At 26.8% G+C, this 144,179-nt stretch overlaps 2 protein-coding genes, 3 long non-coding RNA genes and 3 pseudogenes across 5 annotated transcripts; 3 read left to right on the top strand and 5 right to left on the bottom strand.

Annotated features, from left to right (window-relative positions):
• Positions 1-8,780: 8,780 nt before the first annotated feature.
• LOC126353981 (NADH-ubiquinone oxidoreductase chain 5-like) lies at positions 8,781-10,036 on the bottom strand (annotated as a pseudogene).
• A 14,813-nt stretch (positions 10,037-24,849) lies between these two features.
• LOC126353982 (NADH-ubiquinone oxidoreductase chain 5-like) lies at positions 24,850-25,647 on the bottom strand (annotated as a pseudogene).
• Positions 25,648-44,087: 18,440 nt separating this feature from the next.
• On the bottom strand, positions 44,088-60,678 carry LOC126353985 (uncharacterized). Its single transcript, XR_007565250.1, has 2 exons — positions 59,903-60,678; positions 44,088-44,275 (listed from the first exon to the last, which is right to left on the bottom strand). It is a non-coding gene; the product is annotated as an uncharacterized LOC126353985 (long non-coding RNA).
• Positions 60,679-62,465: 1,787 nt separating this feature from the next.
• Positions 62,466-78,816, top strand: LOC126353986 (uncharacterized). The gene is made up of 2 exons (XR_007565251.1): positions 62,466-62,690; positions 78,531-78,816. It is a non-coding gene; the product is annotated as an uncharacterized LOC126353986 (long non-coding RNA).
• Positions 66,192-67,964, top strand: LOC126353987 (uncharacterized). Its single transcript, XR_007565252.1, has 2 exons — positions 66,192-66,628; positions 66,863-67,964. It is a non-coding gene; the product is annotated as an uncharacterized LOC126353987 (long non-coding RNA).
• Positions 78,817-87,114: 8,298 nt separating the features above from the next.
• LOC126353967 (NADH-ubiquinone oxidoreductase chain 5-like) lies at positions 87,115-88,426 on the bottom strand (annotated as a pseudogene).
• A 28,538-nt stretch (positions 88,427-116,964) lies between these two features.
• LOC126353974 (NADH-ubiquinone oxidoreductase chain 5-like) lies at positions 116,965-118,692 on the bottom strand. The gene has a single exon (XM_050003280.1). The coding sequence runs from the start codon at positions 117,923-117,925 to the stop codon at positions 117,575-117,577; it is 351 nt and encodes a 116-aa protein (XP_049859237.1). The 5' UTR covers positions 117,926-118,692; the 3' UTR covers positions 116,965-117,574.
• A 10,797-nt stretch (positions 118,693-129,489) lies between these two features.
• On the top strand, positions 129,490-130,673 carry LOC126353978 (NADH-ubiquinone oxidoreductase chain 5-like). Its single transcript, XM_050003284.1, has one exon. It carries the CDS (start codon positions 129,715-129,717, stop codon positions 130,063-130,065), a length of 351 nt encoding a protein of 116 aa, XP_049859241.1. The 5' UTR covers positions 129,490-129,714; the 3' UTR covers positions 130,066-130,673.
• The last annotated feature ends 13,506 nt before the right edge of the window (positions 130,674-144,179 follow it).

The following is a 144,179-nucleotide window of genomic DNA, read 5'->3' as shown; positions in this document are numbered from 1 at the left end:
TACCTTTAACTTCAGTTTGTTTTAATGTTTCTAGTTTATCTTTGTGTGGAATACCTTTTTTAGCGGGATTTTATTCAAAGGATTTAATTCTTGAGATGGTTTGTTTAAGATGAATTAATTGTTTAATTTTTTTTCTTTATTTTTTTTCTACTGGTTTAACTGCTTCTTATTCTTTTCGTTTGTTTTATTATTCAATATCTGGTGATAATAATTTTTATTCTAGATTTTCTTTTGATGATAAGGGTTATTACATTTCATTTGGAATAATTGGTCTATTGTTTGTTGCTGTTTTTGGTGGTAGTCTTTTATCTTGATTAATTTTTCCTATTCCTCATGTGATTGCTTTACCTTATTATTTAAAGTTTTTAACTATTACAGTTGTTATTTTAGGTGCTTATTTAGGTTATCTTATTTCTAATTTTGATTTTTCTCATAATTTATTTTCTTTAAGTATACTTTCTTTTGTTAGATTTGCTGGTTCTATATGATTTATACCTTTTCTTTCAACTAAGTTTATTAGATATATTCCTTTAAAAATAGGTTATTATTCATCTAAGTCATTTGATTATGGTTGAGGCGAATTACTTGGTGGTCAAGGATTATATAGATTATTTATTTATTTAATTGGTTATATTCAAGGTTGATATGATTCTAATTTCAAGATTTATCTTTTAACTTTTATTTTTTGAATATTTATTTTGGTAATATTGTTTTTCGTTTACTTAAATAGCTTATAATTAGAGCGTGACACTGAAGATGTTAAGGAAGTATTTTTACTTTTAAGTATATATAAATATAGATATATTATTTTTACAGTGAAAATGTAATGTTTTATTTAAACTATATAAATTTTAGAAATGTTAACGGAGTTTAACCGCTAATATAAAAAGTTAGCAGCTCTCATATTGGCTTTACATTTACTTAATTGGAACTATTATAGTTCAATTATATTATTAACAGTAATACACCTCTTTTTGGCTTCAATTAATAAGAATAAGGGTAGTACATACCAATCTTCCAGGTCGAAACTGACTGCAATATTTCGCTTCTTATTCTATTTAAAGTTGATTGATAATATCAATACTTTTTGAATGCAACCCAAATGTTATATCTAACTACAACCCTTTATTCTGCTCATTGTAATGCTCCTTGGTTTCATTCATGGTATAGTCCTCCTAATAGAACTAGAATAAAAAATATTGTTGATACTGTTCAGATTATAATGTCTGAAGTTTTAAAAATAATTACAATTGGTAGAATTAGTGCAATTTCTACATCAAAAATTAAAAAGATTACTGCGATTAGGAAGAATCGTATTGAGAATGGTATTCGTGCTGATCTTTTTGGATCAAACCCACATTCAAATGGTGATCTTTTTTCTCGATCATTAATTAATTTTTTTGATAGTGTTGTTTCCAGGATTATAACAATTATTGGAATAATAAATCTAATGAAAACACTTGTTGATAGAATTAGAATTGTTTTTCTTGATTTATATCAAGCTTTCTGATTGGAAGTCAAATGTACTATTTATACTAGAAAAACAATTATCTACCTCATCAATAAATAGAGATATATAAGAATAATCATACTACGTCTACGAAGTGTCAGTATCATGCTGCTGCTTCAAATCCAAAGTGATGTCTTGGTGAAAATTGATTTATTGAGTGTCGAAGTAGACATGTTGATAAAAAGATTGTTCCAATAATTACGTGTAAACCATGGAATCCTGTTGCAACAAAGAATGTTGATCCATAAACTGCATCTGCAATGGTAAAAGGTGCTTCTCAATATTCATATGCTTGAAGTATTGTAAAGTATAGTCCTAATAACACTGTGAAGAATAATCCTTGTAGTGCTTGAGTATGATTAGATTCCATTAAACTATGATGTGCTCAAGTTACTGTTACTCCTGATGCTAAAAGAATAGCTGTATTAAGTAATGGAATTTGTATAGGGTTAAAGGGTTGAATTCCTATTGGAGGTCATAGTATTCCTAGTTCAATTGTTGGTGCTAATCTTCTTCTAAAGAATGCTCAAAAAAAAGAAACGAAAAATAATACCTCTGATGCAATAAATAAAATTATTCCTCATCGTAATCCAATTGATACAAATCCTGTATGTAATCCTTGATATGTTCCTTCTCGTACTACATCTCGTCATCATTGAATTATAGTTAGTAGGGTAATTCCAAATCCAATTATGAATAAGTTAATATTAAATAGGTGGAATCATTTTGCTAGTCCTGATACTAGGACTATTGCTCCAATTGCTCCTGTTAATGGTCAAGGTCTATAGTCTACTAAGTGGAATGGGTGGTTTTAGTGAGTTGTTAACGTAGGTTTAATATACTTCTCTACAATATAGAGTTCTTAGAATTGAGAAAACATAGGCTTGAATTATTGCTACTGCTGATTCTAGAATTAATAGAAGTATTTGTCCAATAATTAGTAATGAGATTAAGTTTATTGCTATAGATGGTCCTGTGTTTCCTAATAAGGTTAATAATAAGTGTCCTGCAATTATATTTGCTGCCAACCGTACTGCTAATGTACCTGGTCGAATAACATTACTAATTGTTTCAATTAGTACTATAAATGATATTAATGCAGGCGGTGTACCTTGTGGTACAAGGTGTGTAAATATATGATTAGTATGGTTAATTCATCCAAATAATATAAATCTTAGCCATATAGGTAGGGCAATTGCAAATGTTAATGCTAAATGTCTTGTTCTAGTAAAAATATAAGGGAATAATCCTATGAAATTGTTAAATAATATTATAATAAAAATTGAGATGAAAATGAATGTTGTTCCATTAAATGATTTTGGTCCAAGAAGTGTTTTAAATTCATTATGTAAGGTTAAATTTAGTTTATTTCAGATAATGTTAATTCGTGATGGTGTAAGTCAAAATAGTGATGGGATTAATAATAGTCCTAGAAATGTTCTAGTTCAATTTAATGATAAATTAAAGATGTTAGTTGATGGGTCAAATGTTGAGAATAGATTTGTTATCATTTTCAATTTAAGTTTTTTATTTCAATTGTTCCTTTTTCTGCTCTTTTAATAAGGTTAGGTTTAAATGAGAAGAAGTTTATTTGATTAAACAAGATTAATGTAGCTGAAAATATAATGAATAGTGAGAATCATATAAGAGGGGATATTTGAGGGATTTGGATATAATTTCCCCATCAGAAGTAGTCGTTAATTTACTATTATTTGGTTTAAGAGACCATTACTTACTTTCAGTCATCTGATGAATTTCAAGGTGTACTAATTTTTTTTCGTTACTTTAGATTGACACTCTAATGTTATTTATTTTAACTAACTCCTTAAATTATCTTAGATAATAACTTAATAAATAAATTTACTGAAGTTCTTTCAATTACAATTGGTATAAATCTGTGGTTTGCTCCACAGATTTCTGAGCATTGTCCAAAGAATAATCCAGGTCGATTTATTGTGAATGTTCCTTGATTTAACCGACCTGGCGTTGCATCAATTTTAACCCCTAATGCAGGAACTGCTCATGAGTGTAGAACATCTGATGCTCTTGTTAATACTCGTACTTCTGTATTTATTGGTAGGATTGTTCGGTTATCTACATCTAGTATTCGGATCCATCTTTTTCTAGGTCTTGTTCTGGTGTTATATAAGTGTCAAATTCTACGTCTATGAAGTCTGAATATTCATATCTTCAATATCATTGTCGTCCAATGGTTTTAATTGTAATTATTGCATCTACTGAATCATCAAGTAAATATAATAGTCGTAATGATGGAAGGGCAATAAAAATTAATGTAATTGCTGGTAAAGCTGTTCAGATTGTTTCAATTAAATGTCCATGAAGTATATTACGGTTAGTATAGGCAATAAATAATATATAACTTAGGGCATAACCTACAATTACTGTAATTAATAATAATACGACCATAGTATGATCATGAAAGAATGATAATTGCTCCATTAATGGTGAAGCCATTGATCATGTTGCCATTAATAAATATTTTCTAATAAAAGGTCAAACCTTTATTTGTAGAGCTTAAATCTACTGCACTAATCTGCCATATTAGAATCTAGAGATTAATGGTAATTCTGAGTAACTATGTTCTGCAGGAGGGTTATTTTGTAGTCATTCTGTTGATCTTCTTATGTTAGCTCTAAATATAATTGCTCGGTTTGTAATCATTCTTTCTCATATAATTACAATGAATATAATGATTCCTACAATAGAAATTGTAGACCCAATTCTTGATACTACGTTTCATGATGTATATGCGTCTGGGTAGTCAGAGTATCGTCGAGGTATTCCTGCTAATCCTAGGAAGTGTTGAGGAAAGAATGTTAAATTTACTCCAATGAATATAATTGTGAATTGGATTTTTAATCATGTATTATTTATAGTTAATCCTGTAAATAGTGGATATCATTGAATGACACCTCCTATAATTGCAAATACTGCTCCTATAGATAATACATAATGAAAGTGGGCTACTACATAATATGTATCATGTAATACAATATCAAGTGATGAATTTGCTAATACTAATCCTGTTAATCCACCAATTGTAAATAGGAAAATAAATCCTAGAGCTCATAATAATGGTGGATTGAACTTGAATTTAGTTCCATATAATGTAGCTAATCATCTAAATACCTTAATTCCTGTAGGTACAGCTATAATTATTGTTACTGATGTAAAATATGCTCGTGTGTCAACATCCATTCCTACTGTAAATATATGATGTGCTCATACAATAAATCCTATTAGTCCAATTGATAGTATAGCATAAATTATACCTAATGTTCCAAATGATTCAATTTTTCCTCTTTCTTGACATACAATATGTGAAATAATTCCGAACCCTGGTAGAATTAAAATATAAACTTCTGGGTGTCCAAAGAATCAAAATAGATGTTGATATAGAATTGGGTCACCCCCTCCTGCAGGGTCAAAGAATGATGTATTTAAATTTCGATCTGTTAATAATATAGTAATAGCTCCTGCTAAAACTGGAAGTGAAAGAAGGAGAAGTAATGCTGTAATAGCTACAGTTCATACAAATAAAGGTGTTTGATCTAAAGTTATACTTTCTGATCGTATATTAATTGCTGTTGTAATGAAATTCACTGCACCAAGAATAGATGATACACCTGCTAAGTGCAGTGAAAAAATAGCTAGATCTACAGATGCACCCCCGTGTGCAATAGCTCCTGCTAGAGGAGGGTAAACTGTTCATCCTGTACCAGCACCATTATCTACTATAGAAGATGTAAGAAGAAGGGTTAGTGAAGGTGGTAGTAATCAAAAACTTATATTATTTATTCGTGGAAATGCTATATCTGGTGCACCAATTATTAGTGGAACAAGTCAATTACCAAATCCACCAATTATAATAGGTATTACTATAAAGAAAATTATTACGAATGCGTGAGCTGTAATAATAACATTATAAATCTGGTCATCCCCAATTAGAGATCCGGGTTGGCCAAGTTCAGCACGAATAAGTATTCTTATTGATGTTCCTACTATTCCTGCTCATGCTCCAAATATGAAGTATAAAGTACCAATGTCCTTATGGTTTGTTGAGAATAATCATTTTTGCGGTAAGATGGCTGAATTTTAGGTGGTAGACTGTAAATCTACTTATGAGATGTTTTCTCTCTTATCATATTTAGGTCTTATATTCAATTATGATTCTAGACTGCAATTCTAGAGGTGTAAAATTTTACTAAGGCCTAAAAGATTATTCTTTTAATTATAACTTTGAAGGTTATTAGTTTGATTAACTTAAGTCCTTAGTATAATGAAATTAAGGTTGATGTTGAAATCAATCCTATTGTTGAAATTATTACTGTTATAGGAAGAATGATTCTTGATTTTTGGGACTTTATCTTTATAGATCACGAATTTTCTGTGTATGATATAATTAGAGCTGAGAATCTAATACGTATATAGTAGTAGAGTGTAATTGTAGTTAATACAACTATAATAGTTATAATAGTTGCTATATTGTTTTCTATTAATGATTGTATTACAATTCATTTTGGTAAGAATCCAAGGAATGGTGGTAGTCCACCTAAAGATAATAAAGATAAGAATATTATGAATTTAATTTCGGTTTTTATATTTCTGGCTGAATAAATTTGATTTATGAAAAATAAATTTATTTGCTTAAATAATAAAACTATAATTAATCTTAATAGTGAGTAAATAATGAAGTATAGTTCTCAGATGTTTTCTCTTACTGTTAATGATCTAATTATTCAACCTAGATGTCTGATTGATGAATATGCTAAAAGTTGTCGTAAGGATGTTTGATTTAAACCTCCTATTGCCCCAATAATAATTCTTAAGATAATAATTGTTCAAATAAAAGTTCTTAATTGAATACAATAAGATAAGACCATTATTGGGGCGATTTTTTGTCATGTTATTAATGTTAAACAATTATTTCATCTTGATGCTCCTATAACTTCTGGAAATCAGAAATGGAAAGGTGCAGCTCCAATCTTTAATAATAGTCTAGATCTAATTATTATTGATGGGATAAATTCTGTTTCCCATCCCATGGGATATTTTATTTGAATCAGCAAAATTGAAAATAATAATATTGTCGATGCTATTGCTTGGACAATAAAATATTTAATTGATGATTCATTTATTATTATGTTTTTATTTCTTGTTAGGAGCAGAATAAATGAAAGTAAGTTGATCTCAAGTACTATTCAAACCCCAAATCAGGAATTTGATGAAATGGACAGGATCGTTCCTATCATTAATGTTGATAGGAAGAGAAGTTTTGTAGAGTTGTTGGTCATTAAAAAGGAGAGGATTGATACCTCTATAAATGGGGTATGAACCCATTAGCTTGTTTAGCTTACCTTTTTACATTAAGGTGTATGATGCACATTAGTTTTTGATACTAAAGGAGGTAGTTTAATTCTATCTTATGTAATTTTAATGAAGGTAATTTTATTTACTTTATTTACCCTATCAAGGTAACCCTTTAATCAGGCACTTCATTTATTTAATATATAAATCGAAAGTTTTTTTTTGAAATTCTTTTATGTATTATTTTGTTTAATTAGGATTAATTTATCCTGCTCATTTTATTTTTTTTATATATATATATAATAAATAATTAATATTAATATATTACATTTAATTGAAATTAAAGTATTATAAGTTCATCTTACCATTATCAATTGATTATTTTAATGCAATTATTTACCTAGGATTATAGCTACTTATGTTTTTAGCTTAAAATAGGTTATTATAATATAATATATATAATAATATGTAATTTGATATTTAATATTATTATAATTGGATATAATAAATAAAATTATTAATTTAAATATAAAATATTATAATTAATATAATTATTTATATCCAATAGGAATTCAACCCTTTACCCGTATACAAATTCCATTACTTAATACAGCTATTCTTTTAGCATCAGGAGTAACAGTAACATGAGCACATCATAGTTTAATGGAATCTAATCATACTCAAGCACTACAAGGATTATTCTTCACAGTGTTATTAGGACTATACTTTACAATTCTTCAAGCATATGAATATTGAGAAGCACCTTTTACCATTGCAGATGCAGTTTATGGATCAACATTCTTTGTTGCAACAGGATTCCATGGTTTACACGTAATTATTGGAACAATCTTTTTATCAACATGTCTACTTCGACACTCAATAAATCAATTTTCACCAAGACATCACTTTGGATTTGAAGCAGCAGCATGATACTGACACTTCGTAGATGTAGTATGATTATTCTTATATTTCTCTATTTATTGATGAGGTAGATAATTGTTTTTCTAGTATAAATAGTACATTTGACTTCCAATCAGAAAGCTTGATATAAATCAAGAAAAACAATTCTAATTCTATCAACAAGAGTTTTCATTAGATTTATTATTCCAATAATTGTTATAATCCTGGCAACAACACTATCAAAAAAATTAATTAATGATCGAGAAAAAAGATCACCATTTGAATGTGGGTTTGATCCAAAAAGATCAGCACGAATACCATTCTCAATACGATTCTTCCTAATCGCAGTAATCTTTTTAATTTTTGATGTAGAAATTGCACTAATTCTACCAATTGTAATTATTTTTAAAACTTCAGACATTATAATCTGAACAGTATCAACAATATTTTTTATTCTAGTTCTATTAGGAGGACTATACCATGAATGAAACCAAGGAGCATTACAATGAGCAGAATAAAGGGTCGTAGTTAAATATAACATTTGGGTTGCATTCAAAAAGTATTGATATTATCAATCAACCTTAAATAGAATAAGAAGCGAAATATTGCAGTCAGTTTCGACCTGGAAGATTGGTATGTACTACCCTTATTCTTATTAATTGAAGCCAAAAAGAGGCGTATTACTGTTAATAATATAATTGAAGTATAATAGTTCCAATTAAGGAAATGTAAAGCCAATATGAAAGCTGCTAACTTTTTATATTAGCGGTTAAACTCCGTTAACATTTCTAAAATTTATATAGTTTAAATAAAACATTACATTTTCACTGTAAAAATAATATATCTATATTTATAAATACTTAAAAGTAAAAATACTTCCTTAACATCTTCAGTGTCACGCTCTAATTATAAGCTATTTAAGTAAACGAAAAACAATATTACCAAAATAAATATTCAAAAAATAAAAGTTTAAAGATAAATCTTGAAATTAGAATCATATCAACCTTGAATATAACCAATTAAATAAATAAATAATCTATATAAACCTTGACCACCAAGTAATTCACCTCAACCATAATCAAATGACTTAGATGAATAATAACCTATTTTTAAAGGAATATATCTAATAAACTTAGTTGAAAGAAAAGGTATAAATCATATAGAACCAGCAAATCTAACAAAAGAAAGTATACTTAAAGAAAATAAATTATGAGAAAAATCAAAATTAGAAATAAGATAACCTAAATAAGCACCTAAAATAACAACTGTAATAGTTAAAAACTTTAAATAATAAGGTAAAGCAATCACATGAGGAATAGGAAAAATTAATCAAGATAAAAGACTACCACCAAAAACAGCAACAAACAATAGACCAATTATTCCAAATGAAATATAATAACCCTTATCATCAAAAGAAAATCTAGAATAAAAATTATTATCACCAGATATTGAATAATAAAACAAACGAAAAGAATAAGAAGCAGTTAAACCAGTAGAAAAAAAATAAAGAAAAAAAATTAAACAATTAATTCATCTTAAACAAACCATCTCAAGAATTAAATCCTTTGAATAAAATCCCGCTAAAAAAGGTATTCCACACAAAGATAAACTAGAAACATTAAAACAAACTGAAGTTAAAGGTATGAAATTAACAATTGATCCTATAAAACGAATATCCTGAGAATCCTTCAAATTATGAATTATTGAACCTGCACATATAAATAATAATGCCTTAAATAAAGCATGAGCCAATAAATGAAAAAATGCAAGCTTTGGATAACCTATAGCCAAAATTCTTATTATTAAACCAAGTTGTCTTAAAGTAGAAAGAGCAATAATCTTCTTTAAATCAAACTCAAAATTAGCGCCCAATCCAGCCATAAATATAGTTATACAACCAATTAAAAGTAAAAATCAACCACAATTATAAGTATCCAATATTGGTCTAAAACGAATTAATAAATAAACACCAGCAGTAACAAGAGTAGAAGAATGAACTAAAGCAGAAACAGGAGTAGGAGCTGCTATAGCAGCAGGAAGTCATGAAGAGAAAGGAATCTGAGCTCTCTTAGTTATAGCTGCTAAAACAATTAATATAGTAATGAGCTTTATTTCAAAAGAATTAGAAATAAAATCATAATAATAAATATAATTTCAACCACCAAAATTTAACATTCATGCAATAGAAATTAAAATAGCAACATCACCAATACGATTAGAAAGTGCAGTTAATATACCAGCACTATAAGATTTTACATTTTGATAATAAATAACTAAACAATAAGAAACTAAACCTAAACCATCTCAACCTAATAAAATTCTAATTAAATTAGGACTAATAATTAAAAAATCTATAGAAAGAATAAATATTAAAACAATAATAATAAAACGATTTATATTCTTTTCACCAGATATATAATCCTCTCTATAATAAATAACCAAAGAAGAAATATATATAACAAAAGATATAAAAATAAGATATATTCAATCCAAAATTAAAGTTATAACAACTATAGAACCATTTAAATTGAAAAGCTCTCACTCAACAAAAACTCTATAATCAATTATTAAATAATAAATACCTAAAATAAAAATTATAGTTCTCGAAATAAACAAAGAAAAAAAACTCAAAGAACAAATAGAAAATAAATTCACGGCCTAAGATGAAAAACTTCATATCATTGATTCCACAAAACAATATTTTTAATTAAAATACTTAAGCAAACTAAACAAAGAAATATTCACCCTTTAAACAGAGAATATTTAAAGGCAATCAATGTAAAAGTAAAAGATGATATTCACGAAAATAGCCAAGAGAACAAGTATAAACACCAGAATAATAATTCCCATGCTGAGAATAAGAATATATATACAAAGTATAAACAGCTCTAAAAAAAGATAAAAAAATCAAAGCAAAGAATCTAAAAGAAGATCAAGATATAATTCTATTTAATAATCTAATTTCACCTACCAAATTTAAAGAAGGAGGAGCAGCCATATTTGATGATCTTAAAAGAAATCATCATAAAGCCATTCTTGGCATCAAATTAATTATACCCTTGTTAATTAATAATCTTCGTCTACCTAAACGTTCATAAATAATATTAGATAAACAAAATAAACCAGAAGAACATAAACCATGACCAACCATTAGAGAAAGAGAACCTACACAACCTCATCAATTCATAGTCATCAATCCACCAATAACCATTCTTTTATGAGCAACAGAAGAATATGCAATTAAAGACTTTAAATCAACCTGACGAAAACAAATAAATCTTACAATAACACCCCCAGATAAACCTAAAGACAATCAAAAATAATTAAACTTTAAACCCAAATAAGAAATAACCTTTATAACACGAAAAATACCATAACCACCTAACTTTAATAAAACACCAGCAAGAATTATTCTACCTGAAATAGGGGCCTCTACATGAGCCTTAGGAAGTCATAAATGAACCAAAAACATAGGTATCTCAACTAAAAAAGCCAAAATTATAAATACATAAAACATAAAATAATAAGAACCAAAATCAACCAATAAAGGAAAATATAAAGTATTAGAAAAATCATAAACCTTAAATAAAACTAATGATAAAGGTAATCTAGCAACCAAAGTATAAAAAATTAAATAAACACCAGCCTGCAAACGCTCAGGTTGATAACCCCAACCCAAAATTAAAAGTAAAGTAGGAACTAATCTAGCCTCAAAAAAAATATAAAAAGAAAGAAGACTTAATCTAGCAAATGAACAATAAAGCATAATTATTAATATCAAAACCATAAAAACAAAAAAATTAGAATGATATGAACTTAAATAAACTGAACCTCTAGCAGTGATTATTAAAGAACAAATCCAAAAACTAAGTAAAATTAAACTAAAAGAAAAATAATCAATACCAAAATAATATCTAATTATATTCAAATCAGCATATGAATAAACACAAATTATAAAAACAAAACCCGACAGAAACATTAAAGAATGAACCAACCATCAACAATTATTTAATAAACAAAGAGGGATCAAAAAAATAGTTATAAATAAATACTTTAACATAAAGATAAACCAAAAGAATTAAAAAAATCATTACCATGAGAACGAATTATTGAAACTAAAATAGAAAGACCTAAAGCACCCTCACAAACAGAAAAAACTAAAAAAATAACAGGAAAAAAATAATCATAATCAAACTCAATAAGAAAAACAATAACTAACATAAATAAAGAAAGAACAATATATTCTAATCTCAAAAGAACCATTAATAAATGTTTACGTTTAGAAGAAAAAACATAAACACCAGCAAAATAAATCAATAAAGAAGTAAAAATAGAGAATATAAACATTAGTTTTAATAGTTTAAAAAAAACGCCGGTCTTGTAAACCGGAAATAAGTCCAGCCCCCACTTTTAAAACTTCAGAGGTGGAAAAGCTTCCATCATCGGTCCCCAAAACCGGTATTTTAAATAAACTAACCCCTGAAATGATCAAAATAATAATTATATCATTATCAAATGTAATAAATATTAATTTTATTAAATTAAGACACCCAATATCAATAATGCTTTTTATTATCCTTCAAACCTTCCTAGTTGGATTAATAACAGGAACAATAATAGAAAGATATTGATTATCATATATTTTATTTTTAACATTTCTTGGTGGTATACTAGTAATATGTATTTACATTACAAGAATTGCATCAAACGAAATATTTCAGCCTAAATCAATCACTATAATTATTACATTAATAATGTGAGTATTTATCATATTAATATTAATTATTCTAGATATATCTATATTTATAGACTTTTTCAAAAACACCGAAACTATAAATATTGATAATTCAATCAATTATCAAGAAATAACAATATCTTTAGAAAAATTATATAATAGACCAACATTCATTATTACAATAATAATAATAATTCATTTATTTTTAGCACTACTAGCAGTTGTTAAAATCACCAATATTAATCAGGGACCTATTCGTAAAATAAGATAATTACTAATGAATAAACCCTTACGATTAAGACATCCTTTAATTAAAATTATTAATAACTCTTTAATTGACTTACCTGCCCCAACAAATATTTCATTTTGATGAAATTTTGGATCCCTATTAGGGTTATGTTTGGTAATTCAAATCGTAACTGGACTATTTTTAGCTATACATTATACATCAAATATTGAAATAGCATTCAGTAGTGTAGTACACATCTGCCGAGACGTAAATAATGGTTGAATTATCCGAACGTTACACGCAAATGGAGCATCTATATTTTTTATTTGTATTTACTTACATGTAGGACGGGGAACTTACTATGGATCTTATATATATATATATATATATACATACCTGAATAATTGGTACAGTGATTTTATTTTTAGTTATAGCAACTGCATTTATAGGATATGTCTTACCCTGAGGCCAAATATCTTTTTGAGGTGCAACAGTAATTACTAATTTATTATCAGCAATCCCATACTTAGGAACAGATTTAGTCCAATGAGTATGAGGAGGATTCGCTGTTGATAATGCAACATTAAATCGATTCTTCACATTCCATTTTGTATTACCATTTATTATTGCTGCTATAGCAGCAATTCATTTATTTTTTCTTCACCAAACAGGATCTAATAATCCTCTTGGACTAAATGGAGATATTGAAAAAATTCCATTCCATCCATACTTTACCTTTAAGGATTCTATTACATTTGTAATAATAACATCATTATTAATTATACTATGTTTAATTAATCCTTACCTATTAGGAGATCCAGATAACTTTGTACCTGCCAACCCATTAGTAACACCAGTTCACATTCAACCAGAATGATATTTCCTATTTGCATATGCAATTCTACGATCTATCCCTAATAAGTTAGGAGGTGTTATTGCATTATTTTTATCAATTAGAATCTTAATAATTTTACCATTTTATAATAAAACACCATTCCGAGGCATTCAATTTTACCCTATTAATCAAATTTTATTCTGAATTATAGTAGTTGTTGTATGCTTACTAACGTGAATTGGTAAACGACCTGTTGAAGAACCTTATATTATAACAGGTCAAATCTTAACAATTATTTACTTCACATATTTCTTAATTAATGTCCATGTCGCAAACGCATGAGATAAATTAATTAAGGAATAAAGTTAATTAGCTTAGGAAAAGCATATGTTTTGAAAACATAAAATTAGAAGTTTAACTCTTCTATTAACTTTTCTCAAAAAATTTCACTAAACAAATGAGATAAATAAAATCTTTAAACCAACAAAGAAAATAAAAAAATTCAAAGATAAAGGTAAAAAACTTTTTCAAGCTAAGTACATTAATTTATCATAATGGAACCGTGGTAATGTTCCACGAACCCAAATAAAACCAAAAGATATAATAGCAAGCTTAATAAAAAATATAAAAGAATAAAAATCACCACCCAAAAAAATTAAAGCCAATAACATTCTTATGAAGACAATTCTAGTATATTCAGCTAAAAAAATTAAAGTAAAACCACCCGCACCATACTCAATATTAAATCCTGAAACTAACTCAGATTCCCCTTCAGCAAAATCAAAAGGAGTACGATTAGTTTCAGCTAAGCAAGAAGCAAAACAAGCTAAAGCTAAAGGAAAAGAAATAATAATAAATCAACAATAAAGCTGATAGTTTATAAAATCTAACATATTAAAACTACCAATTAAAATAATTAAAGACAATAAAATTAAAGCTAAACTAACTTCATAAGAAATTGTTTGAGCAACAGAACGAAGAGAACCTAATAATGAATAATTTGAATTAGAAGATCAACCAGCAATTATAACAGTATAAACATCTAATCTAGTACAACATAAAAAAAATAAAAATCCATAAGAAAAAGAACACATATAAGTTAAATAAGGAAAAATTACTCAAACGGCTAAAGAAATCATTAAATTAAAAACAGGGGAAAAATAATAAAGTAGGTAATTAGATATAATAGGAATTGGCTGCTCCTTACAAATTAACTTAATAGCATCTCTAAATGGCTGAGGAATTCCAACAAAACCTACCTTATTTGGACCCTTTCGAATCTGAATATAACCTAAAACCTTACGCTCTAATAAAGTTAAAAAGGCAACATTAATTAAAACACAAGTAACCAATAAAAGAAAATTCAAAATAAATATAAATAAATCATAAAGTATCAATACTATTTGTAGAAAAAATCTACATAAATGAATTCTAAATTCAACACATTAATCTGTCAAAATAGTAAATAAATTAATATTAATCAATATAACAAAAAATATTTTAACCATATGGTCCTTTCGTACTAATATGGATTAACAATCTTAGGATAGAAACCGACCTGGCTCACGCCGGTCTGAACTCAGATCATGTAAGAATTTAAAGGTCGAACAGACCTAATCATTGGGCTCCTGCACCCAAAATTTTTCTTAATCCAACATCGAGGTCGCAATCTGCTTTGTCGATATGAGCTCTCAAAAACAATTACGCTGTTATCCCTAAGGTAACTTAATCTTATGATCATAAATTATGGATCAAAATAACAAACATAAATAAATGATATAATAATGAAGAGTTTATCTATTCTTCATGTCACCCCAACAAAACATCATCATTAAATATAGAAAGACAAACAAAAAACTATATAAAAGTAAAATGTCAAGCTCTATAGGGTCTTCTCGTCCTAAAGAAGAATTTAAGCCTTTTGACTCAAAAGTTAAATTCAAAAATTTATTAAGAGACAGTTGATTTCTCGTCAAGCCATTCATTCCAGCCACTAATTAAGAGACTAATGATTATGCTACCTTTGCACGGTCAAAATACCGCGGCTCTTTAAAAATACGCTCAGTGAGCAGGCCAGACCTCAAAATATAAACAAGAGGACATGTTTTTGATAAACAGGCGGAAATCAATTTTGCCTAGTTCCTTATAATAAGTTCACAAGGTAAAAATTTCATACAAATAAATATACTAATTTTATCATTATTACAAAAATTTTAAAATTAAATTAATAATCTTAATAAAAAACCTAAAATATTTATAAAATCAAAATAAAAAATAATGAACTAAAACGTAATCTTAAAGATAGCTGGTTTAAAGCTTACTATTATATTTCTATAAAATAAATTATAGGTTATTAACTTCAAAGCTTATCCCTTAAAGAATAAATAAGTTAATATTTTTACTTAAAAAATTAAATAAAAACAAATAACTTTAAAAAATTAAATTTTTTCTTAAGAAACTAGATATCCTGGGAAACGATTAACATCTCATTTCTATAAATAATTTAATAATAATTATGATACATTAACTATAAATTATTTATAAACCAACCCAAATCGAGACAAGTAAAATAAATACTAAAATTTTGATAAACCCTGATACAAATGGTACAATAAATAAAATCTACTTAAAAAAATTTAAAATAATATTTCATAAAACACTTACATTACCAATAAACTATAATTTAAAAAATCAATTCTATAAAATATACTAAGACAAAAATACAATAAAATTATTTATATTAAATAATTAAATAAACAAAAAATAAATATAATAAAATAAATAATCAAGATATCCTGATTTGCACAGAAAAATTTTCAGTGTAAATGAAACACTTTACTAATAAGTTATATCTTGAAACTCTTCCTAGATACACTTTCCAGTACATCTACTATGTTACGACTTATCTCATCTAAATTGAAGCTACTTTAAAATAAAATAGAATAATCAATAATGAGAGCGACGGGCGATGTGTACACATCTCAGAGCCAATATCAGTTAAATTAAATAAATTAAATTACTATCAAATCCACCTTCATTAACAGTATTTCACTATCAAATCCGTTATAAACAAAAATCTATTGTAACCCACCTCCTCTTAACTATAAGCTGCACCTTGACCTGAAATATTTTATAATTATAAATCTTGAGAATTATAACTCTAAAAAGATTCTCTGATAACGGAGATATACAAACAAATAAATTAAGTAGAGTAAATCGTGTATTATCAATCATGGGGTAGGTTCCTCTGAATGGAATGAGATACCGCCAAATTCTTTGGGTTTAAAGACCTTAACTAATAGTACCCTGGTAAATATAATTAACATTTAAAATAATAGGGTATCTAATCCTAGTTTATTATTTAAATTTCACAGATTCATAAAAAGGGCCACAAATAAATTTTAACATTTCACCTTACAAATTTATATTTCAACCCTAATAATATAAACAACTGTTTTAACCAATAATATTCACTTGTATCAATCGTATAACCGCGGCTGCTGGCACGAATTATGCCGATACTAAATCAATTGCTAAATCCAAAATCACTTGATAATTAAATCAAATTACTGCAAAAAGAACATTTAGTCTAACAAAACTTACATATAATACAAAGAAAAAGTGAATAAACAAGCAAGAATAAAACTTTTAAAAATAAAAAATAAGAAAATTTTAAATCTATTAATTCAGGAAAAAATAAAAGATTCAAATATTTAAAGAAAAAAAAAAGAAAAAAACCACAAACATTAACAAAAAAAAAAGAAACGCCCCTATGTATGACCACAACAACTTCTCTATTATATATAATTAAAGATTAATATGGAACATGTATAGCAATAAATGTATTATATTCTTTCTTATTTAATCTTTCTTTTCACTAATAAATAAAGAAATATTAAATAATATAATAAATATATTTTATACAATTATGTAATTTAATATAATATGTTATTAATATGAATTCTTTTTTTATATTAAGTTAACTTTCATATATATTAGTTAAATAATCTAATTATAGATAATTTACATAATTATATTATTATAATTAATATAATTATTTATATTAATTATAATATTTTATATTTAAATTAATAATTTTATTTATTATATCCAATTATAATAATATTAAATATTAAATTACATATTATTATATATATTATATTATAATAACCTATTTTAAGCTAAAAACATAAGTAGCTATAATCCTAGGTAAATAATTGCATTAAAATAATCAATTGATAATGGTAAGATGAACTTATAATACTTTAATTTCAATTAAATGTAATATATTAATATAAATTATTTATTATATATATATATAAAAAAAATTAAATTAGCAGGATAAATTAATCCTAATTAAACAAAATAATACATAAAAGAATTTCAAAAAAAAACTTTCGATTTATATATTAAATAAATGAAGTGCCTGATTAAAGGGTTACCTTGATAGGGTAAATAAAGTAAATAAAATTACCTTCATTAAAATTACATAAGATAGAATTAAACTACCTCCTTTAGTATCAAAAACTAACGTGCATCATACACTTTAATATAAAAAGGTAAGCTAAACAACCTAATGGGTTCATACCCCATTTATAGAGGTATCAATCCTCTCCTTTTTAATGACCAACAACTCTACAAAACTTCTCTTCCTATCAACATTAATGATAGGAACGATCCTGTCCATTTCATCAAATTCCTGATTTGGGGTTTGAATAGGACTTGAGATCAACTTACTTTCATTTATTCCGCTCCTAACAAGAAATAAAAATATAATAATAAATGAATCATCAATTAAATATGTTATTGTCCAAGCAATAGCATCGACAATATTATTAATTTCAATTTTGCTGATTCAAATAAAATATCCCATGGGATGGGAAACAGAATTTATCCCATCAATAATAATTAGATCTAGACTATTATCAAAGATTGGAGCTGCACCTTTCCATTTCTGATTTCCAGAAGTTATAGGAGCATCAAGATGAAATAATTGTTTAACATTAATAACATGACAAAAAATCGCCCCAATTATGGTCTTATCTTATTGTATTCAATTAAGAACTTTTATTTGAACAATTATTATCTTAAGAATTATTATTGGGGCAATAGGAGGTTTAAATCAAACATCCTTACGACAACTTTTAGCATATTCATCAATCAGACATCTAGGTTGAATAATTAGATCATTAACAGTCAGAGAAAACATCTGAGAACTATACTTCATTATTTACTCACTATTAAGATTAATTATAGTTTTATTATTTAAGCAAATAAATTTATTTTTCATAAATCAAATTTATTCAGCCAGAAATATAAAAACCGAAATTAAATTCATAATATTCTTATCTTTATTATCTTTAGGTGGACTACCACCATTCCTTGGATTCTTACCAAAATGAATTGTAATACAATCATTAATAGAAAACAATATAACAACTATTATAACTATTATAGTTGTATTAACTACAATTACACTCTACTACTATATACGTATTTGATTCTCAGCTCTAATTATATCATACACAGAAAATTCGTGATCTATAAAGATAAAGTCCCAAAAATCAAGAATCATTCTTCCTATAACAGTAATAATTTCAACAATAGGATTGATTTCAACATCAACCTTAATTTCATTATACTAAGGACTTAAGTTAATCAAACTAATAACCTTCAAAGTTATAATTAAAAGAATAATCTTTTAGGCCTTAGTAAAATTTTACACCTCTAGAATTGCAGTCTAGAATCATAATTGAATATAAGACCTAAATATGATAAGAGAGAAAACATCTCATAAGTAGATTTACAGTCTACCACCTAAAATTCAGCCATCTTACCGCAAAAATGATTATTCTCAACAAACCATAAGGACATTGGTACTTTATACTTCATATTTGGAGCATGAGCAGGAATAATAGGAACATCAATAAGAATACTTATTCGTGCTGAACTTGGCCAACCCGGATCTCTAATTGGGGATGACCAGATTTATAATGTTATTATTACAGCTGACGCATTCGTAATAATTTTCTTTATAGTAATACCTATTATAATTAGTGGATTTGGTAATTGACTTGTTCCAATAATAATTGGTGCACCAGATATAGCATTTCCACGAATAAATAATATAAGTTTTTGATTACTACCACCTTCACTAACCCTTCTTCTTACATCTTCTATAGTAGATAATGGTGCTGGTACAGGATGAACAGTTTACCCTCCTCTAGCAGGAGGTATTGCACACGGGGGTGCATCTGTAGATCTAGCTATTTTTTCACTGCACTTAGCAGGTGTATCATCTATTCTTGGTGCAGTGAATTTCATTACAACAGCAATTAATATACGATCAGAAAGTATAACTTTAGATCAAACACCTTTATTTGTATGATCTGTAGCTATTACAGCATTACTTCTCCTTCTTTCACTTCCAGTTTTAGCAGGAGCTATTACTATATTATTAACAGATCGAAATTTAAATACATCATTCTTTGACCCTACAGGAGGGGGTGACCCAATTCTATATCAACATATATTTTGATTCTTTGGACACCCAGAAGTTTATATTTTAATTCTACCGGGGTTCGGAATTATTTCACATATTGTATGTCAAGAAAGAGGAAAAATTGAATCATTTGGAACATTAGGTATAATTTATGCTATACTATCAATTGGACTAATAGGATTTATTGTATGAGCACATCATATATTTACAGTAGGAATGGATGTTGACACACGAGCATATTTTACATCAGCAACAATAATTATTGCTGTACCTACAGGAATTAAGGTATTTAGATGATTAGCTACATTATATGGAACTAAATTCAAGTTCAATCCACCATTATTATGAGCTCTAGGATTTATTTTCCTATTTACAATTGGTGGAATAACAGGATTAGTATTAGCAAATTCATCACTTGATATTGTATTACATGATACATATTATGTAGTAGCCCACTTTCATTATGTATTATCTATAGGAGCAGTATTTGCAATTATAGGAGGTGTCATTCAATGATATCCACTATTTACAGGATTAACTATAAATAATACATGATTAAAAATCCAATTTACAATTATATTCATTGGAGTAAATATAACATTCTTTCCTCAACACTTCCTAGGATTAGCAGGAATACCTCGACGATACTCTGACTACCCAGACGCATATACATCATGAAACGTAGTATCAAGAATTGGGTCTACAATTTCTATTGTAGGAATCATTATATTCATTGTAATTATATGAGAAAGAATGATTACAAACCGAGCAATTATATTTAGAGCTAACATAAGAAGATCAACAGAATGACTACAAAATAACCCTCCTGCAGAACATAGTTACTCAGAATTACCATTAATCTCTAGATTCTAATATGGCAGATTAGTGCAGTAGATTTAAGCTCTACAAATAAAGGTTTGACCTTTTATTAGAAAATATTTATTAATGGCAACATGATCAAATTTATCTCTTCAAGATGGAGCTTCACCATTAATGGAGCAATTATCATTCTTTCATGATCATACTATGGTCGTATTATTATTAATTACAGTAATTGTAGGTTATGCCCTAAGTTATATATTATTTATTGCCTATACTAACCGTAATATACTTCATGGACATTTAATTGAAACAATCTGAACAGCTTTACCAGCAATTACATTAATTTTTATTGCCCTTCCATCATTACGACTATTATATTTACTTGATGATTCAGTAGATGCAATAATTACAATTAAAACCATTGGACGACAATGATATTGAAGATATGAATATTCAGACTTCATAGACGTAGAATTTGACACTTATATAACACCAGAACAAGACCTAGAAAAAGATGGATCCGACTACTAGATGTAGATAACCGAACAATCCTACCAATAAATACAGAAGTACGAGTATTAACAAGAGCATCAGATGTTCTACACTCATGAGCAGTTCCTGCATTAGGGGTTAAAATTGATGCAACGCCAGGTCGGTTAAATCAAGGAACATTCACAATAAGTCGACCTGGATTATTCTTTGGACAATGCTCAGAAATCTGTGGAGCAAACCACAGATTTATACCAATTGTCATTGAAAGAACTTCAGTAAATTTATTTATTAAGTGATTATCTAAGATAATTTAAGGAGTTAGTTAAAATAAATAACATTAGAGTGTCAATCTAAAGTAACTAAAAAAAATTAGTACACCTTGAAATTCATCAGATGACTGAAAGTAAGTAATGGTCTCTTAAACCAAATAATAGTAAATTAACGACTACTTCTGATGGGGAAATTATATCCAAATCGCTCAAATATCCCCTCTTATATGATTCTCACTATTCATTATATTTTCAGCTACATTAATCTTGTTTAATCAAATAAACTTCTTCTCATTTAAACCTAACCTTATTAAAAGAGCAGAAAAAGGAACAATTGAAATAAAAAACTTAAATTGAAAATGATAACAAATCTATTCTCAACATTTGACCCATCAACTAACATCTTTAATTTATCATTAAATTGAACTAGAACATTTCTAGGACTATTATTAATCCCATCACTATTTTGACTTACACCATCACGAATTAACATCATCTGAAATAAACTAAATTTAACCTTACATAATGAATTTAACACATTTCTTGGACCAAAATCATTTAATGGAACAACATTCATTTTCATCTCAATTTTTATTATAATATTATTTAACAATTTCATAGGATTATTCCCTTATATTTTTACTAGAACAAGACATTTAGCATTAACATTTGCAATTGCCCTACCTATATGGCTAAGATTTATATTATTTGGATGAATTAACCATACTAATCATATATTTACACACCTTGTACCACAAGGTACACCGCCTGCATTAATATCATTTATAGTACTAATTGAAACAATTAGTAATGTTATTCGACCAGGTACATTAGCAGTACGGTTGGCAGCAAATATAATTGCAGGACACTTATTATTAACCTTATTAGGAAACACAGGACCATCTATAGCAATAAACTTAATCTCATTACTAATTATTGGACAAATACTTCTATTAATTCTAGAATCAGCAGTAGCAATAATTCAAGCCTATGTTTTCTCAATTCTAAGAACTCTATATTCTAGAGAAGTATATTAAACCTATGTTAACAACTCACTCAAACCACCCATTCCACTTAGTAGACTATAGACCTTGACCATTAACAGGAGCAATTGGAGCAATAGTCCTAGTATCAGGACTAGCAAAATGATTCCACCTATTTAATATTAACTTATTCATAATTGGATTTGGAATTACCCTAATAACTATAATTCAATGATGACGAGATGTAGTACGAGAAGGAACATATCAAGGATTACATACAGGATTTGTATCAATTGGATTACGATGAGGAATAATTTTATTTATTGCATCAGAGGTATTATTTTTCGTTTCTTTTTTTTGAGCATTCTTTAGAAGAAGATTAGCACCAACAATTGAACTAGGAATACTATGACCTCCAATAGGAATTCAACCCTTTAACCCTATACAAATTCCATTACTTAATACAGCTATTCTTTTAGCATCAGGAGTAACAGTAACATGAGCACATCATAGTTTAATGGAATCTAATCATACTCAAGCACTACAAGGATTATTCTTCACAGTGTTATTAGGACTATACTTTACAATACTTCAAGCATATGAATATTGAGAAGCACCTTTTACCATTGCAGATGCAGTTTATGGATCAACATTCTTTGTTGCAACAGGATTCCATGGTTTACACTTAATTATTGGAACAATCTTTTTATCAACATGTCTACTTCGACACTCAATAAATCAATTTTCACCAAGACATCACTTTGGATTTGAAGCAGCAGCATGATACTGACACTTCGTAGACGTAGTATGATTATTCTTATATATCTCTATTTATTGATGAGGTAGATAATTGTTTTTCTAGTATAAATAGTACATTTGACTTCCAATCAGAAAGCTTGATATAAATCAAGAAAAACAATTCTAATTCTATCAACAAGAGTTTTCATTAGATTTATTATTCCAATAATTGTTATAATCCTGGAAACAACAAAAAAATTAATTAATGATCGAGAAAAAAGATCACCAGTTGAATGTGGGTTTGATCCAAAAAGATCAGCACGAATACCATTCTCAATACGATTCTTCCTAATCGCAGTAATCTTTTTAATTTTTGATGTAGAAATTGCACTAATTCTACCAATTGTAATTATTTTTAAAACTTCAGACATTATAATCTGAACAGTATCAACAATATTTTTTATTCTAGTTCTATTAGGAGGACTATACCATGAATGAAACCAAGGAGCATTACAATGAGCAGAATAAAGGGTTGTAGTTAAATATAACATTTGGGTTGCATTCAAAAAGTATTGATATTATCAATCAACCTTAAATAGAATAAGAAGCGAAATATTGCAGTCAGTTTCGACCTGGAAGATTGGTATGTACTACCCTTATTCTTATTAATTGAAGCCAAAAAGAGGCGTATTACTGTTAATAATATAATTGAACTATAATAGTTCCAATTAAAAATGTAAAGCCAATATGAAAGCTGCTAACTTTTTATATTAGCGGTTAAACTCCGTTAACATTTCTAAAATTTATATAGTTTAAATAAAACATTACATTTTCACTGTAAAAATAATATATCTATATTTATAAATACTTAAAAGTAAAAATACTTCCTTAACATCTTCAGTGTCACGCTCTAATTATAAGCTATTTAAGTAAACGAAAAACAATATTACCAAAATAAATATTAAAAAAATAAAAGTTAAAAGATAAATCTTGAAATTAGAATCATATCAACCTTGAATATAACCAATTAAATAAATAAATAATCTATATAAACCTTGACCACCAAGTAATTCACCTCAACCATAATCAAATGACTTAGATGAATAATAACCTATTTTTAAAGGAATATATCTAATAAACTTAGTTGAAAGAAAAGGTATAAATCATATAGAACCAGCAAATCTAACAAAAGAAAGTATACTTAAAGAAAATAAATTATGAGAAAAATCAAAATTAGAAATAAGATAACCTAAATAAGCACCTAAAATAACAACTGTAATAGTTAAAAACTTTAAATAATAAGGTAAAGCAATCACATGAGGAATAGGAAAAATTAATCAAGATAAAAGACTACCACCAAAAACAGCAACAAACAATAGACCAATTATTCCAAATGAAATATAATAACCCTTATCATCAAAAGAAAATCTAGAATAAAAATTATTATCACCAGATATTGAATAATAAAACAAACGAAAAGAATAAGAAGCAGTTAAACCAGTAGAAAAATAATAAAGAAAAAAATTAAACAATTAATTCATCTTAAACAAACCATCTCAAGAATTAAATCCTTTGAATAAAATCCCGCTAAAAAAGGTATTCCACACAAAGATAAACTAGAAACATTAAAACAAACTGAAGTTAAAGGTATGAAATTAACAATTGATCCTATAAAACGAATATCCTGAGAATCCTTCAAATTATGAATTATTGAACCTGCACATATAAATAATAATGCCTTAAATAAAGCATGAGCCAATAAATGAAAAATGTAAGCTTTGGATAACCTATAGCCAAAATTCTTATTATTAAACCAAGTTGTCTTAAAGTAGAAAGAGCAATAATCTTCTTTAAATCAAACTCAAAATTAGCGCCCAATCCAGCCATAAATATAGTTATACAACCAATTAAAAGTAAAAATCAACCACAATTATAAGTATCCAATATTGGTCTAAAACGAATTAATAAATAAACACCAGCAGTAACAAGAGTAGAAGAATGAACTAAAGCAGAAACAGGAGTAGGAGCTGCTATAGCAGCAGGAAGTCATGAAGAGAAAGGAATCTGAGCTCTCTTAGTTATAGCTGCTAAAACAATTAATATAGTAATGAGCTTTATTTCAAAAGAATTAGAAATAAAATCATAATAATAAATATAATTTCAACCACCAAAATTTAACATTCATGCAATAGAAATTAAAATAGCAACATCACCAATACGATTAGAAAGTGCAGTTAATATACCAGCACTATAAGATTTTACATTTTGATAATAAATAACTAAACAATAAGAAACTAAACCTAAACCATCTCAACCTAATAAAATTCTAATTAAATTAGGACTAATAATTAAAAAACCTATAGAAAGAATAAATATTAAAACAATAATAATAAAACGATTTATATTCTTTTCACCAGATATATAATCCTCTCTATAATAAATAACCAAATAAGAGATATTCAATCCAAAATTAAAGTTATAACAACTATAGAACCATTTAAATTGAAAATCTCTCACTCAACAAAAACTCTATAATCAATTATTAAATAATAAATACCTAAAATAAAAATTATAGTTCTCGAAATAAACAAAGAAAAAAAACTCAAAGAACAAATAGAAAATAAATTCACGGCCTAAGATGAAAAACTTCATATCATTGATTCCACAAAACAATATTTTTAATTAAAATACTTAAGCAAACTAAACAAAGAAATATTCACCCTTTAAACAGAGAATATTTAAAGGCAATCAATGTAAAAGTAAAAGATGATATTCACGAAAATAACCAAGAGAACAAGTATAAACACCAGAATAATAATTCCCATGCTGAGAATAAGAATATATATACAAAGTATAAACAGCTCTAAAAAAAGATAAAAAAATCAAAGCAAAGAATCTAAAAGAAGATCAAGATATAATTCTATTTAATAATCTAATTTCACCTACCAAATTTAAAGAAGGAGGAGCAGCCATATTTGATGATCTTAAAAGAAATCATCATAAAGCCATTCTTGGCATCAAATTAATTATACCCTTGTTAATTAATAATCTTCGTCTACCTAAACGTTCATAAATAATATTAGATAAACAAAATAAACCAGAAGAACATAAACCATGACCAACCATTAGAGAAAGAGAACCTACACAACCTCATCAATTCATAGTCATCAATCCACCAATAACCATTCTTATATGAGCAACAGAAGAATATGCAATTAAAGACTTTAAATCAACCTGACGAAAACAAATAAATCTTACAATAACACCCCCAGATAAACCTAAAGACAATCAAAAATAATTAAACTTTAAACCCAAATAAGAAATAACCTTTATAACACGAAAAATACCATAACCACCTAACTTTAATAAAACACCAGCAAGAATTATTCTACCTGAAATAGGGGCCTCTACATGAGCCTTAGGAAGTCATAAATGAACCAAAAACATAGGTATCTTAACTAAAAAAGCCAAAATTATAAATACATAAAACATAAAATAATAAGAACCAAAATCAACCAATAAAGGAAAATATAAAGTATTAGAAAAACCATAAACCTTAAATAAAACTAATAATAAAGGTAATCTAGCAACCAAAGTATAAAAAATTAAATAAACACCAGCCTAAAACGCTCAGGTTGATAACCCCAACCCAAAATTAAAAGTAAAGTAGGAACTAATCTAGCCTCAAAAAAAATATAAAAAGAAAGAAGACTTAATCTAGCAAATGAACAATAAAGCATAATTATTAAAATCAAAACCATAAAAACAAAAAAATTAGAATGATATGAACTTAAATAAACTGAACCTCTAGCAGTGATTATTAAAGAACAAATCCAAAAACTAAGTAAAATTAAACTAAAAGAAAAATAATCAATACCAAAATAATATCTAATTATATTCAAATCAGCATATGAATAAACACAAATTATAAAAACAAAACCCGACAGAAACATTAAAGAATGAACCAACCATCAACAATTATTTAATAAACAAAGAGGGATAAAAAAATAGTTATAAATAAATACTTTAACATAAAGATAAACCAAAAGAATTAAAAAAATCATTACCATGAGAACGAATTATTGAAACTAAAATAGAAAGACCTAAAGCACCCTCACAAACAGAAAAAACTAAAAAAATAACAGGAAAAAAATAATCATAATCAAACTCAATAAGAAAAACAATAACTAACATAAATAAAGAAAGAACAATATATTCTAATCTCAAAAGAACCATTAATAAATGTTTACGTTTAGAAGAAAAAACATAAACACCAGCAAAATAAATCAATAAAGAAGTAAAAATAGAGAATATAAACATTAGTTTTAATAGTTTAAAAAAAACGCCGGTCTTGTAAACCGGAAATAAGTCCAGCCCCCACTTTTAAAACTTCAGAGGTGGAAAAGCTTCCATCATCGGTCCCCAAAACCGGTATTTTAAATAAACTAACCCCTGAAATGATCAAAATAATAATTATATCATTATCAAATGTAATAAATATTAATTTTATTAAATTAAGACACCCAATATCAATAATGCTTTTTATTATCCTTCAAACCTTCCTAGTTGGATTAATAACAGGAACAATAATAGAAAGATATTGATTATCATATATTTTATTTTTAACATTTCTTGGTGGTATACTAGTATTATTTATTTACATTACAAGAATTGCATCAAACGAAATATTTCAGCCTAAATCAATCACTATAATTATTACATTAATAATGTGAGTATTTATCATATTAATATTAATTATTCTAGATATATCTATATTTATAGACTTTTTCAAAAACACCAAAACTATAAATATTGATAATTCAATCAATTATCAAGAAATAACAATATCTTTAGAAAAATTATATAATAGACCAACATTCATTATTACAATAATAATAATAATTTATTTATTTTTAGCACTACTAGCAGTTGTTAAAATCACCAATATTAATCAGGGACCTATTCGTAAAATAAGATAATTACTAATGAATAAACCCTTACGATTAAGACATCCTTTAATTAAAATTATTAATAACTCTTTAATTGACTTACCTGCCCCAACAAATATTTCATTTTGATGAAATTTTGGATCCCTATTAGGGTTATGTTTGGTAATTCAAATCGTAACTGGACTATTTTTAGCTATACATTATACATCAAATATTGAAATAGCATTCAGTAGTGTAGTACACATCTGCCGAGACGTAAATAATGGTTGAATTATCCGAACCTTACACGCAAATGGAGCATCTATATTTTTTATTTGTATTTACTTACATGTAGGACGGGGAATTTACTATGGATCTTATATATATATACATACCTGAATAATTGGTACAGTGATTTTATTTTTAGTTATAGCAACTGCATTTATAGGATATGTCTTACCCTGAGGCCAAATATCTTTTTGAGGTGCAACAGTAATTACTAATTTATTATCAGCAATCCCATACTTAGGAACAGATTTAGTCCAATGAGTATGAGGAGGATTCGCTGTTGATAATGCAACATTAAATCGATTCTTCACATTCCATTTTGTATTACCATTTATTATTGCTGCTATAGCAGCAATTCATTTATTTTTTCTTCACCAAACAGGATCTAATAATCCTCTTGGACTAAATGGAGATATTGAAAAAATTCCATTCCATCCATACTTTACCTTTAAGGATTCTATTACATTTGTAATAATAACATCATTATTAATTATACTATGTTTAATTAATCCTTACCTATTAGGAGATCCAGATAACTTTGTACCTGCCAACCCATTAGTAACACCAGTTCACATTCAACCAGAATGATATTTCCTATTTGCATATGCAATTCTACGATCTATCCCTAATAAGTTAGGAGGTGTTATTGCATTATTTTTATCAATTAGAATCTTAATAATTTTACCATTTTATAATAAAACACCATTCCGAGGCATTCAATTTTACCCTATTAATCAAATTTTATTCTGAATTATAGTAGTTGTTGTATGCTTACTAACGTGAATTGGTAAACGACCTGTTGAAGAACCTTATATTATAACAGGTCAAATCTTAACAATTATTTACTTCACATATTTCTTAATTAATGTCCATGTCACAAACGCATGAGATAAATTAATTAAGGAATAAAGTTAATTAGCTTAGGAAAAGCATATGTTTTGAAAACATAAAATTAGAAGTTTAACTCTTCTATTAACTTTTCTCAAAAAATTTCACTAAACAAATGAGATAAATAAAATCTTTAAACCAACAAAGAAAATAAAAATATTCAAAGATAAAGGTAAAAAACTTTTTCAAGCTAAGTACATTAATTTATCATAACGGAACCGTGGTAATGTTCCACGAACCCAAATAAAACCAAAAGATATAATAGCAAGCTTAATAAAAAATATAAAAGAATAAAAATCACCGCCCAAAAAAATTAAAGCCAATAACATTCTTATGAAGACAATTCTAGTATATTCAGCTAAAAAAATTAAAGTAAAACCACCCGCACCATACTCAATATTAAATCCTGAAACTAACTCAGATTCCCCTTCAGCAAAATCAAAAGGAGTACGATTAGTTTCAGCTAAGCAAGAAGCAAAACAAGCTAAAGCTAAAGGACAAGAAATAATAATAAATCAACAATAAAGCTGATAGTTTATAAAATCAAACATATTAAAACTACCAATTAAAATAATTAAAGACAATAAAATTAAAGCTAAACTAACATCATAAGAAATTGTTTGAGCAACAGAACGAAGAGAACCTAATAATGAATAATTTGAATTAGAAGATCAACCAGCAATTATAACAGTATAAACACCTAATCTAGTACAACATAAAAAAAATAAAAATCCATAAGAAAAAGAACACATATAAGTTAAATAAGGAAAAATTACTCAAACGGCTAAAGAAATCATTAAATTAAAAACAGGGGAAAAATAATAAAGTAGGTAATTAGATATAATAGGAATTGGCTGCTCCTTACAAATTAACTTAATAGCATCTCTAAATGGCTGAGGAATTCCAACAAAACCTACCTTATTTGGACCCTTTCTAATCTGAATATAACCTAAAACCTTACGCTCTAATAAAGTTAAAAAGGCAACACTAATTAAAACACAAATAACCAATAAAAGAAAATTCAAAATAAATATAAATAAATCATAAAGTATCAATACTATTTGTAGAAAAAATCTACATAAATGAATTCTAAATTCAACACATTAATCTGTCAAAATAGTAAATAAATTAATATTAATCAATATAACAAAAAATATTTTAACCATATGGTCCTTTCGTACTAATATGGATTAACAATCTTAGGATAGAAACCGACCTGGCTCACGCCGGTCTGAACTCAGATCATGTAAGAATTTAAAGGTCGAACAGACCTAATCATTGGGCTCCTGCACCCAAAATTTTTCTTAATCCAACATCGAGGTCGCAATCTGCTTTGTCGATATGAGCTCTCAAAAACAATTACGCTGTTATCCCTAAGGTAACTTAATCTTATGATCATAAATTATGGATCAAAATAACAAACATAAATAAATGATATAATAATGAAGAGTTTATCTATTCTTCATGTCACCCCAACAAAACATCATCATTAAATATAGAAAGACAAACAAAAAACTATATAAAAGTAAAATGTCAAGCTCTATAGGGTCTTCTCGTCCTAAAGAAGAATTTAAGCCTTTTGACTCAAAAGTTAAATTCAAAAATTTATTAAGAGACAGTTGATTTCTCGTCAAGCCATTCATTCCAGCCACTAATTAAGAGACTAATGATTATGCTACCTTTGCACGGTCAAAATACCGCGGCTCTTTAAAAATACGCTCAGTGAGCAGGCCAGACCTCAAAATATAAACAAGAGGACATGTTTTTGATAAACAGGTGGAAATCAATTTTGCCTAGTTCCTTATAATAAGTTCACAAGGTAAAAATTTCATACAAATAAATATACTAATTAAATCATTATCACAAAAATTTTAAAATAAAATTAATAATCTTAATAAAAAACCAAAAATATTTATAAAATCAAAATAAAAAATAATGAACTAAAACGTAATCTTAAAGATAGCTGGTTTAAAGCTTACTATTATATTTCTATAATATAAATTATAGGTTATTAACTTCAAAGCTTATCCCTTAAAGAATAAATAAGTTAATATTTTTACTTAAAAAATTAAATAAAAACAAATAACTTTAAAAAATTAAATTTTTTCTTAAGAAACTAGATATCTTGGGAAACGATTAACATCTCATTTCTGTAAATAATTTAATAATAATTATGATACATTAACTATAAATTATTTATAAATCAACCCAAATCGAGACAAGTAAAATAAATACTAAAATTTTGATAAACCCTGATACAAAAGGTACAATAAATAAAATCTACTTAAAAAAATTTAAAATATTATTTCATAAAACACTTACATTACCAATAAACTATAATTTAAAAAATCAATTCTATAAAATATACTAAGACAAAAATACAATAAAATTATTTATATTAAATAATTAAATAAACAAAAAATAAATATAATAAAATAAATAATCAAGATATCCTGATTTGCACAGAAAAATTTTCAGTGTAAATGAAACACTTTACTAATAAGTTATATCTTTAAACTCTTCCTAGATACACTTTCCAGTACATCTACTATGTTACGACTTATCTCATCTAAATTGAAGCTACTTTAAAATAAAATAGAATAATCAATAATGAGAGCGACGGGCGATGTGTACACATCTCAGAGCCAATATCAGTTAAATTAAATAAATTAAATTACTATCAAATCCACCTTCATTAACAGTATTTCACTATCAAATTCGTTATAAACAAAAATCTATTGTAACCCACCTCCTCTTAACTATAAGCTGCACCTTGACCTGAAATATTTTATAATTATAAATCTTGAGAATTATAACTCTAAAAAGATTCTCTGATAACGGAGATATGCAAACAAATAAATTAAGTAGAGTAAATCGTGTATTATCAATCATGGGGTAGGTTCCTCTGAATGGAATGAGATACCGCCAAATTTTTTGGGTTTAAAGACCTTAACTAATAGTACCCTGGTAAATATAATTAACATTTAAAATAATAGGGTATCTAATCCTAGTTTATTATTTAAATTTCACAGATTCATAAAAAGGGCCACAAATAAATTTTAACATTTCACCTTACAAATTTATATTTCAACCCTAATAATATAAACAACTGTTTTAACCAATAATATTCACTTGTATCAATCGTATAACCGCGGCTGCTGGCACGAATTATGCCGATACTAAATCAATTGCTAAATCCAAAATCACTTGATAATTAAATCAAATTACTGCAAAAAGAACATTTAGTCTAACAAAACTTACATATAATACAAAGAAAAAGTGAATAAACAAGCAAGAATAAAACTTTTAAAAATAAAAAATAAGAAAATTTTAAATCTATTAATTCAGGAAAAAATAAAAGATTCAAATATTTAAAGAAAAAAAAAGAAAAAAACCACAAACATTAACAAAAAAAAAAGAAACGCCCCTATGTATGACCACAACAACTTCTCTATTATATATAATTAAAGATTAATATGGAACATGTATAGATATAAATGTATTATATTCTTTCTTATTTAATCTTTCTTTTCACTAATAAATAAAGAAAGATTAAATAATATAATAAATATATTTTATACAATTATGTAATTTAATATAATATGTTATTAATATGAATTCTTTTTTTTATATTAAGTTAACTTTCATATATATTAGTTAAATAATCTAATTATAGATAATTTACATAATTATATTATTATAATTAATATAATTATTTATATTACTTATAATATTTTATATTTAAATTAATAATTTTATTTATTATATCCAATTATAATAATATTAAATATTAAATTACATATTATTATAAATATTATATTATAATAACCTATTTTAAGCTAAAAACATAAGTAGCTATAATCCTAGGTAAATAATTGCATTAAAATAATCAATTGATAATGGTAAGATGAACTTATAATACTTTAATTTCAATTAAATGTAATATATTAATATAAATTATTTATTATATATATATATAAAAAAAATAAAATGAGCAGTATAAATTAATCCTAATTAAACAAAATAATACATAAAAGAATTTCAAAAAAAACTTTCGATTTATATATTAAATAAATGAAGTGCCTGATTAAAGGGTTACGTTGATAGGGTGAATAAAGTAAATAAAATTACCTTCATTAAAATTACATAAGATAGAATTAAACTACTTCCTTTAGTATCAAAAACTAACGTGCATCATACACCTTAATGTAAAAAGGTAAGCTAAACAAGCCTATGGGTTCATACCCCATTTATAGAGGTATCAATCCTCTCCTTTTTAATGACCAACAACTCTACAAAACTTCTCTTCCTATCAACATTAATGATAGGAACGATCCTGTCCATTTCATCAAATTCCTGATTTGGGGTTTGAATAGGACTTGAGGTCAACTTACTTTCATTTATTCCGCTCCTAACAAGAAATAAAAATATAATAATAAATGAATCATCAATTAAATATTTTATTGTCCAAGCAATAGCATCGACAATATTATTATTTTCAATTTTGCTGATTCAAATAAAATATCCCATGGGATGGGAAACAGAATTTATCCCATCAATAATAATTAGATCTAGACTATTATTAAAGATTGGAGCTGCACCTTTCCATTTCTGATTTCCAGAAGTTATAGGAGCATCAAGATGAAATAATTGTTTAACATTAATAACATGACAAAAAATCGCCCCAATAATGGTCTTATCTTATTGTATTCAATTAAGAACTTTTATTTGAACAATTATTATCTTAAGAATTATTATTGGGGCAATAGGAGGTTTAAATCAAACATCCTTACGACAACTTTTAGCATATTCATCAATCAGACATCTAGGTTGAATAATTAGATCATTAACAGTCAGAGAAAACATCTGAGAACTATACTTCATTATTTACTCACTATTAAGATTAATTATAGTTTTATTATTTAAGCAAATAAATTTATTTTTCATAAATCAAATTTATTCAGCCAGAAATATAAAAACCGAAATTAAATTCATAATATTCTTATCTTTATTACCTTTAGGTGGACTACCACCATTCCTTGGATTCTTACCAAAATGAATTGTAATACAATCATTAATAGAAAACAATATAACAACTATTATAACTATTATAGTTGTATTAACTACAATTACACTCTACTACTATATACGTATTTGATTCTCAGCTCTAATTATATCATACACAGAAAATTCGTGATCTATAAAGATAAAGTCCCAAAAATCAAGAATCATTCTTCCTATAACAGTAATAATTTCAACAATAGGATTGATTTCAACATCAACCTTAATTTCATTATACTAAGGACTTAAGTTAATCAAACTAATAACCTTCAAAGTTATAATTAAAAGAATAATCTTTTAGGCCTTAGTAAAATTTTACACCTCTAGAATTGCAGTCTAGAATCATAATTGAATATAAGACCTAAATATGATAAGAGAGAAAACATCTCATAAGTAGATTTACAGTCTACCACCTAAAATTCAGCCATCTTACCGCAAAAATGATTATTCTCAACAAACCATAAGGACATTGGTACTTTATACTTCATATTTGGAGCATGAGCAGGAATAGTAGGAACATCAATAAGAATACTTATTCGTGCTGAACTTGGCCAACCCGGATCTCTAATTGGGGATGACCAGATTTATAATGTTATTATTACAGCTCACGCATTCGTAATAATTTTCTTTATAGTAATACCTATTATAATTGGTGGATTTGGTAATTGACTTGTTCCACTAATAATTGGTGCACCAGATATAGCATTTCCACGAATAAATAATATAAGTTTTTGATTACTAGCACCTTCACTAACCCTTCTTCTTACATCTTCTATAGTAGATAATGGTGCTGGTACAGGATGAACAGTTTACCCTCCTCTAGCAGGAGCTATTGCACACGGGGGTGCATCTGTAGATCTAGCTATTTTTTCACTGCACTTAGCAGGTGTATCATCTATTCTTGGTGCAGTGAATTTCATTACAACAGCAATTAATATACGATCAGAAAGTATAACTTTAGATCAAACACCTTTATTTGTATGATCTGTAGCTATTACAGCATTACTTCTCCTTCTTTCACTTCCAGTTTTAGCAGGAGCTATTACTATATTATTAACAGATCGAAATTTAAATACATCATTCTTTGACCCTGCAGGAGGGGGTGACCCAATTCTATATCAACATCTATTTTGATTCTTTGGACACCCAGAAGTTTATATTTTAATTCTACTGGGGTTCGGAATTATTTCACATATTGTATGTCAAGAAAGAGGAAAAATTGAATCATTTGGAACATTAGGTATAATTTATGCTATACTATCAATTGGACTAATAGGATTTATTGTATGAGCACATCATATATTTACAGTAGGAATGGATGTTGACACACGAGCATATTTTACATCAGCAACAATAATTATTGCTGTACCTACAGGAATTAAGGTATTTAGATGATTAGCTACATTATATGGAACTAAATTCAAGTTCAATCCACCATTATTATGAGCTCTAGGATTTATTTTCCTATTTACAATTGGTGGAATAACAGGATTAGTATTAGCAAATTCATCACTTGATATTGTATTACATGATACATATTATGTAGTAGCCCACTTTCATTATGTATTATCTATAGGAGCAGTATTTGCAATTATAGGAGGTGTCATTCAATGATATCCACTATTTACAGGATTAACTATAAATAATACATGATTAAAAATCCAATTTACAATTATATTCATTGGAGTAAATATAACATTCTTTCCTCAACACTTCCTAGGATTAGCAGGAATACCTCGACGATACTCTGACTACCCAGACGCATATACATCATGAAACGTAGTATCAAGAATTGGGTCTACAATTTCTATTGTAGGAATCATTATATTCATTGTAATTATATGAGAAAGAATGATTACAAACCGAGCAATTATATTTAGAGCTAACATAAGAAGATCAACAGAATGACTACAAAATAACCCTCCTGCAGAACATAGTTACTCAGAATTACCATTAATCTCTAGATTCTAATATGGCAGATTAGTGCAGTAGATTTAAGCTCTACAAATAAAGGTTTGACCTTTTATTAGAAAATATTTATTAATGGCAACATGATCAAATTTATCTCTTCAAGATGGAGCTTCACCATTAATGGAGCAATTATCATTCTTTCATGATCATACTATGGTCGTATTATTATTAATTACAGTAATTGTAGGTTATGCCCTAAGTTATATATTATTTATTGCCTATACTAACCGTAATATACTTCATGGACATTTAATTGAAACAATCTGAACAGCTTTACCAGCAATTACATTAATTTTTATTGCCCTTCCATCATTACGACTATTATATTTACTTGATGATTCAGTAGATGCAATAATTACAATTAAAACCATTGGACGACAATGATATTGAAGATATGAATATTCAGACTTCATAGACGTAGAATTTGACACTTATATAACACCAGAACAAGACCTAGAAAATGATGGATTCCGACTACTAGATGTAGATAACCGAACAATCCTACCAATAAATACAGAAGTACGAGTATTAACAAGAGCATCAGATGTTCTACACTCATGAGCAGTTCCTGCATTAGGGGTTAAAATTGATGCAACGCCAGGTCGGTTAAATCAAGGAACATTCACAATAAATCGACCTGGATTATTCTTTGGACAATGCTCAGAAATCTGTGGAGCAAACCACAGATTTATACCAATTGTAATTGAAAGAACTTCAGTAAATTTATTTATTAAGTGATTATCTAAGATAATTTAAGGAGTTAGTTAAAATAAATAACATTAGAGTGTCAATCTAAAGTAACTAAAAAAAATTAGTACACCTTGAAATTCATCAGATGACTGAAAGTAAGTAATGGTCTCTTAAACCAAATAATAGTAAATTAACGACTACTTCTGATGGGGAAATTATATCCAAATCCCTCAAATATCCCCTCTTATATGATTCTCACTATTCATTATATTTTCAGCTACATTAATCTTGTTTAATCAAATAAACTTGTTCTCATTTAAACCTAACCTTATTAAAAGAGCAGAAAAAGGAACAATTGAAATAAAAAACTTAAATTGAAAATGATAACAAATCTATTCTCAACATTTGACCCATCAACTAACATCTTTAATTTATCATTAAATTGAACTAGAACATTTCTAGGACTATTATTAATCCCATCACTATTTTGACTTACACCATCACGAATTAACATTATCTGAAATAAACTAAATTTAACCTTACATAATGAATTTAACACATTTCTTGGACCAAAATCATTTAATGGAACAACATTCATTTTCATCTCAATTTTTATTATAATATTATTTAACAATTTCATAGGATTATTCCCTTATATTTTTACTAGAACAAGACATTTAGCATTAACATTTGCAATTGCCCTACCTATATGGCTAAGATTTATATTATTTGGATGAATTAACCATACTAATCATATATTTACACACCTTGTACCACAAGGTACACCGCCTGCATTAATATCATTTATAGTACTAATTGAAACAATTAGTAATGTTATTCGACCAGGTACATTAGCAGTACGGTTGGCAGCAAATATAATTGCAGGACACTTATTATTAACCTTATTAGGAAACACAGGACCATCTATAGCAATAAACTTAATCTCATTACTAATTATTGGACAAATACTTCTATTAATTCTAGAATCAGCAGTAGCAATAATTCAAGCCTATGTTTTCTCAATTCTAAGAACTCTATATTCTAGAGAAGTATATTAAACCTGTGTTAACAACTCACTCAAACCACCCATTCCACTTAGTAGACTATAGACCTTGACCATTAACAGGAGCAATTGGAGCAATAGTCCTAGTATCAGGACTAGCAAAATGATTCCACCTATTTAATATTAACTTATTCATAATTGGATTTGGAATTACCCTAATAACTATAATTCAATGATGACGAGATGTAGTACGAGAAGGAACATATCAAGGATTACATACAGGATTTGTATCAATTGGATTACGATGAGGAATAATTTTATTTATTGCATCAGAGGTATTATTTTTCGTTTCTTTTTTTTGAGCATTCTTTAGAAGAAGATTAGCACCAACAATTGAACTAGGAATACTATGACCTCCAATAGGAATTCAACCCTTTAACCCTATACAAATTCCATTACTTAATACAGCTATTCTTTTAGCATCAGGAGTAACAGTAACATGAGCACATCATAGTTTAATGGAATCTAATCATACTCAAGCACTACAAGGATTATTCTTCACAGTGTTATTAGGACTATACTTTACAATACTTCAAGCATATGAATATTGAGAAGCACCTTTTACCATTGCAGATGCAGTTTATGGATCAACATTCTTTGTTGCAACAGGATTCCATGGTTTACACGTAATTATTGGAACAATCTTTTTATCAACATGTCTACTTCGACACTCAATAAATCAATTTTCACCAAGACATCACTTTGGATTTGAAGCAGCAGCATGATACTGACACTTCGTAGACGTAGTATGATTATTCTTATATATCTCTATTTATTGATGAGGTAGATAATTGTTTTTCTAGTATAAATAGTACATTTGACTTCCAATGAGAAAGCTTGATATAAATCAAGAAAAACAATTCTAATTCTATCAACAAGAGTTTTCATTAGATTTATTATTCCAATAATTGTTATAATCCTGGCAACAACACTATCAAAAAAATTAATTAATGATCGAGAAAAAAGATCACCATTTGAATGTGGGTTTGATCCAAAAAGATCAGCACGAATACCATTCTCAATACGATTCTCCCTAATCGCAGTAATCTTTTTAATTTTTGATGTAGAAATTGCACTAATTCTACCAATTGTAATTATTTTTAAAACTTCAGACATTATAATCTGAACAGTATCAACAATATTTTTTATTCCAGTTCTATTAGGAGGACTATACCATGAATGAAACCAAGGAGCATTACAATGAGCAGAATAAAGGGTTGTAGTTAAATATAACATTTGGGTTGCATTCAAAAAGTATTGATATTATCAATCAACCTTAAATAGAATAAGAAGCGAAATATTGCAGTCAGTTTCGACCTGGAAGATTGGTATGTACTACCCTTATTCTTATTAATTGAAGCCAAAAAGAGGCGTATTACTGTTAATAATATAATTGAACTATAATAGTTCCAATTAAGGAAATGTAAAGCCAATATGAAAGCTGCTAACTTTTTATATTAGCGGTTAAACTCCGTTAACATTTCTAGAATTTATATAGTTTAAATAAAACATTACATTTTCACTGTAAAAATAATATATCTATATTTATAAATACTTAAAATTAAAAATACTTCCTTAACATCTTCAGTGTCACGCTCTAATTATAAGCTATTTAAGTAAACGAAAAACAATATTACCAAAATAAATATTCAAAAAATAAAAGTTAAAAGATAAATCTTGAAATTAGAATCATATCAACCTTGAATATAACCAATTAAATAAATAAATAATCTATATAAACCTTGACCACCAAGTAATTCACCTCAACCATAATCAAATGACTTAGATGAATAATAACCTATTTTTAAAGGAATATATCTAATAAACTTAGTTGAAAGAAAAGGTATAAATCATATAGAACCAGCAAATCTAACAAAAGAAAGTATACTTAAAGAAAATAAATTATGAGAAAAATCAAAATTAGAAATAAGATAACCTAAATAATGACCTAAAATAACAACTGTAATAGTTAAAAACTTTAAATAATAAGGTAAAGCAATCACATGAGGAATAGGAAAAATTAATCAAGATAAAAGACTACCACCAAAAACAGCAACAAACAATAGACCAATTATTCCAAATGAAATATAATAACCCTTATCATCAAAAGAAAATCTAGAATAAAAATTATTATCACCAGATATTGAATAATAAAACAAACGAAAAGAATAAGAAGCAGTTAAACCAGTAGAAAAAAAATAAAGAAAAAAATTAAACAATTAATTCATCTTAAACAAACCATCTCAAGAATTAAATCCTTTGAATAAAATCCCGCTAAAAAAGGTATTCCACACAAAGATAAACTAGAAACATTAAAACAAACTGAAGTTAAAGGTATGAAATTAACAATTGATCCTATAAAACGAATATCCTGAGAATCCTTCAAATTATGAATTATTGAACCTGCACATATAAATAATAATGCCTTATATAAAGCATGAGCCAATAAATGAAAAAATGCAAGCTTTGGATAACCTATAGCCAAAATTCTTATTATTAAACCAAGTTGTCTTAAAGTAGAAAGAGCAATAATCTTCTTTAAATCAAACTCAAAATTAGCGCCCAATCCAGCCATAAATATAGTTATACAACCAATTAAAAGTAAAAATCAACCACAATTATAAGTATCCAATATTGGTCTAAAACGAATTAATAAATAAACACCAGCAGTAACAAGAGTAGAAGAATGAACTAAAGCAGAAACAGGAGTAGGAGCTGCTATAGCAGCAGGAAGTCATGAAGAGAAAGGAATCTGAGCTCTCTTAGTTATAGCTGCTAAAACAATTAATATAGTAATGAGCTTTATTTCAAAAGAATTAGAAATAAAATCATAATAATAAATATAATTTCAACCACCAAAATTTAACATTCATGCAATAGAAATTAAAATAGCAACATCACCAATACGATTAGAAAGTGCAGTTAATATACCAGCACTATAAGATTTTACATTTTGATAATAAATAACTAAACAATAAGAAACTAAACCTAAACTATCTCAACCTAATAAAATTCTAATTAAATTAGGACTAATAATTAAAAAACCTATAGAAAGAATAAATATTAAAACAATAATAATAAAACGATTTATATTCTTTTCACCAGATATATAATCCTCTCTATAATAAATAACCAAAGAAGAAATATATATAACAAAAGATATAAAAATAAGAGATATTCAATCCAAAATTAAAGTTATAACAACTATAGAACCATTTAAATTGAAAAGCTCTCACTCAACAAAAACTCTATAATCAATTATTAAATAATAAATACCTAAAATAAAAATTATAGTTCTCGAAATAAACAAAGAAAAAAAACTCAAAGAACAAATAGAAAATAAATTCACGGCCTAAGATGAAAAACTTCATATCATTGATTCCACAAAACAATATTTTTAATTAAAATACTTAAGCAAACTAAACAAAGAAATATTCACCCTTTAAACAGAGAATATTTAAAGGCAATCAATGTAAAAGTAAAAGATGATATTCACGAAAATAACCAAGAGAACAAGTATAAACACCAGAATAATAATTCCCATGCTGAGAATACGAATATATATACAAAGTATAAACAGCTCTAAAAAAAGATAAAAAAATCAAAGCAAAGAATCTAAAAGAAGATCAAGATATAATTCTATTTAATAATCTAATTTCACCTACCAAATTTAAAGAAGGAGGAGCATCCATATTTGATGATCTTAAAAGAAATCATCATAAAGCCATTCTTGGCATCAAATTAATTATACCCTTGTTAATTAATAATCTTCGTCTACCTAAACGTTCATAAATAATATTAGATAAACAAAATAAACCAGAAGAACATAAACCATGACCAACCATTAGAGAAAGAGAACCTACACAACCTCATCAATTCATAGTCATCAATCCACCAATAACCATTCTTATATGAGCAACAGAAGAATATGCAATTAAAGACTGTAAATCAACCTGACGAAAACAAATAAATCTTACAATAACACCCCCAGATAAACCTAAAGACAATCAAAAATAATTAAACTTTAAACCCAAATAAGAAATAACCTTTATAACACGAAAAATACCATAACCACCTAACTTTAATAAAACACCAGCAAGAATTATTCTACCTGAAATAGGGGCCTCTACATGAGCCTTAGGAAGTCATAAATGAACCAAAAACATAGGTATCTTAACTAAAAAAGCCAAAATTATAAATACATAAAACATAAAATAATAAGAACCAAAATCAACCAATAAAGGAAAATATAAAGTATTAGAAAAATCATAAACCTTAAATGAAACTAATAATATAGGTAATCTAGCAACCAAAGTATAAAAAATTAAATAAACACCAGCCTGCAAACGCTCAAGTTGATAACCCCAACCCAAAATTAAAAGTTAAGTAGGAACTAATCTAGACTCAAAAAATATATAAAAAGAAAGAAGACTTAATCTAGCAAATGAACAATAAAGCATAATTATTAAAATCAAAACCATAAAAACAAAAAAATTAGAATGATATGAACTTAAATAAACTGAACCTCTAGCAGTGATTATTAAAGAACAAATCCAAAAACTAAGTAAAATTAAACTAAAAGAAAAATAATCAATACCAAAATAATATCTAATTATATTCAAATCAGCATATGAATAAACACAAATTATAAAAACAAAACCCGACAGAAACATGAAAGAATGAACCAACCATCAACAATTATTTAATAAACAAAGAGGGATCAAAAAAATAGTTATAAATAAATACTTTAACATAAAGATAAACCAAAGGAATTAAAAAATCATTACCATGAGAACGAATTATTGAAACTAAAATAGAAAGACCTAAAGCACCCTCACAAACAGAAAAAACTAAAAAAATAACAGGAAAAAAATAATCATAATCAAACTCAATAAGAAAAACAATAACTAACATAAATAAAGAAAGAACAATATATTCTAATCTCAAAAGAACCATTAATAAATGTTTACGTTTAGAAGTAAAAACATAAACACCAGCAAAATAAATCAATAAAGAAGTAAAAATAGAGAATATAAACATTAGTTTTAATAGTTTAAAAAAAACGCCGGTCTTGTAAACCGGAAATAAGTCCAGCCCCCACTTTTAAAACTTCAGAGGTGGAAAAGCTTCCATCATCGGTCCCCAAAACCGGTATTTTAAATAAACTAACCCCTGAAATGATCAAAATAATAATTATATCATTATCAAATGTAATAAATATTAATTTTATTAAATTAAGACACCCAATATCAATAATGCTTTTTATTATCCTTCAAACCTTCCTAGTTGGATTAATAACAGGAACAATAATAGAAAGATATTGATTATCATATAATTTATTTTTAACATTTCTTGGTGGTATACTAGTATTATTTATTTACATTACAAGAATTGCATCAAACGAAATATTTCAGCCTAAATCAATCACTATAATTATTACATTAATAATGTGAGTATTTATCATATTAATATTAATTATTCTAGATATATCTATATTTATAGACTTTTTCAAAAACACCAAAACTATAAATATTGATAATTCAATCAATTATCAAGAAATAACAATATCTTTAGAATAATTATATAATAGACCAACATTCATTATTACAATAATAATAATAATTTATTTATTTTTAGCACTACTAGCAGTTGTTAAAATCACCAATATTAATCAGGGACCTATTCGTAAAATAAGATAATTACTAATGAATAAACCCTTACGATTAAGACATCCTTTAATTAAAATTATTAATTACTGTTTAATTGACTTACCTGCCCCAACAAATATTTCATTTTGATGAAATTTTGGAACCCTATTAGGGTTATGTTTGGTAATTCAAATCGTAACTGGACTATTTTTAGCTATAAATTATACATCAAATATTGAAATAGCATTCAGTAGTGTAGTACACATCTGCCGAGACGTAAATAATGGTTGAATTATCCGAACCTTACACGCAAATGGAGCATCTATATTTTCTATTTGTATTTACTTACATGTAGGACGGGGAATTTACTATGGATCTTATATATATATACATACCTGAATAATTAGTACAGTGATTTTATTTTTAGTTATAGCAACTGCATTTATAGGATATGTCTTACCCTGAGGCCAAATATCTTTTTGAGGTGCAACAGTAATTACTAATTTATTATCAGCAATCCCATACTTAGGAACAGATTTAGTCCAATGAGTATGAGGAGGATTCGCTGTTGATAATGCAACATTAAATCGATTCTTCACATTCCATTTTGTATTACCATTTATTATTGCTGCTATAGCAGCAATTCATTTATTTTTTCTTCACCAAACAGGATCTAATAATCCTCTTGGACTAAATGGAGATATTGAAAAAATTCCATTCCATCCATACTTTACCTTTAAGGATTCTATTACATTTGTAATAATAACATCATTATTAATTATACTATGTTTAATTAATCCTTACCTATTAGGAGATCCAGATATATTTGTACCTGCCAACCCATTAGTAACACCAGTTCACATTTAACCAGAATGATATTTCCTATTTGCATATGCAATTCTACGATCTATCCCTAATAAGTTAGGAGGTGTTATTGCATTATTTTTATCAATTAGAATCTTAATAATTTTACCATTTTATAATAAAACACCATTCCGAGGCATTCAATTTTACCCTATTAATCAAATTTTATTCTGAATTATAGTAGTTGTTGTATGCTTACTAACGTGAATTGGTAAACGACCTGTTGAAGAACCTTATATTATAACAGGTCAAATCTTAACAATTATTTACTTCACATATTTCTTAATTAATGTCCATGTCGCAAACGCATGAGATAAATTAATTAAGGAATAAAGTTAATTAGCTTAGGAAAAGCATATGTTTTGAAAACATAAAATTAGAAGTTTAACTCTTCTATTAACTTTTCTCAAAAAATTTCACTAAACAAATGAGATAAATAAAATCTTTAAACCAACAAAGAAAATAAAAAAATTCAAAGATAAAGGTAAAAAACTTTTTCAAGCTAAGTACATTAATTTATCATAACGGAACCGTGGTAATGTTCCACGAACCCAAATAAAACCAAAAGATATAATAGCAAGCTTAATAAAAAATATAAAAGAATAAAAATCACCACCCAAAAAAATTAAAGCCAATAACATTCTTATGAAGACAATTCTAGTATATTCAGCTAAAAAAATTAAAGTAAAACCACCCGCACCATACTCAATATTAAATCCTGAAACTAACTCAGATTCCCCTTCAGCAAAATCAAAAGGAGTACGATTAGTTTCAGCTAAGCAAGAAGCAAAACAAGCTAAAGCTAAAGGAAAAGAAATAATAATAAATCAACAATAAAGCTGATAGTTTATAAAATCAAACATATTAAAACTACCAATTAAAATAATTAAAGACAATAAAATTAAAGCTAAACTAACTTCATAAGAAATTGTTTGAGCAACAGAACGAAGAGAACCTAATAATGAATAATTTGAATTAGAAGATCAACCAGCAATTATAACAGTATAAACACCTAATCTAGTACAACATAAAAAAAATAAAAATCCATAAGAAAAAGAACACATTTAAGTTAAATAAGGAAAAATTACTCAAACGGCTAAAGAAATCATTAAATTAAAAACAGGGGAAAAATAATAAAGTAGGTAATTAGATATAATAGGAATTGGCTGCTCCTTACAAATTAACTTAATAGCATCTCTAAATGGCTGAGGAATTCCAACAAAACCTACCTTATCTGGACCCTTTCGAATCTGAATATAACCTAAAACCTTACGCTCTAATAAAGTTAAAAAGGCAACACTAATTAAAACACAAATAACCAATAAAAGAAAATTCAAAATAAATATAAATAAATCATAAAGTATCAATACTATTTGTAGAAAAAATCTACATAAATGAATTCTAAATTCAACACATTAATCTGTCAAAATAGTAAATAAATTAATATTAATCAATATAACAAAAAATATTTTAACCATATGGTCCTTTCGTACTAATATGGATTAACAATCTTAGGATAGAAACCGACCTGGCTCACGCCGGTCTGAACTCAGATCATGTAAGAATTTAAAGGTCGAACAGACCTAATCATTGGGCTCCTGCACCAAAAATTTTTCTTAATCCAACATCGAGGTCGCAATCTGCTTTGTCGATATGAGCTCTCAAAAACAATTACGCTGTTATCCCTAAGGTAACTTAATCTTATGATCATAAATTATGGATCAAAATAACAAACATAAATAAATGATATAATAATGAAGAGTTTATCTATTCTTCATGTCACCCCAACAAAACATCATCATTAAATATAGAAAGACAAACAAAAAACTATATAAAAGTAAAATGTCAAGCTCTATATGGTCTTCTCGTCCTAAAGAAGAATTTAAGCCTTTTGACTCAAAAGTTAAATTCAAAAATTTATTAAGAGACAGTTGATTTCTCGTCAAGCCATTCATTCCAGCCACTAATTAAGAGACTAATGATTATTCTACCTTTACACGGTCAAAATACCGCGGCTCTTTAAAAATTCGCTCAGTGAGCAGGCCTGACCTCAAAATATAAACAAGAGGACATGTTTTTGATAAACAGGCGGAAATCAATTTTGCCTAGTTCCTTATAATAAGTTCACAAGGTAAAAATTTCATACAAATAAATATACTAATTCTATCATTATTACAAAAATTTTAAAATTAAATTAATAATCTTAATAAAAAACCTAAAATATTTATAAAATCAAAATAAAAAATAATGAACTAAAACGTAATCTTAAAGATAGCTGGTTTAAAGCTTACTATTATATTTCTATAAAATAAATTAATGGTTATTAACTTCAAAGCTTATCCCTTAAAGAATAAATAAGTTAATATTTTTACTTAAAAAATTAAATAAAAACAAATAACATTAAAAAATTAAATTTTTTCTTAAGAAACTAGATATCTTGGGAAACGATTAACATCTCATTTCTATAAATAATTTAATAATAATTATGATACATTAACTATAAATTATTTATAAATCAACCCAAATCGAAACAAGTAAAATAAAAACTAAAATTTTGATAAACCCTGATACAAAAGGTACAATAAATAAAATCTACTTAAAAAAATTTAAAATAATATTTCATAAAACACTTACATTACACCAATAAACTATAATTTAAAAAATCAATTCTATAAAATATACTAAGACAAAAATACAATAAAATTATTTATATTAAATAATTAAATAAACAAAAAATAAATATAATAAAATAAATAATCAAGATATCCTGATTTGCACAGAAAAATTTTCAGTGTAAATGAAACACTTTACTAATAAGTTATATCTTGAAACTCTTCCTAGATACACTTTCCAGTACATCTACTATGTTACGACTTATTTCATCTAAATTGAAGCTACTTTAAAATAAAATAGAATAATCAATAATGAGAGCGACGGGCGATGTGTACACATCTCAGAGCCAATATCAGTTAAATTAAATAAATTAAATTACTATCAAATCCACCTTCATTAACAGTATTTCACTATCAAATCCGTTATAAACAAAAATCTATTGTAACCCACCTCCTCTTAACTATAAGCTGCACCTTGACCTGAAATATTTTATAATTATAAATCTTGAGAATTATAACTCTAAAAAGATTCTCTGATAACGGAGATATACAAACAAATAAATTAAGTAGAGTAAATCGTGTATTATCAATCATGGGGTAGGTTCCTCTGAATGGAATGAGATACCGCCAAATTCTTTGGGTTTAAAGACCTTAACTAATAGTACCCTGGTAAATATAATTAACATTAAAATAATAGGGTATCTAATCCTAGTTTATTATTTAAATTTCACAGATTCATAAAAAGGGCCACAAATAAATTTTAACATTTCACCTTACAAATTTATATTTCAACCCTAATAATATAAACAACTGTTTTAACCAATAATATTCACTTGTATCAATCGTATAACCGCGGCTGCTGGCACGAATTATGCCAATACTAAATCAATTGCTAAATCCAAAATCACTTGATAATTAAATCAAATTACTGCAAAAAGAACATTTAGTCTAACAAAACTTACATATAATACAAAGAAAAAGTGAATAAACAAGCAAGAATAAAACTTTTAAAAATAAAAAATAAGAAAATTTTAAATCTATTAATTCAGGAAAAAATAAAAGATTCAAATATTTAAAGAAAAAAAAAGAAAAAAACCACAAACATTAACAAAAAAAAAAGAAACGCCCCTATGTATGACCACAACAACTTCTCTATTATATATAATTAAAGATTAATATGGAACATGTATAGCAATAAATGTATTATATTCTTTCTTATTTAATCTTTCTTTTCACTAATAAATAAATAAAGATTAAATAATATAATAAATATATTTTATATAATTATGTAATTTAATATAATTTGTTATTAATATGAATTCTTTTTTTTATATTAAGTTAACTTTCATATATATTAGTTAAATAATCTAATTATAGATAATTTAGATAATTATATTACTATAATTAATATAATTATTTATATTAATTATAATATTTTATATTTAAATTAATAATTTTATTTATTATATCCAATTATAATAATATTAAATTTTAAATTACATATTATTATATATATTATATTATAATAACCTATTTTAAGCTAAAAACATAAGTAGCTATAATCCTAGGTAAATAATTGCATTAAAATAATCAATTGATAATGGTAAGATGAACTTATAATTCTTTAATTTCAATTAAATGTAATATATTAATATAAATTATTTATTATATATATATAAAAAAATAAAATGAGCAGGATAAATTAATCCTAATTAAACAAAATAATACATAAAAGAATTTCAAAAAAAAACGTTCGATTTATATATTAAATAAATGAAGTGCCTGATTAAAGGGTTACCTTGATAGGGTAAATAAAGTAAATAAAATTACCTTCATTAAAATTACATAAGATAGAATTAAACTACCTCCTTTAGTATCAAAAACTAACGTGCATCATACACCTTAATGTAAAAAGGTAAGCTAAACAAGCTAATGGGTTCATACCCCATTTATAGAGGTATCAATCCTCTCCTTTTTAATGACCAACAACTCTACAAAACTTCTCTTCCTATCAACATTAATGATAGGAACGATCCTGTCCATTTCATCAAATTCCTGATTTGGGGTTTGAATAGGACTTGAGATCAACTTACTTTCATTTATTCCGCTCCTAACAAGAAATAAAAATATAATAATAAATGAATCATCAATTAAATATTTTATTGTCCAAGCAATAGCATCGACAATATTATTATTTTCAATTTTGCTGATTCAAATAAAATATCCCATGGGATGGGAAACAGAATTTATCCCATCAATAATAATTAGATCTAGACTATTATTAAAGATTGGAGCTGCACCTTTCCATTTCTGATTTCCAGAAGTTATAGGAGCATCAAGATGAAATAATTGTTTAACATTAATAACATGACAAAAAATCGCCCCAATTATGGTCTTATCTTATTGTATTCAATTAAGAACTTTTATTTGAACAATTATTATCTTAAGAATTATTATTGGGGCAATAGGAGGTTTAAATCAAACATCCTTACGACAACTTTTAGCATATTCATCAATCAGACATCTAGGTTGAATAATTAGATCATTAACAGTCAGAGAAAACATCTGAGAACTATACTTCATTATTTACTCACTATTAAGATTAATTATAGTTTTATTATTTAAGCAAATAAATTTATTTTTCATAAATCAAATTTATTCAGCCAGAAATATAAAAACCGAAATTAAATTCATAATATTCTTATCTTTATTATCTTTAGGTGGACTACCACCATTCCTTGGATTCTTACCAAAATGAATTGTAATACAATCTTTAATAGAAAACAATATAACAACTATTATAACTATTATAGTTGTATTAACTACAATTACACTCTACTACTATATACGTATTTGATTCTCAGCTCTAATTATATCATACACAGAAAATTCGTGATCTATAAAGATAAAGTCCCAAAAATCAAGAATCATTCTTCCTATAACAGTAATAATTTCAACAATAGGATTGATTTCAACATCAACCTTAATTTCATTATACTAAGGACTTAAGTTAATCAAACTAATAACCTTCAAAGTTATAATTAAAAGAATAATCTTTTAGGCCTTAGTAAAATTTTACACCTCTAGAATTGCAGTCTAGAATCATAATTGAATATAAGACCTAAATATGATAAGAGAGAAAACATCTCATAAGTAGATTTACAGTCTTCCACCTAAAATTCAGCCATCTTACCGCAAAAATGATTATTCTCAACAAACCATAAGGACATTGGTACTTTATACTTCATATTTGGAGCATGAGCAGGAATAGTAGGAACATCAATAAGAATACTTATTCGTGCTGAACTTGGCCAACCCGGATCTCTAATTGGGGATGACCAGATTTATAATGTTATTATTACAGCTCACGCATTCGTAATAATTTTCTTTATAGTAATACCTATTATAATTGGTGGATTTGGTAATTGACTTGTTCCACTAATAATTGGTGCACCAGATATAGCATTTCCACGAATAAATAATATAAGTTTTTGATTACTACCACCTTCACTAACCCTTCTTCTTACATCTTCTATAGTAGATAATGGTGCTGGTACAGGATGAACAGTTTACCCTCCTCTAGCAGGAGCTATTGCACACGGGGGTGCATCTGTAGATCTAGCTATTTTTTCACTGCACTTAGCAGGTGTATCATCTATTCTTGGTGCAGTGAATTTCATTACAACAGCAATTAATATACGATCAGAAAGTATAACTTTAGATCAAACACCTTTATTTGTATGATCTGTAGCTATTACAGCATTACTTCTCCTTCTTTCACTTCCAGTTTTAGCAGGAGCTATTACTATATTATTAACAGATCGAAATTTAAATACATCATTCTTTGACCCTGCAGGAGGGGGTGACCCAATTCTATATCAACATCTATTTTGATTCTTTGGACACCCAGAAGTTTATATTTTAATTCTACCGGGGTTCGGAATTATTTCACATATTGTATGTCAAGAAAGAGGAAAAATTGAATCATTTGGAACATTAGGTATAATTTATGCTATACTATCAATTGGACTAATAGGATTTATTGTATGAGCACATCATATATTTACAGTAGGAATGGATGTTGACACACGAGCATATTTTACATCAGCAACAATAATTATTGCTGTACCTACAGGAATTAAGGTATTTAGATGATTAGCTACATTATATGGAACTAAATTCAAGTTCAATCCACCATTATTATGAGCTCTAGGATTTATTTTCCTATTTACAATTGGTGGATTAACAGGATTAGTATTAGCAAATTCATCACTTGATATTGTATTACATGATACATATTATGTAGTAGCCCACTTTCATTATGTATTATCTATAGGAGCAGTATTTGCAATTATAGGAGGTGTCATTCAATGATATCCACTATTTACAGGATTAACTATAAATAATACATGATTAAAAATCCAATTTACAATTATATTCATTGGAGTAAATTTAACATTCTTTCCTCAACACTTCCTAGGATTAGCAGGAATACCTCGACGATACTCTGACTACCCAGACGCATATACATCATGAAACGTAGTATCAAGAATTGGGTCTACAATTTCTATTGTAGGAATCATTATATTCATTGTAATTATATGAGAAAGAATGATTACAAACCGAGCAATTATATTTAGAGCTAACATAAGAAGATCAACAGAATGACTACAAAATAACCCTCCTGCAGAACATAGTTACTCAGAATTACCATTAATCTCTAGATTCTAATATGGCAGATTAGTGCAGTAGATTTAAGCTCTACAAATAAAGGTTTGACCTTTTATTAGAAAATATTTATTAATGGCAACATGATCAAATTTATCTCTTCAAGATGGAGCTTCACCATTAATGGAGCAATTATCATTCTTTCATGATCATACTATGGTCGTATTATTATTAATTACAGTAATTGTAGGTTATGCCCTAAGTTATATATTATTTATTGCCTATACTAACCGTAATATACTTCATGGACATGTAATTGAAATAATCTGAACAGCTTTACCAGCAATTACATTAATTTTTATTGCCCTTCCATCATTACGACTATTATATTTACTTGATGATTCAGTAGATGCAATAATTACAATTAAAACCATTGGACGACAATGATATTGAAGATATGAATATTCAGACTTCATAGACGTAGAATTTGACACTTATATAACACCAGAACAAGACCTAGAAAATGATGGATTCCGACTACTAGATGTAGATAACCGAACAATCCTACCAATAAATACAGAAGTACGAGTATTAACAAGAGCATCAGATGTTCTACACTCATGAGCAGTTCCTGCATTAGGGGTTAAAATTGATGCAACGCCAGGTCGGTTAAATCAAGGAATATTCACAATAAATCGACCTGGATTATTCTTTGGACAATGCTCAGAAATCTGTGGAGCAGACCACAGATTTATACCAATTGTAATTGAAAGAACTTCAGTAAATTTATTTATTAAGTGATTATCTAAGATAATTTAAGGAGTTAGTTAAAATAAATAACATTAGAGTGTCAATCTAAAGTAACTAAAAAAAATTAGTACACCTTGAAATTCATCAGATGACTGAAAGTAAGTAATGGTCTCTTAAACCAAATAATAGTAAATTAACGACTACTTCTGATGGGGAAATTATATCCAAATCCCTCAAATATCCCCTCTTATATGATTCTCACTATTCATTATATTTTCAGCTACATTAATCTTGTTTAATCAAATAAACTTCTTCTCATTTAAACCTAACCTTATTAAAAGAGCAGAAAAAGGAACAATTGAAATAAAAAACTTAAATTGAAAATGATAACAAATCTATTCTCAACATTTGACCCATCAACTGACATCTTTAATTTATCATTAAATTGAACTAGAACATTTCTAGGACTATTATTAATCCCATCACTATTTTGACTTACACCATCACGAATTAACATAATCTGAAATAAACTAAATTTAACCTCACATAATGAATTTAAAACACTTCTTGGACCAAAATCATTTAATGGAACAACATTCATTTTCATCTCCATTTTTATTATAATATTATTTAACAATTTCATAGGATTATTCCCTTATATTTTTACTAGAACAAGACATTTAGCATTAACATTTGCAATTGCCCTACCTATATGGCTAAGATTTATATTATTTGGATGAATTAACCATACTAATCATATATTTACACACCTTGTACCACAAGGTACACCGCCTGCATTAATATCATTTATAGTACTAATTGAAACAATTAGTAATGTTATTCGACCAGGTACATTAGCAGTACGGTTGGCAGCAAATATAATTGCAGGACACTTATTATTAACCTTATTAGGAAACACAGGACCATCTATAGCAATAAACTTAATCTCATTACTAATTATTGGACAAATACTTCTATTAATTCTAGAATCAGCAGTAGCAATAATTCAAGCCTATGTTTTCTCAATTCTAAGAACTCTATATTCTAGAGAAGTATATTAAACCTATGTTAACAACTCACTCAAACCACCCATTCCACTTAGTAGACTATAGACCTTGACCATTAACAGGAGCAATTGGAGCAATAGTCCTAGTATCAGGACTAGCAAAATGATTCCACCTATTTAATATTAACTTATTCATAATTGGATTTGGAATTACCCTACTAACTATAATTCAATGATGACGAGATGTAGTACGAGAAGGAACATATCAAGGATTACATACAGGATTTGTATCAATTGGATTACGATGAGGAATAATTTTATTTATTGCATAAGAGGTATTATTTTTCGTTTCTTTTTTTTGAGCATTCTTTAGAAGAAGATTAGCACCAACAATTGAACTAGGAATAATATGACCTCCAATAGGAATTCAACCCTTTAACCCTATACAAATTCCATTACTTAATACAGCTATTCTTTTAGCATCAGGAGTAACAGTAACATGAGCACATCATAGTTTAATGGAATCTAATCATACTCAAGCACTACAAGGATTATTCTTCACAGTGTTATTAGGACTATACTTTACAATACTTCAAGCATATGAATATTGAGAAGCACCTTTTACCATTGCAGATGCAGTTTATGGATCAACATTCTTTGTTGCAACAGGATTCCATGGTTTACACGTAATTATTGGAACAATCTTTTTATCAACATGTCTACTTCGACACTCAATAAATCAATTTTCACCAAGACATCACTTTGGATTTGAAGCAGCAGCATGATACTGACACTTCGTAGACGTAGTATGATTATTCTTATATATCTCTATTTATTGATGAGGTAGATAATTGTTTTTCTAGTATAAATAGTACATTTGACTTCCAATCAGAAAGCTTGATATAAATCAAGAAAAACAATTCTAATTCTATCAACAAGAGTTTACATTAGATTTATTATTCCAATAATTGTTATAATCCTGGCAACAACACTATCAAAAAAATTAATTAATGATCGAGAAAAAAGATCACCATTTGAATGTGGGTTTGATCCAAAAAGATCAGCACGAATACCATTCTCAATACGATTCTTCCTAATCGCAGTAATCTTTTTAATTTTTGATGTAGAAATTGCACTAATTCTACCAATTGTAATTATTTTTAAAACTTCAGACATTATAATCTGAACAGTATCAACAATATTTTTTATTCTAGTTCTATTAGGAGGACTATACCATGAATGAAACCAAGGAGCATTACAATGAGCAGAATAAAGGGTTGTAGTTAAATATAACATTTGGGTTGCATTCAAAAAGTATTGATATTATCAATCAACCTTAAATAGAATAAGAAGCGAAATATTGCAGTCAGTTTCGACCTGGAAGATTGGTATGTACTACCCTTATTCTTATTAATTGAAGCCAAAAAGAGGCATATTACTGTTAATAATATAATTGAACTATAATAGTTCCAATTAAGGAAATGTAAAGCCAATATGAAAGCTGCTAACTTTTTATATTAGCGGTTAAACTCCGTTAACATTTCTAAAATTTATATAGTTTAAATAAAACATTACATTTTCACTGTAAAAATAATATATCTATATTTATAAATACTTAAAAGTAAAAATACTTCCTTAACATCTTCAGTGTCACGCTCTAATTATAAGCTATTAAAGTAAACGAAAAACAATATTACCAAAATAAATATTCAAAAAATAAAAGTTAAAAGATAAATCTTGAAATTAGAATAATATCAACCTTGAATATAACCAATTAAATAAATAAATAATCTATATAAACCTTGACCACCAAGTAATTCACCTCAACCATAATCAAATGACTTAGATGAATAATAACCTATTTTTAAAGGAATATATCTAATAAACTTAGTTGAAAGAAAAGGTATAAATCATATAGAACCAGCAAATCTAACAAAAGAAAGTATACTTAAAGAAAATAAATTATGAGAAAAATCAAAATTAGAAATAAGATAACCTAAATAAGCACCTAAAATAACAACTGTAATAGTTAAAAACTTTAAATAATAAGGTAAAGCAATCACATGAGGAATAGGAAAAATTAATCAAGATAAAAGACTACCACCAAAAACAGCAACAAACAATAGACCAATTATTCCAAATGAAATATAATGACCCTTATCATCAAAAGAAAATCTACAATAAAAATTATTATCACCAGATATTGAATAATAAAACAAACGAAAAGAATAAGAAGCAGTTAAACCAGTAGAAAAAAATAAAGAAAAAAATTAAACAATTAATTCATCTTAAACAAACCATCTCAACAATTAAATCCTTTGAATAAAATCCCGCTAAAAAAGGTATTCCACACAAAGATAAACTAGAAACATTAAAACAAACTGAAGTTAATAGTATGAAATTAACAGTTGATCCTATAAAACGAATATCCTGAGAATCCTTCAAATTATGAATTATTGAACCTGCACATATAAATAATAATGCCTTAAATAAAGCATGAGCCAATAAATGAAAAAATGCAAGCTTTGGATAACCTATAGCCAAAATTCTTATTATTAAACCAAGTTGTCTTAAAGTAGAAAGAGCAATAATCTTCTTTAAATCAAACTCAAAATTAGCGCCCAATCCAGCCATAAATATAGTTATACAACCAATTAAAAGTAAAAATCAACCACAATTATAAGTATCCAATATTGGTCTAAAACGAATTAATAAATAAACACCAGCAGTAACAAGAGTAGAAGAATGAACTAAAGCAGAAACAGGAGTAGGAGCTGCTATAGCAGCAGGAAGTCATGAAGAGAAAGGAATCAGAGCTCTCTTAGTTATAGCTGCTAAAACAATTAATATAGTAATGAGCTTTATTTCAAAAGAATTAGAAATAAAATCATAATAATAAATATAATTTCAACCACCAAAATTTAACATTCATGCAATAGAAATTAAAATAGCAACATCACCAATACGATTAGAAAGTGCAGTTAATATACCAGCACTATAAGATTTTACAGTTTGATAATAAATAACTAAACAATAAGAAACTAAACCTAAACCATCTCAACCTAATAAAATTCTAATTAAATTAGGACTAATAATTAAAAAAACTATAGAAAGAATAAATATTAAAACAATAATAATAAAACGATTTATATTCTTTTCACCAGATATATAATCCTCTCTATAATAAATAACCAAAGAAGAAATATATATAACAAAAGATATAAAAATAAGAGATATTCAATCCAAAATTAAAGTTATAACAACTATAGAACCATTTAAATTGAAAAGCTCTCACTTGACAAAAACTCTATAATCAATTATTAAATAATAAATACCTAAAATAAAAATTATAGTTCTCGAAATAAACAAAGAAAAAAAAATCAAAGAACAAATAGAAAATAAATTCACGGCCTAAGATGAAAAACTTCATATCATTGATTCCACAAAACAATATTTTTAATTAAAATACTTAAGCAAACTAAACAAAGAAATATTCACCCTTTAAACAGAGAATATTTAAAGGCAATCAATGTAAAAGTAAAAGATGATATTCACGAAAATAACCAAGAGCACAAGTATAAACACCAGAATAATAATTCCCATGCTGAGAATAAGAATATATATACAAAGTATAAACAGCTCTAAAAAAAGATAAAAAAATTCAAAGCAAAGAATCTAAAAGAAGATCAAGATATAATTCTATTTAATAATCTAATTTCACCTACCAAATTTAAAGAAGGAGGAGCAGCCATATTTGATGATCTTAAAAGAAATCATCATAAAGCCATTCTTGGCATCAAATTAGTTATACCCTTCTTAATTAATAATCTTCGTCTACCTAAACGTTCATAAATAATATTAGATAAACAAAATAAACCAGAAGAACATAAACCATGACCAACCATTAGAGAAAGAGAACCTACACAACCTCATCAATTCATAGTCATCAATCCACAAATAACCATTCTTTTATGAGCAACAGAAGAATATGCAATTAAAGACTTTAAATCAACCTGACGAAAACAAATAAATCTTACAATAACACCCCCAGATAAACCTAAAGACAATCAAAAATAATTAAACTTTAAACCCAAATAAGAAATAACCTTTATAACACGAAAAATACCATAACCACCTAACTTTAATAAAACACCAGCAAGAATTATTCTACCTGAAATAGGGGCCTCTACATGAGCCTTAGGAAGTCATAAACGAACCAAAAACATAGGTATCTCAACTAAAAAAGCCAAAATTATAAATACATAAAACATAAAATAATAAGAACCAAAATCAACCAATAAAGGAAAATATAAAGTATTAGAAAAATCATAAACCTTAAATAAAACTAATAATAAAGGTAATCTAGCAACCAAAGTATAAAAAATTAAATAAACACCAGCCTGCAAACGCTCAGGTTGATAACCCCAACCCAAAATTAAAAGTAAAGTAGGAACTAATCTAGCCTCAAAAAAAATATAAAAAGAAAGAAGACTTAATCTAGCAAATGAACAATAAAGCATAATTATTAAAATCAAAACCATAAAAACAAAAAAATTTGAATGATATGAACTTAAATAAACTGAACCTCTAGCAGTGATTATTAAAGAACAAATCCAAAAACTAAGTAAAATTGAACTAAAAGAAAAATAATCAATACCAAAATAATATCTAATTATATTCAAATCAGCATATGAATAAACACAAATTATAAAAACAAAACCCGACAGAAACATTAAAGAATGAACCAACCATCAACAATTATTTAATAAACAAAGAGGGATCAAAAAAATAGTTATAAATAAATACTTTAACATTAAGATAAACTAAAAGAATTAAAAAAATCATTACCATGAGAACGAATTATTGAAACTAAAATAGAAAGACCTAAAGCACCCTCACAAACAGAAAAAACTAAAAAAATAACAGGAAAAAAATAATCATAATCAAACTCAATAAGAAAAACAATAACTAACATAAATAAAGAAAGAACAATATATTCTAATCTCAAAAGAACCATTAATAAATGTTTACGTTTAGAAGAAAAAACATAAACACCAACAAAATAAATCAATAAAGAAGTAAAAATAGAGAATATAAACATTAGTTTTAATAGTTTAAAAAAAACGCCGGTCTTGTAAACCGGAAATAAGTCCAGCCCCCACTTTTAAAACTTCAGAGGTGGAAAAGCTTCCATCATCGGTCCCCAAAACCGGTATTTTAAATAAACTAACCCCTGAAATGAACAAAATAATAATTATATCATTATCAAATGTAATAAATATTAATTTTATTAAATTAAGACACCCAATATCAATAATGCTTTTTATTATCCTTCAAACCTTCCTAGTTGGATTAATAACAGGAACAATAATAGAAAGATATTGATTATCATATATTTTATTTTTAACATTTCTTGGTGGTATACTAGTATTATTTATTTACATTACAAGAATTGCATCAAACGAAATATTTCAGCCTAAATCAATCACTATAATTATTACATTAATAATGTGAGTATTTATCATATTAATATTAATTATTCTAGATATATCTATATTTATAGACTTTTTCAAAAACACCGAAACTATAAATATTGATAATTCAATCAATTATCAAGAAATAACAATATCTTTAGAAAAATTATATAATAGACCAACATTCATTATTACAATAATAATAATAATTTATTTATTTTTAGCACTACTAGCAGTTGTTAAAATCACCAATATTAATCAGGGACCTATTCGTAAAATAAGATAATTACTAATGAATAAACCCTTACGATTAAGACATCCTTTAATTAAAATTATTAATAACTCTTTAATTGACTTACCTGCCCCAACAAATATTTCATTTTGATGAAATTTTTGATCCCTATTAGGGTTATGTTTGGTAATTCAAATCGTAACTGGACTATTTTTAGCTATACATTATACATCAAATATTGAAGTAGCATTCAGTAGTGTAGTACACATCTGCCGAGACGTAAATAATGGTTGAATTATCCGAACCTTACACGCAAATGGAGCATCTATATTTTTTATTTGTATTTACTTACATGTAGGATGGGGAATTTACTATGGATCTTATATATATATATATATATATATATATATACATACCTGAATAATTGGTACAGTGATTTTATTTTTAGTTATAGCAACTGCATTTATAGGATATGTCTTACCCTGAGGCCAAATATCTTTTTGAGGTGCAACAGTAATTACTAATTTATTATCAGCAATCCCATACTTAGGAACAGATTTAGTCCAATGAGTATGAGGAGGATTCGCTGTTGATAATGCAACATTAAATCGATTCTTCACATTCCATTTTGTATTACCATTTATTATTGCTGCTATAGCAGCAATTCATTTATTTTTTCTTCACCAAACAGGATCTAATAATCCTCTTGGACTAAATGGAGATATTGAAAAAATTCCATTCCATCCATACTTTACCTTTAAGGATTCTATTACATTTGTAATAATAACATCATTATTAATTATACTATGTTTAATTAATCCTTACCTATTAGGAGATCCAGATAACTTTGTACCTGCCAACCCATTAGTAACACCAGTTCACATTCAACCAGAATGATATTTCCTATTTGCATATGCAATTCTACGATCTATCCCTAATAAGTTAGGAGGTGTTATTGCATTATTTTTATCAATTAGAATCTTAATAATTTTACCATTTTATAATAAAACACCATTCCGAGGCTTTCAATTTTACCCTATTAATCAAATTTTATTCTGAATTATAGTAGTTGTTGTATGCTTACTAACGTGAATTGGTAAACGACCTGTTGAAGAACCTTATATTATAACAGGTCAAATCTTAACAATTATTTACTTCACATATTTCTTAATTAATGTCCATGTCGCAAACGCATGAGATAAATTAATTAAGGAATAAAGTTAATTAGCTTAGGAAAAGCATATGTTTTGAAAACATAAAATTAGAAGTTTAACTCTTCTATTAACTTTTCTCAAAAAATTTCACTAAACAAATGAGATAAATAAAATCTTTAAACCAACAAAGAAAATAAAAAAATTCAAAGATAAAGGTAAAAAACTTTTTCAAGCTAAGTACATTAATTTATCATAACGGAACCGTGGTAATGTTCCACGAACCCAAATAAAACCAATAGATATAATAGCAAGCTTAATAAAAAATATAAAAGAATAAAAATCACCGCCCAAAAAAATTAAAGCCAATAACATTCTTATGAAGACAATTCTAGTATATTCAGCTAAAAAAATTAAAGTAAAACCACCCGCACCATACTCAATATTAAATCCTGAAACTAACTCAGATTCCCTTTCAGCAAAATCAAAAGGAGTACGATTAGTTTCAGCTAAGCAAGAAGCAAAACAAGCTAAAGCTAAAGGAAAAGAAATAATAATAAATCAACAATAAAGCTGATAGTTTATAAAATCAAACATATTAAAACTACCAATTAAAATAATTAAAGACAATAAAATTAAAGCTAAACTAACTTCATAAGAAATTGTTTGAGCAACAGAACGAAGAGAACCTAATAATGAATAATTTGAATTAGAAGATCAACCAGCAATTATAACAGTATAAACACCTAATCTAGTACAACATAAAAAAAATAAAAATCCATAAGAAAAAGAACACATATAAGTTAAATAAGGAAAAATTACTCAAACGGCTAAAGAAATCATTAAATTAAAAACAGGGGAAAAATAATAAAGTAGGTAATTAGATATAATAGGAATTGGCTGCTCCTTACAAATTAACTTAATAGCATCTCTAAATGGCTGAGGAATTCCAACAAAACCTACCTTATTTGGACCCTTTCTAATCTGAATATAACCTAAAACCTTACGCTCTAATAAAGTTAAAAAGGCAACACTAATTAAAACACAAATAACCAATAAAAGAAAATTCAAAATAAATATAAATAAATCATAAAGTATCAATACTATTTGTAGAAAAAATCTACATAAATGAATTCTAAATTCAACACATTAATCTGTCAAAATAGTAAATAAATTAATATTAATCAATATAACAAAAAATATTTTAACCATATGGTCCTTTCGTACTAATATGGATTAACAATCTTAGGATAGAAACCGACCTGGCTCACGCCGGTCTGAACTCAGATCATGTAAGAATTTAAAGGTCGAACAGACCTAATCATTGGGCTCCTGCACCAAAAATTTTTCTTAATCCAACATCGAGGTCGCAATCTGCTTTGTCGATATGAGCTCTCAAAAACAATTACGCTGTTATCCCTAAGGTAACTTAATCTTATGATCATAAATTATGGATCAAAATAACAAACATAAATAAATGATATAATAATGAAGAGTTTATCTATTCTTCATGTCACCCCAACAAAACATCATCATTAAATATAGAAAGACAAACAAAAAACTATAAAAAAATAAAATGTCAAGCTCTATAGGGTCTTCTCGTCCTAAAGAAGAATTTAAACCTTTTGACTCAAAAGTTAAATTCAAAAATTTATTAAGAGACAGTTGATTTCTCGTCAAGCCATTCATTCCAGCCACTAATTAAGAGACTAATGATTATGCTACCTTTGCACGGTCAAAATACCGCGGCGCTTTAAAAATACGCTCAGTGAGCAGGCCAGACCTCAAAATATAAACAAGAGGACATGTTTTTGATAAACAGGTGGAAATCAATTTTGCCTAGTTCCTTATAATAAGTTCACAAGGTAAAAATTTCATACAAATAAATATACTAATTCTATCATTATTACAAAAATTTTAAAATTAAATTAATAATCTTAATAAAAAACCTAAAATATTTATAAAATCAAAATAAAAAATAATGAACTAAAACGTAATCTTAAAGATAGCTGGTTTAAAGCTTACTATTATACTTCTATAAAATAAATTATAGGTTATTAACTTCAAAGCTTATCCCTTAAAGAATAAATAAGTTAATATTTTTACTTAAAAAATTAAATAAAAACAAATAACTTTAAAAAATTAAATTTTTTCTTAAAAAACTAGATATCTTGGGAAACGATTAACATCTCATTTCTATAAATAATTTAATAATAATTATGATACATTAACTATAAATTATTTATAAATCAACCCAAATCGAGACAAGTAAAATAAATACTAAAATTTTGATAAACCCTGATACAAAAGGTACAATAAATAAAATCTACTTAAAAAAATGTAAAATAATATTTCATAAAACACTTACATTACACCAATAAACTATAATTTAAAAAATCAATTCTATAAAATATACTAAGACAAAAATACAATAAAATTATTTATATTAAATAATTAAATAAACAAAAAATAAATATAATAAAATAAATAATCAAGATATCCTGATTTGCACAGAAAAATTTTCAGTGTAAATGAAACACTTTACTAATAAGTTATATCTTGAAACTCTTCCTAGATACACTTTCCAGTACATCTACTATGTTACGACTTATCTCATCTAAATTGAAGCTACTTTAAAATAAAATAGAATAATCAATAATGAGAGCGACGGGCGATGTGTACACATCTCAGAGCCAATATCAGTTAAATTAAATAAATTAAATTACTATCAAATCCACCTTCATTAACAGTATTTCACTATCAAATCCGTTATAAACAAAAATCTATTGTAACCCACCTCCTCTTAACTATAAGCTGCACCTTGACCTGAAATATTTTATAATTATAAATCTTGAGAATTATAACTCTAAAAAGATTCTCTGATAACGGAGATATACAAACAAATAAATTAAGTAGAGTAAATCGTGTATTATCAATCATGGGGTAGGTTCCTCTGAATGGAATGAGATACCGCCAAATTCTTTGGGTTTAAAGACCTTAACTAATAGTACCCTGGTAAATATAATTAACATTTAAAATAATAGGGTATCTAATCCTAGTTTATTATTTAAATTTCACAGATTCATAAAAAGGGCCACAAATAAATTTTAACATTTCACCTTACAAATTTATATTTCAACCCTAATAATATTAACAACTGTTTTAACCAATAATATTCACTTGTATCAATCGTATAACCGCGGCTGCTGGCACGAATTATGCCGATACTAAATCAATTGCTAAATCCAAAATCACTTGATAATTAAATCAAATTACTGCAAAAAGAACATTTAGTCTAACAAAACTTACATATAATACAAAGAAAAAGTGAATAAACAAGCAAGAATAAAACTTTTAAAAATAAAAAATAAGAAAATTTTAAATCTATTAATTCAGGAAAAAATAAAAGATTCAAATATTTAAAGAAAAAAAAAGAAAAAACCACAAACATTAACAAAAAAAAAAGAAACGCCCCTATGTATGACCACAACAACTTCTCTATTATATATAATTAAAGATTAATATGGAACATGTATAGCAATAAATGTATTATATTCTTTCTTATTTAATCTTTCTTTTCACTAAAAAATAAAGAAAGATTAAATAATATAGTAAATATATTTTATACAATTATGTAATTTAATATAATATGTTATTAATATGAATTCTTTTTTTATATTAAGTTAACTTTCATATATATTAGTTAAATAATCTAATTATAGATAATTTACATAATTATATTATTATAATTAATATAATTATTTATATTAATTATTATATTTTATATTTAAATTAATAATTTTATTTATTATATCCAATTATAATAATATTAAATATTAAATTACATATTATTATATATATTATATTATAATAACCTATTTTAAGCTAAAAACATAAGTAGCTATAATCCTAGGTAAATAATTGCATTAAAATAATCAATTGATAATGGTAAGATGAACTTATAATACTTTAATTTCAATTAAATGTAATATATTAATATAAATTATTTATTATATATATATAAAAAAATAAAATGAGCAGGATAAATTAATCCTAATTAAACAAAATAATACATAAAAGAATTTCAAAAAAAAACTTTCGATTTATATATTAAATAAATGAAGTGCCTGATTAAAGGGTTACCTTGATAGGGTAAATAAAGTAAATAAAATTACCTTCATTAAAATTACATAAGATAGAATTAAACTACCTCCTTTAGTATCAAAAACTAACGTGCATCATTCACCTTAATGTAAAAAGGTAAGCTAAACAAGCTAATGGGTTCATACCCCATTTATAGAGGTATCAATCCTCTCCTTTTTAATGACCAACAACTCTACAAAACTTCTCTTCCTATCAACATTAATGATAGGAACGATCCTGTCCATTTCATCAAATTCCTGATTTGGGGTTTGAATAGGACTTGAGATCAACTTACTTTCATTTATTCCGCTCCTAACAAGAAATAAAAATATAATAATAAATGAATCATCAATTAAATATTTTATTGTCCAAGCAATAGCATCGACAATATTATTATTTTCAATTTTGCTGATTCAAATAAAATATCCCTTGGGATGGGAAACAGAATTTATCCCATCAATAATAATTAGATCTAGACTATTATTAAAGATTGGAGCTGCACCTTTCCATTTCTGATTTCCAGAAGTTATAGGAGCATCAAGATGAAATAATTGTTTAACATTAATAACATGACAAAAAATCGCCCCAATAATGGTCTTATCTTATTGTATTCAATAAAGAACTTTTATTTGAACAATTATTATCTTAAGAATTATTATTGGGGCAATAGGAGGTTTAAATCAAACATCCTTACGACAACTTTTAGCATATTCATCAATCAGACAACTAGGTTGAATAATTAGATCATTAACAGTCAGAGAAAACATCTGAGAACTATACTTCATTATTTACTCACTATTAAGATTAATTATAGTTTTATTATTTAAGCAAATAAATTTATTTTTCATAAATCAAATTTATTCAGCCAGAAATATAAAAACCGAAATTAAATTCATAATATTCTTATCTTTATTATCTTTAGGTGGACTACCACCATTCCTTGGATTCTTACCAAAATGAATTGTAATACAATCATTAATAGAAAACAATATAACAACCATTATAACTATTATAGTTGTATTAACTACAATTACACTCTACTACTATATACGTATTAGATTCTCAGCTCTAATTATATCATACACAGAAAATTCGTGATCTATAAAGATAAAGTCCCAAAAATCAAGAATCATTCATCCTATAACAGTAATAATTTCAACAATAGGATTGATTTCAACATCAACCTTAATTTCATTATACTAAGGACTTAAGTTAATCAAACTAATAACCTTCAAAGTTATAATTAAAAGAATAATCTTTTAGGCCTTAGTAAAATTTTACACCTCTAGAATTGCAGTCTAGAATCATAATTGAATATAAGACCTAAATATGATAAGAGAGAAAACATCTCATAAGTAGATTTACAGTCTACCACCTAAAATTCAGCCATCTTACCGCAAAAATGATTATTCTCAACAAACCATAAGGACATTGGTACTTTATACTTCATATTTGGAGCATGAGCAGGAATAGTAGGAACATCAATAAGAATACTTATTCGTGCTGAACTTGGCCAACCCGGATCTCTAATTGGGGATGACCAGATTTATAATGTTATTATTACAGCTCACGCATTCGTAATAATTTTCTTTATAGTAATACCTATTATAATTGGTGGATTTGGTAATTGACTTGTTCCACTAATAATTGGTGCACCAGATATAGCATTTCCACGAATAAATAATATAAGTTTTTGATTACTACCACCTTCACTAACCCTTCTTCTTACATCTTCTATAGTAGATAATGGTGCTGGTACAGGATGAACAGTTTACCTTCCTCTAGCAGGAGCTATTGCACACGGGGGTGCATCTGTAGATCTAGCTATTTTTTCACTGCACTTAGCAGGTGTATCATCTATTCTTGGTGCAGTGAATTCCATTACAACAGCAATTAATATACGATCAGAAAGTATAACTTTAGATCAAACACCTTTATTTGTATGATCTGTAGCTATTACAGCATTACTTCTCCTTCTTTCACTTCCAGTTTTAGCAGGAGCTATTACTATATTATTAACAGATCGAAATTTAAATACATCATTCCTTGACCCTCTAGCTATTTTTTCACTGCACTTAGCAGGTGTATCATCTATTCTTGGTGCAGTGAATTTCATTACAACAGCAATTAATATACGATCAGAAAGTATAACTTTAGATCAAACACCTTTATTTGTATGATCTGTAGCTATTACAGCATTACTTCTCCTTCTTTCACTTCCAGTTTTAGCAGGAGCTATTACTATATTATTAACAGATCGAAATTTAAATACATCATTCTTTGACCCTGCAGGAGGGGGTGACCCAATTCTATATCAACATCTATTTTGATTCTTTGGACACCCAGAAGTTTATATTTTAATTCTACCGGGGTTCGGAATTATTTCACATATTGTATGTCAAGAAAGAGGAAAAATTGAATCATTTGGAACATTAGGTATAATTTATGCTATACTATCAATTGGACTAATAGGATTTATTGTATGAGCACATCATATATTTACAGTAGGAATGGATGTTGACACACAAGCATATTTTACATCAGCAACAATAATTATTGCTGTACCTACAGGAATTAAGGTATTTAGATGATTAGCTACATTATATGGAACTAAATTCAAGTTCAATCCACCATTATTATGAGCTCTAGGATTTATTTTCCTATTTACAATTGGTGGATTAACAGGATTAGTATTAGCAAATTCATCACTTGATATTGTATTACATGATACATATTATGTAGTAGCCCACTTTCATTATGTATTATCTATAGGAGCAGTATTTGCAATTATAGGAGGTGTCATTCAATGATATCCACTATTTACAGGATTAACTATAAATAATACATGATTAAAAATCCAATTTACAATTATATTCACTGGAGTAAATTTAACATTCTTTCCTCAACACTTCCTAGGATTAGCAGGAATACCTCGACGATACTCTGACTACCCAGACGCATATACATCATGAAACGTAGTATCAAGAATTGGGTCTACAATTTCTATTGTAGGAATCATTATATTCATTGTAATTATATGAGAAAGAATGATTACAAACCGAGCAATTATATTTAGAGCTAACATAAGAAGATCAACAGAATGACTACAAAATAACCCTCCTGCAGAACATAGTTACTCAGAATTACCATTAATCTCTAGATTCTAATATGGCAGATTAGTGCAGTAGATTTAAGCTCTACAAATAAAGGTTTGACCTTTTATTAGAAAATATTTATTAATGGCAACATGATCAAATTTATCTCTTCAAGATGGAGCTTCACCATTAATGGAGCAATTATCATTCTTTCATGATCATACTATGGTCGTATTATTATTAATTACAGTAATTGTAGGTTATGCCCTAAGTTATATATTATTTATTGCCTATACTAACCGTAATATACTTCATGGACATTTAATTGAAACAATCTGAACAGCTTTACCAGCAATTACATTAATTTTTATTGCCCTTCCATCATTACGACTATTATATTTACTTGATGATTCAGTAGATGCAATAATTACAATTAAAACCATTGGACGACAATGATATTGAAGATATGAATATTCAGACTTCATAGACGTAGAATTTGACACTTATATAACACCAGAACAAGACCTAGAAAATGATGGATTCCGACTACTAGATGTAGATAACCGAACAATCCTACCAATAAATACAGAAGTACGAGTATTAACAAGAGCATCAGATGTTCTACACTCATGAGCAGTTCCTGCATTAGGGGTTAAAATTGATGCAACGCCAGGTCGGTTAAATCAAGGAACATTCACAATAAATCGACCTGGATTATTCTTTGGACAATGCTCAGAAATCTGTGGAGCAAACCACAGATTTATACCAATTGTAATTGAAAGAACTTCAGTAAATTTATTTATTAAGTGATTATCTAAGATAATTTAAGGAGTTAGTTAAAATAAATAACATTAGAGTGTCAATCTAAAGTAACTAAAAAAAATTAGTACACCTTGAAATTCATCAGATGACTGAAAGTAAGTAATGGTCTCTTAAACCAAATAATAGTAAATTAACGACTACTTCTGATGGGGAAATTATATCCAAATCCCTCAAATATCCCCTCTTATATGATTCTCACTATTCATTATATTTTCAGCTACATTAATCTTGTTTAATCAAATAAACTTGTTCTCATTTAAACCTAACCTTATTAAAAGAGCAGAAAAAGGAACAATTGAAATAAAAAACTTAAATTGAAAATGATAACAAATCTATTCTCAACATTTGACCCATCAACTAACATCTTTAATTTATCATTAAATTGAACTAGAACATTTCTAGGACTATTATTAATCCCATCACTATTTTGACTTACACCATCACGAATTAACATTATCTGAAATAAACTAAATTTAACCTTACATAATGAATTTAACACATTTCTTGGACCAAAATCATTTAATGGAACAACATTCATTTTCATCTCAATTTTTATTATAATATTATTTAACAATTTCATAGGATTATTCCCTTATATTTTTACTAGAACAAGACATTTAGCATTAACATTTGCAATTGCCCTACCTATATGGCTAAGATTTATATTATTTGGATGAATTAACCATACTAATCATATATTTACACACCTTGTACCACAAGGTACACCGCCTGCATTAATATCATTTATAGTACTAATTGAAACAATTAGTAATGTTATTCGACCAGGTACATTAGCAGTACGGTTGGCAGCAAATATAATTGCAGGACACTTATTATTAACCTTATTAGGAAACACAGGACCATCTATAGCAATAAACTTAATCTCATTACTAATTATTGGACAAATACTTCTATTAATTCTAGAATCAGCAGTAGCAATAATTCAAGCCTATGTTTTCTCAATTCTAAGAACTCTATATTCTAGAGAAGTATATTAAACCTATGTTAACAACTCACTCAAACCACCCATTCCACTTAGTAGACTATAGACCTTGACCATTAACAGGAGCAATTGGAGCAATAGTCCTAGTATCAGGACTAGCAAAATGATTCCACCTATTTAATATTAACTTATTCATAATTGGATTTGGAATTACCCTACTAACTATAATTCAATGATGACGAGATGTAGTACGAGAAGGAACATATCAAGGATTACATACAGGATTTGTATCAATTGGATTACGATGAGGAATAATTTTATTTATTGCATCAGAGGTATTATTTTTCGTTTCTTTTTTTTGAGCATTCTTTAGAAGAAGATTAGCACCAACAATTGAACTAGGAATAATATGACCTCCAATAGGAATTCAACCCTTTAACCCTATACAAATTCCATTAGTTAATACAGCTATTCTTTTAGCATCAGGAGTAACAGTAACATGAGCACATCATAGTTTAATGGAATCTAATCATACTCAAGCACTACAAGGATTATTCTTCACAGTGTTATTAGGACTATACTTTACAATACTTCAAGCATATGAATATTGAGAAGCACCTTTTACCATTGCAGATGCAGTTTATGGATCAACATTCTTTGTTGCAACAGGATTCCATGGTTTACACGTAATTATTGGAACAATCTTTTTATCAACATGTCTACTTCGACACTCAATAAATCAATTTTCACCAAGACATCACTTTGGATTTGAAGCAGCAGCATGATACTGACACTTCGTAGACGTAGTATGATTATTCTTATATATCTCTATTTATTGATGAGGTAGATAATTGTTTTTCTAGTATAAATAGTACATTTGACTTCCAATCAGAAAGCTTGATATAAATCAAGAAAAACAATTCTAATTCTATCAACAAGAGTTTTCATTAGATTTATTATTCCAATAATTGTTATAATCCTGGCAACAACACTATCAAAAAAATTAATTAATGATCGAGAAAAAAGATCACCATTTGAATGTGGGTTTGATCCAAAAAGATCAGCACGAATACCATTCTCAATACGATTCTTCCTAATTGCAGTAATCTTTTTAATTTTTGATGTAGAAATTGCACTAATTCTACCAATTGTAATTATTTTTAAAACTTCAGACATTATAATCTGAACAGTATCAACAATATTTTTTATTCTAGTTCTATTAGGAGGACTATACCATGAGTGAAACCAAGGAGCATTACAATGAGCAGAATAAAGGGTTGTAGTTAAATATAACATTTGGGTTGCATTCAAAAAGTATTGATATTATCAATCAACCTTAAATAGAATAAGAAGCGAAATATTGCAGTCAGTTTCGACCTGGAAGATTGGTATGTACTACCCTTATTCTTATTAATTGAAGCCAAAAAGAGGCGTATTACTGTTAATAATATAATTGAACTATAATAGTTCCAATTAAGGAAATGTAAAGCCAATATGAAAGCTGCTAACTTTTTATATTAGCGGTTAAACTCCGTTAACATTTTTAAAATTTATATAGTTTAAATAAAACATTACATTTTCACTGTAAAAATAATATATCTATATTTATAAATACTTAAAAGTAAAAATACTTCCTTAACATCTTCAGTGTCACGCTCTAATTATAAGCTATTTAAGTAAACGAAAAACAATATTACCAAAATAAATATTCAAAAAATAAAAGTTAAAAGATAAATCTTGAAATTAGAATCATATCAACCTTGAATATAACCAATTAAATAAATAAATAATCTATATAAACCTTGACCACCAAGTAATTCACCTCAACCATAATCAAATGACTTAGATGAATAATAACCTATTTTTAAAGGAATATATCTAATAAACTTAGTTGAAAGAAAAGGTATAAATCATATAGAACCAGCAAATCTAACAAAAGAAAGTATACTTAAAGAAAATAAATTATGAGAAAAATCAAAATTAGAAATAAGATAACCTAAATAAGCACCTAAAATAACAACTGTAATAGTTAAAAACTTTAAATAATAAGGTAAAGCAATCACATGAGGAATAGGAAAAATTAATCAAGATAAAAGACTACCACCAAAAACAGCAACAAACAATAGACCAATTATTCCAAATGAAATATAATAACCCTTATCATCAAAAGAAAATCTAGAATAAAAATTATTATCACCAGATATTGAATAATAAAACAAACGAAAAGAATAAGAAGCAGCTAAACCAGTAGAAAAAAAATAAAGAAAAAAAATTAAACAATTAATTCATCTTAAACAAACCATCTCAAGAATTAAATCCTTTGAATAAAATCCCGCTAAAAAAGGTATTCCACACAAAGATAAACTAGAAACATTAAAACAAACTGAAGTTAAAGGTATGAAATTAACAATTGATCCTATAAAACGAATATCCTGAGAATCCTTCAAATTATGAATTATTGAACCTGCACATATAAATAATAATGCCTTAAATAAAGCATGAGCCAATAAATGAAAAAATGCAAGCTTTGGATAACCTATAGCCAAAATTCTTATTATTAAACCAAGTTGTCTTAAAGTAGAAAGAGCAATAATCTTCTTTAAATCAAACTCAAAATTAGCGCCCAATCCAGCCATAAATATAGTTATACAACCAATTAAAAGTAAAAATCAACCACAATTATAAGTATCCAATATTGGTCTAAAACGAATTAATAAATAAACACCAGCAGTAACAAGAGTAGAAGAATGAACTAAAGCAGAAACAGGAGTAGGAGCTGCTATAGCAGCAGGAAGTCATGAAGAGAAAGGAATCAGAGCTCTCTTAGTTATAGCTGCTAAAACAATTAATATAGTAATGAGCTTTATTTCAAAAGAATTAGAAATAAAATCATAATAATAAATATAATTTCAACCACCAAAATTTAACATTCATGCAATAGAAATTAAAATAGCAACATCACCAATACGATTAGAAAGTGCAGTTAATATACCAGCACTATAAGATTTTACATTTTGATAATAAATAACTAAACAATAAGAAACTAAACCTAAACCATCTCAACCTAATAAAATTCTAATTAAATTAGGACTAATAATTAAAAAACCTATAGAAAGAATAAATATTAAAACAATAATAATAAAACGATTTATATTCTTTTCACCAGATATATAATCCTCTCTATAATAAATAACCAAAGAAGAAATATATATAACAAAAGATATAAAAATAAGAGATATTCAATCCAAAATTAAAGTTATAACAACTATAGAACCATTTAAATTGAAAAGCTCTCACTCAACAAAAACTCTATAATCAATTATTAAACAATAAATACCTAAAATAAAAATTATAGTTCTCGAAATAAACAAAGAAAAAAACTCAAAGAACAAATAGAAAATAAATTCACGGCCTAAGATGAAAAACTTCATATCATTGAATCCACAAAACAATATTTTTAATTAAAATACTTAAGCAAACTAAACAAAGAAATATTCACCCTTTAAACAGAGAATATTTAAAGGCAATCAATGTAAAAGTAAAAGATGATATTCACGAAAATAACCAAGAGAACAAGTATAAACACCAGAATAATAATTCCCATGCTGAGAATAAGAATATATACACAAAGTATAAACAGCTCTAAAAAAAGATAAAAAAATCAAAGCAAAGAATCTAAAAGAAGATCAAGATATAATTCTATTTAATAATCTAATTTCACCTACCAAATTTAAAGAAGGAGGAGCAGCCATATTTGATGATCTTAAAAGAAATCATCATAAAGCCATTCCTGGCATCAAATTAATTATACCCTTGTTAATTAATAATCTTCGTCTACCTAAACGTTCATAAATAATATTAGATAAACAAAATAAACCAGAAGAACATAAACCATGACCAACCATTAGAGAAAGGGAACCTACACAACCTCATCAATTCATAGTCATCAATCCACCAATAACCATTCTTATATGAGCAACAGAAGAATATGCAATTAAAGACTTTAAATCAACCTGACGAAAACAAATAAATCTTACAATAACACCCCCAGATAAACCTAAAGACAATCAAAAATAATTAAACTTTAAACCCAAATAAGAAATAACCTTTATAACACGAAAAATACCATAACCACCTAACTTTAATAAAACACCAGCAAGAATTATTCTACCTGAAATAGGGGCCTCTACATGAGCCTTAGGAAGTCATAAATGAACCAAAAACATAGGTATCTTAACTAAAAAAGCCAAAATTATAAATACATAAAACATAAAATAATAAGAACCAAAATCAACCAATAAAGGAAAATATAAAGTATTAGAAAAATCATAAACCTTAAATAAAACTAATAATAAAGGTAATCTAGCAACCAAAGTATAAAAAATTAAATAAACACCAGCCTGCAAACGCTCAGGTTGATAACCCCAACCCAAAATTAAAAGTAAAGTAGGAACTAATCTAGCCTCAAAAAAAATATAAAAAGAAAGAAGACTTAATCTAGCAAATGAACAATAAAGCATAATTATTAAAATCAAAACCATAAAAACAAAAAAATTTGAATGATATGAACTTAAATAAACTGAACCTCTAGCAGTGATTATTAAAGAACAAATCCAAAAACTAAGTAAAATTAAACTAAAAGTAAATAATCAATACCAAAATAATATCTAATTATATTCAAATCAGCATATGAATAAACACAAATTATAAAAACAAAACCCGACAGAAACATTAAAGAATGAACCAACCATCAACAATTATTTAATAAACAAAGAGGGATCAAAAAAATAGTTATAAATAAATACTTTAACATAAAGATAAACCAAAGGAATTAAAAAAATCATTACCATGAGAACGAATTATTGAAACTAAAATAGAAAGACCTAAAGCACCCTCACAAACAGAAAAAACTAAAAAAATAACAGGAAAAAAATAATCATAATCAAACTCAATAAGAAAAACAATAACTAACATAAATAAAGAAAGAACAATATATTCTAATCTCAAAAGAACCATTAATAAATGTTTACGTTTAGAAGAAAAAACATAAACACCAGCAAAATAAATCAATAAAGAAGTAAAAATAGAGAATATAAACATTAGTTTTAATAGTTTAAAAAAAACGCCGGTCTTGTAAACCGGAAATAAGTCCAGCCCCCACTTTTAAAACTTCAGAGGTGGAAAAGCTTCCATCATCGGTCCCCAAAACCGGTATTTTAAATAAACTAACCCCTGAAATGATCAAAATAATAATTATATCATTATCAAATGTAATAAATATTAATTTTATTAAATTAAGACACCCAATATCAATAATGCTTTTTATTATCCTTCAAACCTTCCTAGTTGGATTAATAACAGGAAAAATAATAGAAAGATATTGATTATCATATATTTTATTTTTAACATTTCTTGGTGGTATACTAGTATTATTTATTTACATTACAAGAATTGCATCAAACGAAATATTTCAGCCTAAATCAATCACTATAATTATTACATTAATAATGTGAGTATTTATCATATTAATACTAATTTAATCTAGATATATCTATATTTATAGACTTTTTCAAAAACACCGAAACTATAAATATTGATAATTCAATCAATTATCAAGAAATAACAATATCTTTAGAAAAATTATATAATAGACCAACATTCATTATTACAATAATAATAATAATTTATTTATTTTTAGCACTACTAGCAGTTGTTAAAATCACCAATATTAATCAGGGACCTATTCGTAAAATAAGATAATTACTAATGAATAAACCCTTACGATTAAGACATCCTTTAATTAAAATTATTAATAACTCTTTAATTGACTTACCTGCCCCAACAAATATTTCATTTTGATGAAATTTTGGATCCCTATTAGGGTTATGTTTGGTAATTCAAATCGTAACTGGACTATTTTTAGCTATACATTATACATCAAATATTGAAATAGCATTCAGTAGTGTAGTACACATCTGCCGAGACGTAAATAATTGTTGAATTATCCGAACCTTACACGCAAATGGAGCATCTATATTTTTTATTTGTATTTACTTACATGTAGGACGGGGAATTTACTATGGATCTTATATATATATACATACCTGAATAATTGGTACAGTGATTTTATTTTTAGTTATAGCAACTGCATTTATAGGATATGTCTTACCCTGAGGCCAAATATCTTTTTGAGGTACAACAGTAATTACTAATTTATTATCAGCAATCCCATACTTAGGAACAGATTTAGTCCAATGAGTATGAGGAGGATTCGCTGTTGATAATGCAACATTAAATCGATTCTTCACATTCCATTTTGTATTACCATTTATTATTGCTGCTATAGCAGCAATTCATTTATTTTTTCTTCACCAAACAGGATCTAATAATCCTCTTGGACTAAATGGAGATATTGAAAAAATTCCATTCCATCCATACTTTACCTTTAAGGATTCTATTACATTTGTAATAATAACATCATTATTAATTATACTATGTTTAATTAATCCTTACCTATTAGGAGATCCAGATAACTTTGTACCTGCCAACCCATTAGTAACACCAGTTCACATTCAACCACAATGATATTTCCTATTTGCATATGCAATTCTACGATCTATCCCTAATAAGTTAGGAGGTGTTATTGCATTATTTTTATCAATTAGAATCTTAATAATTTTACCATTTTATAATAAAACACCATTCCGAGGCATTCAATTTTACCCTATTAATCAAATTTTATTCTGAATTATAGTAGTTGTTGTATGCTTACTAACGTGAATTGGTAAACGACCTGTTGAAGAACCTTATATTATAACAGGTCAAATCTTAACAATTATTTACTTCACATATTTCTTAATTAATGTCCATGTCGCAAACGCATGAGATAAATTAATTAAGGAATAAAGTTAATTAGCTTAGGAAAAGCATATGTTTTGAAAACATAAAATTAGAAGTTTAACTCTTCTATTAACTTTTCTCAAAAGATTTCACTAAACAAATGAGATAAATAAAATCTTTAAACCAACAAAGAAAATAAAAAAATTCAAAGATAAAGGTAAAAAACTTTTTCAAGCTAAGTACATTAATTTATCATAACGGAACCATGGTAATGTTCCACGAACCCAAATAAAACCAAAAGATGTAATAGCAAGCTTAATAAAAAATATAAAATAATAAAAATCACCGCCCAAAAAAATTAAAGCCAATAACATTCTCATGAAGACAATTCTAGTATATTCAGCTAAAAAAATTAAAGTAAAACCACCCGCACCATACTCAATATTAAATCCTGAAACTAACTCAGATTCCCCTTCAGCAAAATCAAAAGGAGTACGATTAGTTTCAGCTAAGCAAGAAGCAAAACAAGCTAAAGCTAAAGGAAAAGAAATAATAATAAATCAACAATAAAGCTGATAGTTTATAAAATCAAACATATTAAAACTACCAATTAAAATAATTAAAGACAAAAAATTAAAGCTAAACTAACTTCATAAGAAATTGTTTGAGCAACAGAACGAAGAGAACCTAATAATGAATAATTTGAATTAGAAGATCAACCAGCAATTATAACAGTATAAACACCTAATCTAGTACAACATAAAAAAATAAAAATCCATAAGAAAAAGAAGACATATAAGTTAAATAAGGAAAAATTACTCAAACGGCTAAAGAAATCATTAAATTAAAAACAGGGGAAAAATAATAAAGTAGGTAATTAGATATAATAGGAATTGGCTGCTCCTTACAAATTAACTTAATAGCATCTCTAAATGGCTGAGGAATTCCAACAAAACCTACCTTATTTGGACCCTTTCGAATCTGAATATAACCTAAAACCTTACGCTCTAATAAAGTTAAAAAGGCAACACTAATTAAAACACAAATAACCAATAAAAGAAAATTCAAAATAAATATAAATAAATCATAAAGAATCAATATTATTTGTAGAAAAAATCTACATAAATGAATTCTAAATTCAACACATTAATCTGTCAAAATAGTAAATAAATTAATATTAATCAATATAACAAAAAATATTATAACCATATGGTCCTTTCGTACTAATATGGATTAACAATCTTAGGATAGAAACCGACCTGGCTCACGCCGGTCTGAACTCAGATCATGTAAGAATTTAAAGGTCGAACAGACCTAATCATTGGGCTCCTGCACCCAAAATTTTTCTTAATCCAACATCGAGGTCGCAATCTGCTTTGTCGATATGAGCTCTCAAAAACAATTACGCTGTTATCCCTAAGGTAACTTAATCTTATGATCATAAATTATGGATCAAAATAACAAACATAAATAAATGATATAATAATGAAGAGTTTGTCTATTCTTCATGTCACCCCAACAAAACATCATCATTAAATATAGAAAGACAAACAAAAAACTATATAAAAGTAAAATGTCAAGCTCTATAGGGTCTTCTCGTCCTAAAGAAGAATTTAAGCCTTTTGACTCAAAAGTTAAATTCAAAAATTTATTAAGAGACAGTTGATTTCTCGTCAAGCCATTCATTCCAGCCACTAATTAAGAGACTAATGATTATGCTACCTTTGCACGGTCAAAATACCGCGGCTCTTTAAAAATACGCTCAGTGAGCAGGCCAGACCTCAAAATATAAACAAGAGGACATGTTTTTGATAAACAGGCGGAAATCAATTTTGCCTAGTTCCTTATAATAAGTTCACAAGGTAAAAATTTCATACAAATAAATATACTAATTCTATCTTTATTACAAAAATTTTAAAATTAAATTAATAATCTTAATAAAAAACCTAAAATATTTATAAAATCAAAATAAAAAATAATGAACTAAAACGTAATCTTAAAGATAGCTGGTTTAAAGCTTACTATTATATTTCTATAAAATAAATTATAGGCTATTAACTTCAAAGCTTATCCCTTAAAGAATAAATAAGTTAATATTTTTACTTAAAAAATTAAATAAAAACAAATAACTTTAAAAAATTAAATTTTTTCTTAAGAAACTAGATATCTTGGGAAACGATTAACATCTCATTTCTATAAATAATTTAATAATAATTATGATACATTAACTATAAATTATTTATAAATCAACCCAAATCGAGACAAGTAAAATAAATACTAAAATTTTGATAAACCCTGATACAAAAGGTACAATAAATAAAATCTACTTAAAAAAATTTAAAATAATATTTCATAAAACACTTACATTACCAATAAACTATAATTTAAAAAATCAATTCTATAAAATATACTAAGACAAAAATACAATAAAATTATTTATATTAAATAATTAAATAAACAAAAAATAAATATAATAAAATAAATAATCAAGATATCCTGATTTGCACAGAAAAATTTTCAGTGTAAATGAAACACTTTACTAATAAGTTATATCTTGAAACTCTTCCTAGTACATCTACTATGTTACGACTTATCTCATCTAAATTGAAGCTACTTTAAAATAAAATAGAATAATCAATAATGAGAGCGACGGGCGATGTGTACACATCTCAGAGCCAATATCAGTTAAATTAAATAAATTAAATTACTATCAAATCCACCTTCATTAACAGTATTTCACTATCAACTCCGTTATAAACAAAAATCTATTGTAACCCACCTCCTCTTAACTATAAGCTGCACCTTGACCTGAAATATTTTATAATTATAAATCTTGAGAATTATAACTCTAAAAAGATTCTCTGATAACGGAGATATACAAACAAATAAATTAAGTAGAGTAAATCGTGTATTATCAATCATGGGGTAGGTTCCTCTGAATGGAATGAGATACCGCCAAATTCTTTGGGTTTAAAGACCTTAACTAATAGTACCCTGGTAAATATAATTAACATTTAAAATAATAGGGTATGTAATCCTAGTTTATTATTTAAATTTCACAGATTCATAAAAAGGGCCACAAATAAATTTTAACATTTCACCTTACAAATTTATATTTCAACCCTAATAATATAAACAACTGTTTTAACCAATAATATTCACTTGTATCAATCGTATAACCGCAGCTGCTGGCACGAATTATGCCGATACTAAACCAATTGCTAAATCCAAAATCACTTGATAATTAAATCAAATTACTGCAAAAAGAACATTTAGTCTAACAAAACTTACATATAATACAAAGAAAAAGTGAATAAAGAAGCAAGAATAAAACTTTTAAAAATAAAAAATAAGAAAATTTTAAATCTATTAATTCAGGAAAAAATAAAAGCATTCAAATATTTAAAGAAAAAAAAAGAAAAAAACCACAAACATTAACAAAAAAAAAGAAACGCCCCTATGTATGACCACAACAACTTCTCTATTATATATAATTAAAGATTAATATGGAACATGTATAGCAATAAATGTATTATGTTCTTTCTTATTTAATCTTTCTTTTCACTAATAAATAAAGAAAGATTAAATAATATAATAAATATATTTTATACAATTATATAATTTAATATAATATGTTATTAATATGAATTCTTTTTTTATATTAAGTTAACTTTCATATATATTAGTTAAATAATCTAATTATAGATAATTTACATAATTATATTTTTATAATTAATATAATTAATTATATTAATTATAATATTTTATATTTAAATTAATAATTTTATTTATTATATCCAATTATAATAATATTAAATATTAAATTACATATTATTATATATATTATATTATAATAACCTATTTTAAGCTAAAAACATAAGTAGCTATAATCCTAGGTAAATAATTGCATTAAAATAATCAATTGATAATGGTAAGATGAACTTATAATACTTTAATTTCAATTAAATGTAATATATTAATATAAATTATTTATTATATATATATATATATAAAAAAAATAAAATGAGCAGGATAAATTAATCCTAATTAAACAAAATAATACATACAAGAATTTCAAAAAAAAACTTTCGATTTATATATTAAATAAATGAAGTGCCTGATTAAAGGGTTACCTTGATAGGCTAAATAAAGTAAATAAAATTACCTTCATTAAAATTACATAAGATAGAATTAAACTACCTCCTTTAGTATCAAAAACTAACGTGCATCATACACCTTAATGTAAAAAGGTAAGCTAAACAAGCTAATGGGTTCATACCCTATTTATAGAGGTATCAATCCTCTCCTTTTTAATGACCAACAACTCTACAAAACTTCTCATCCTATCAACATTAATGATAGGAACGATCCTGTCCATTTCATCAAATTCCTGATTTGGGGTTTGAATAGGTCTTGAGATCAACTTACTTTCATTTATTCCGCTCCTAACAAGAAATAAAAATATAATAATAAATGAATCATCAATTAAATATTTTATTGTCCAAGCAATAGCATCGACAATATTATTATTTTCAATTTTGCTGATTCAAATAAAATATCCCATGGGATGGGAAACAGAATTTATCCCATCAATAATAATTAGATCTAGACTATTATTAAAGATTGGAGCTGCACCTTTCCATTTCTGATTTCCAGAAGTTATAGGAGCATCAAGATGAAATAATTGTTTAACATTAATAACATGACAAAAAATCGCCCCAATAATGGTCTTATCTTATTGTATTCAATTAAGAACTTTTTTTTGAACAATTATTATCTTAAGAATTATTATTGGGGCAATAGGAGGTTTAAATCAAACATCCTTACGACAACTTTTAGCTTATTCATCAGACATCTAGGTTGAATAATTAGATCATTAACAGTCAGAGAAAACATCTGAGAACTATACTTCATTATTTACCCACTATTAAGATTAATTATAGTTTTATTATTTAAGCAAATAAATTTATTTTTCATAAATCAAATTTATTCAGCCAGAAATATAAAAACCGAAATTAAATTCATAATATTCTTATCTTTATTATCTTTAGGTGGACTACCACCAATCCTTGGATTCTTACCAAAATGAATTGTAATACAATCATTAATAGAAAACAATATAACAACTATTATAACTATTATAGTTGTATTAACTACAATTACACTCTACTACTATATACATATTAGATTCTCAGCTCTAATTAAATCATACACAGAAAATTCGTGATCTATAAAGATAAAGTCCCAAAAATCAAGAATCATTCTTCCTATAACAGTAATAATTTCAACAATAGGATTGATTTCAACATCAACCTTAATTTCATTATACTAAGGACTTAAGTTAATCAAACTAATAACCTTCAAAGTTATAATTAAAAGAATAATCTTTTAGGCCTTAGTGAAATTTTACACCTCTAGAATTGCAGTCTAGAATCATAATTGAATATAAGACCTAAATATGATAAGAGAGAAAACATCTCATAAGTAGATTTACAGTCTACCACCTAAAATTCAGCCATCTTACCGCAAAAATGATTATTCTCAACAAACCATAAGGACATTGGTACTTTATACTTCATATTTGGAGCATGAGCAGGAATAGTAGGAACATCAATAAGAATACTTATTCGTGCTGAACTTGGCCAACCCGGATCTCTAATTGGGGATGACCAGATTTATAATGTTATTATTACAGCTCACGCATTCGTAATAATTTTCTGTATAGTAATACCTATTATAATTGGTGGATTTGGTAATTGACTTGTTCCACTAATAATTGGTGCACCAGATATAGCATTTCCACGAATAAATAATATAAGTTTTTGATTACTACCACCTTCACTAACCCTTCTTCTTACATCTTCTATAGTAGATAATGGTGCTGGTACAGGATGAACAGTTTACCCTCCTCTAGCAGGAGCTATTGCACACGGGGGTGCATCTGTCGATCTAGCTATTTTTTCACTGCATTTAGCAGGTGTATCATCTATTCTTGGTGCAGTGAATTTCATTACAACAGCAATTAATATACGATCAGAAAGTATAACTTTAGATCAAACACCTTTATTTGTATGATCTGTAGCTATTACAGCATTACTTCTCCTTCTTTCACTTCCAGTTTCAGCATGAGCTATTACTATATTATTAACAGATCGAAATTTAAATACATCATTCTTTGACCCTGCAGGAGGGGGTGACCCAATTCTATATCAACATCTATTTTGATTCTTTGGACACCCAGAAGTTTATATTTTAATTCTACCGGGGTTCGGAATTATTTCACATATTGTATGTCAAGAAAGAGGAAAAATTGAATCATTTGGAACATTAGGTATAATTTATGCTATACTATCAATTGGACTAATAGGATTTATTGTATGAGCACATCATATATTTACAGTAGGAATGGATGTTGACACACGAGCATATTTTACATCAGCAACAATAATTATTGCTGTACCTACAGGAATTAAGGTATTTAGATGATTAGCTACATTATATGGAACTAAATTCAAGTTCAATCCACCATTATTATGAGCTCTAGGATTTATTTTCCTATTTACAATTGGTGGATTAAGAGGATTAGTATTAGCAAATTCATCACTTAATATTGTATTACATGATACATATTATGTAGTAGCCCACTTTCATTATGTATTATCTATAGGAGCAGTATTTGCAATTATAGGAGGTGTCATTCAATGATATCCACTATTTACAGGATTAACTATAAATAATACATGATTAAAAATCCAATTTACAATTATATTCATTGGAGTAAATTTAACATTCTTTCCTCAACACTTCCTAGGATTAGCAGGAATACCTCGACGATACTCTGACTACCCAGACGCATATACATCATGAAACGTAGTATCAAGAATTGGGTCTACAATTTCTATTGTAGGAATCATTATATTCATTGTAATTATATGAGAAAGAATGATTACAAACCGAGCAATTATATTTAGAGCTAACATAAGAAGATCAACAGAATGACTACAAAATAACCCTCCTGCAGAACATAGTTACTCAGAATTACCATTAATCTCTAGATTCTAATATGGCAGATTAGTGCAGTAGATTTAAGCTCTACAAATAAAGGTTTGACCTTTTATTAGAAAATATTTATTAATGGCAACATGATCAAATTTATCTCTTCAAGATGGAGCTTCACCATTAATGGAGCAATTATCACTCTTTCATGATCGTACTATGGTCGTATTATTATTAATTACAGTAATTGTAGGTTATGCCCTAAGTTATATATTATTTATTGCCTATACTAACCGTAATATACTTCATGGACATTTAATTGAAACAATCTGAACAGCTTTACCAGCAATTACATTAATTTTTATTGCCCTTCCATCATTACGACTATTATATTTACTTGATGATTCAGTAGATGCAATAATTACAATTAAAACCATTGGACGACAATGATATTGAAGATATGAATATTCAGACTTCATAGACGTAGAATTTGACACTTATATAACACCAGAACAAGACCTAGAAAATGATGGATTCCGACTACTAGATGTAGATAACCGAACAATCCTACCAATAAATACAGAAGTACGAGTATTAACAAGAGCATCAGATGTTCTACACTCATGAGCAGTTCCTGCATTAGGGGTTAAAATTGATGCAACGCCAGGTCGGTTAAATCAAGGAACATTCACAATAAATCGACCTGGATTATTCTTTGGACAATGCTCAGAAATCTGTGGAGCAAACCACAGATTTATACCAATTGTAATTGAAAGAACTTCAGTAAATTTATTTATTAAGTGATTATCTAAGATAATTTAAGGAGTTAGTTAAAATAAATAACATTAGAGTGTCATTCTAAAGTAACTAAAAAAATTAGTACACCTTGAAATTCATCAGATGACTGAAAGTAAGTAATGGTCTCTTAAACCAAATAATAGTAAATTAACGACTACTTCTGATGGGGAAATTATATCCAAATCCCTCAAATATCCCCTCTTATATGATTCTCACTATTCATTATATTTTCAGCTACATTAATCTTGTTTAATCAAATAAACTTCTTCTCATTTAAACCTAACCTTATTAAAAGAGCAGAAAAAGGAACAATTGAAATAAAAAACTTAAATTGAAAATGATAACAAATCTATTCTCAACATTTGACCCATCAACTAACATCTTTAATTTATCATTAAATTGAACTAGAACATTTCTAGGACTATTATTAATCCCATCACTATTTTGACCTACACCATCACGAATTAACATTATCTGAAATAAACTAAATTTAACCTTACATAATGAATTTAAAACACTTCTTGGACCAAAATCATTTAATGGAACAACATTCATTTTCATCTCAATTTTTATTATAATATTATTTAACAATTTCATAGGATTATTCCCTTATATTTTTACTAGAACAAGACATTTAGCATTAACATTTGCAATTGCCCTACCTATTTGGCTAAGATTTATATTATTTGGATGAATTAACCATACTAATCATATATTTACACACCTTCTACCACAAGGTACACCGCCTGCATTAATATCATTTATAGTACTAATTGAAACAATTAGTAATGTTATTCGACCAGGTACATTAGCAGTACGGTTGGCAGCAAATATAATTGCAGGACACTTATTATTAACCTTATTAGGAAACACAGGACCATCTATAGCAATAAACTTAATCTCATTACTAATTATTGGACAAATACTTCTATTAATTCTAGAATCAGCAGTAGCAATAATTCAAGCCTATGTTTTCTCAATTCTAAGAACTCTATATTCTAGAGAAGTATATTAAACCTATGTTAACAACTCACTCAAACCACCCATTCCACTTAGTAGACTATAGACCTTGACCATTAACAGGAGCAATTGGAGCAATAGTCCTAGTATCAGGACTAGCAAAATGATTCCACCTATTTAATATTAACTTATTCATAATTGGATTTGGAATTACCCTACTAACTATAATTCAATGATGACGAGATGTAGTACGAGAAGGAACATATCAAGGATTACATACAGGATTTGTATCAATTGGATTACGATGAGGAATAATTTTATTTATTGCATCAGAGGTATTATTTTTCGTTTCTTTTTTTTGAGCATTCTTTAGAAGAAGATTAGCACCAACAATTGAACTAGGAATACTATGACCTCCAATAGGAATTCAACCCTTTAACCCTATACAAATTCCATTACTTAATACAGCTATTCTTTTAGCATCAGGAGTAACAGTAACATGAGCACATCATAGTTTAATGGAATCTAATCATACTCAAGCACTACAAGGATTATTCTTCACAGTGTTATTAGGACTATACTTTACAATACTTCAAGCATATGAATATTGAGAAGCACCTTTTACCATTGCAGATGCAGTTTATGGATCAACATTCTTTGTTGCAACAGGATTCCATGGTTTACACGTAATTATTGGAACAATCTTTTTATCAACATGTCTACTTCGACACTCAATAAATCAATTTTCACCAAGACATCACTTTGGATTTGAAGCAGCAGCATGATACTGACACTTCGTAGACGTAGTATGATTATTCTTATATATCTCTATTAATTGATGAGGTAGATAATTGTTTTTCTAGTATAAATAGTACATTTGACTTCCAATGAGAAAGCTTGATGTAAATCAAGAAAAACAATTCTAATTCTATCAACAAGAGTTTTCATTAGATTTATTATTCCAATAATTGTTATAATCCTGGCAACAACACTATCAAAAAAATTAATTAATGATCGAGAAAAAAGATCACCATTTGAATGTGGGTTTGATCCAAAAAGATCAGCACGAATACCATTCTCAATACGATTCTTCCTAATCGCAGTAATCTTTTTAATTTTTGATGTAGAAATTGCACTAATTCTACCAATTGTAATTATTTTTAAAACTTCAGACATTATAATCTGAACAGTATCAACAATATTTTTTATTCTAGTTCTATTAGGAGGACTATACCATGAATGAAACCAAGGAGCATTACAATGAGCAGAATAAAGGGTTGTAGTTAAATATAACATTTGGGTTGCATTCAAAAAGTATTGATATTATCAATCAACCTTAAATAGAATAAGAAGCGAAATATTGCAGTCAGTTTCGACCTGGAAGATTGGTATGTACTACCCTTATTCTTATTAATTGAAGCCAAAAAGAGGCGTATTACTGTTAATAATATAATTGAACTATAATAGTTCCAATTAAGGAAATGTAAAGCCAATATGAAAGCTGCTAACTTTTTATATTAGCGGTTAAACTCCGTTAACATTTCTAAAATTTATATAGTTTAAATAAAACGTTACATTTTCACTGTAAAAATAATATATCTATATTTATAAATACTTGAAAGTAAAAATACTTCCTTAACATCTTCAGTGTCACGCTCTAATTATAAGCTATTTAAGTAAACGAAAAACAATATTACCAAAATAAATATTCAAAAAATAAAAGTTAAAAGATAAATCTTGAAATTAGAATCATATCAACCTTGAATATAACCAATTAAATAAATAAATAATCTATATAAACCTTGACCACCAAGTAATTCACCTCAACCATAATCAAATGACTTAGATGAATGATAACCTATTTTTAAAGGAATATATCTAATAAACTTAGTTGAAAGAAAAGGTATAAATCATATAGAACCAGCAAATCTAACAAAAGAAAGTATACTTAAAGAAAATAAATTATGAGAAAAATCAAAATTAGAAATAAGATAACCTAAATAAGCACCTAAAATAACAACTGTAATAGTTAAAAACTTTAAATAATAAGGTAAAGCAATCACATGAGGAATAGGAAAAATTAATCAAGATAAAAGACTACCACCAAAAACAGCAACAAACAATAGACCAATTATTCCAAATGAAATATAATAACCCTTATCATCAAAAGAAAATCTAGAATAAAAATTATTATCACCAGATATTAAATAATAAAACAAACGAAAAGAATAAGAAGCAGTTAAACCAGTAGAAAAAAAATAAAGAAAAAAAATTAAACAATTAATTCATCTTAAACAAACCATATCAAGAATTAAATCCTTTGAATAAAATCCCGCTAAAAAAGGTATTCCACACAAAGATAAACTAGAAACATTAAAACAAACTGAAGTTAAAGGTATGAAATTAACAATTGATCCTATAAAACGAATATCCTGAGAATCCTTCAAATTATGAATTATTGAACCTGCACATATAAATAATAATGCCTTAAATAAAGCATGAGCCAATAAATGAAAAAATGCAAGCTTTGGATAACCTATAGCCAAAATTCTTATTATTAAACCAAGTTGTCTTAAAGTAGAAAGAGCAATAATCTTCTTTAAATCAAACTCAAAATTAGCGCCCAATTCAGCCATAAATATAGTTATACAACCAATTAAAAGTAAAAATCAACCACAATTATAAGTATCCAATATTGGTCTAAAACGAATTAATAAATAAACACCAGCAGTAACAAGAGTAGAAGAATGAACTAAAGCAGAAACAGGAGTAGGAGCTGCTATAGCAGCAGGAAGTCATGAAGAGAAAGGAATCTGAGCTCTCTTAGTTATAGCTGCTAAAACAATTAATATAGTAATGAGCTTTATTTCAAAAGAATTAGAAATAAAATCATAATAATAAATATAATTTCAACCACCAAAATTTAACATTCATGCAATAGAAATTAAAATAGCAACATCACCAATACGATTAGAAAGTGCAGTTAATATACCAGCACTATAAGATTTTACATTTTGATAATAAATAACTAAACAATAAGAAACTAAACCTAAACCATCTCAACCTAATAAAATTCTAATTAAATTAGGACTAATAATTAAAAAACCTATAGAAAGAATAAATATTAAAACAATAATAATAAAACGATTTATATTCTTTTCACCAGATATATAATCCTCTCTATAATAAATAACCAAAGAAGAAATATATATAACATAAGATATAAAAATAAGAGATATTCAATCCAAAATTAAAGTTATAACAACTATAGAACCATTTAAATTGAAAAGCTCTCACTCAACAAAAACTCTATAATCAATTATTAAATAATAAATACCTAAAATAAAAATTATAGTTCTCGAAATAAACAAAGAAAAAAAACTCAAAGAACAAATAGAAAATAAATTCACGGCCTAAGATGAAAAACTTCATATCATTGATTCCACAAAACAATATTTTTAATTAAAATACTTAAGCAAACTAAACAAAGAAATATTCACCCTTTAAACAGAGAATATTTAAAGGCAATCAATGTAAAAGTAAAAGATGATATTCACGAAAATAACCAAGAGAACAAGTATAAACACCAGAATAATAATTCCCATGCTGAGAATAAGAATATATATACAAAGTATAAACAGCTCTAAAAAAAGATAAAAAAATCAAAGCAAAGAATCTAAAAGAAGATCAAGATATAATTCTATTTAATAATCTAATTTCACCTACCAAATTTAAAGAAGGAGGAGCAGCCATATTTGATGATCTTAAAAGAAATCATCATAAAGCCATTCTTGGCATCAAATTAATTATACCCTTGTTAATTAATAATCTTCGTCTACCTAAACGTTCATAAATAATATTAGATAAACAAAATAAACCAGAAGAACATAAACCATGACCAACCATTAGAGAAAGAGAACCTACACAACCTCATCAATTCATAGTCATCAATCCACCAATAACCATTCTTATATGAGCAACAGAAGAATATGCAATTAAAGACTTTACATCAACCTGACGAAAACAAATAAATCTTACAATAACACCCCCAGATAAACCTAAAGACAATCAAAAATAATTAAACTTTAAACCCAAATAAGAAATAACCTTTATAACACGAAAAATACCATAACCACCTAACTTTAATAAAACACCAGCAAGAATTATTCTACCTGAAATAGGGGCCTCTACATGAGCCTTAGGAAGTCATAAATGAACCAAAAACATAGGTATCTTAACTAAAAAAGCCAAAATTATAAATACATAAAACATAAAATAATAAGAACCAAAATCAACCAATAAAGGAAAATATAAAGTATTAGAAAAATCATAAACCTTAAATAAAACTAATAATAAAGGTAATCTAGCAACCAAAGTATAAAAAATTAAATAAACACCAGCCTGCAAACGCTCAGGTTTTCTAACCCCAACCCAAAATTAAAAGTAAAGTAGGAACTAATCTAGCCTCAAAAAAAATATAAAAAGAAAGAAGACTTAATCTAGCAAATGAACAATAAAGCATAATTATTAAAATCAAAACCATAAAAACAAAAAAATTAGAATGATATGAACTTAAATAAACTGAACCTCTAGCAGTGACTATTAAAGAACAAATCCAAAAACTAAGTAAAATTAAACTAAAAGAAAAATAATCAATAACAAAATAATATCTAATTATATTCAAATCAGCATATGAATAAACACAAATTATAAAAACAAAACCCGACAGAAACATTAAAGAATGAACCAACCATCAACAATTATTTAATAAACAAAGAGGGATCAAAAAAATAGTTATAAATAAATACTTTAACATAAAGATAAACCAAAAGAATTAAATAAATCATTACCATGAGAACGAATTATTGAAACTAAAATAGAAAGACCTAAAGCACCCTCACAAACAGAAAAAACTAAAAAAATAACAGGAAAAAAATAATCATAATCAAACTCAATAAGAAAAACAATAACTAACATAAATAAAGAAAGAACAATATATTCTAATCTCAAAAGAACCATTAATAAATGTTTACGTTTAGAAGAAAAAACATAAACACCAGCAAAATAAATCAATAAAGAAGTAAAAATAGAGAATATAAACATTAGTTTTAATAGTTTAAAAAAAAACGCCGGTCTTGTAAACCGGAAATAAGTCCAGCCCCCACTTTTAAAACTTCAGAGGTGGAAAAGCTTCCATCATCGGTCCCCAAAACCGGTATTTTAAATAAACTAACCCCTGAAATGATCAAAATAATAATTATATCATTATCAAATGTAATAAATATTAATTTTATTAAATTAAGACACCCAATATCAATAATGCTTTTTATTATCCTTCAAACCTTCCTAGTTGGATTAATAACAGGAACAATAATAGAAAGATATTGATTATCATATATTTTATTTTTAACATTTCTTGGTGGTATACTAGTATTATTTATTTACATTACAAGAATTACATTAATTGACTTACCTGCCCCAACAAATATTTCATTTTGATGAAATTTTGGATCCCTATTAGGGTTATGTTTGGTAATTCAAATCGTAACTGGACTATTTTTAGCTATACATTATACATCAAATATTGAAATAGCATTCAGTAGTGTAGTACACATCTGCCGAGACGTAAATAATGGTTGAATTATCCGAACCTTACACGCAAATGGAGCATCTATATTTTTTATTTGTAATTACTTACATGTAGGACAGGGAATTTACTATGGATCTTATATATATATACATACTTGAATAATTGGTACAGTGATTTTATTTTTAGTTATAGCAACTGCATTTATAGGATATGTCTTACCCTGATGCCAAATATCTTTTTGAGGTACAACAGTAATTACTAATTTATTATCAGCAATCCCATACTTAGGAACAGATTTAGTCCAATGAGTATGAGGAGGATTCGCTGTTGATAATGCAACATTAAATCGATTCTTCACATTCCATTTTGTATTACCATTTATTATTGCTGCTATAGCAGCAATTCATTTATTTTTTCTTCACCAAACAGGATCTAATAATCCTCTTGGAGTAAATGGAGATATTGAAAAAATTCCATTCCATCCATACTTTACCTTTAAGGATTCTATTACATTTGTAATAATAACATCATTATTAATTATACTATGTTTAATTAATCCTTACCTATTAGGAGATCCAGATAACTTTGTACCTGCCAACCCATTAGTAACACCAGTTCACATTCAACCAGAATGATATTTCCTATTTGCATATGCAATTCTACGATCTATCCCTAATAAGTTAGGAGGTGTTATTGCATTATTTTTATCAATTAGAATCTTAATAATTTTACCATTTTATAATAAAACACCATTCCGAGGCATTCAATTTTACCCTATTAATCAAATTTTATTCTGAATTATAGTAGTTGTTGTATGCTTACTAACGTGAATTGGTAAACGACCTGTTGAAGAACCTTATATTATAACAGGTCAAATCTTAACAATTATTTACTTCACATATTTCTTAATTAATGTCCATGTCGCAAACGCATGAGATAAATTAATTAAGGAATAAAGTTAATTAGCTTAGGAAAAGCATATGTTTTGAAAACATAAAATTAGAAGTTTAACTCTTCTATTAACTTTTCTCAAAAAATTTCACTAAACAAATGAGATAAATAAAATCTTTAAACCAACAAAGAAAATAAAAAAATTCAAAGATAAAGGTAAAAAACTTTTTCAAGCTAAGTACATTAATTTATCATAACGGAACCGTGGTAATGTTCCACGAACCCAAATAAAACCAAAAGATATAATAGCAAGCTTAATAAAAAATATAAAAGAATAAAAATCACCGCCCAAAAAAATTAAAGCCCATAACATTCTTATGAAGACAATTCTAGTATATTCAGCTAAAAAAATTAAAGTAAAACCACCCGCACCATACTCAATATTAAATCCTGAAACTAACTCAGATTCCCCTTCAGCAAAATCAAAAGGAGTACGATTAGTTTCAGCTAAGCAAGAAGCAAAACAATCTAAAGCTAAAGGAAAAGAAATAATAATAAATCAACAATAAAGCTGATAGTTTATAAAATCAAACATATTAAAACTACCAATTAAAATAATTAAAGACAATAAAATTAAAGCTAAACTAACTTCATAAGAAATTGTTTGAGCAACAGAACGAAGAGAACCTAATAATGAATAATTTGAATTAGAAGATCAACCAGCAATTATAACAGTATAAACACCTAATCTAGTACAACATAAAAAAAATAAAAATCCATAAGAAAAAGAACACATATAAGTTAAATAAGGAAAAATTACTCAAACGGCTAAAGAAATCATTAAATTAAAAACAGGGGAAAAATAATAAAGTAGATAATTAGATATAATAGGAATTGGCTGCTCCTTACAAATTAACTTAATAGCATCTCTAAATGGCTGAGGAATTCCAACAAAACCTACCTTATTTGGACCCTTTCGAATCTGAATATAACCTAAAACCTTACGCTCTAATAAAGTTAAAAAGGCAACACTAATTAAAACACAAATAACCAATAAAAGAAAATTCAAAATAAATATAAATAAATCATAAAGTATCAATACTATTTGTAGAAAAAATCTACATAAATGAATTCTAAATTCAACACATTAATCTGTCAAAATAGTAAATAAATTAATATTAATCAATATAACAAAAAATATTTTAACCATATGGTCCTTTCGTACTAATATGGATTAACAATCTTAGGATAGAAACCGACCTGGCTCACGCCGGTCTGAACTCAGATCATGTAAGAATTTAAAGGTCGAACAGACCTAATCATTGGGCTCCTGCACCCAAAATTTTTCTTAATCCGACATCGAGGTCGCAATCTGCTTTGTCGATATGAGCTCTCAAAAACAATTACGCTGTTATCCCTAAGGTAACTTAATCTTATGATCATAAATTATGGATCAAAATAACAAACATAAATAAATGATATAATATTGAAGAGTTTATCTATTCTTCATGTCACCCCAACAAAACATCATCATTAAATATAGAAAGACAAACAAAAAACTATATAAAAGTAAAATGTCAAGCTCTATAGGGTCTTCTCGTCCTAAAGCAGAATTTAAGCCTTTTGACTCAAAAGTTAAATTCAAAAATTTATTAAGAGACAGTTGATTTCTCGTCAAGCCATTCATTCCAGCCACTAATTAAGAGACTAATGATTATGCTACCTTTGCATGGTCAAAATACCGCGGCTCTTTAAAAATACGCTCAGTGAGCAGGCCAGACCTCAAAATATAAACAAGAGGACATGTTTTTGATAAACAGGTGGAAATCAATTTTGCCTAGTTCCTTATAATAAGTTCACAAGGTAAAAATTTCATACAAATAAATATACTAATTCTATCATTATTACAAAAATTTTAAAATTAAATTAATAATCTTAATAAAAAACCTAAAATATTTATAAAATCAAAATAAAAAATAATGAACTAAAACGTAATCTTAAAGATAGCTGGTTTAAAGCTTACTATTATATTTCTATAAAATAAATTATAGGTTATTAACTTCAAAGCTTATCCCTTAAAGAATAAATAAGTTAATATTTTTACTTAAAAAATTAAATAAAAACAAATAACTTTAAAAAATTAAATTTTTTCTTAAAAAACTAGATATCTTGGGAAACGATTAACATCTCATTTCTATAAATAATTTAATAATAATTATGATACATTAACTATAAATTATTTATAAATCAACCCAAATCGAGACAAATAAAATAAATACTAAAATTTTGATAAACCCTGATACAAAAGGTACAATAAATAAAATCTACTTAAAAAAATTTAAAATAATATTTCATTAAACACTTACATTACCAATAAACTATAATTTAAAAAATCAATTCTATAAAATATACTAAGACAAAAATACAATAAAATTATTTATATTAAATAATTAAATAAACAAAAAATAATTATAATAAAATAAATAATCAAGATATCCTGATTTGCACAGAAAAATTTTCAGTGTAAATGAAACACTTTACTAATAAGTTATATCTTGAAACTCTTCCTAGATACACTTTCCAGTACATCTACTATGTTACGACTTATCTCATCTAAATTGAAGCTACTTTAAAATAAAATAGAATAATCAATAATGAGAGCGACGGGCGATGTGTACACATCTCAGAGCCAATATCAGTTAAATTAAATAAATTAAATTACTATCAAATCCACCTTCATTAACAGTATTTCACTATCAAATCCGTTATAAACAAAAATCTATTGTAACCCACCTCCTCTTAACTATAAGCTGCACCTTGACCTGAAATATTTTATAATTATAAATCTTGAGAATTATAACTCTAAAAAGATTCTCTGATAACGGAGATATACAAACAAATAAATTAAGTAGAGTAAATCGTGTATTATCAATCATGGGGTAGGTTCCTCTGAATGGAATGAGATACCGCCAAATTCTTTGGGTTTAAAGACCTTAACTAATAGTACCCTGGTAAATATAATTAACATTTAAAATAATAGGGTATCTAATCCTAGTTTATTATTTAAATTTCACAGATTCATAAAAAGGGCCACAAATAAATTTTAACATTTCACCTTACAAATTTATATTTCAACCCTAATAATATAAACAACTGTTTTAACCAATAATATTCACTTGTATCAATCGTATAACCGCGGCTGCTGGCACGAATTATGCCGATACTAAATCAATTGCTAAATCCAAAATCACTTGATAATTAAATCAAATTACTGCAAAAAGAACATTTAGTCTAACAAAACTTACATATAATACAAAGAAAAAGTGAATAAACAAGCAAGAATAAAACTTTTAAAAATAAAAAATAAGAAAATTTTAAATCTATTAATTCAGAAATATTAAAAGATTCAAATATTTAAAGAAAAAAAAAGAAAAAAACCAGAAACATTAACAAAAAAAAAGAAACGCCCCTATGTATGACCACAACAACTTCTCTATTATATATAATTAAAGATTAATATGGAACATGTATAGCAATAAATGTATTATATTATTTCTTATTTAATCTTTCTTTTCACTAATAAATAAAGAAAGATTAAATAATATAATAAATATATTTTATACAATTATGTAATTTAATATAATATGTTATTAATATGAATTCTTTTTTTTATATTAAGTTAACTTTCATATATATTAGTTAAATAATCTAATTATAGATAATTTACATAATTATATTATTATAATTAATATAATTATTTATATTAATTAAAATATTTTATATTTAAATTAATAATTTTATTTATTATATCCAATTATAATAATATTAAATATTAAATTATATATTATTATATATATTATATTATAATAACCTATTTTAAGCTAAAAACATAAGTAGCTATAATCCTAGGTAAATAATTGCATTAAAATAATCAATTGATAATGGTAAGATGAACTTATAATACTTTAATTTCAATTAAATGTAATATATTAATATAAATTATTTATTATATATATATATAAAAAAAATAAAATGAGCAGGATAAATTAATCCTAATTAAACAAAATAATACATAAAAGATTTTCAAAAAAAAACTTTCGATTTATATATTAAATAAATGAAGTGCCTGATTAAAGGGTTACCTTGATAGGGTAAATAAAGTAAATAAAATTACCTTCATTAAAATTACATAAGATAGAATTAAACTACCTCCTTTAGTATCAAAAACTAACGTGCATCATACACCTTAATGTAAAAAGGTAAGCTAAACAAGCTAATGGGTTCATACCCCATTTATAGAGGTATCAATCCTCTCCTTTTTAATGACCAACAACTCTACAAAACTTCTCTTCCTATCAACATAATGATAGGAACGATCCTGTCCATTTCATCAAATTCCTGATTTGGGGTTTGAATAGGACTTGAGATCAACTTACTTTCATTTATTCCGCTCCTAACAAGAAATAAAAATATAATAATAAATGAATCATCAATTAAATATTTTATTGTCCAAGCAATAGCATCGACAATATTATTATTTTAAATTTTGCTGATTCAAATAAAATATCCCATGGGATGTGAAACAGAATTTATCCCATCAATAATAATTAGATCTAGACTATTATTAAAGATTGGAGCTGCACCTTTCCATTTCTGATTTCCAGAAGTTATAGGAGCATCAAGATGAAATAATTGTTTAACATTAATAACATGACAAAATATCGCCCCAATAATGGTCTTATCTTATCGTATTCAATTAAGAACTTTTATTTGAACAATTATTATCTTAAGAATTATTATTGGGGCAATAGGAGGTTTAAATCAAACATCCTTACGACAACTTTTAGCATATTCATCAATCAGACATCTAGGTTGAATAATTAGATCATTAACAGTCAGAGAAAACATCTGAGAACTATACTTCATTATTTACTCACTATTAAGATTAATTATAGTTTTATTATTTAAGCAAATAAATTTATTTTTCATAAATCAAATTTATTCAGCCAGAAATATAAAAACCGAAATTAAATTCATAATATTCTTATCTTTATTATCTTTAGGTGGACTACCACCATTCCTTGGATTCTTACCAAAATGAATTGTAATACAATCATTAATAGAAAACAATATAACAACTATTATAACTATTATAGTTGTATTTACTACAATTACACTCTACTACTATATACGTATTAGATTCTCAGCTCTAATTATATCATACACAGAAAATTCGTGATCTATAAAGATAAAGTCCCAAAAATCAAGAATCATTCTTCCTATAACAGTAATAATTTCAACAATAGGATTGATTTCAACATCAACCTTAATTTCATTATACTAAGGACTTAAGTTAATCAAACTAATAACCTTCAATGTTATAATTAAAAGAATAATCTTTTAGGCCTTAGTAAAATTTTACACCTCTAGAATTGCAGTCTAGAATCATAATTGAATATAAGACCTAAATATGATAAGAGAGAAAACATCTCATAAGTAGATTTACAGTCTACCACCTAAAATTCAGCCATCTTACCGCAAAAATGATTATTCTCAACAAACCATAAGGACATTGGTACTTTATACTTCATATTTGGAGCATGAGCAGGAATAGTAGGAACATCAATAAGAATACTTATTCGTGCTGAACTTGGCCAACCCGGATCTCTAATTGGGGATGACCAGATTTATAATGTTATTATTACAGCTCACGCATTCGTAATAATTTTCTTTATAGTAATACCTATTATAATTGGTGGATTTGGTAATTGACTTGTTCCACTAATAATTGGTGCACCAGATATAGCATTTCCACGAATAAATAATATAAGTTTTTGATTACTACCACCTTCACTAACCCTTCTTCTTACATCTTCTATAGTAGATAATGGTGCTGGTACAGGATGAACAGTTTACCCTCCTCTAGCAGGAGCTATTGCACACGGGGGTGCATCTGTAGATCTAGCTATTTTTTCACTGCACTTAGCAGGTGTATCATCTATTCTTGGTGCAGTGAATTTCATTACAACAGCAATTAATATACGATCAGAAAGTATAACTTTAGATCAAACACCTTTATTTGTATGATCTGTAGCTATTACAGCATTACTTCTCCTTCTTTCACTTCCAGTTTTAGCAGGAGCTATTACTATATTATTAACAGATCGAAATTTAAATACATCATTCTTTGACCCTGCAGGAGGGGGTGACCCAATTCTATATCAACATCTATTTTGATTCTTTGGACACCCAGAAGTTTATATTTTAATTCTACCGGGGTTCGGAATTATTTCACATATTGTATGTCAAGAAAGAGGAAAAATTGAATCATTTGGAACATTAGGTATAATTTATGCTATACTATCAATTGGACTAATAGGATTTATTGTATGAGCACATCATATATTTACAGTAGGAATGGATGTTGACACACGAGCATATTTTACATCAGCAACAATAATTATTGCTGTACCTACAGGAATTAAGGTATTTAGATGATTAGCTACATTATATGGAACTAAATTCAAGTTCAATCCACCATTATTATGAGCTCTAGGATTTATTTTCCTATTTACAATTGGTGGATTAACAGGATTAGTATTAGCAAATTCATCACTTGATATTGTATTACATGATACATATTATGTAGTAGCCCACTTTCATTATGTATTATCTATAGGAGCAGTATTTGCAATTATAGGAGGTGTCATTCAATGATATCCACTATTTACAGGATTAACTATAAATAATACATGATTAAAAATCCAATTTACAATTATATTCATTGGAGTAAATTTAACATTCTTTCCTCAACACTTCCTAGGATTAGCAGGAATACCTCGACGATACTCTGACTACCCAGACGCATATACATCATGAAACGTAGTATCAAGAATTGGGTCTACAATTTCTATTGTAGGAATCATTATATTCATTGTAATTATATGAGAAAGAATGATTACAAACCGAGCAATTATATTTAGAGCTAACATAAGAAGATCAACAGAATGACTACAAAATAACCCTCTTGCAGAACATAGTTACTCAGAATTACCATTAATCTCTAGATTCTAATATGGCAGATTAGTGCAGTAGATTTAAGCTCTACAAATAAAGGTTTGACCTTTTATTAGAAAATATTTATTAATGGCAACATGATCAAATTTATCTCTTCAAGATGGAGCTTCACCATTAATGGAGCAATTATCATTCTTTCATGATCATACTATGGTCGTATTATTATTAATTACAGTAATTGTAGGTTATGCCCTAAGTTATATATTATTTATTGCCTATACTAACCGTAATATACTTCATGGACATTTAATTGAAACAATCTGAACAGCTTTACCAGCAATTACATTAATTTTTATTGCCCTTCCATCATTACGACTATTATATTTACTTGATGATTCAGTAGATGCAATAATTACAATTAAAACCATTGGACGACAATGATATTGAAGATATGAATATTCAGACTTCATAGACGTAGAATTTGACACTTATATAACACCAGAACAAGACCTAGAAAATGATGGATTCCGACTACTAGATGTAGATAACCGAACAATCCTACCAATAAATACAGAAGTACGAGTATTAACAAGAGCATCAGATGTTCTACACTCATGAGCAGTTCCTGCATTAGGGGTTAAAATTGATGCAACGCCAGGTCGGTTAAATCAAGGAACATTCACAATAAATCGACCTGGATTATTCTTTGGACAATGCTCAGAAATCTGTGGAGCAAACCACAGATTTATACCAATTGTAATTGAAAGAACTTCAGTAAATTTATTTACTAAGTGATTATCTAACATAATTTAAGGAGTTAGTTAAAATAAATAACATTAGAGTGTCAATCTAAAGTAACTAAAAAAAATTAGTACACCTTGAAATTCATCAGATGACTGAAAGTAAGTAATGGTCTCTTAAACCAAATAATAGTAAATTAACGACTACTTCTGATGGGGAAATTATATCCAAATCCCTCAAATATCCCCTCTTATATGATTCTCACTATTCATTATATTTTCAGCTACATTAATCTTGTTTAATCAAATAAACTTCTTCTCATTTAAACCTAACCTTATTAAAAGAGCAGAAAAAGGAACAATTGAAATAAAAAACTTAAATTGAAAATGATAACAAATCTATTCTCAACATTTGACCCATCAACTAACATCTTTAATTTATCATTAAATTGAACTAGAACATTTCTAGGACTATTATTAATCCCATCACTATTTTGACTTACACCATCACGAATTAACATTATCTGAAATAAACTAAATTTAACCTTACATAATGAATTTAAAACACTTCTTGGACCAAAATCATTTAATGGAACAACATTCATTTTCATCTCAATTTTTATTATAATATTATTTAACAATTTCATAGGATTATTCCCTTATATTTTTACTAGAACAAGACATTTAGCATTAACATTTGCAATTGCCCTACCTATATGGCTAAGATTTATATTATTTGGATGAATTAACCATGCTAATCATATATTTATTATATTATTTAATCTTTCTTTATTTATTAGTGAAAAGAAAGATTAAATAAGAAAGAATATAATACATTTATTGCTATACATGTTCCATATTAATCTTTAATTATATATAACAGAGAAGTTGTTGTGGTCATACATAGGGGCGTTTCTTTTTTTTTGTTAATGTTTGTGGTTTTTTTCTTTTTTTTTTCTTTAAATATTTGAATCTTTTATTCTTTCCTGAATTAATAGATTTAATATTTTCTTATTTTTTATTTTTAAAAGTTTTATTCTTGCTTGTTTATTCACTTTTTCTTTGTATTATATGTAAGTTTTGTTAGACTAAATGTTCTTTTTGCAGTAATTTGATTTAATTATCAAGTGATTTTGGATTTAGCAATTGATTTAGTATCGGCATAATTCGTGCTAGCAGCCGCGGTTATACGATTGATACAAGTGAATATTATTGGTTAAAACAGTTGTTTATATTATTAGGGTTGAAATATAAATTTGTAAGGTGAAATGTTAAAATTTATTTGTGGCCCTTTTTATGAATCTGTGAAGTTTAAATAATAAACTAGGATTAGATACCCTATTATTTTAAATGTTAATTATATTTACCAGGGTACTATTAGTTAAGGTCTTTAAACCCAAAGAATTTGGCGGTATCTCATTCCATCCAGAGGAACCTACCCCATGATTGATAATACACGATTTACTCTACTTAATTTTATTTGTTTGTATATCTCCGTTATCAGAGAATCTTTTTAGAGTTATAATTCTCAAGATTTATAATTATAAAATATTTCAGGTCAAGGTGCAGCTTATAGTTAAGAGGAGGTGGGTTACAATAGATTTTTGTTTATAACGGATTTGATAGTGAAATACTGTTAATGAAGGTGGATTTGATAGTAATTTAATTTATTTAATTTAACTGATATAGGCTCTGAGATGTGTACACATCGCCCGTCGCTCTCATTATTGATTATTCTATTTTATTTTAAAGTAGCTTCAATTTAGATGAGATAAGTCGTAACATAGTAGATGTACTGGAAAGTGTATCTAGGAAGAGTTTCAAGATATAACTTATTAGTAAAGTGTTTCATTTACACTGAAAATTTTTCTGTGCAAATCAGGATATCTTGATTATTTATTTTATTATAATTATTTTTTGTTTATTTAATTATTTAATATAAATAATTTTATTGTATTTTTGTCTTAGTATATTTTATAGAATTGATTTTTTAAATTATAGTTTATTGGTAATGTAAGTGTTTTATGAAATATTATTTTAAATTTTTTTAAGTAGATTTTATTTATTGTACCTTTTGTATCAGGGTTTATCAAAATTTTAGTATTTATTTTACTTGTCTCGATTTGGGTTGATTTATAAATAATTTATAGTTAATGTATCATAATTATTATTAAATTATTTATAGAAATGAGATGTTAATCGTTTCCCAAGATATCTAGTTTCTTAAGAAAAAATTTAATTTTTTAAAGTTATTTGTTTTTATTTAATTTTTTAAGTAAAAATATTAACTTATTTATTCTTTAAGGGATAAGCTTTGAAGTTAATAACCTATAATTTATTTTATAGAAATATAATAGTAAGCTTTAAACCAGCTATCTTTAAGATTACGTTTTAGTTCATTATTTTTTATTTTGATTTTATAAATATTTTAGGTTTTTTATTAAGATTATTAATTTAATTTTAAAATTTTTGTAATAATGATAGAATTAGTATATTTATTTGTATGAAATTTTTACCTTGTGAACTTATTATAAGGAACTAGGAAAAATTGATTTCCGCCTGTTTATCAAAAACATGTCCTCTTGTTTATATTTTGAGGTCTGGCCTGCTCACTGAGCGTATTTTTAAAGAGCCGCGGTATTTTGACCGTGCAAAGGTAGCATAATCATTAGTCTCTTAATTAGTGGCTGGAATGAATGGCTTGACGAGAAATCAACTGTCTCTTAATAAATTTTTGAATTTAACTTTTGAGTCAAAAGGCTTAAATTCTTCTTTAGGACGAGAAGACCCTATAGAGCTTGACATTTTACTTTTATATAGTTTTTTGTTTGTCTTTCTATATTTAATGATGATGTTTTGTTGGGGTGACATGAAGAATAGATAAACTCTTCATTATTATATCATTTATTTATGTTTGTTATTTTGATCCATAATTTATGATCATAAGATTAAGTTACCTTAGGGATAACAGCGTAATTGTTTTTGAGAGCTCATATCGACAAAGCAGATTGCGACCTCGATGTTGGATTAAGAAAAATTTTGGGTGCAGGAGCCCAATGATTAGGTCTGTTCGACCTTTAAATTCTTACATGATCTGAGTTCAGACCGGCGTGAGCCAGGTCGGTTTCTATCCTAAGATTGTTAATCCACATTAGTACGAAAGGACCATATGGTTAAAATATTTTTTGTTATATTGATTAATATTAATTTATTTAATATTTTGACAGATTAATGTGTTGAATTTAGAATTCATTTATGTAGAATTTTTCTACAAATAGTATTGATACTTTATGATTTATTTATATTTATTTTGAATTTTCTTTTATTGGTTATTTGTGTTTTAATTAGTGTTGCCTTTTTAACTTTATTAGAGCGTAAGGTTTTAGGTTATATTCAGATTCGAAAGGGTCCAAATAAGGTAGGTTTTGTTGGAATTCCTCAGCCATTTAGAGATGCTATTAAGTTAATTTGTAAGGAGCAGCCAATTCCTATTATATCTAATTACCTACTTTATTATTTTTCCCCTGTTTTTAATTTAATGATTTCTTTAGCCGTTTGAGTAATTTTTCCTTATTTAACTTATATGTGTTCTTTTTCTTATGGATTTTTATTTTTTTTATGTTGTACTAGATTAGGTGTTTATACTGTTATAATTGCTGGTTGATCTTCAATTCAAATTATTCATTATTAGGTTCTCTTCGTTCTGTTGCTCAAACAATTTCTTATGAAGTTAGTTTAGCTTTAATTTTATTGTCTTTAATTATTTTAATTGGTAGTTTTAATATGTTTGATTTTATAAACTATCAGCTTTATTGTTGATTTATTATTATTTCTTTTCCTTTAGCTTTAGCTTGTTTTGCTTCTTGCTTAGCTGAAACTAATCGTACTCCTTTTGATTTTGCTGAAGGGGAATCTGAGTTAGTTTCAGGATTTAATATTGAGTATGGTGCGGGTGGTTTTACTTTAATTTTTTTAGCTGAATATACTAGAATTGTCTTCATAAGAATGTTATTGGCTTTAATTTTTATTGGGCGGTGATTTTTATTCTTTTATATTTTTTATTAAGCTTGCTATTATATCTTTTGGTTTTATTTGGGTTCGTGGAACATTACCACGGTTCCGTTATGATAAATTAATGTACTTAGCTTGAAAAAGTTTTTTACCTTTATCTTTGAATTTTTTTATTTTCTTTGTTGGTTTAATGATTTTATTTATCTCATTTGTTTAGTGAAATTTTTTGAGAAAAGTTAATAGAAGAGTTAAACTTCTAATTTTATGTTTTCAAAACATATGCTTTTCCTAAGCTAATTAACTTTATTCCTTAATTAATTTATCTCATGCGTTTGCGACATGGACATTAATTAAGAAATATGTGAAGTAAATAATTGTTAAGATTTGACCTGTTATAATATAAGGTTCTTCAACAGGTCGTTTACCAATTCACGTTAGTAAGCATACAACAACTACTATAATTCAGAATAAAATTTGATTAATAGGGTAAAATTGAATGCCTCGGAATGGTGTTTTATTATAAAATGGTAAAATTATTAAGAATTTAATTGATAAAAATAATGCAATAACACCTCCTAACTTATTAGGGATAGATCGTAGAATTGCATATGCAAATAGGAAATATCATTCTGGTTGAATGTGAACTGGTGTTACTAATGGGTTGGCAGGTACAAAGTTATCTGGATCTCCTAATAGGTAAGGATTAATTAAACATAGTATAATTAATAATGATGTTCTTATTACAAATGTAATAGAATCCTTAAAGGTAAAGTATGGATGGAATGGAATTTTTTCAATATCTCCATTTAGTCCAAGAGGATTATTAGATCCTGTTTGGTGAAGAAAAAATAAATGAATTGCTGCTATAGCAGCAATAATAAATGGTAATACAAAATGGAATGTGAAGAATCGATTTAATGTTGCATTATCAACAGCGAATCCTCCTCATACTCATTGGACTAAATCTGTTCCTAAGTATGGGATTGCTGATAATAAATTAGTAATTACTGTTGTACCTCAAAAAGATATTTGGCCTCAGGGTAAGACATATCCTATAAATGCAGTTGCTATAACTAAAAATAAAATCACTGTACCAATTATTCAGGTATGTATATATATATAAGATCCATAGTAAATTCCCCGTCCAACTTGTAAGTAAATACAAATAAAAAATATAGATGCTCCATTTGCGTGTAAGGTTCGGATAATTCAACCATTATTTATGTCTCGGCAGATGTGTACTACACTACTGAATGCTATTTCAATATTTGATGTATAATGTATAGCTAAAAATAGTCCAGTTACGATTTGAATACCAAACATAACCCTAATTGGGATCCAAAATTTCATCAAAATGAAATATTTGTTGGGGCAGGTAAGTCAATTAAAGAGTTATTAATAATTTTAATTAAAGGATGTCTTAATCGTAAGGGTTTATTCATTAGTAATTATCTTATTTTACGAATAGGTCCCTGATTAATATTGGTGATTTTAACAACTGCTAGTAGTGCTAAAAATAAATAAATTATTATTATTATTGTAATAATGAATGTTGGTCTATTATATAATTTTTCTAAAGATATTGTTATTTCTTGATAATTGATTGAATTATCAATATTTATAGTTTCGGTGTTTTTGAAAAAGTCTATAAATATAGATATATCTAGAATAATTAATATTAATATGATAAATACTCACATTATTAATGTAATAATTATAGTGATTGATTTAGGCTGAAATATTTCGTTTGATGCAATTCTTGTAATGTAAATAAATAATACTAGTATACCACCAAGAAATGTTAAAAATAAAATATATGATAATCAATATCTTTCTATTATTGTTCCTGTTATTAATCCAACTAGGAAGGTTTGAAGGATAATAAAAAGCATTATTGATATTGGGTGTCTTAATTTAATAAAATTAATATTTATTACATTTGATGATGATATAATTATTATTTTGATCATTTCAGGGGTTAGTTTATTTAAAATACCGGTTTTGGGGACCGATGATGGAAGCTTTTCCACCTCTGAAGTTTTAAAAGTGGGGGCTGGACTTATTTCCGGTTTACAAGACCGGCGTTTTTTTTAAACTATTAAAACTAATGTTTATATTCTCTATTTTTACTTCTTTATTGATTTATTTTGCTGGTGTTTATGTTTTTTCTTCTAAACGTAAACATTTATTAATGGTTCTTTTGAGATTAGAATATATTGTTCTTTCTTTATTTATGTTAGTTATTGTTTTTCTTATTGAGTTTGATTATGATTATTTTTTTCCTGTTATTTTTTTAGTTTTTTCTGTTTGTGAGGGTGCTTTAGGTCTAGTTTCAATAATTCGTTCTCATGGTAATGATTTTTTTAATTCTTTTGGTTTATTTTTATGTTAAAGTATTTATTTATAACTATTTTTTTGATCCCTCTTTGTTTATTAAATAATTGTTGATGGTTGGTTCATTCTTTAATGTTTCTGTCGGGTTTTGTTTTTATAATTTGTGTTTATTCATATGCTGATTTGAATATAATTAGATATTATTTTGGTATTGATTATTTTTCTTTTAGTTTAATTTTACTTAGTTTTTGGATTTGTTCTTTAATTATCACTGCTAGAGGTTCAGTTTATTTAAGTTCATATCATTCTAATTTTTTTGTTTTTATGGTTTTGATTTTAATAATTATGCTTTATTGTTCATTTGCTAGATTAAGTCTTCTTTCTTTTTATATATTTTTTGAGGCTAGATTAGTTCCTACTTTACTTTTAATTTTGGGTTGGGGTTATCAACCTGAGCGTTTGCAGGCTGGTGTTTATTTAATTTTTTATACTTTGGTTGCTAGATTACCTTTATTATTAGTTTTATTTAAGGTTTATGATTTTTCTAATACTTTATATTTTCCTTTATTGGTTGATTTTGGTTCTTATTATTTTATGTTTTATGTATTTATAATTTTGCTTTTTTAGTTAAGATACCTATGTTTTTGGTTCATTTATGACTTCCTAAGGCTCATGTAGAGGCCCCTATTTCAGGTAGAATAATTCTTGCTGGTGTTTTATTAAAGTTAGGGGGTTATGGTATTTTTCGTGTTATAAAGGTTATTTCTTATTTGGGTTTAAAGTTTAATTATTTTTGATTGTCTTTAGGTTTATCTGGGGGTGTTATTGTAAGATTTATTTGTTTTCGTCAGGTTGATTTAAAGTCTTTAATTGCATATTCTTCTGTTGCTCATATAAGAATGGTTATTGGTGGATTGATGACTATGAATTGATGAGGTTGTGTAGGTTCTCTTTCTCTAATGGTTGGTCATGGTTTATGTTCTTCTGGTTTATTTTGTTTATCTAATATTATTTATGAACGTTTAGGTAGACGAAGATTATTAATTAACAAGGGTATAATTAATTTGATGCCAAGAATGGCTTTATGATGATTTCTTTTAAGATCATCAAATATGGCTGCTCCTCCTTCTTTAAATTTGGTAGGTGAAATTAGATTATTAAATAGAATTATATCTTGATCTTCTTTTAGATTCTTTGCTTTGATTTTTTTATCTTTTTTTAGAGCTGTTTATACTTTGTATATATATTCTTATTCTCAGCATGGGAATTATTATTCTGGTGTTTATACTTGTTCTCTTGGTTATTTTCGTGAATATCATCTTTTACTTTTACATTGATTGCCTTTAAATATTCTCTGTTTAAAGGGTGAATATTTCTTTGTTTAGTTTGCTTAAGTATTTTAATTAAAAATATTGTTTTGTGGAATCAATGATATGAAGTTTTTCATCTTAGGCCGTGAATTTATTTTCTATTTGTTCTTTGAGTTTTTTTTCTTCGTTTATTTCGAGAACTATAATTTTTATTTTAGGTATTTATTACTTAATAATTGATTATAGAGTTTTTGTTGAGTGAGAGCTTTTCAATTTAAATGGTTCTATAGTTGTTATAACTTTAATTTTGGATTGAATATCTCTTATTTTTATATCTTTTGTTATATATATTTCTTCTTTGGTTATTTATTATAGAGAGGATTATATATCTGGTGAAAAGAATATAAATCGTTTTATTATTATTGTTTTAATATTTATTCTTTCTATAGGTTTTTTAATTATTAGTCCTAATTTAATTAGAATTTTATTAGGTTGAGATGGTTTAGGTTTAGTTTCTTATTGTTTAGTTATTTATTATCAAAATGTAAAATCTTATAGTGCTGGTATATTAACTGCACTTTCTAATCGTATTGGTGATGTTGCTATTTTAATTTCTATTGCATGAATGTTAAATTTTGGTGGTTGAAATTATATTTATTATTATGATTTTATTTCTAATTCTTTTGAAATAAAGCTCATTACTATATTAATTGTTTTAGCAGCTATAACTAAGAGAGCTCTGATTCCTTTCTCTTCATGACTTCCTGCTGCTATAGCAGCTCCTACTCCTGTTTCTGCTTTAGTTCATTCTTCTACTCTTGTTACTGCTGGTGTTTATTTATTAATTCGTTTTAGACCAATATTGGATACTTATAATTGTGGTTGATTTTTACTTTTAATTGGTTGTATAACTATATTTATGGCTGGATTGGGCGCTAATTTTGAGTTTGATTTAAAGAAGATTATTGCTCTTTCTACTTTAAGACAACTTGGTTTAATAATAAGAATTTTGGCTATAGGTTATCCAAAGCTTGCATTTTTTCATTTATTGGCTCATGCTTTATTTAAGGCATTATTATTTATATGTGCAGGTTCAATAATTCATAATTTGAAGGATTCTCAGGATATTCGTTTTATAGGATCAATTGTTAATTTCATACCTTTAACTTCAGTTTGTTTTAATGTTTCTAGTTTATCTTTGTGTGGAATACCTTTTTTAGCGGGATTTTATTCAAAGGATTTAATTCTTGAGATGGTTTGTTTAAGATGAATTAATTGTTTAATTTTTTTTCTTTATTTTTTTTCTACTGGTTTAACTGCTTCTTATTCTTTTCGTTTGTTTTATTATTCAATATCTGGTGATAATAATTTTTATTCTAGATTTTCTTTTGATGATAAGGGTTATTATATTTCATTTGGAATAATTGGTCTATTGTTTGTTGCTGTTTTTGGTGGTAGTCTTTTATCTTGATTAATTTTTCCTATTCCTCATGTGATTGCTTTACCTTATTATTTAAAGTTTTTAACTATTACAGTTGTTATTTTAGGTGCTTATTTAGGTTATCTTATTTCTAATTTTGATTTTTCTCATAATTTATTTTCTTTAAGTATACTTTCTTTTGTTAGATTTGCTGGTTCTATATGATTTATACCTTTTCTTTCAACTAAGTTTATTAGATATATTCCTTTAAAAATAGGTTATTATTCATCTAAGTCATTTGATTATGGTTGAGGTGAATTACTTGGTGGTCAAGGTTTATATAGATTATTTATTTATTTAATTGGTTATATTCAAGGTTGATATGATTCTAATTTCAAGATTTATCTTTTAACTTTTATTTTTTGAATATTTATTTTGGTAATATTGTTTTTCGTTTACTTAAATAGCTTACAATTAGAGCGTGACACTGAAGATGTTAAGGAAGTATTTTTACTTTTAAGTATTTATAAATATAGATATATTATTTCTACAGTGAAAATGTAATGTTTTATTTAAACTATATAAATTTTAGGAATGTTAACGGAGTTTAACCGCTAATATAAAAAGTTAGCAGCTTTCATATTGGCTTTACATTTCCTTAATTCGAACTATTATAGTTCAATTATATTATTAACAGTAATACACCTCTTTTTGGCTTCAATTAATAAGAATAAGGGTAGTACATACCAATCTTCCAGGTCGAAACTGACTGCAATATTTCGCTTCTTATTCTATTTAAGGTTGATTGATAATATCAATACTTTTTGAATGCAACCCAAATGTTATATTTAACTACAACCCTTTATTCTGCTCATTGTAATGCTCCTTGGTTTCATTCATGGTATAGTCATCCTAATAGAACTAGAATAAAAAATATTGTTGATACTGTTCAGATTATAATGTCTGAAGTTTTAAAAATAATTACAATTGGTAGAATTAGTGCAATTTCTACATCAAATATTAAAAAGATTACTGCGATTAGGAAGAATCGTATTGAGAATGGTATTCGTGCTGATCTTTTTGGATCAAACCCACATTCAAATGGTGATCTTTTTTCTCGATCATTAATTAATTTTTTTGATAGTGTTGTTGCCAGGATTATAACAATTATTGGAATAATAAATCTAATGAAAACTCTTGTTGATAGAATTAGAATTGTTTTTCTTGATTTATATCAAGCTTTCTGATTGGAAGTCAAATGTACTATTTATACTAGAAAAACAATTATCTACCTCATCAATAAATAGAGATATATAAGAATAATCATACTACGTCTACGAAGTGTCAGTATCATGCTGCTGCTTCAAATCCAAAGTGATGTCTTGGTGAAAATTGATTTATTGAGTGTCGAAGTAGACATGTTGATAAAAAGATTGTTCCAATAATTACGTGTAAACCAAGGAATCCTGTTGCAACAAAGAATGTTGATCCATAAACTGCATCTGCAATGGTAAAAGGTGCTTCTCAATATTCATATGCTTGAAGTATTGTAAAGTATAGTCCTAATAACACTGTGAAGAATAATCCTTGTAGTGCTTGAGTATGATTAGATTCCATTAAACTATGATGTGCTCATGTTACTGTTACTCCTGATGCTAAAAGAATAGCTGTATTAAGTAATGGAATTTGTATAGGGTTAAAGGGTTGAATTCCTATTGGAGGTCATAGTATTCCTAGTTCAATTGTTGGTGCTAATCTTCTTCTAAAGAATGCTCAAAAAAAAGAAACGAAAAATAATACCTCTGATGCAATAAATAAAATTATTCCTCATCGTAATCCAATTGATACAAATCCTGTATGTAATCCTTGATATGTTCCTTCTCGTACTACATCTCGTCATCATTGAATTATAGTTAGTAGGGTAATTCCAAATCCAATTGTGAATAAGTTAACATTAAATAGGTGGAATCATTTTGCTAGTCCTGATACTAGGACTATTGCTCCAATTGCTCCTGTTAATGGTCAAGGTCTATAGTCTACTAAGTGGAATGGGTGGTTTGAGTGAGTTGTTAACATAGGTTTAATATACTTCTCTAGAATATAGAGTTCTTAGAATTGAGAAAACATAGGCTTGAATTATTGCTACTGCTGATTCTAGAATTAATAGAAGTATTTGTCCAATAATTAGTAATGAGATTAAGTTTATTGCTATAGATGGTCCTGTGTTTCCTAATAAGGTTAATAATAAGTGTCCTGCAATTATATTTGCTGCCAACCGTACTGCTAATGTACCTGGTCGAATAACATTACTAATTGTTTCAATTAGTACTATAAATGATATTAATGCAGGCGGTGTACCTTGTGGTACAAGGTGTGTAAATATATGATTAGTATGGTTAATTCATCCAAATAATATAAATCTTAGCCATATAGGTAGGGCAATTGCAAATGTTAATGCTAAATGTCTTGTTCTAGTAAAAATATAAGGGAATAATCCTATGAAATTGTTAAATAATATTATAATAAAAATTAAGATGAAAATGAATGTTGTTCCATTAAATGATTTTGGTCCAAGAAGTGTTTTAAATTCATTATGTAAGGTTAAATTTAGTTTATTTCAGATAATGTTAATTCGTGATGGTGTAAGTCAAAATAGTGATGGGATTAATAATAGTCCTAGAAATGTTCTAGTTCAATTTAATGATAAATTAAAGATGTTAGTTGATGGGTCAAATGTTGAGAATAGATTTGTTATCATTTTCAATTTAAGTTTTTTATTTCAATTGTTCCTTTTTCTGCTCTTTTAATAAGGTTAGGTTTAAATGAGAAGAAGTTTATTTGATTAAACAAGATTAATGTAGCTGAAAATATAATGAATAGTGAGAATCATATAAGAGGGGATATTTGAGGGATTTGGATATAATTTCCCCATCAGAAGTAGTCGTTAATTTACTATTATTTGGTTTAAGAGACCATTACTTACTTTCAGTCATCTGATGAATTTCAAGGTGTACTAATTTTTTTTAGTTACTTTAGATTGACACTCTAATGTTATTTATTTTAACTAACTCCTTAAATTATGTTAGATAATCACTTAGTAAATAAATTTACTGAAGTTCTTTCAATTACAATTGGTATAAATCTGTGGTTTGCTCCACAGATTTCTGAGCATTGTCCAAAGAATAATCCAGGTCGATTTATTGTGAATGTTCCTTGATTTAACCGACCTGGCGTTGCATCAATTTTAACCCCTAATGCAGGAACTGCTCATGAGTGTAGAACATCTGATGCTCTTGTTAATACTCGTACTTCTGTATTTATTGGTAGGATTGTTCGGTTATCTACATCTAGTAGTCGGAATCCATCATTTTCTAGGTCTTGTTCTGGTGTTATATAAGTGTCAAATTCTACGCCTATGAAGTCTGAATATTCATATCTTCAATATCATTGTCGTCCAATGGTTTTAATTGTAATTATTGCATCTACTGAATCATCAAGTAAATATAATAGTCGTAATGATGGAAGGGCAATAAAAATTAATGTAATTGCTGGTAAAGCTGTTCAGATTGTTTCAATTAAATGTCCATGAAGTATATTACGGTTAGTATAGGCAATAAATAATATATAACTTAGGGCATAACCTACAATTACTGTAATTAATAATAATACGACCATAGTATGATCATGAAAGAATGATAATTGCTCCATTAATGGTGAAGCTCCATCTTGAAGAGATAAATTTGATCATGTTGCCATTAATAAATATTTTCTAATAAAAGGTCAAACCTTTATTTGTAGAGCTTAAATCTACTGCACTAATCTGCCATATTAGAATCTAGAGATTAATGGTAATTCTGAGTAACTATGTTCTGCAGGAGGGTTATTTTGTAGTCATTCTGTTGATCTTCTTATGTTAGCTCTAAATATAATTGCTCGGTTTGTAATCATTCTTTCTCATATAATTACAATGAATATAATGATTCCTACAATAGAAATTGTAGACCCAATTCTTGATACTACGTTTCATGATGTATATGCGTCTGGGTAGTCAGAGTATCGTCGAGGTATTCCTGCTAATCCTAGGAAGTGTTGAGGAAAGAATGTTAAATTTACTCCAATGAATATAATTGTAAATTGGATTTTTAATCATGTATTATTTATAGTTAATCCTGTAAATAGTGGATATCATTGAATGACACCTCCTATAATTGCAAATACTGCTCCTATGGATAATACATAATGAAAGTCGGCTACTACATAATATGTATCATGTAATACAATATCAAGTGATGAATTTGCTAATACTAATCCTGTTAATCCACCAATTGTAAATAGGAAAATAAATCCTAGAGCTCATAATAATGGTGGATTGAACTTGAATTTAGTTCCATATAATGTAGCTAATCATCTAAATACCTTAATTCCTGTAGGTACAGCAATAATTATTGTTGCTGATGTAAAATATGCTCGTGTGTCAACATCCATTCCTACTGTAAATATATGATGTGCTCATACAATAAATCCTATTAGTCCAATTGATAGTATAGCATAAATTATACCTAATGTTCCAAATGATTCAATTTTTCCTCTTTCTTGACATACAATATGTGAAATAATTCTGAACCCCGGTAGAATTAAAATATAAACTTCTGGGTGTCCAAAGAATCAAAATAGATGTTGATATAGAATTGGGTCACCCCCTCCTGCAGGGTCAAAGAATGATGTATTTAAATTTCGATCTGTTAATAATATAGTAATAGCTCCTGCTAAAACTGGAAGTGAAAGAAGGAGAAGTAATGCTGTAATAGCTACAGATCATACAAATAAAGGTGTTTGATCTAAAGTTATACTTTCTGATCGTATATTAATTGCTGTTGTAATGAAATTCACTGCACCAAGAATAGATGATACACCTGCTAAGTGCAGTGAAAAAATAGCTAGATCTACAGATGCACCCCCGTGTGCAATAGCTCCTGCTAGAGGAGGGTAAACTGTTCATCCTGTACCAGCACCATTATCTACTATAGAAGATGTAAGAAGAAGGGTTAGTGAAGGTGGTAGTAATCAAAAACTTATATTATTTATTCGTGGAAATGCTATATCTGGTGCACCAATTATTAGTGGAACAAGTCAATTACCAAATCCACCAATTATAATAGGTATTACTATAAAGAAAATAATTACGAATGCGTGAGCTGTAATAATAACATTATAAATCTGGTCATCCCCAATTAGAGATCCGGGTTGGCCAAGTTCAGCACGAATAAGTATTCTTATTGATGTTCCTACTATTCCTGCTCATGCTCCAAATATGAAGTATAAAGTACCAATGTCCTTATGGTTTGTTGAGAATAATCATTTTTGCGGTAAGATGGCTGAATTTTAGGTGGTAGACTGTAAATCTACTTATGAGATGTTTTCTCTCTTATCATATTTAGGTCTTATATTCAATTATGATTCTAGACTGCAATTCTAGAGGTGTAAAATTTTACTAAGGCCTAAAAGATTATTCTTTTAATTATAACTTTGAAGGTTATTAGTTTGATTAACTTAAGTCCTTAGTATAATGAAATTAAGGTTGATGTTGAAATCAATCCTATTGTTGAAATTATTACTGTTATAGGAAGAATGATTCTTGATTTTTGGGACTTTATCTTTATAGATCACGAATTTTCTGTGTATGATATAATTAGAGCTGAGAATCTAATACGTATATAGTAGTAGAGTGTAATTGTAGTTAATACAACTATAATAGTTATAATGGTTGTTATATTGTTTTCTATTAATGATTGTATTACAATTCATTTTGGTAAGAATCCAAGGAATGGTGGTAGTCCACCTAAAGATAGTAAAGATAAGAATATCATGAATTTAATTTCGGTTTTTATATTTCTGGCTGAATAAATTTGATTTATGAAAAATAAATTTATTTGCTTAAATAATAAAACTATAATTAATCTTAATAGTGAGTAAATAATGAAGTATAGTTCTCAGATGTTTTCTCTGACTGTTAATGATCTAATTATTCAACCTAGATGTCTGATTGATGAATATGCTAAAAGTTGTCGTAAGGATGTTTGATTTAAACCTCCTATTGCCCCAATAATAATTCTTAAGATAATAATTGTTCAAATAAAAGTTCTTAATTGAATACAATAAGATAAGACCATTATTGGGGCGATTTTTTGTCATGTTATTAATGTTAAACAATTATTTCATCTTGATGCTCCTATAACTTCTGGAAATCAGAAATGGAAAGGTGCAGCTCCAATCTTTAATAATAGTCTAGATCTAATTATTATTGATGGGAGAAATTCTGTTTCCCATCCCATGGGATATTTTATTTGAATCAGCAAAATTGAAAATAATAATATTGTCGATGCTATTGCTTGGACAATAAAATATTTAATTGATGATTCATTTATTATTATATTTTTATTTCTTGTTAGGAGCGGAATAAATGAAAGTAAGTTGATCTCAAGTCCTATTCAAACCCCAAATCAGGAATTTGATGAAATGGACAGGATCGTTCCTATCATTAATGTTGATAGGAAGAGAAGTTTTGTAGAGTTGTTGGTCATTAAAAAGGAGAGGATTGATACCTCTATAAATGGGGTATGAACCCATTAGCTTGTTTAGCTTACCTTTTTACATTAAGGTGTATGATGCACGTTAGTTTTTGATACTAAAGGAGGTAGTTTAATTCTATCTTATGTAATTTTAATGAAGGTAATTTTATTTACTTTATTTACCCTATCAAGGTAACCCTTTAATCAGGCACTTCATTTATTTAATATATAAATTGAAAGTTTTTTTTTGAAATTCTTTTATGTATTATTTTGTTTAATTAGGATTAATTTATCCTGCTCATTTTATTTTTTTTATATATATATATATATATAATAAATAATTTATATTAATATATTACATTTAATTGAAATTAAAGTATTATAAGTTCATCTTACCATTATCAATTGATTATTTTAATGCAATTATTTACCTAGGATTATAGCTACTTATGTTTTTAGCTTAAAATAGGTTATTATAATATAATATATATAATAATATGTAATTTAATATTTAATATTATTATAATTGGATATAATAAATAAAATTATTAATTTAAATATAAAATATTATAATTAATATAATTATATATATCCAATAGGCATTCAACCCTTTAACCCTATACAAATTCCATTACTTAATACAGCTATTCTTTTAGCATCAGGAGTAACAGTAACATGAGCACATCATAGTTTAATGGAATCTAATCATACTCAAGCACTACAAGGATTATTCTTCACAGTGTTATTAGGACTATACTTTACAATACTTCAAGCATATGAATATTGAGAAGCACCTTTTACCATTGCAGATGCAGTTTATGGATCAACATTCTTTGTTGCAACAGGATTCCATGGTTTACACGTAATTATTGGAACAATCTTTTTATCAACATGTCTACTTCGACACTCAATAAGTCAATTTTCACCAAGACATCACTTTGGATTTGAAGCAGCAGCATGATACTGACACTTCGTAGACGTAGTATGATTTCTTATATATCTCTATTTATTGATGAGGTAGATAATTGTTTTTCTAGTATAAATAGTACATTTGACTTCCAATCAGAAAGCTTGATATAAATCAAGAAAAACAATTCTAATTCTATCAACAAGAGTTTTCATTAGATTTATTATTCCAATAATTGTTATAATCTTGGCAACAACACTATCAAAAAAATTAATTAATGATCGAGAAAAAAGATCACCATTTGAATGTGGGTTTGATCCAAAAAGATCAGCACGAATACCATTCTCAATACGATTCTTCCTAATCGCAGTAATCTTTTTAATTTTTGATGTAGAAATTGCACTAATTCTACCAATTGTAATTATTTTTAAAACTTCAGACATTATAATCTGAACAGTATCAACAATATTTTTTATTCTAGTTCTATTAGAAGGACTATACCATGAATGAAACCAAGGAGCATTACAATGAGCAGAATAAAGGGTTGTAGTTAAATATAACATTTGGGTTGCATTCAAAAAGTATTGATATTATCAATCAACCTTAAATAGAATAAGAAGCGAAATATTGCAGTCAGTTTCGGCCTGGAAGATTGGTCTGTACTACCCTTATTCTTATTAATTGAAGCCAAAAAGAGGCGTATTACTGTTAATAATATAATTGAACTATAATAGTTCCAAATAAGGAAATGTAAAGCCAATATGAAAGCTGCTAACTTTTTATATTAGCGGTTAAACTCCGTTAACATTTCTAAAATTTATATAGTATAAATAAAACATTACATTTTCACTGTAAAAATAATATATCTATATTTATAAATACTTAACAGTAAAAATACTTCCTTAACATCTTCAGTGTCACGCTCTAATTATAAGTTATTTAAGTAAACGAAAAACAATATTACCAAAATAAATATTCAAAAAATAAAAGTAAAAGATAAATCTTGAAATTAGAATCATATCAACCTTGAATATAACCAATTAAATAAATAAATAATCTATATAAACCTTGACCACCAAGTAATTCACCTCAACCATAATCAAATGACTTAGATGAATAATAACCTATTTTTAAAGGAATATATCTAATAAACTTAGTTGAAAGAAAAGGTATAAATCATATAGAACCAGCAAATCTAACAAAAGAAAGTATACTTAAAGAAAATAAATTATGAGAAAAATCAAAATTAGAAATAAGATAACCTAAATAAGCACCTAAAATAACAACTGTAATAGTTAAAAACTTTAAATAATAAGGTAAAGCAATCACATGAGGAATAGGAAAAATTAATCAAGATAAAAGACTACCACCAAAAACAGCAACAAACAATAGACCAATTATTCCAAATGAAATATAATAACCCTTATCATCAAAAGAAAATCTAGAATAAAAATTATTATCACCAGATATTGAATAATAAAACAAACGAAAAGAATAAGAAGCAGTTAAACCAGTAGAAAAAAAATAAAGAAAAAAAATTAAACAATTAATTCATCTTAAACAAACCATCTCAAGAATTAAATCCTTTGAATAAAATCCCGCTAAAAAAGGTATTCCACACAAAGATAAACTAGAAACATTAAAACAAACTGAAGTTAAAGGTATGAAATTAACAATTGATCCTATAAAACGAATATCCTGAGAATCCTTCAAATTATGAATTATTGAACCTGCACATATAAATAATAATGCCTTAAATAAAGCATGGGCCAATAAATGAAAAAATGCAAGCTTTGGATAACCTATAGCCAAAATTCTTATTATTAAACCAAGTTGTCTTAAAGTAGAAAGAGCAATAATCTTCTTTAAATCAAACTCAAAATTAGCGCCCAATCCAGCCATAAATATAGTTATACAACCAATTAAAAGTAAAAATCAACCACAATTATAAGTATCCAATATTGGTCTAAAACGAATTAATAAATAAACACCAGCAGTAACAAGAGTAGAAGAATGAACTAAAGCAGAAACAGGAGTAGGAGCTGCTATAGCAGCAGGAAGTCATGAAGAGAAAGGAATCTGAGCTCTCTTAGTTATAGCTGCTAAAACAATTAATATAGTAATGAGCTTTATTTCAAAAGAATTAGAAATAAAATCATAATAATAAATATAATTTCAACCACCAAAATTTAACATTCATGCAATAGAAATTAAAATAGCAACATCACCAATACGATTAGAAAGTGCAGTTAATATACCAGCACTATAAGATTTTACATTTTGATAATAAATAACTAAACAATAAGAAACTAAACCTAAACCATCTCAACCTAATAAAATTCTAATTAAATTAGGACTAATAATTAAAAAACCTATAGAAAGAATAAATATTAAAACAATAATAATAAAACGATTTATATTCTTTTCACCAGATATATAATCCTCTCTATAATAAATAACCAAAGAAGAAATATATATAACAAAAGATATAAAAATAAGAGATATTCAATCCAAAATTAAAGTTATAACAACTATAGAACCATTTAAATTGAAAAGCTCTCACTCAACAAAAACTCTATAATCAATTATTAAACAATAAATACCTAAAATAAAAATTATAGTTCTCGAAATAAACAAAGAAAAAAAACTCAAAGAACAAATAGAAAATAAATTCACGGCCTAAGATGAAAAACTTCATATCATTGATTCCACAAAACAATATTTTTAATTAAAATACTTAAGCAAACTAAACAAAGAAATATTCACCCTTTAAACAGAGAATATTTAAAGGCAATCAATGTAAAAGTAAAAGATGATATTCACGAAAATAACCAAGAGAACAAGTATAAACACCAGAATAATAATTCCCATGCTGAGAATAAGAATATATATACAAAGTATAAACAGCTCTAAAAAAAGATAAAAAAATCAAAGCAAAGAATCTAAAAGAAGATCAAGATATAATTTTATTTAATAATCTAATTTCACCTACCAAATTTAAAGAAGGAGGAGCAGCCATTTTTGATGATCTTAAAAGAAATCATCATAAAGCCATTCTTGGCATCAAATTAATTATACCCTTGTTAATTAATAATCTTCGTCTACCTAAACGTTCATAAATAATATTAGATAAACAAAATAAACCAGAAGAACATAAACCATGACCAACCATTAGAGAAAGAGAACCTACACAACCTCATCAATTCATAGTCATCAATCCACCAATAACCATTCTTATATGAGCAACAGAAGAATATGCAATTAAAGACTTTAAATCAACCTGACGAAAACAAATAAATCTTACAATAACACCCCCAGATAAACCTAAAGACAATCAAAAATAATTAAACTTTAAACCCAAATGAGAAATAACCTTTATAACACGAAAAATACCATAACCACCTAACTTTAATAAAACACCAGCAAGAATTATTCTACCTGAAATAGGGGCCTCTACATGAGCCTTAGGAAGTCATAAATGAACCAAAAACATAGATATCTTAACTAAAAAAGCCAAAATTATAAATACATAAAACATAAAATAATAAGAACCAAAATCAACCAATAAAGGAAAATATAAAGTATTAGAAAAATCATAAACCTTAAATAAAACTAATAATAAAGGTAATCTAGCAACCAAAGTATAAAAAATTAAATAAACACCAGCCTGCAAACGCTCAGGTTGATAACCCCAACCCAAAATTAAAAGTAAAGTAGGAACTAATCTAGCCTCAAAAAAAAATATAAAAAGAAAGAAGACTTAATCTAGCAAATGAACAATAAAGCATAATTATTAAAATCAAAACCATAAAAACAAAAAAATTAGAATGATATGAACTTAAATAAACTGAACCTCTAGCAGTGATTATTAAAGAACAAATCCAAAAACTAAGTAAAATTAAACTAAAAGAAAAATAATCAATACCAAAATAATATCTAATTATATTCAAATCAGCATATGAATAAACACAAATTATAAAAACAAAACCCGACAGAAACATTAAAGAATGAACCAACCATCAACAATTATTTAATAAACAAAGAGGGATCAAAAAAATAGTTATAAATAAATACTTTAACATAAAGATAAACCAAAAGAATTAAAAAAATCATTACCATGAGAACGAATTATTGAAACTAAAATAGAAAGACCTAAAGCACCCTCACAAACAGAAAAAACTAAAAAAATAACAGGAAAAAAATAATCATAATCAAACTCAATAAGAAAAACAATAACTAACATAAATAAAGAAAGAACAATATATTCTAATCTCAAAAGAACCATTAATAAATGTTTACGTTTAGAAGAAAAAACATAAACACCAGCAAAATAAATCAATAAAGAAGTAAAAATAGAGAATATAAACATTAGTTTTAATAGTTTAAAAAAAACGCCGGTCTTGTAAACCGGAAATAAGTCCAGCCCCCACTTTTAAAACTTCAGAGGTGGAAAAGCTTCCATCATCGGTCCCCAAAACCGGTATTTTAAATAAACTAACCCCTGAAATGATCAAAATAATAATTATATCATTATCAAATGTAATAAATATTAATTTTATTAAATTAAGACACCCAATATCAATAATGCTTTTTATTATCCTTCAAACCTTCCTAGTTGGATTAATAACAGGAACAATAATAGAAAGATATTGATTATCATATATTTTATTTTTAACATTTCTTGGTGGTATACTAGTATTATTTATTTACATTACAAGAATTGCATCAAACGAAATATTTCAGCCTAAATCAATCACTATAATTATTACATTAATAATGTGAGTATTTATCATATTAATATTAATTATTCTAGATATATCTATATTTATAGACTTTTTCAAAAACACCGAAACTATAAATATTGATAATTCAATCAATTATCAAGAAATAACAATATCTTTAGAAAAATTATATAATAGACCAACATTCATTATTACAATAATAATAATAATTTATTTATTTTTAGCACTACTAGCAGTTGTTAAAATCACCAATATTAATCGGGGACCTATTCGTAAAATAAGATAATTACTAATGAATAAACCCTTACGATTAAGACATCCTTTAATTAAAATTATTAATAACTCTTTAATTGACTTACCTGCCCCAACAAATATTTCATTTTGATGAAATTTTGGATCCCTATTAGGGTTATGTTTGGTAATTCAAATCGTAACTGGACTATTTTTAGCAATACATTATACATCAAGTATTGAAATAGCATTCAGTAGTGTAGTACACATCTGCCGAGACGTAAATAATGGTTGAATTATCCGAACCTTACACGCAAATGGAGCATCTATATTTTTTATTTGTATTTACTTACATGTAGGACGGGGAATTTACTATGGATCTTATATATATATACATACCTGAATAATTGGTACAGTGATTTTATTTTTAGTTATAGCAACTGCATTTATAGGATATGTCTTACCCTGAGGCCAAATATCTTTTTGAGGTGCAACAGTAATTACTAATTTATTATCAGCAATCCCATACTTAGGAACAGATTTAGTCCAATGAGTATGAGGAGGATTCGCTGTTGATAATGCAACATTAAATCGATTCTTCACATTCCATTTTGTATTACCATTTATTATTGCTGCTATAGCAGCAATTCATTTATTTTTTCTTCACCAAACAGGATCTAATAATCCTCTTGGACTAAATGGAGATATTGAAAAAATTCCATTTCATCCATACTGTACCTTTAAGGGTTCTATTACATTTGTAATAATAACATCATTATTAATTATACTATGTTTAATTAATCCTTACCTATTAGGAGATCCAGATAACTTTGTACCTGCCAACCCATTAGTAACACCAGTTCACATTCAACCAGAATGATATTTCCTATTTGCATATGCAATTCTACGATCTATCCCTAATAAGTTAGGAGGTGTTATTGCATTATTTTTATCAATTAGAATCTTAATAATTTTACCATTTTATAATAAAACACCATTCCGAGGCATTCAATTTTACCCTATTAATCAAATTTTATTCTGAATTATAGTAGTTGTTGTATGCTTACTAACGTGATTTGGTAAACGACCTGTTGAAGAACCTTATATTATAACAGGTCAAATCTTAACAATTATTTACTTCACATATTTCTTAATTAATGTCCATGTCGCAAACGCATGAGATAAATTAATTAAGGAATAAAGTTAATTAGCTTAGGAAAAGCATATGTTTTGAAAACATAAAATTAGAAGTTTAACTCTTCTATTAACTTTTCTCAAAAAATTTCACTAAACAAATGAGATAAATAAAATCTTTAAACCAACAAAGAAAATAAAAAAATTCAAAGATAAAGGTAAAAAACTTTTTCAAGCTAAGTACATTAGTTTATCATAACGGAACCGTGGTAATGTTCCACGAACCCAAATAAAACCAAAAGATATAATAGCAAGCTTAATAAAAAATATAAAAGAATAAAAATCACCGCCCAAAAAAATTAAAGCCAATAACATTCTTATGAAGACAATTCTAGTATATTCAGCTAAAAAAATTAAAGTAAAACCACCCGCACCATACTCAATATTAAATCCTGAAACTAACTCAGATTCCCCTTCAGCAAAATCAAAAGGAGTACGATTAGTTTCAGCTAAGCAAGAAGCAAAACAAGCTAAAGCTAAAGGAAAAGAAATAATAATAAATCAACAATAAAGCTGATAGTTTATAAAATCAAACATATTAAAACTACCAATTAAAATAATTAAAGACAATAAAATTAAAGCTAAACTAACTTCATAAGAAATTGTTTAAGCAACAGAACGGAGAGAACCTAATAATGAATAATTTGAATTAGAAGATCAACCAGCAATTACAACAGTATAAACACCTAATCTAGTACAACATAAAAAAAATAAAAATCCATAAGAAAAAGAACACATATAAGTTAAATAAGGAAAAATTACTCAAACGGCTAAAGAAATCATTAAATTAAAAACAGGGGAAAAATAATAAAGTAGGTAATTAGATATAATAGGAATTGGCTGCTCCTTACAAATTAACTTAATAGCATCTCTAAATGGCTGAGGAATTCCAACAAAACCTACCTTATTTGGACCCTTTCTAATCTGAATATAACCTAAAACCTTACGCTCTAATAAAGTTAAAAAGGCAACACTAATTAAAACACAAATAACCAATAAAAGAAAATTCAAAATAAATATAAATAAATCATAAAGTATCAATACTATTTGTAGAAAAAATCTACATAAATGAATTCTAAATTCAACACATTAATCTGTCAAAATAGTAAATAAATTAATATTAATCAATATAACAAAAAATATTTTAACCATATGGTCCTTTCGTACTAATATGGATTAACAATCTTAGGATAGAAACCGACCTGGCTCACGCCGGTCTGAACTCAGATCATGTAAGAATTTAAAGGTCGAACAGACCTAATCATTGGGCTCCTGCACCCAAAATTTTTCTTAATCCAACATCGAGGTCGCAATCTGCTTTGTCGATATGAGCTCTCAAAAACAATTACGCTGTTATCCCTAAGGTAACTTAATCTTATGATCATAAATTATGGATCAAAATAACAAACATAAATAAATGATATAATAATGAAGAGTTTATCTATTCTTCATGTCACCCCAACAAAACATCATCATTAAATATAGAAAGACAAACAAAAAACTATATAAAAGTAAAATGTCAAGCTCTATAGGGTCTTCTCGTCCTAAAGAAGAATTTAAGCCTTTTGACTCAAAAGTTAAATTCAAAAATTTATTAAGAGACAGTTGATTTCTCGTCAAGCCATTCATTCCAGCCACTAATTAAGAGACTAATGATTATGCTACCTTTGCACGGTCAAAATACCGCGGCTCTTTAAAAATACGCTCAGTGAGCAGGCCAGACCTCAAAATATAAACAAGAGGACATGTTTTTGATAAACAGGCGGAAATCAATTTTGCCTAGCTCCTTATAATAAGTTCACAAGGTACAAATTTCATACAAATAAATATACTAATTCTATCATTATTACAAAAATTTTAAAATTAAGTTAATAATCTTAATAAAAAACCTAAAATATTTATAAAATCAAAATAAAAAATAATGAACTAAAACGTAATCTTAAAGATAGCTGGTTTAAAGCTTACTATTATATTTCTATAAAATAAATTATAGGTTATTAACTTCAAAGCTTATCCCTTAAAGAATAAATAAGTTAATATTTTTACTTAAAAAATTAAATAAAAACAAATAACTTTAAAAAATTAAATTTTTTCTTAAGAAACTAGATATCTTGGGAAACGATTAACATCTCATTTCTATAAATAATTTAATAATAATTATGATACATTAACTATAAATTATTTATAAATCAACCCAAATCGAGACAAGTAAAATAAATACTAAAATTTTGATAAACCCTGATACAAAAGGTACAATAAATAAAATCAACTTAAAAAAATTTAAAATAATATTTCATAAAACACTTACATTACCAATAAACTATAATTTAAAAAATCAATTCTATAAAATATACTAAGACAAAAATACAATAAAATTATTTATATTAAATAATTAAATAAACAAAAAATAAATATAATAAAATAAATAATCAAGATATCCTGATTTGCACAGAAAAATTTTCAGTGTAAATGAAACACTTTACTAATAAGTTATATCTTGAAACTGTTCCTAGATACACTTTCCAGTACATCTACTATGTTACGACTTATCTCATCTAAATTGAAACTACTTTAAAATAAAATAGAATAATCAATAATGAGAGCGACGGGCGATGTGTACACATCTCAGAGCCAATATCAGTTAAATTAAATAAATTAAATTACTATCAAATCCACCTTCATTAACAGTATTTCACTATCAAATCAGTTATAAACAAAAATCTATTGTAACCCACCTCCTCTTAACTATAAGCTGCACCTTGACCTGAAATATTTTATAATTATAAATCTTGAGAATTATAACTCTAAAAAGATTCTCTGATAACAGAGATATACAAACAAATAAATTAAGTAGAGTAAATCGTGTATTATCAATCATGGGGTAGGTTCCTCTGAATGGAATGAGATACCGCCAAATTCTTTGGGTTTAAAGACCTTAACTAATAGTACCCTGGTAAATATAATTAACATTTAAAATAATAGGGTATCTAATCCTAGTTTATTATTTAAATTTCACAGATTCATAAAAAGGGCCACAAATAAATTTTAACATTTCACCTTACAAATTTATATTTCAACCCTAATATAATAATATATTTTTTACCTTTATCTTTGAATTTTTTTATTTTCTTTGTTGGTTTAAAGATTTTATTTATCTCATTTGTTTAGTGAAATTTTTTGAGAAAAGTTAATAGAAGAGTTAAACTTCTAATTTTATGTTTTCAAAACATATGCTTTTCCTAAGCTAATTAACTTAATTCCTTAATTAATTTATCTCATGCGTTTGCAACATGGACATTAATTAAGAAATATGTGAAGTAAATAATTGTTAAGATTTGACCTGTTATAATATAAGGTTCTTCAACAGGTCGTTTACCAATTCACGTTAGTAAGCATACAACAACTACTATAATTCAGAATAAAATTTGATTAACAGGGTAAAATTGAATGCCTCGGAATGGTGTTTTATTATAAAATGGTAAAATTATTAAGATTCTAATTGATAAAAATAATGCAATAACACCTCCTAACTTATTAGGGATAGATCGTAGAATTGCATATGCAAATAGGAAATATCATTCTGGTTGAATGTGAACTGGTGTTACTAATGGGTTGGCAGGTACAAAGTTATCTGGATCTCCTAATAGGTAAGGATTAATTAAACATAGTATAATTAATAATGATGTTATTATTACAAATGTAATAGAATCCTTAAAGGTAAAGTATGGATGGAATGGAATTTTTTCAATATCTCCATTTAGTCCAAGAGGATTATTAGATCCTGTTTGGTGAAGAAAAAATAAATGAATTGCTGCTATAGCACCAATAATAAATGGTAATACAAAATGGAATGTGAAGAATCGATTTAATGTTGCATTATCAACAGCGAATCCTCCTCATACTCATTGGACTAAATCTGTTCCTAAGTATGGGATTGCTGATAATAAATTAGTAATTACTGTTGCACCTCAAAAAGATATTTGGCCTCAGGGTAAGACATATCCTATAAATGCAGTTGCTATAACTAAAAATAAAATCACTGTACCAATTATTCAGGTATGTATATATATATAAGATCCATAGTAAATTCCCCGTCCTACATGTAAGTAAAAACAAATAAAAAATATAGATGCTCCATTTGCGTGTAAGGTTCGGATAATTCAACCATTATTTACGTCTCGGCAGATGTGTACTACACTACTGAATGCTATTTCAATATTTGATGTATAATGTATAGCTAAAAATAGTCCAGTTACGATTTGAATTACCAAACATAACCCTAATAGGGATCCAAAATTTCATCAAAATGAAATATTTGTTGGGGCAGGTAAGTCAATTAAAGAGTTATTAATAATTTTAATTAAAGGATGTCTTAATCGTAAGGGTTTATTCATTAGTAATTATCTTATTTTACGAATAGGTCCCTGATTAATATTGGTGATTTTAACAACTGCTAGTAGTGCTAAAAATAAATAAATTATTATTATTATTGTAATAATGAATGTTGGTCTATTATATAATTTTTCTAAAGATATTGTTATTTCTTGATAATTGATTGAATTATCAATATTTATAGTTTCGGTGTTTTTGAAAAAGTCTATAAATATAGATATATCTAGAATAATTAATATTAATATGATAAATACTCACATTATTAATGTAATAATTATAGTGATTGATTTAGGCTGAAATATTTCGTTTGATGCAATTCTTGAAATGTAAATAAATAATACTAGTATACCACCAAGAAATGTTAAAAATAAAATATATGATAATCAATTCTTTCTATTATTGTTCCTGTTATTAATCCAACTAGGAAGGTTTGAAGGATAATAAAAAGCATTATTGATATTGGGTGTCTTAATTTAATAAAATTAATATTTATTACATTTGATAATGATATAATTATTATTTTGATCATTTCAGGGGTTAGTTTATTTAAAATACCGGTTTTGGGGACCGATGATGGAAGCTTTTCCACGTCTGAAGTTTTAAAAGTGGGGGCTGGACTTATTTCCGGTTTACAAGACCGGGGTTTTTTTTAAACTATTAAAACTAATGTTTATATTCTCTATTTTTACTTCTTTATTGATTTATTTTGCTGGTGTTTATGTTTTTTCTTGTAAACGTAAACATTTATTAATGGTTCTTTTGAGATTAGAATATATTGTTCTTTCTTTATTTATGTTAGTTATTGTTTTTCTTATTGAGTTTGATTATGATTATTTTTTTCCTGTTATTTTTTTAGTTTTTTCTGTTTGTGAGGGTGCTTTAGGTCTTTCTATTTTAGTTTCAATAATTCGTTCTCATGGTAATGATTTTTTTAATTCTTTTGGTTTATCTTTATGTTAAAGTATTTATTTATAACTATTTTTTTGATCCCTCTTTGTTTATTAAATAATTGTTGATGGTTGGTTCATTCTTTAATGTTTCTGTCGGGTTTTGTTTTTATAATTTGTGTTTATTCATATGCTGATTTGAATATAATTAGATATTATTTTGGTATTGATTATTTTTCTTTTAGTTTAATTTTACTTAGTTTTTGGATTTGTTCTTTAATAATCACTGCTAGAGGTTCAGTTTATTTAAGTTCATATCATTCTAATTTTTTTGTTTTTATGGTTTTGATTTTAATAATTATGCTTTATTGTTCATTTGCTAGATTAAGTCTTCTTTCTTTTTATATTTTTTTTGAGGCCAGATTAGTTCCTACTTTACTTTTAATTTTGGGTTGGGGTTATCAACCTGAGCGTTTGCAGGCTCGTGTTTATTTAATTTTTTATACTTTGGTTGCTAGATTACCTTTATTATTAGTTTTATTTAAGGTTTATGATTTTTCTAATACTTTATATTTTCCTTTATTGGTTGATTTTGGTTCTTATTATTTTATGTTTTATGTATTTATAATTTTGGCTTTTTTAGTTAAGATACCTATGTTTTTGGTTCATTTATGACTTCCTAAGGCTCATGTAGAGGCCCCTATTTCAGGTAGAATAATTCTTGCTGGTGTTTTATTAAAGTTAGGTGGTTATGGTATTTTTCGTGTTATAAAGGTTATTTCTTATTTGGGTTTAAAGTTTAATTATTTTTGATTGTCTTTAGGTTTATCTGGGGGTGTTATTGTAAGATTTATTTGTTTTCGTCAGGTTGATTTAAAGTCTTTAATTGCATATTCTTCTGTTGCTCATATAAGAATGGTTATTGGTGGATTGATGACTATGAATTGATGAGGTTGTGTAGGTTCTCTTTCTCTAATGGTTGGTCATGGTTTATGTTCTTCTGGTTTATTTTGTTTATCTAATATTATTTATGAACGTTTAGGTAGACGAAGATTATTAATTAACAAGGGTATAATTAATTTGATGCCAAGAATGGCTTTATGATGATTTCTTTTAAGATCATCAAATATGGCTGCTCCTCCTTCTTTAAATTTGGTAGGTGAAATTAGATTATTAAATAGAATTATATCTTGATCTTCTTTTAGATTCTTTGCTTTGATTTTTTTATCTTTTTTTAGAGCTGTTTATACTTTGTATATATATTCTTATTCTCAGCATGGGAATTATTATTCTGGTGTTTATACTTGTTCTCTTGGTTATTTTCGTGAATATCATCTTTTACTTTTACATTGATTGCCTTTAAATATTCTCTGTTTAAAGGGTGAATATTTCTTTGTTTAGTTTGCTTAAGTATTTTAATTAAAAATATTGTTTTGTGGAATCAATGATATGAAGTTTTTCATCTTAGGCCGTGAATTTATTTTCTATTTGTTCTTTGAGTTTTTTTTCTTTTTTTATTTCGAGAACTATAATTTTTATTTTAGGTATTTATTGTTTAATAATTGATTATAGAGTTTTTGTTGAGTGAGAGCTTTTCAATTTAAATGGTTCTATAGTTGTTATAACTTTAATTTTGGATTGAATATCTCTTATTTTTATATCTTTTGTTATATATATTTCTTCTTTGGTTATTTATTATAGAGAGGATTATATATCTGGTGGAAAGAATATAAATCGTTCTATTATTATTGTTTTAATATTTATTCTTTCTATAGGTTTTTTAATTATTAGTCCTAATTTAATTAGAATTTTATTAGGTTGAGATAGTTTAGGTTTAGTTTCTTATTGTTTAGTTATTTATTATCAAAATGTAAAATCTTACAGTGCTGGTATATTAACTGCACTTTCTAATCGTATTGGTGATGTTGCTATTTTAATTTCTATTGCATGAATATTAAATTTTGGTGGTTGAAATTATATTTATTATTATGATTTTATTTCTAATTCTTTTGAAATAAAGCTCATTACTATATTAATTGTTTTAGCAGCTATAACTAAGAGAGCTCAGATTCCTTTCTCTTCATGACTTCCTGCTGCTATAGCAGCTCCTACTCCTGTTTCTGCTTTAGTTCATTCTTCTACTCTTGTTACTGCTGGTGTTTATTTATTAATTCGTTTTAGACCAATATTGGATACTTGTAATTGTGGTTGATTTTTACTTTTAATTGGTTGTATAACTATATTTATGGCTGGATTGGGCGCTAATTTTGAGTTTGATTTAAAGAAGATTATTGCTCTTTCTACTTTAAGACAACTTGGTTTAATAATAAGAATTTTGGCTATAGGTTATCCAAAGCTTGCATTTTTTCATTTATTGGCTCATGCTTTATTTAAGGCATTATTATTTATATGTGCAGGTTCAATAATTCATAATTTGAAGGATTCTCAGGATATTCGTTTTATAGGATCAATTGTTAATTTCATACCTTTAACTTCAGTTTGTTTTAATGTTTCTAGTTTATCTTTGTGTGGAATACCTTTTTTAGCGGGATTTTATTCAAAGGATTTAATTCCTGAGATGGCTTGTTTAAGATGAATTAATTGTTTAATTTTTTTTCTTTATTTTTTTTCTACTGGTTTAACTGCTTCTTATTCTTTTCGTTTGTTTTATTATTCAATATCTGGTGATAATAATTTTTATTCTAGATTTTCTTTTGATGATAAGGGTTATTATATTTCATTTGGAATAATTGGTCTATTGTTTGTTACTGTTTTTGGTGGTAGTCTTTTATCTTGATTAATTTTTCCTATTCCTCATGTGATTGCTTTACCTTATTATTTAAAGTTTTTAACTATTACAGTTGTTATTTTAGGTGCTTATTTAGGTTATCTTATTTCTAATTTTGATTTTTCTCATAATTAATTTTCTTTAAGTATACTTTCTTTTGTTAGATTTGCTGGTTCTATATGATTTATACCTTTTCTTTCAACTAAGTTTATTAGATATATTCCTTTAAAAATAGGTTATTATTCATCTAAGTCATTTGATTATGGTTGAGGTGAATTACTTGGTGGGCAAGGTTTATATAGATTATTTATTTATTTAATTGGTTATATTCAAGGTTGATATGATTCTAATTTCAAGATTTATCTTTTAACTTTTATTTTTTGAATATTTATTTTGGTAATTTTGTTTTTCGTTTACTTAAATAGCTTATAATTAGAGCGTGACACTGAAGATGTTAAGGAAGTATTTTTACTTTTCAGTATTTATAAATATAGATATATTATTTTTACAGTGAAAATGTAATGTTTTATTTAAACTATATAAATTTTAGAAATGTTAACGGAGTTTAACCGCTAATATAAAAAGTTAGCAGCTTTCATATTGGCTTTACATTTCCTTAATTGGAACTATTATAGTTCAATTATATTATTAACAGTAATACGCCTCTTTTTGGCTTCAATTAATAAGAATAAGGGTAGTACATACCAATCTTCCAGGTCGAAACTGACTGCAATATTTCGCTTCTTATTCTATTTAAGGTTGATTGATAATATCAATACTTTTTGAATGCAACCCAAATGTTATATTTAACTACAACCCTTTATTCTGCTCATTGTAATGCTCCTTGGTTTCATTCATGGTATAGTCCTCCTAATAGAACTAGAATAAAAAATATTGTTGATACTGTTCAGATTATAATGTCTGAAGTTTTAAAAATAATTACAATTGGTAGAATTAGTGCAATTTCTACATCAAAAATTAAAAAGATTACTGCGATTAGGAAGAATCGTATTGAGAATGGTATTCGTGCTGATCTTTTTGGATCAAACCCACATTCAAATGGTGATCTTTTTTCTCGATCATTAATTAATTTTTTTGATAGTGTTGTTGCCAGGATTATAACAATTATTGGAATAATAAATCTAATGAAAACTCTTGTTGATAGAATTAGAATTGTTTTTCTTGATTTATATCAAGCTTTCTGATTGGAAGTCAAATGTACTATTTATACTAGAAAAACAATTATCTACCTCATCAATAAATAGAGATATATAAGAATAATCATACTACGTCTACGAAGTGTCAGTATCATGCTGCTGCTTCAAATCCAAAGTGATGTCTTGGTGAAAATTGATTTATTGAGTGTCGAAGTAAACATGTTGATAAAAAGATTGTTCCAATAATTACGTGTAAACCATGGAATCCTGTTGCAACAAAGAATGTTGATCCATAAACTGCATCTGCAATGGTAAAAGGTGCTTCTCAATATTCATATGCTTGAAGTATTGTAAAGTATAGTCCTAATAGCACTGTGAAGAATAATCCTTGTAGTGCTTGAGTATGAATAGATTCCATTAAACTATGATGTGCTCATGTTACTGTTACTCCTGATGCTAAAAGAATAGCTGTATTAAGTAATGGAATTTGTATAGGGTTAAAGGGTTGAATTCCTATTGGAGGTCATAGTATTCCTAGTTCAATTGTTGGTGCTAATCTTCTTCTAAAGAATGCTCAAAAAAAAGAAACGAAAAATAATACCTCTGATGCAATAAATAAAATTATTCCTCATCGTAATCCAATTGATACAAATCCTGTATGTAATCCTTGATATGTTCCTTCTCGTACTACATCTCGTCATCATTGAATTATAGTTAGTAGGGTAATTCCAAATCCAATTATGAATAAGTTAATATTAAATAGGTGGAATCATTTTGCTAGTCCTGATACTAGGACTATTGCTCCAATTGCTCCTGTTAATGGTCAAGGTCTATAGTCTACTAAGTGGAATGGGTGGTTTGAGTGAGTTGTTAACATAGGTTTAATATACTTCTCTAGAATATAGAGTTCTTAGAATTGAGAAAACATAGGCTTGAATTATTGCTACTGCTGATTCTAGAATTAATAGAAGTATTTGTCCAATAATTAGTAATGAGATTAAGTTTATTGCTATAGATGGTCCTGTGTTTCCTAATAAGGTTAATAATAAGTGTCCTGCAATTATATTTGCTGCCAACCGTACTGCTAATGTACCTGGTCGAATAACATTACTAATTGTTTCAATTAGTACTATAAATGATATTAATGCAGGCGGTGTACCTTGTGGTACAAGGTGTGTAAATATATGATTAGTATGGTTAATTCATCCAAATAATATAAATCTTAGCCATATAGGTAGGGCAATTGCAAATGTTGATGCTAAATGTCTTGTTCTAGTAAAAATATAAGGGAATAATCCTATGAAATTGTTAAATAATATTATAATAAAAATTGAGATGAAAATGAATGTTGTTCCATTAAATGATTTTGGTCCAAGAAGTGTTTTAAATTCATTATGTAAGGTTAAATTTAGTTTATTTCAGATAATGTTAATTCGTGATGGTGTAAGTCAAAATAGTGATGGGATTAATAATGTCCTAGAAATGTTCTAGTTCAATTTAATGATAAATTAAAGATGTTAGTTGATGGGTCAAATGTTGAGAATAGATTTGTTATCATTTTCAATTTAAGTTTTTTATTTCAATTGTTCCTTTTTCTTTCTTTTAATCAGGTTAGGTTTAAATGAGAAGAAGTTTATTTGATTAAACAAGATTAATGTAGCTGAAAATATAATGAATAGTGAGAATCATATAAGAGGGGATATTTGAGGGATTTGGATATAATTTCCCCATCAGAAGTAGTCGTTAATTTACTATTATTTGGTTTAAGAGACCATTACTTACTTTCAGTCATCTGATGAATTTCAAGGTGTACTAATTTTTTTAGTTACTTTAGATTGACACTCTAATGTTATTTATTTTAACTAACTCCTTAAATTATCTTAGATAATCACTTAATAAATAAATTTACTGAAGTTCTTTCAATTACAATTGGTATAAATCTGTGGTTTGCTCCACAGATTTCTGAGCATTGTCCAAAGAATAATCCAGGTCGATTTATTGTGAATGTTCCTTGATTTAACCGACCTGGCGTTGCATCAATTTTAACCCCTAATGCAGGAACTGCTCATGAGTGTAGAACATCTGATGCTCTTGTTAATACTCGTACTTCTGTATTTATTGGTAGGATTGTTCGGTTATCTACATCTAGTAGTCGGAATCCATCATTTTCTAGGTCTTGTTCTGGTGTTATATAAGTGTCAAATTCTACGTCTATGAAGTCTGAATATTCATATCTTCAATATCATTGTCGTCCAATGGTTTTAATTGTAATTATTGCATCTACTGAATCATCAAGTAAATATAATAGTCGTAATGATGGAAGGGCAATAAAAATTAATGTAATTGCTGGTAAAGCTGTTCAGATTGTTTCAATTAAATGTCCATGAAGTATATTACGGTTAGTATAGCCAATAAATAATATATAACTTAGGGCATAACCTACAATTACTGTAATTAATAATAATACGACCATAGTATGATCATGAAAGAATGATAATTGCTCCATTAATGGTGAAGCTCCATCTTGAAGAGATAAATTTGATCATGTTGCCATTAATAAATATTTTCTAATAAAAGGTCAAACCTTTATTTGTAGAGCTTAAATCTACTGCACTAATCTGCCATATTAGAATCTAGAGATTAATGGTAATTCTGAGTAACTATGTTCTGCAGGAGGGTTATTTTGTAGTCATTCTGTTGATCTTCTTATGTTAGCTCTAAATATAATTGCTCGGTTTGTAATCATTCTTTCTCATATAATTACAATGAATATAATGATTCCTACAATAGAAATTGTAGACCCAATTCTTGATACTACGTTTCATGATGTATATGCGTCTGGGTAGTCAGAGTATCGTCGAGGTATTCCTGCTAATCCTAGGAAGTGTTGAGGAAAGAATGTTAAATTTACTCCAATGAATATAATTGTAAATTGGATTTTTAATCATGTATTATTTATAGTTAATCCTGTAAATAGTGGATATCATTGAATGACACCTCCTTAATTGCAAATACTGCTCCTATAGATAATACATAATGAAAGTGGGCTACTACATAATATGTATCATGTAATACAATATCAAGTGATGAATTTGCTAATACTAATCCTGTTAATCCACCAATTGTAAATAGGAAAATAAATCCTAGAGCTCATAATAATGGTGGATTGAACTTGAATTTAGTTCCATATAATGTAGCTAATCATCTAAATACCTTAATTCCTGTAGGTACAGCAATAATTATTGTTGCTGATGTAAAATATGCTCGTGTGTCAACATCCATTCCTACTGTAAATATATGATGTGCTCATACAATAAATCCTATTAGTCCAATTGATAGTATAGCATAAATTATACCTAATGTTCCAAATGATTCAATTTTTCCTCTTTCTTGACATACAATATGTGAAATAATTCCGAACCCCGGTAGAATTAAAATATAAACTTCTGGGTGTCCAAAGAATCAAAATAGATGTTGATATAGAATTGGGTCACCCCCTCCTGCAGGGTCAAAGAATGATGTATTTAAATTTCGATCTGTTAATAATATAGTAATAGCTCCTGCTAAAACTGGAAGTGAAAGAAGGAGAAGTAATGCTGTAATAGCTACAGATCATACAAATAAAGGTGTTTGATCTAAAGTTATACTTTCTGATCGTATATTAATTGCTGTTGTAATGAAATTCACTGCACCAAGAATAGATGATTCACCTGCTAAGTGCAGTGAAAAAATAGCTAGATCTACAGATGCACCCCCATGTGCAATAGCTCCTGCTAGAGGAGGGTAAACTGTTCATCCTGTACCAGCACCATTATCTACTATAGAAGATGTAAGAAGAAGGGTTAGTGAAGGTGGTAGTAATCAAAAACTTATATTATTTATTCGTGGAAATGCTATATCTGGTGCACCAATTATTAGTGGAACAAGTCAATTAACAAATCCACCAATTATAATAGGTATTACTATAAAGAAAATTATTACGAATGCGTGAGCTGTAATAATAACATTATAAATCTGGTCATCCCCAATTAGAGATCCGGGTTGGCCAAGTTCAGCACGAATAAGTATTCTTATTGATGTTCCTACTATTCCTGCTCATGCTCCAAATATGAAGTATAAAGTACCAATGTCCTTATGGTTTGTTGAGAATAATCATTTTTGCGGTAAGATGGCTGAGTTTTAGGTGGTAGACTGTAAATCTACTTATGAGATGTTTTCTCTCTTATCATATTTAGGTCTTATATTCAATTATGATTCTAGACTGCAATTCTAGAGGTGTAAAATTTTACTAAGGCCTAAAAGATTATTCTTTTAATTATAACTTTGAAGGTTATTAGTTTGATTAACTTAAGTCCTTAGTATAATGAAATTAAGGTTGATGTTGAAATCAATCCTATTGTTGAAATTATTACTGTTATAGGAACAATGATTCTTGATTTTTGGGACTTTATCTTTATAGATCACGAATTTTCTGTGTATGATATAATTAGAGCTGAGAATCTAATACGTATATAGTAGTAGAGTGTAATTGTAGTTAATACAACTATAATAGTTATAATAGTTGTTATATTGTTTTCTATTAATGATTGTATTACAATTCATTTTGGTAAGAATCCAAGGAATGGTGGTAGTCCACCTAAAGATAATAAAGATAAGAATATTATGAATTTAATTTCGGTTTTTATATTTCTGGCTGACTAAATTTGATTTATGAAAAATAAATTTATTTGCTTAAATAATAAAACTATAATTAATCTTAATAGTGAGTAAATAATGAAGTATAGTTCTCAGATGTTTTCTCTGACTGTTAATGATCTAATTATTCAACCTAGATGTCTGATTGATGAATATGCTAAAAGTTGTCGTAAGGATGTTTGATTTAAACCTCCTATTGCCCCAATAATAATTCTTAAGATAATAATTGTTCAAATAAAAGTTCTTAATTGAATACAATAAGATAAGACCATTATTGGGGCGATTTTTTGTCATATTATTAATGTTAAACAATTATTTCATCTTGATGCTCCTATAACTTCTGGAAATCAGAAATGGAAAGGTGCAGCTCCAATCTTTAATAATAGTCTAGATCTAATTATTATTGATGGGATAAATTCTGTTTCCCATCCCATGGGATATTTTATTTGAATCAGCAAAATTGAAAATAATAATATTGTCGATGCTATTGCTTGGACAATAAAATATTTAATTGATGATTCATTTATTATTATATTTTTATTTCTTGTTAGGAGCGGAATAAATGAAAGTAAGTTGATCTCAAGTCCTATTCAAACCCCAAATCAGGAATTTGATGAAATGGACAGGATCGTTCCTATCATTAATGTTGATAGGAAGAGAAGTTTTGTAGAGTTGTTGGTCATTAAAAAGGAGAGGATTGATACCTCTATAAATGGGGTATGAACCCATTAGCTTGTTTAGCTTACATTTTTACATTAAGGTGTATGATGCACGTTAGTTTTTGATACTAAAGGAGGTAGTTTAATTCTATCTTATGTAATTTTAATGAAGGTAATTTTATTTACTTTATTTACCCTATCAAGGTAACCCTTTAATCAGGCACTTCATTTATGTAATATATAAATCGAAAGTTTTTTTTTGAAATTCTTTTATGTATTATTTTGTTTAATTAGGATTAATTTATCCTGCTCATTTTATTTTTTTTATATATGTATATAATAAATAATTTATATTAATATATTACATTTAATTGAAATTAAAGTATTATAAGTTCATCTTACCATTATCAATTGATTATTTTAATGCAATTATTTACCTAGGATTATAGCTACTTATGTTTTTAGCTTAAAATAGGTTATTATAATATAATATATATAATAATATGTAATTTAATATTTAATATTATTATAATTGGATATAATAAATAAAATTATTAATTTAAATATAAAATATTATAATTAATATAAATAATTATATTAATTATAATAATATAATTATGTAAATTATCTATAATTAGATTATTTAACTAATATATATGAAAGTTAACTTAATATAAAAAAAAAGAATTCATATTAATAACATTTATATTAAATTACATACTTGTATAAAATATATTTATTATATTATTTAATCTTTCTTTATTTATTAGTGAAAAGAAAGATTAAATAAGAAAGAATATAATACATTTATTGCTATACATGTTCCATATTAATCTTTAATTATATATAATAGAGAAGTTGTTGTGGTCATACATAGGGGCGTTTCTTTTTTTTGTTAATGTTTGTGGTTTTTTTCTTTTTTTTTTTTCTTTAAATATTTTAATCTTTTATTTTTTCCTGAATTAATAGATTTAAAGTTTTCTTATTTTTCATTTTTAAAAGTTTTATTCTTGCTTGTTTATTCACTTTTTCTTTGTATTATATGTAAGTTTTGTTAGACTAAATGTTCTTTTTGCAGTAATTTGATTTAATTATCAAGTGATTTTGGATTTAGCAATTGATTTAGTATCGGCATAATTCATGCCAGCTGCCGCGGTTATACGATTGATACAAGTGTATATTATTGGTTAAAACAGTTGTTTATATTATTAGGGTTGAAATATAAATTTGTAAGGTGAAATGTTAAAATTTATTTGTGGCCCTTTTTATGAATCTGTGAAATTTAAATAATAAACTAGGATTAGATACCCTATTATTTTAAATGTTAATTATATTTACCAGGGTACTATTAGTTAAGGTCTTTAAACCCAAAGAATTTGGCGGTATCTCATTCCATTCAGAGGAACCTACCCCATGATTGATAATACACGATTTACTCTACTTAATTTATTTGTTTGTATATCTCCGTTATCAGAGAATCTTTTTAGAGTTATAATTCTCAAGATTTATAATTATAAAATATTTTAGGTCAAGGTGCAGCTTATAGTTAAGAGGAGGTGGGTTACAATAGGTTTTTGTTTATAACGGATTTGATAGTGAAATACTGTTAATGAAGGTGGATTTGATAGTAATTTAATTTATTTAATTTAACTGATATTGGCTCTGATATGTGTACACATCGCCCGTCGCTCTCATTATTGATTATTCTATTTTATTTTAAAGTAGCTTCAATTTAGATGAGATAAGTCGTAACATAGTAGATGTACTGGAAAGTGTATCTAGGAAGAGTTTCAAGATATAACTTATTAGTAAAGTGTTTCATTTACACTGAAAATTTTTCTGTGCAAATCAGGATATCTTGATTATTTATTTTATTATATTTATTTTTTGTTTATTTAATTATTTAATATAAATAATTTTATTGTATTTTTGTCTTAGTATATTTTATAGAATTTATTTTTTAAATTATAGTTTATTGGTAATGTAAGTGTTTTATGAAATATTATTTTAAATTTTTTTAAGTAGATTTTATTTATTGTACCTTTTGTATCAGGGTTTATCAAAATTTTAGTATTTATTTTACTTGTCTCGATTTGGGTTGATTTATAAATAATTTATAGTTAATGTATCATAATTATTATTAAATTATTTATAGAAATGAGATGTTAATCGTTTCCCAAGATATCTAGTTTCTTAAGAAAAAATTTAATTTTTTAAAGTTATTTGTTTTTATTTAATTTTTTATGTAAAAATATTAACTTATTTATTCTTTAAGGGATAAGCTTTGAAGTTAATAACCTATAATTTATTTTATAGAAATATAATAGTAAGCTTTAAACCAGCTATCTTTAAGATTACGTTTTAGTTCATTATTTTTTATTTTGATTTTATAAATATTTTAGGTTTTTTATTAAGATTATTAATTTAATTTTAAAATTTTTGTAATAATGATAGAATTAGTATATTTATTTGTATGAAATTTTTACCTTGTGAACTTATTATAAGGAACTAGGCAAAATTGATTTCCGCCTGTTTATCAAAAACATGTCCTCTTGTTTATATTTTGAGGTCTGGCCTGCTCACTGAGCGTATTTTTAAAGAGCCGCGGTATTTTGACCGTGCAAAGGTAGCATAATCATTAGTCTCTTAATTAGAGCCTGGAATGAATGGCTTGACGAGAAATCAATTGTCTCTTAATAAATTTTTGAATTTAAGTTTTGAGTCAAAAGGCTTAAATTCTTCTTTAGGACGAGAAGACCCTATAGAGCTTGACATTTTACTTTTATATAGTTTTTTGTTTGTCTTTCTATATTTAATGATGATGTTTTGTTGGGGTGACATGAAGAATAGATAAACTCTTCATTATTATATCATTTATTTATGTTTGTTATTTTGATCCATAATTTATGATCATAAGATTAAGTTACCTTAGGGATAACAGCGTAATTGTTTTTGAGAGCTCATATCGACAAAGCAGATTGCGACCTCGATGTTGGATTAAGAAAAATTTTGGGTGCAGGAGCCCAATGATTAGGTCTGTTCGACCTTTAAATTCTTACATGATCTGAGTTCAGACCGGCGTGAGCCAGGTCGGTTTCTATCCTAAGATTGTTAATCCATATTAGTACGAAAGGACCATATGGTTAAAATATTTTTTGTTATATTGATTAATATTAATTTATTTACTATTTTGACAGATTAATGTGTTGAATTTAGAATTCATTTATGTAGATTTTTTCTACAAATAGTATTGATACTTTATGATTTATTTATATTTATTTTGAATTTTCTTTTATTGGTTATTTGTGTTTTAATTAGTGTTGCCTTTTTAACTTTATTAGAGCGTAAGGTTTTAGGTTATATTCAGATTCGAAAGGGTCCAAATAAGGTAGGTTTTGTTGGAATTCCTCAGCCATTTAGAGATGCTATTAAGTTAATTTGTAAGGAGCAGCCAATTCCTATTATATCTAATTACCTACTTTATTATTTTTCCCCTGTTTTTAATTTAATGATTTCTTTAGCCGTTTGAGTAATTTTTCCTTATTTAACTTATATGTGTTCTTTTTCTTATGGATTTTTATTTTTTTTATGTTGTACTAGATTAGGTGTTTATACTGTTATAATTGCTGGTTGATCTTCTAATTCAAATTATTCATTATTAGGTTCTCTTCGTTCTGTTGCTCAAACAATTTCTTATGAAGTTAGTTTAGCTTTAATTTTATTGTCTTTAATTATTTTCATTGGTAGTTTTAATATGTTTGATTTTATAAACTATCAGCTTTATTGCTGACTTATTATTATTTCTTTTCCTTTAGCTTTAGCTTGTTTTGCTTCTTGCTTAGCTGAAACTAATCGTACTCCTTTTGATTTTGCTGAAGGGGAATCTGAGTTAGTTTCAGGATTTAATATTGAGTATGGTGCGGTTGGTTTTACTTTAATTTTTTTAGCTGCATATAGTAGAATTGTCTTCATAAGAATGTTATTGGCTTTAATTTTTTTGGGCGGTGATTTTTATTCTTTTATATTTTTTATTAAGCTTGCTATTATATCTTTTGGTTTTATTTGGGTTCGTGGAACATTACCACGGTTCCGTTATGATAAATTAATGTACTTAGCTTGAAAAAGTTTTTTACCTATATCTTTGAATTTTTTTATTTTCTTTGTTGGTTTAAAGATTTTATTTATCTCATTTGTTTAGTGAAATTTTTTGAGAAAAGTTAATAGAAGAGTTAAACTTCTAATTTTATGTTTTCAAAACATATGCTTTTCCTAAGCTAATTAACTTTATTCCTTAATTAATTTATCTCATGCGTTTGCGACATGGACATTAATTAAGAAATATGTGAAGTAAATAATTGTTAAGATTTGACCTGTTATAATATAAGGTTCTTCAACAGGTCGTTTACCAATTCACGTTAGTAAGCATACAACAACTACTATAATTCAGAATAAAATTTGATTAATAGGGTAAAATTGAATGCCTCGGAATGGTGTTTTATTATAAAATGGTAAAATTATTAAGAATTTAATTGATAAAAATAATGCAATAACACCTCCTAACTTATTAGGGATAGATCGTAGAATTGCATATGCAAATAGGAAATATCATTCTGGTTGAATGTGAACTGGTGTTACTAATGGGTTGGCAGGTACAAAGTTATCTGGATCTCCTAATAGGTAAGGATTAATTAAACATAGTATAATTAATAATGATGTTATTATTACAAATGTAATAGAATCCTTAAAGGTAAAGTATGGATGGAATGGAATTTTTTCAATATCTCCATTTAGTCCAAGAGGATTATTAGATCCTGTTTGGTGAAGAAAAAATAAATGAATTGCTGCTATAGCAGCAATAATAAATGGTAATACAAAATGGAATGTGAAGAATCGATTTAATGTTGCATTATCAACAGCGAATCCTCCTCATACTCATTGGACTAAATCTGTTCCTAAGTATGGGATTGCTGATAATAAATTAGTAATTACTGTTGTACCTCAAAAAGATATTTGGCCTCAGGGTAAGACATATCCTATAAATGCAGTTGCTATAACTAAAAATAAAATCACTGTACCAATTATTCAGGTATGTATATATATATAAGATCCATAGTAAATTCCCCGTCCTACATGTAAGTAAATACAAATAAAAAATATAGATGCTCCATTTGCGTGTAAGGTTCGGATAATTCAACCATTATTTACGTCTCGGCAGATGTGTACTACACTACTGAATGCTATTTCAATATTTGATGTATAATGTATAGCTAAAAATAGTCCAGTTACGATTTGAATTACCAAACATAACCCTAATAGGGATCCAAAATTTCATCAAAATGAAATATTTGTTGGGGCAGGTAAGTCAATTAAAGAGTTATTAATAATTTTAATTAAAGGATGTCTTAATCGTAAGGGTTTATTCATTAGTAATTATCTTATTTTACGAATAGGTCCCTGATTAATATTGGTGATTTTAACAACTGCTAGTAGTGCTAAAAATAAATAAATTATTATTATTATTGTAATAATGAATGTTGGTCTATTATATAATTTTTCTAAAGATATTGTTATTTCTTGATAATTGATTGAATTATCAATATTTATAGTTTCGGTGTTTTTGACAAAGTCTATAAATATAGATATATCTAGAATAATTAATATTAATATGATAAATACTCACATTATTAATGTAATAATTATAGTGATTGATTTAGGCTGAAATATTTCGTTTGATGCAATTCTTGTAATGTAAATAAATAATACTAGTATACCACCAAGAAATGTTAAAAATAAAATATATGATAATCAATATCTTTCTATTATTGTTCCTGTTATTACTCCAACTAGGAAGGTTTGAAGGATAATAAAAAGCATTATTGATATTGGGTGTCTTAATTTAATAAAATTAATATTTATTACATTTGATAATGATATAATTATTATTTTGTTCATTTCAGGGGTTAGTTTATTTAAAATACCGTTTTTGGGGACCGATGATGGAAGCTTTTCCACCTCTGAAGTTTTAAAAGTGGGGGCTGGACTTATTTCCGGTTTACAAGACCGGCGTTTTTTTTAAACTATTAAAACTAATGTTTATATTCTCTATTTTTACTTCTTTATTGATTTATTTTGCTGGTGTTTATGTTTTTTCTTCTAAACGTAAACATTTATTAATGGTTCTTTTGAGATTAGAATATATTGTTCTTTCTTTATTTATGTTAGTTATTGTTTTTCTTATTGAGTTTGATTATGATTATTTTTTTCCTGTTATTTTTTTAGTTTTTTCTGTTTGTGAGGGTGCTTTAGGTCTTTCTATTTTAGTTTCAATAATTCGTTCTCATGGTAATGATTTTTTTAATTCTTTTGGTTTATCTTTATGTTAAAGTATTTATTTATAACTATTTTTTGATCCCTCTTTGTTTATTAAATAATTGTTGATGGTTGGTTCATTCTTTAATGTTTCTGTCGGGTTTTGTTTTTATAATTTGTGTTTATTCATATGCTGATTTGAATATAATTAGATATTATTTTGGTATTGATTATTTTTCTTTTAGTTTCATTTTACTTAGTTTTTGGATTTGTTCTTTAATAATCACTGCTAGAGGTTCAGTTTATTTAAGTTCATATCATTCTAATTTTTTGTTTTTATGGTTTTGATTTTATAATTATGCTTTATTGTTCATTTGCTAGATTAAGTCTTCTTTCTTTTTATATTTTTTTTGAGGCTAGATTAGTTCCTACTTTACTTTTAATTTTGGGTTGGGGTTATCAACCTGAGCGTTTGCAGGCTGGTGTTTATTTAATTTTTTATACTTTGGTTGCTAGATTACCTTTATTATTAGTTTTATTTAAGGTTTATGATTTTTCTAATACTTTATATTTTCCTTTATTGGTTGATTTTGGTTCTTATTATTTTATGTTTTATGTATTTATAATTTTGGCTTTTTTAGTTAAGATACCTATGTTTTTGGTTCATTTATGACTTCCTAAGGCTCATGTAGAGGCCCCTATTTCAGGTAGAATAATTCTTGCTGGTGTTTTATTAATATCATTTATAGTACTAATTGAAACAATTAGTAATGTTATTTGACCAGGTACATTAGCAGTACGGTTGGCAGCAAATATAATTGCAGGACACTTATTATTAACCTTATTAGGAAACACAGGACCATCTATAGCAATAAACTTAATCTCATTACTAATTATTGGACAAATACTTCTATTAATTCTAGAATCAGCAGTAGCAATAATTCAAGCCTATGTTTTCTCAATTCTAAGAACTCTATATTCTAGAGAAGTATATTAAACCTATGTTAACAACTCACTCAAACCACCCATTCCACTTAGTAGACTATAGACCTTGACCATTAACAGGAGCAATTGGAGCAATAGTCCTAGTATCAGGACTAGC

Source organism: Schistocerca gregaria, chromosome 3 (assembly GCF_023897955.1).
Source record: "Schistocerca gregaria isolate iqSchGreg1 chromosome 3, iqSchGreg1.2, whole genome shotgun sequence".
Taxonomy (NCBI): Eukaryota; Metazoa; Arthropoda; class Insecta; order Orthoptera; family Acrididae; genus Schistocerca; species Schistocerca gregaria.
This window is presented reverse-complemented; position numbering and strand designations above follow the sequence as displayed.

Excerpts from the sequence above, each read along its gene's own strand:
- LOC126353978 (XM_050003284.1), top strand. The coding sequence starts at position 129,715 with ATGGCTGGATTGGGCGCTAATTTTGAGTTTGATTTAAAGAAGATTATT.
- LOC126353974 (XM_050003280.1), bottom strand. The coding sequence starts at position 117,925 with ATGGCTGGATTGGGCGCTAATTTTGAGTTTGATTTAAAGAAGATTATT.